The following is a 121,896-nucleotide window of genomic DNA, read 5'->3' as shown; positions in this document are numbered from 1 at the left end:
TTAATATTCACTACAAACCCCGTTAAGATTAGTTACTACACGAATAAAAATGTATATTTGGCAGACTCCAGTGCAACTCACATCAGCAGAAAGAGAAATACTTCAGAATGAAACAGTTTGATTAGTATATTCTCTCCTTCCCCAAATTTAAAGAAACGCAGTGGTGGCGTTACTTTTCCTGACAGGTGAGGCACGTTTAGTGCGCAAGCGCAGAGCCGAGGCTGGCGGCTGGTCGGTGATGATCTGGGGGAAGAGATATTGCTCATAGCACAAGCTATACACAGTAGGTATGTAATGAGAATACAGGAAAATTTAAATATATTGTTTTATAAAACAGCTGGGATATGTATTGTAAGACCCCAAGAACAGCGTGGATATGCGAAGAAGACTAATGAACAGTAGATAGTGGCCGCCAGATTTTGATTTTCTAGATATTGATCTCTATGACACTTAACCTTACTAACACATTCAAGTTCCACAAACAGGAGTTTGGACGCTCAAATCCAGTATGTTGGACTGAAGACACTTGCGTAGATTAAGACAGCACTCTTTCCCGTTATGAAACTGGTTTGTGACCCTAGGAGACTCACCTCCCCTTCCTGACGTAGCGCTAAAAAGCGCCTGCGCGTTGCTGCGCTGCGTTCTCTCTCCGCTACGCTTTGTTTTACAAATAAAATTAATGGGGAAGTTAGAATATACCACTTAACGATAAGCAAAAGCAGCTGTTGTAATTTAAAATCTAACAGTACCACCCATTTGGATTTGCTAATATACAGTATGTGACAGGAGTGTGTTTTGAAGTGTAGTCGAATGTTTATCACACGTGAAAATCTAGCCTTTTTCTTGTTTACAATCGTAGTTTTAAGATATAAAAAGAGAACTAAGACCTGTGTACATGATAACTGAAGGGGGGAAATTAATTGTGGGTATACAAATCAGTGTAACAAGTGAAGATAGACAGCCCGAATGTTAGATGATTTTGGGACTTTTGTACATATATCATCCACTCATTATCACAAATTCGCTGAACATAGGCCTGTCCAAGAAACATAGGGCACAAAGTAGGACTACACCCATCAAAACCCATCGCCTAGCAGACACACATGCACACGGGGAAAGTTTAGAGATGTCAGTAAGTTTAGTCAGTAAAGCCTTAGTGTGAGGAAACCAGTCACCTGGAGAAAACTCATCCAGACACGGTCAGGAGGTGCAAATTCCATTCAGAATCCACTTCAATCCGGAATTAAAACCCAGGACCAAGAGCTGTGAGGCAGCAGCACCAAACATCCCATTTCAGGCTTTGCAGGGAGTTCTTTGTGAGAGGGTGGACTTCCTCATGCAGGTACTCTGCTCCTGTTTGAATTGGTTTTGAAACATTTTCAGGAAACCGGATTTTCAAGAGGTGGCACGGAGGTGCAATGGATAGCACTTCTGCCTTGGAACACATGTGCCTTGGGTTTAGTTCCATAACTGGGGTGCCATCAGAGTGGGGTCTGTATGTTCTGCCCGGGTTCAGGTTGGTTTTCTTCGGATGCTCCGGTTTCCTCCCATGGTTCAAAAACTTACTGGTAGGTTAATAGTGAAAAAATAACTCTAGGTGTGCCGGTCTGTCAGTTATTGCCCATCTGTGTTTTTGTCTGTCTGCCCCGCAATAGACTGGCGTCCCATCCAGGGTGTCTTCTGCATTTTGCCCGTTTCTTGTCAGGATAGGCTACTTCTCCCCTCTTGACCCTGAATTGGAAGAAACATTTAGAAAATGGGCGGATGGGATTTTGGAATTCCCCTGTACATATATATGAATCACCAGGCAGAATTCCTTGTGTGTGGGATGGATGTGTGCAAGATGGGTGAGGCTAGGATTATACAGGAATTTTCCAGGAGGTTTTCTAACCCTTAAGAGGAGGCTGGAGGAATGGGGAAGAATCCTGGGAATGATAAGGAGGCTTGGGCTGTCTCTGACATTTGAATAAAAATCCTCAAAATACTGCCTGTTTTACATTTTCCTTTTAAAATGAGCTTCCTTTCTGTAAGAGAAAATATACTGACCACATTTTTCAAAACTGGTTTTATCTTTTTAAGTCATCAGTGCTATAGCAGACAAAATGCTGAAGGGTAATTCTGTGAATCTTGACAAGCTTATCGACAGTTTCTCTCTTCTTGAGCAGGTAGGTTAAAAAGATAAGTAAAATATACAGTATTAAAATACTTTTTTCAAGGTGTAATTATACTGTTTTTTCTGTAACTAGTTCAGAGATAAATTGAACCTTCACAGTGGGATTGAATACTGGATAGTTGTATTTTTTGCTCTGGGTTGTTCTTTGCCTGTGATCTAAACAGCAGTAATGTTGCCTTTAATTGCTTTTAATAAGCATTTGCAGTAGTAAGGCAGTAAGATGCCTATATGACAGCAAAAGAAAACCACTGAGAAGCTTTTATGTAATCTTGGAGAGGGCTTGGAGATTAAAATTCCACTTGCATTTCCAGCATATACAATATGAGTATACATTACACTACCCAATTTATGTCACTTTACATTATCTTAGTTGAGAAAATAAATATATAACTCAGCAAATAATGGCACAGTCTGTCAAGAGCAAGTTCAATTACTGTGCATGTCCTGAAGATGAGTGGTGCCTCCATAACTGTTCAAATGTGAGTTGACTTAGTGAAGTTGGTTTTATCAATTTAAATTAAATTATTATTTGAAAGGGAACTTGAATTGGAATTTGATTTCAATCAATTATGCAAAGTGAAATTAGAATTGAGGTGCAGGAATTGAGCCAAGCCTCGTTTTTGGCAGCAAGAACTTTTACCAGAATACGCTGATATGGTCCTTGTTTTTTGTTTCCCTGATTAAATTTGCTGCAGATGTAGAATAATCATGTGAGTGATCTGTATTAGTCCAATTGTCCAATGAAGTTTGGATTCTCATGAGGACATTCTGAAGAGTGTGTATTTAAGAGGCACAATATTAAATCGATTTTTGGATCAGACATAATACAGATATTTTGTTGTGTCTAAAACAAATTTGCTAGTTATACAGATGATTTTGTCCTCATTTTTAAGCAAAACAACTAGTGTATGAATTACCTGGTCAAATACCTGATCAGAATACCTGAGTACGGAGTAGAGGGATGCATTAGCCATTTAAGGTATCCCTGATATCTCTATGTAATTGTTTAACAACACAATTAATAAAAACATATTATGTATTTGTCCAGAAAATAGCTGCACTACGGGGGAAGAACAATATGTTAGAAATAAAGTTGGATGAAACCAGCAGAATTCTGAAATTAGCACAGAGTAAAGAAAATTACATGAAGGAAGGTAAGTGAGTAAAGCATTTACATGTGCAAGCATTTTTTTTTGTTGATCTGGTTTTTCTTTGGGACTTCCGGCTTCCTCCCATAGTCCAAAGACCTACTGGTAGGTTAACTGACTTCTGGAAAAACTGGCCCTGATGTGACTGTGTCTGCCCTGAGAAGGACTGACGTCCAATCCAGGGCGTATCCTGCCCTGTGCCCGTTGCTTGCTGGGATAGGCTCCGTCTTCCCTGCAACCCTTTATTGGATAAAGCAGTTACAAAATGGTTTAATTGCTTTTTCATGGTGTCTCTGTAATTTCCATACTTTGTGTTTCCCTGAATTGATATTAACGCCTGTAAAGTGTAAAGTGTGTGAGGAGTGTAAAATATATACAGATCCATCATACTGCCTTGACAGTAACATGCATGTTGCTCTTCTCCTCTTTTACTTATGTCCACAGTTTTTTCCACTTTTACTTTTATCCTTGGTTCATGGCCATTGCAGTCATAAAACTTATTCCTATCCATTTTTCTTTTTGTATATTTCCATATCTTAGAAAACAATCGGATTCTTAGGCTGTTTGTTTACTGTGTCATGTAGTTATGGAGCCATGCTAATCAAAATATTTAAAATGTAAAATTTAAAGTGAACTGTGACTAAGTGATCACAGGTCCTGATGTAATGCAATAGCAAATACTACATCAGGTCTAACCCACATAATAGATTTGTCTTTAACATGTTTATATCTCAATCAGATTGTCTAGGAAGTCTGGAGACTTCTCATCCTCTGTGTTATACAGCATGATCAGTTTTGCGGGTAGGCTAGGAAATTGTTTTAGAAAAGGAATTTACTGATGATGTCAGTAAAGAGCCTGCACCTCACACCTGAAATGGTCAATATAATCTTACTATATTTGCACAAGCAAATTATTTCAAACATTTCAGAAGCTTAATGAAGAATGAAGAATGGTAACTGGCTGTACCATGTTTTATACTGTAAAGCTAACAGTGTTATATATCTAGTATATTTACTGTATTTTTATATTATAATCCATATATAATAACTTGTGATATTAAATTATTGGAGCATTTTTACATTGATATCTAATCTAAAGTGAAAGTTCAAACAATTTGGACAGAATTACTTTTCATAATTACTCCAATTGCAGTAAAATAAAAAAAACACTTAATGCACTCAAAACAGTTTATCACTCATTGATTATATTATAGATGGTGGATCTAAAATGATGTACCCTCCTGAAGGGATGTTGTGCACTCCTTGACATAACATTTGTTCATGATTAGATTTGATAATATTTTACCAATATAATATAGTTATATAAGCTGTAGCAGCTTTGACTAAGTCACCACTTTTTATGAATACCACAATGCAGAGAATTACCATAATCACTTAAATGAGAGGTTCCCTTTACTACTATTAACACAGTGTACTTTTGCCTCCCTCTGGTGGATATAAAGTAGATTATCAAGGGGCTAACATTTTAAAAGCAGGAAATAACACTATCCTGAAACATCAAATCAGTGTTTTTTTTTTTATTTTTGATGTCTCATCATGAACAGGAATGAACATTTTCCAAGCTTTCACTGGGTAATCAACTGCAGCTTACATATTCCACCTTCACTTCAAAGGAATCAGAAACCACAAATATCCTCCAACCTGGTTCTCCTGGCAGTAAACAATTAACTAAATTCTTTTAAAATCTTTCAATTTATTTATTGCTTGTTGCCTTTCACCCTGAAATTCATCAACCAGAATTCCACTCATTTAGCCTCTGTTTACATCACTCTACCAACTCTCACATTTTCTTTCTTTCATGGGTGTCCATTAAAAATTTTCCTCAGGGGACAATAAAATCTTATCTTATCTCGCTTTGCTTTGTATTTCTTTTTAATTCCTCATCCTCCCAATCAGCTTTCACAGCCAACATGGAGCATTTTTTCTTCTTTCATGTTTTCAGTGTGACATTCACCTTCACTTGTTTCTGTGTCATGCTAATGTCAGACTATTTTAATATTAGTTTTGCTGAGAAAGATATAATATTCTGATGTGAATGCTTTCTTTTTCCAATGTTAAGCAGTGATTTTCATATTCATGCATTTTTTCCTTTCAGAGAGCGCTACGTTGCAAGCCACAATTAATGGACTTCAGGAAACAATACAGCACCTGAGTTACCTGCAAGGTAAGGATAGAGCAGAGTTTTTTTAAACCAGTTTTATGATAGAAATGTTCTTTTTGTACATCTGTACAAAAACACATCTGTAGACTGTGTAACATTTTGTTGTTTTTCTTTTTCATTTGGTTTCCTCTTATCTAATCATTTATCACTTCTAATGATCATGTACCCTTTCAGATGAAAATAAAGAATTAAAAAAGGTCATCCGCGCCTTTGAAGAAAAAAATAAAGCAAAAGATCAGGTGAAAAACATTAATATTCTTTCACTTGTATACTTTGTTCTTATTTTCTTACATATCCATGTGGTTGTAAAGTCACTTAATAGTCAGTTCTGATCAATACAGTAGACTTATTTTCATTGTAAAGTAGTGCTTAGCAAGTAGTAATGTTTAATACTTGCTGTTTTTCTTCTGTTTATGCACTGGTTGTGGACCTTTATTATAAGACAAAAACATGTCTCTTCTGTTGTGATTCAATTCATGGCAACAATTTGCAATAAACTTTTATAGCTGTAGATTAAACACCTTATGGTATTGTACTGAAAAGATCCAGTATTGTTTACATTACTGTGATGGATAGATCACATTTTATTGTCATTATTATGTCAGTAAAAAATGCCGGACCTAGGTGTGGACTTTATTTTTTGTGACTTTGTACAGTGATGCATTTTGTATCTATTAAATTTGTTTCTAAACCCATTTGAATTTGGGTTTTTAAAACAGGAACATACTACTCATGTCGAGAGGCTAACAATGCAGATGAAAGCCATAAAGGAGAATCACAAGGTTGAGATGACTGAGGCACAGCAGGATATGAAGAGGAAGTGTAAATAAAATAGTTTCTTATGTTTCACAGTTGTGTAGATAAAAGGCTGTGCTGTCAATCATGTCTAATGTTCTTTCTAGAGGCAACTGGAATTCCCTATCAATGTAAAATCTGTATGTCCTGCTACAGTATGTGTTTAACTGTTAATATTTTGGTAGGAAATGGAATTAGAAATTAACGTTACTTTCATTTTTATGGTCATTAGTGGTGCCAGCTTCATTTCATTGGGATATTGGTTGTTAGGAGTAACTTGTATTTCATGGAGGTTTGCTCTCATGCTTGTATTTTTGCTTTTAAAGTGGGAATACTTAAGCCCTCCCAATTCTCATAGTAGAACTGTCTGCCTGTAACTAGGTATTATCTATTTCAAAAGGTTCAGAAATTCTTTTTAATAAGATACTAACCTTTTAAGGCTCTCAACTACTGAACACACCTGGCCCATTCATGGTTTAGTTACCGTTACTGAAAGCTATTTAAACCACTGTGATAGATTAAGACTTGGACTATTAAATATAATCAGAAAATATGAGCATTATAACAATCTTCCTTTTGTGTTAAAGGAAAGGAAAGAGTACAATTGCACGTGTTTCATAATTTCAGAAAACAAAGAATTGCTGTGTTGTAATAGGTTTAGAATTACCTGAGCTTTAAAAGGAAAGGTATTCTATATGGCAGTCTATTCACCTTCAAAAAGACTTCTGAAAACAAGATGTCTCATGACTGATACTTTAACTACAGAATTTTATGTAAAATGAATGTAGACAATAATTGCTTAGTTAGTACAGTTCTTTTCACCCCAAAGACCTTCATTTACAGTGTCTTGACAAATTATTCAGATACTTCTTAAATAGTGTCCATTTTCTGAAATCATAAAATGATGTATATACATTTTTTATTCAAAACCTGAATGCACAAACTGAAAACTTCAAAGGTTAAGATAAGTTACAGTTACAGTACATGTCAGCAGAAACTAAAGAGAAAAAACAGAAATATGTCAGTTGCTCAAGCATTCAGACCCACGAATTCAAAACTTTGGTGGAAGGATCTCTGGCTGCAATTATAGCTGCTAGTCTTTGGGGTAAATCTCTACCAACTATACATTGCACACCTGCTTGGTACATTTGTTGTCCATTCTCCTTGGTAGGTTTGCTTAAGCTCTCTCAAATTGATCATATATCACTTGTGGACACCAGGTTTCACAGTTTTCTACAGATTCTCACTAGATGTCAAAACCGGACTTTGCCTGGGCTACTCAGGGATATTCACTTTCTTATTCATAAACCACTTTAGCATAGCTTTTGCCTTAGATCACTGAGGAGACGTATCCCCACATGCTGCCTCCACCATGCTTGACTGTAGGAATTGTGTTGACTGGGTGATGCCCTTTAGCAGTTTTCCACCAAAAGTAATGCTTTGCAGTTTCACCAAAAAATTCCAGATTGGACCACAAAGCCTTTTGCCATGTGTTTGCAGCATCTCTTAAATGCTTCGTTGCATGTTATTTGTGGGTTTTGAGTCGGATTTAAAATATAAGCCAGCTCTGTGGAGTGTCTGGGGAATTGTTAACACAAGGACATTTTCACTCACAACAGCCATTTAACTCTGTAGCTCCTACACAACTGCCAATGGCTTTGCAGTGGCATCCATCACCAGTATCCATGGCTACTCTGTTTGGAGGGAAGGCCTGACATAGGCAGTGTATGGGTTAACATCAAGAAAATGATTTAATGATTGTGTAGACTGTGCTTACAGGTTTGTTTTTGTATCCTTTTCCTAATTTCTAGTTTTCAGTGACATTATCCCCGACTTTCTTTTGAAAGCTCATTTAGTCTCCAGGGTTGAATCTTTGCTTGAAATTCACTACCTGACTGAAGCTCTTTACAAAGTCGGGTTTTTATGTGAGAACCACTGTTATTTCACACAGAGGCCACTCAACTAACTGTGTGGCTCATTAAGAGAATTTTCTGCACTTGAATTAATTTAGGTTTTCCACAGAAAAGGGTTTGAGAACTGAAGCAATCTTCAGACTTTTCAATTTTTCTTTCATAATAATTATCTACTTTTTCCTTTTTGGTTTTTGTTTTTAATGTGTGGAGTATGTTGTGTACATAACAAATATTAATTGTTGCTTCAGAATAGCATGACTGCAAGTTTTAAAGCAAGACAGTATGAATACTTTGCAAGGGATTTAATACTTTTACAAGACAGTGTAGAAGAGAAGCACTTTCAAACACCTCTGTAGTGCAGCACCCATCCTGGGGTTGTGCAGTAGCCATTTTATGCCGGTGAGAAATGGTGGGAGAAAGAAGTGAGACATTATTGCAATAGTTGAAGGGGGAAATTTAGTTGGCCAGACTGAGCATCCCTGAAGTGAAAGATCAGGACAATATCTCACCTTGAGTACATCTTTTATCTTGAGTAAAAAGAACAAAGGTTTAGATAACCTCTACTTAAAAATCTCACAGTTGTTAATATTTTGTCTACTCTGTCCATATGTTACAATATTATCATTTGCCACTCATCTCAATAAATGTGTATATGTACATTTTTTATTTAATTGCTTTAAATAAAGTGTGGATGATACAATAAAATTATTAGTTACTATTAATTTTTAGAACCCTCACATGTCAGTGGGAAAAGGTTTAGGTGTTGTTATAGTCATTTTAAATGATGGACATTTTTTTAATAGGTTTAAATAGAAGATTTCATATAAATGAAATTACTGTTGTAATTCCAAGAGACTGATATAATCTTAGTTTATGCTTCTTCAATAGCAATTAGAATGGTGTTAATGAAACTTATGTGTAAAGCTTTGTAAAACTCCTTTATTTTACCACTTAAGTTGCAGAACACATCTGTGTCATAATGTCAGTGAAGCCAGTACTTTGTTTTGTCACTGAATTGTGTACTAACCAGCAGTATATAATATTCTCTTGCTTTTTACCTTTCTATAGTGGAACTTAAAGAGTCAGAGCTGAAAGACATAATTGAGAGGAAAGAAGGAGACATTCAAGAACTGAAAAAGAAATTACGGGATCAAGAACGTGAAAAACAGAGTGAAATTATTAAACTTCAAATGGAGGTAAAATGCTTTTTACACAGTCTGTTGGTATTTGTTCGAATATTTATATGTGCGTTGTTTAGGCTTTTTATGCTCAAGACAGTCGTACATCTTAAGCCTTTTATGTTTTATCATGCTTGGGTCCCACTATGATAAGGATTACTCCATACGAAGAAGGACATAGTCACCAGTCCGGCCAATAGTCTATGTAAAACTACTTTTACTTTATAATTCAGTTCAGCGCAAAGATGGCAAGAATACAGAGCACTTCAGTGAAAACACAGCAGCAAGATCCTTCCAGTCTACTGCAAAACGTTTTTAAAAGGGTAAGTTGTGAGCTTCCTACTGTACACTATTGTAAATCTATACCTTTTGCTCTTCAGGCATTATCATAAAGTAATGCTGTCTAGCTTAATTTGTTTCTCCCTAGACAGGGTGTCTAGGTGCAGATGTGACTGGTCCTGCCTTGCACTTTATGTGCTCCAGGTTGCAACCGTTTCCAGTAAATCTGCTTTTTTATTATGGCTGCATGGGTGGATCTATGATGTAAATACAGAGCAGCAGAGAAGAGATGTCTCCCATTAAAATGATATGGATTTTGTCACAGTCTTGTCACACTTTTGTCACAGGATGATGTTTAATTAAAAATGATGCCTTAGGTATCTGACATCATTACTTATTTCAATTGCTTTGAAAAATTGTGGATTGCGTAGAACGTCACATAATAACGGCATAGAACGTCAGAAGAGGCATATTTTTATCAATTTCATAGAAGCTGCAGTTCTTAGAAGAGGAGAAAAACAGAGAGATTGAAACCTTACGTCGTGCTGTCAGAGAGATGGAACAGCAGCTTGGATGTACCCATGACTCCCACCCAAAAAGAAGGAAGTTTTAGCAGAAATATCTCTAACACTGTAATAAAAATTATGAGTTAAAGTTTTATGCTCCAATGGTATTAAATAATTCCAGAATGTAATGCTGAAGATATTCCTGGTGATACCTCAGTTATAGCATGTTGGCACAGTTTATTGAAAATATGTTATTTATTGTAGAAAGGTATTTAAAACATAGAATAAGCAGTGTGCTGTATTAAAAATAAGATTTATTTTAAACATTCATAACACGCATTACTTGTTCAGTCAATATTGGTTAACTTTTCAGCTTTCATGATTGATCGCATTTGCCATACATGTTATCAAGTATCTAGGAGGTTTGTTTTCCTAGACACTGTCATTAAGTAAGGAACATGCTGTCAAACAACACATCCATTTCTTAACTTTCAACTCATTGTCTTTCTTAACATTCTTTTGATTACTTTAATAAAACAAAATTGTGATTTCACAGACTGTTTAAGTTGTTAATACATTGAAATGAAAAAAAAAATCTTTGGCTTTTTTAAAATAGCTTTTGTATAACTAGATAAGCTATATTTTAACCAAGCCTGATCACACACCTATAAATCCCTGTTTTTGTTCCCTCCTGTTTTCTGAAATGTGTGATTTGACTAGCTTCAACTACACTAACACTGTTTGAACTACAGGGTTAAGCTGTTAATTGTTTTTTGCTCTACCACGATATATCAAAAACAATAAAATGAAATTTGCCTCAATGCAAAATTTGTGCCACATGGAAATCAGATTTTACTCTGAAGAAAAAAAAAAGCTTTTATAATCACTTTGTATATTTTAAAGAGCTCTTTTTTTACCTTAAACTAGTAGGGTGTTAGACTTAGAAGGTTTTAAAAGAACCTATTAAAAATTAACAAAATGTTAGAGGTAGTGACCATTATCGCTTTTTAAACTGTTCACATAATTGCCATCTTTTCATTATTCTATATAGGAAGGTACTGTAGTATTACATTGTCCACAAAGTGTAAAATAAGTTCTTTGATCCCTTTTAACTTTTTGATGTTCTCATCTCTTTATCTCTTCACAAAATTTAAGATGGTTACCTACACTACACAATTTATAGCACAACTCTTCTTTAATGTTGTTTTATAATGTTGTTACGCAGATTCTGTGCTTACAAAGTGGGTTTGATTAGTATGTCCTTTGCATTGTTCCTCCACTCTTCATTGCCTGGCTTCAAACAGGTACCCCTAGTGCTTAGTTTCTGCACCTGTCATCATTTAGGCAAAAAGAGCATATAGATGAAAAATGCATCAACATGCCCTAACCACAAATAAAAAGCAGTCCATTTAATACTAGTTGGTAATAATCAAATGAGAACGTAGTCCCTAAGGTAGGATGATTAAGATAAAGGTGTTCTATAATTATTGTTGATCTCACGTTCTGCCAGACAGGTTGGTAATCTTAATGAATTGAATGCTGATGGTGGTAGACTAGCAACAATGTGCACAACTGGCTTGCTTTATAGAACTCCCTTTATCAGTGTGATGTTATTCCCAGGGCAGTGCAGTAGGAAAGAGAAACTGCTTACTGCTCCTGTCATATTCACCTCTCATTGCCTTGGGGTCAAGTTCAGGACTGCTCTGGCTGACCAGCTGCTGACGGCAGATGTCAGGCTTTGGAGGACGAGCGTCACTGTCAGGTTTCCCTGACGTGATTCCCGCCCTGCAGGCCCTGTCACTGGCAGGAAGCTGGAGGCTTTTCCTCACAGTGTCAGAAAGCTGCCTGGTCTCATCCCTCACCGCCAAACAGCTGGCGACAGTGTCAGCATCAGCTGGAGGAAAGTAGGTCAGAAGACCCTTCTTTCCATTCTCAGCTGTACTGATGTTTTCACTTGGCTGCCCCTTTCTTTCATGGCCACTCCATACGGAGGGGGAAGTCCACAACCTCCTGTTGGGATAGAAGGCTTGGGTTCTTAATTAACTGCTGCTGCTGATGTGTCTGTGAGTGCCTTTGTGTTTGGCCGTTGTTGAACTCCTGCTGTGCGCCATGATGATGTCTGCCATGGCCATGGTGATGCCCATGACTTGAATGCCTTCTGTGGCTCTGACGGCCCTCTTCACTGTGATGGTGACCATGACCATGAGCATGAGGATGGCCATGACTTTCAGGAGCCTCTTCAGGTTTATCTTCTGGCTTCCCTTCAGGCTTCACAGTGCTGTTGCATGTTGCAGGTAGGGATGAGCTCTACAAGAGATTTAAATTAATAAAGACTAAGGTCTGGTGTTTCATTTGGCATAAATTCATGAATGGTGATCCTCTAGGAATTGTTTATTGAGTTAAGTATGTTCCTTTAGAAGGTACCAAAATGTGAAATTGAAAAACATCCTATTGGCGTTTAGTGTATAAATAGATACCTCTAATGAACAGTTTCCACAGATACCCTTGCAGTACGTGTCTCTGATGGCATCCTCCACATATGACATAGTCAGCATGGAATATGGCAGCCCAAGATGATGTGTCAGACTGCCACACCTGTCAGTGAAAAAGAGAAATTTCCCATTCCAGTTGAAAATGGTTGTTGAAACAACCATTACAAAAAAAACTATGCAAAGAGTAAAATAGGCCTAACCCTTAAATACAGTACAATTTGATTCATAGGTATACTTCTAAAAATGATGGACATTGAGAGAAAAAGTGTTCTCATTATGGAGGTACAACTATTGGATGTATCCTTATCTAGAAAAACCTAAGACAAACAAATGCACCTGTCATAAATGAGAAAGTCATCTTTTTCTCCAGACAGGATCTTCCAAACATCTTCCTGAAGTGGGTCCTGGTCATACACCCTGATTTTCTGTGACATCTTCTTTCTGAGGACCGGATACAGGCGGTGAGACTGTTCTCCCTGGTGGTTAACAACCACGTAGGAGATGTTCACCAGACCCTGCTGCTCAAGTCTGAGGCGCAGAGCATCCAATCTGTTCAAGCAAATTAGGCTGTAATTAATAACAATGTAACTTCTGAGCCCATTAAAAATCATGCTTAATTTGGCTGAACAGCTAAAAAGAACTTGTAGTGCATGGCTATCATGAGTAATGAAAATCTTGCATCTTAATATTGTGATGGAGACTTGCAGGGGATATAGTTCAAACCTGATTTTGCAAGCCACAAAGCTAGTTATTCATAGTTAGGTGATGTACTGCAAGGATATGTTTTAAAATGATTTTATAAACAAAATGCACACTACCACATTAGCAATCCTGAGTCTTCCAATAGAAGAAAAATAGTTATGTATGCATATCTATACAAAACCCTGTATGCTATAGTGATTTGTAAAGAAGTTGTGAATGCTATTACACTTAGGCATATTTAAACCAGAGAGGAAAAATACATTTGCACCATGACTTAATTCATAGCATTCCTTACTTTTGAACGACAAGATAATTTAGCTTAAACAATTATTTTGATCAGAACAATATGTTAAAACAGTCAAAAACGTGATTATTTGTACTGGCGTCTTGTTCATTGCACAGTGTATCAGTGTACCTGGATGCCTGCACCAAACAGAAAAGTCAGCTAGCCTGAAGAAGGGCCACCACTGTCACCCTCCCCGCCGAGTCCGTCATGGGCTGCTCGTTTCCGACGGCCCATTCTGGCGGGGTCTTACAGCGGCCGCCTCCGCCCTCGCTCTCCGCCCCGCCGACAGGCAGCAGGGCGAGCGCGAGGACCAGGCTGAGCCCCGTCCACATGGCTCTGGGCGCGATCGGCTTCGCCTGGCGGAGGAGGAGAAATTCGTTAGTTCAATTGCACGACTCTCACAGGCTCCTGCTCCCTACAGAAAGATTTCATTTCGAAATGCGATATGATTTGCCTTTAGGAGCTAAGGGATATTTAGGTTACCCCCCCCCCCCCTCCAAAATATCACAGTTAACTTCAGGATTGAATTTTGACATGCTTTTGATTCGTTGTTTTATTTTTAAGTTAAAGTGCCCTGGCACTTCTGTGATCTGTAGGAAATAAGACCATTTTATACTGTTTGGTTGCAGCATTATGAAACACGTTTTACTTTTGTACTTCTGCTAAAAAATTAGGTTCTAACTTCTTTTGCTGTAGAAATGAACTCGAAACATTTAGAAAATATTGGGGAATTATATTTTCATCAGAAAAATGCCGTGGAAATTAAAACACAGCGTTTAATAGTTTTTTTTAAACCCTACTTTAGAGAAATAGAATGCATTTTAGATTCATGAAAATCTTTTTCAAATACTATTTGATTCCCTCTGAAGAAATGAAAAAAAAATCGTTTTGTAGTGTATATTCTTTTTAATAGCTTTTCCATAAAACATTTTTAAATGAGATATTATTTAATAAGATAAGATTTTTTTAAATAATTATCTGTAAATGCCACTTGTCTTATAGTCTGTCCAAAATCTTTAAATGGTGTTTTACAAAGTAAATAAAATCTATCATTGCAAATCTTTGAAATAAACCAGAGACCTTAAAATACAAAAACCCATGTTCTCTGACAGCTGTTCACACATTCCAGAACATAAGGCTGTGCTAATTACCCTCACACTCTTATTTTGTTTGAACCTAAGGTAAAAATATAACATTAATATATTTGCGTTTTTCTTACCTTCTCTGGAAGTCTGCACTTCAGTCTCGTCCTGTCTCTTCTCAAGAAAAACAATCCCTCCTACTGCTCCCCCCATTTATACCCCACTTGTTTTTCCAAGTCTGGATATAGGGCAAAGTTCAGTCACTCCTCTGTAGGCATTGGAAGACATACAATCTGTTCTTCTTTTCTGCAGATACACTGGTGGATTTCTGCAAACATTAACAAAAACACATGTATAAAGCAGAACAAGCACAACCAACCACATTTATGTTTCACTTTTCTGATGCAGAAATTTACATTCCTGCTAGAAACTGCTGTGTCTTCATATTTTTGTCTTTCACAGAGAGGAAATGGAGGAAGGGGGCTCGTAGCACTTAGAAAAAATTAACCAATTGATAACCCACTATAACGTGCTGGGTGCTTCTAGAGTTTATTGGTCTATTTAAACCTAGTCTATTTAAACCTAGATTTTGAGAGGAAAAGTGTTTTCATTAAGGAGGCACAATTAAAGTCTGTATCCTTATCTAGGCAAACCTAAGGTAAACAAATTCACCCATCGTAATTGAGAAAGTCATCTTTTTCTCCCAACAGGATCTTCCAAACATCTTCTTGAAGTGTTCCTAAACTGTTTTGTGAAAACAGTGCAATAACATACAGTACTAATTTATTGGAGTTATTGGCAGACACTAAGACACTGTAGCACCCACTGGAGAGCACTGTCTTGGTCCATGAGAACATATTTCACATAGAAGTTCAGAAGTTCACTGTATATAGATTATCGGACTATAAAAGGTGGTATATGATGTGGTAATTGAGAACATAAGCAGATAAGGTTACAAAGGAGAGACAGTTATTGAGCCTATTTAGCTTGTTTAGATGCTGATTTATCTAAGGAACTTGTCCAGATGTTAGAGCATCATCATCAACAATAGGGTTGGGTAGAGTGATCCAGACTCCCACAATTCTTTGCGTAAAGAAGTGCCTCCTGTCTTAAAAGAACTTTCCCTTAGTTTCCACTCGTGTCATCTGGTTTGTACTGTATATCACTGTTTATCTTAAAGAAGTCCGTTGGGTTTATTTTGTTAACGACTTTAACCTGTCAGGATAGCACCTTTGTACAACGTGCAAGAACGGGGACAGATAATCTTTTGTTGTGATATTATATATTTAGATCTAATATTGGAATAGGAAATAATAATACAAATATACAAAGAATAACAAAAATAAAAAGGAAAGGGAAAATAAAGCTAACAAGAACAAAACTAAAGGGAAGGGAGATATAAAGAAAAAAATATTTTAATATTTTGTCAATTAAAGACAGTACTTTAAAGATAAGCAATGTAATTTAGGTGTACATTTTTCTTTAATATTAGCAAATTAATATACCTATGTAAGGATTCTTGCTGTTCTCCTAGACTATGTGAAAGTCCACAGCAGTATTGTGAACTTCATTAAGTAAGGAGTAGTATAGACATTTATAAAATGGAGATCCTACCATGCAGTGTAACTTGTAATGGGGAAAATACTAATGATTAAATGAATAAAACCTAAAGGGTCTAACTGAATAGGGATATTGGGGGAGGATATAACAAAATAACAAAAATAGGGGGGAGAGAATTTGTAATGGTGCACAATTTGTTTCATACCACAAGCATTTACCATAATTATCAGAATATCTAAAACAATTGGGACATAAATACTAGAAAGAATCAAGACTACTGTATGTGATCACTATAAAATGAAATAGAATGTTTCGATCTATTAGATCTGAAAGCTTGTGTTATTAGTCCAGATGAAGCACAGCAGAGGTGTCGAGCTGTATTACAGTCTAGATCTGAATACATACTGTGGGGTTTTGTTTGAAGTACAAATCATATTAATAAAGGAATGAATAAATTCAGAATATCTGAGGGAAATCCACACTAGATAGGATGTTTATTTTCCCAACAATCTTGAAGTTCACTTCTGCACAGTTACCTGTGGTGAAGTTACCACATAGGCTACCTGGGTGAATTACTCAAGGCCTAAAATTAAAGCAAAACAGAGCACAAATTTCAACATGACACTTAAAATTGTATGATATTGTCTGTATTTACCAACCTATACATCCAATGAGAATCACATATGAGTCATTGATATCATATACAGTATATAATATAAAGCTTAATAAGCCAGCTTTTATTTTTTTACCAAGTAGACCCTAACTCTAATTCCCTGACTATATATAGACTATATATAAACCTATATGGAGTGATGTTCTTTTAATCTTAGCTTCTGTTTGGTTTTGTATAATCCTGCTGGAAAAGAGACAATTTCAGACTGGCTTGCAAAACCAGAAAAAAAAAACTTGTTGATTCAAGAACTCTGTCAATGTATCACTGAGCAGTAAGGCTGTCCATAATCTACACTTAGGACATTGTTGTGTTAAATAATATTTCTCCCCAGCTGTACTTTTAGTTGTGAAAAACACAACAGACAATATAACTCACCTCAAGGTGGTCTGATACAAAACAGAATTAATCAGCATATGAAAAACACCACCACTCTCCTTCCCACTATCTCAGATGTTCTCTGACCCACATAAAGCAGTGATTTTCTCCCTCAGCTGTAAACGTGTTACCTCTGAACAGCCTCTGAGCATGCAAACAATTTCCAATCAGATGGCACATTTCAGTCATTCTGCCAACACGTGGGTTGTTGCTTCCTTGAATTTCTCATAATCTAATGACTGTAGTCTCAACAAATTACATAGATGTATCATACAGATGTCCTTGTATGGCCTGATAAAACTTTGGCCATGCAGTGCCTTCACCTGTCCTTCAACTAACTGGTTCCCTGGTTTCAGTGGAGTAGTCTGCTGATTGTTGAAGATCAGACTCAATTCTCTGAGCAAAGTCTTTCACAGCTACTGATTGCAACCAGGCCATTTCGTTCTTTAGTGGGACACGATCAAATATTTAGCTGTTCTTTTGTTATTCATTAAACACTTAGATACTAAACACTTAATCTTAATATACTGTTTGGTCATTTCCATACTACTCAGACACTCAATAAGCCTAAATTGAAATTGAAATAAACTTTGAATTGAAGTAATATAATATATGTGCTTATTACTGGAATGTATTTGATAAATTTGTGTAATTTTCAGGCAAACTGTGTACAGTACATGGCAGTTAACACTGTTTGGATTTGAACATAACTTATTTGCTAGTTGCTAGCAGTTTCTTCCCTAACTATATAAATTGTCATCTGAAAAGAGCTCCATTTTGTCATTTGAATTTTGATAATTGTATCAGACCTAGCTGGTTATAAAAGTTATTTGTTTCTCTTGTGCTGTTTATGTCCTGAATGTCCCTTTGTTTGTGTTCTCACTTATTGACTCTTCTGGCTATTCTGTTGCATTCGGCCTTCCATTGTTTTTGGGACTGATTTCCTGTGCTTTGATTTCCCATAATCCTCTCTTGATTACATAGTTTTCAAATCTGTTCTCTCATCCTGAGATGATCATTCTGGTCCTCTCTGTTATGCTTATCTCCTCTATGGCCTTTGCTCTTTCTGACTGTTATTCAGTCTCTCTACCATTTCACCCATCCTATCATTTAATAAGCTGTTCTTTTCAGATGACCCCTGAAAAATAGACTGCATTTCTGCATGCTTTCATAGAAAAAAATGTGTTTGTAGCAAGATGATGGTTTATTATCTGTGCCTTGGATCTCATTTAATAAATCATCTTTTTGTACTTACAGAGTATGAGTTTCTACCTGTTTGTAAATTACAATTATTGTGTAAGTTGTATTATTTTGTATACAGTACATACAGTGCCAAAAAATATTTACCCTTTACCCATAATGTTCTATTGTGACACATTGCAAATAATGTACACAAGCTTTTTTCAAATTATTATTTTTTTCTTCAACACTGTATCGGCAAACCCTTTACAGAAAATATACGAATTAAAACTTAATGATTGCTTAAGTTTTCTGCCACATAAATATCAGTACTTGGAGGAAGGTATTGCGGCAGCAATTACTGCCATGAGTCTTTTCAGATATAGACATTTGATGGATTTTCTGGCCTGTTGTTCCCCACAAAACTGCTACAGGTCACACGAGCTGGTTTATGGTTGAGTACTATCTGCTAGGCTTTCTGTCACTTTTCTGTTGGGTTCAGGTTAGGATTTTGATATGGACATTCAAGGACATTCACTCTCTACTTATTAATCTTGTCAGTGTGACTTTGACCTTGTGCTTTGTGTCATTGTTCTTTTTAAATGTGAATTTTCAACCCAATTTTAGATCCTTTACTTAAACCGATTTTCCTCTTGGATTCATCTGTACTTAGTAACATCCATTTTTTCCCTCAACCCTAACACCTAGCAAGTGTCTCACTCCCTGCTGATGATTAACATCCCCAAAACATAATTCTACCACTCGTACTCTTGTGTTGTATAATTGCCTTGTAGGACAAACTCTTCTGTTTCTTGTATTCTTTTACTAATCTGTGTTTCTGTACCTAACAATTTATCTCTGACTTGTTTCAACAGCTCCTTGTTGTTTATGGTTGGCATGATATATCTTATACTATGAGGTGTGGTTTGAAATTCAATATCTAACTGAAGGCACTTACAGGGCCTAATAATATTTGCACTGAAATCAAGTTAAACCACTTTGATTGCTGGGAGACAAACCATTATGCTAATTTTCAGACCTTTTACCCTAAATATTTCCATCTGAACTGATTTAGGGCTGCTGAAGTAAAGCTGAGTTTTTTGGATAAATCTTAATTTTTGCTTGATAGACAGTTACACCTTTTTGTGTTAACTTGGAGAGCAACAGAGAAATCCTCAGTCTTTGGATGCCTTAAACCCTAGTGTTTGTATAAACATATACATTGGGACAGAATATTGTAATAAAAAGCCTTTTAACTGAAAATTACATTGCCTGGCAAAGAAAAGTGTTAAGTCTTCTGCAGTATCTGCGTTTTATTTTTAGAACTGCAGAGATAAGTAAAAAGCACTTTGTCAAAGTGTTTACCACAGGAATCAGCTGATACGTGTGACATAGGTGTGTTAATCTGTAACCCGAGTCAACTACTTAGACAAAGAACAACAAAACCTTTACTAAAGCTAAAATCGGCAGAAAACCGATTTAACTTTATCATAAAAAGTCATAATAAGTAAGGGGAAAAACATCAACTGGGGTTTGAAATCCAACCGATAAGTCTGAAGCCAGTTTTTTTGTAAAGCTAGAACCTTCATTTCTAAAATAAATGTCTTACAATTAAGAATAGCAATCTAGAAGAGTCTACAGTCTACTGAAATTATTCTATGGTTCTTGGATCTAAACCTGATAACATCTTGATTCTGATTGTATCTTGTTATTATTATAGAAGTCAAAATATGTATTCTCAAGTTTAGTGCATTGTACCTTGTAGACTCTCATGGAGTATCTATTTTTGCACTTAATGATCACTAGAATGAAACCCAGCCAGTGTTCTTTGGATTCCAGGTGTCATACATATCCTCAATGAATCGTTAGAATATGGAATTGTTCCCTCTGTTCTTAAACAGCAGTGCTTATCTTTCTGTTAAGAAGCCAGTCTCCAGCCTTTGTCATAATTTTCATTCAGTATATAACTTACCATGTTTGAAACAAAATTCTACAATAGGTTTGTTCAGTTACAAGCTCAATTATCTGAATCCAACCGTAATGTGCCATTTCAATCTGGGTTCAGATCAATGCAGACTTTAGAAACAGCTTTAAGGGTTATTAATGAGCACCTTTGAATTGCTGACTATAGTTTTATCCTACTTGACCATGGTGCAGCCTTTGATACTGTTGATCATACCATGTTGCTGAATAGATTGGGTTTTCTATTATTATGGGAACTTTTTTGTTGTGTTGTTTAAATTCTGTCTTCCTGATAGAAAATATAGTGTTCAAAAAGGGCATTCTTCCTTCTCTATAAAGATGATGACAATCTCTTAGATGATTTTAAAAGATTGATTTAACAAAAAGTTTTATAACTTGAACAGTTGCACAGCCTAAATTGTGCTCACTGGCACTCCTTATCAGCTCTACAAATGTTCCAATCTTAGTTTACTGTCGGTGGTCCTGTATTCAGTCCAATTACTCAGTTTAACAATCGGATCGTGGTGTCCTCTTTGATCCAAGTCTTGCATTAATAGTGTCTAAAAATGTGTTCTTAACATGTTGAGGCATGTTCATACCTCAGCTATACAGCTCATAAATCAAACTAAAATGCATTTGCATATATCAGCTTTTTTATCTTCCTTGGAATCCACCTCTTCTGTGTATTTCAGAATGAAAGTCAAAATACTGTTGCTCACCTTTAAGACTGAGGTTCCTGACTGCATCAATGAACTGTTATCTCCCTATGCACTTGAACAGCAAGTGTGCTCTTTGGACTCTGGTCTCTTATTAGTTCTCAAAGCGAGGCTATAAACACCAAGAGACAGTGATTTCTGTTCTGTTTCTACAGGGCTGTGGAATGATGTCAGCACTTTCAAATCCTATCTTAAAGTCATGTTTTATACTCTAGCTTTAGCTTCTCTATCATTTATTATATTACTCTATATGTCTTTTTTGTTGATTTTTTACTGCAAAAGTACCTTAAGCTGATATATCATGGAAGGTAATACTATGCATTAGAAATAATGTAAAATTATTAGTTATATTATTTTATAAAGCTCTTCAATACATATTAGAACACAGAACAATCACTGTAAATTACTTTATATCACTTCAGGAGATGGTTCTGAATGGTGATTCACCTCAAACACATATCCTTCTAAATGTGTTTCTAACACATAAACCTCTTTATGAACAGCTGGGTTTGCTCCCCTTCTTTACAGTGTTAAATGCAGACTCCTGAAATCTTTATCATTTGTATACCTATTTGGAAGCATGGAATGCATTTTGTAACATTTTTATAATGGTCCTTGAGTTTACAGTCAGTAGTTTCAAGATGTCAGATAATTCATCTGCAGGGGGCACTAAATTACTTTCCTCCAGGATTTATGATTGTCTTGTTGTATCATTTGATGTCATTCCACACATTAATATTAATCAACCCAAGTTGATTAGGAATCATTTACAGTATATTGTTTGTTTTGGGAAAAAAATAATGTTGTTGTCTTGTTTTCTCTTCAATTCCACTTTTAGAATAACTAGTGCATATGGCATTAAGGTATTGCTTAAATACCTTATCCACAAGCTAAACCTTGAAAGGTGAAAAATATCGACATGGATCAGTATCTGAACAAAGATTATAGAGCTCTCTCCTTTGTCCTTCCAAATGCAATAATCCTGACTAGAAATATTTAACTATAATGGATGATTATTCAGCATTCTAAGCAAAGTAAAATACAACACTAACATACAACACTGTCACTGAGGTCCTGCTGATTTGGTGACTAAAGGTCCTATGGCACTTTCAAAAGATCAAGAGAGCTGGGTTGTTACCTCACTCTCTGTACAATCTGAAGTTCCACCTTAACTGAACTGCTTAACTAATTGTTAATGGTGGATGAAGCTGCCTCCTATAAGTAAAGTTTTCAGATTCTTTGGGATGAAAATGACTGTTTAAATCCAATAAATGAATGATTAGAGGTAGGTTCAACAAGGAATGATTAAACAGTAGCCCAGAGAATAAAAGGATTTATCTGTTATTTTTAATAACAAGTTAAGTAAAAACAATGTGAAGTACAGGAACTAGGAATAAAAAAAATGTGGGCCAGTGACCAGTTAATATATATTATGTAGCCAGAATACATCAGAATATGACAGAAATGAAGGGATTTAAAATAAAAATGTCACATGCAAACACCATTAACCTAGCAGCCAAGAGTGACAATCTAGGTATAATGAACATGAAAAGGAAAATCACTCACAAAAGCAACAAATTCACAAAGCTGTAATCAGGAAAATGACAATTTTTGTTGTATCATATGCAATTCTCTTTTTCATGAACAGACACGATGAGTAAAATTCAAAATTTGTCATCATCCACTGTGAAAGTTACAGGCTATTAACTTGTGTGGCCACTGTTGGATACATATCTGTAATGCATGCTTTGCATCAGGTCTCAGATATTTTCTTGTGCACATTTTCTTGTCCTGTTCCTCTAGTAAAGCTTGGACAAGCATGCACAGTACCTGTTCACTGGTCTCTGAGCCCTAAATGCCAGACATCATCCCCAGTTCAACTCATAAGGGAGTTCTGGGAACAAAATACTCAGCTATTATCCAGGTCGATACCGTGGCTTCATTCAAGAAAAAATGGATGAGATCCTCAATTATTTACTATCAAATGGACTAGATGAACCTCTCTTTTGCAAACTTTCTAACAAACTTCCTTTCACTGGAGCTTACGTCTAGCAAGTGTGGCACCCATGGCATAACCATCTATTTCTCAACTCCCAAAAAGCCTGTGTTCCATGAGCTAGATAAGAACATCTTCTGCAATGTTGTCACGTTAGGATGAAGCCACAGAGAGTGCAGCAACTGAGGTTTGTGGACTTTATTCACATTTTACTTTGCAGTAGGGGTGCCATCAGCCATCACATTTTGACCTCCATGTCAATTGGTTGGTTGTGCAGAATATTTAGCCATCATCTAGAATGTCTGAGATCTGTCAGGGTGATCACACAACTCCTTGATTCACTGCTAGAGGACTTGGATGCACTGGTGAGTCCTGCTGAGGTACTGCTCCAACCTACCGATAGCATGAAGCCGTTGTTCCCTTGATAAGCAGGGCAGACTGGTTCCTTTCTGTGTTCTTCTGATTTTGACTAGACTTGTCGTTCAACAAGTCAAATCACCTTTTCAGCTTCGCCCCATCAACTTTCTGTTTGTGTTTTTAGTGCTGATGCAAGTCAAAGTCACTCATGTTAAATGACACCAAAGTCGTTTAATCAATATCCAGATGTCTACTTTTATTTTTCTAAACAATACATACAGCACAGAAAAAGAGTGATAAGTTACTTTTGATGTTCAGTATATAATAGATAGATAGATACTTTATTGATCCCGTGAGGGAAATTGCAGTGCAACAGCAGCTTTACACAGACAACACAGCCACAGTGTGACGAATGATACAATAATAATAATAGTACAATACATACAATACAATCAGTACAGTGAGGGGTGCACTAAAAGAGTTACTCACAGTCCGGACACACAAAGAACAAACTAGAACAGAACAGTATGCAGAAAAATCGTATAACACATATGAATATAAATATAGATGTAATATAGATATAAATAGATATAAATATAAATGTATTGCACGGGTCCCTGGCATATATTGCACAAAAAACGGTTGTGAACATGAAAAGAAAGAGAGCAGATGTAGCAGTAGATGTGTAGATGTGTTTAGTCCAGAAACAGGTCACTGTCAATGTTGCCTCTGCCCAGACGCAAGGTGGATGCATTGTACAGTCTTATGGTAGAAGGCAAGAATGACCTCCTGTAGCGCTCCCTGTCGCACCGTGGATGAATCAGTCTATTGCTGAACGTGCTCTTCATTTCTAAAAGCCTGTTATAGAGGGGATGGGAGATGTTATATTTATATTATATGATACGATTATATAATATAATATGGCTAGCAAAATATAATATGTTATATTTTGCTAGCCTGGCAGCTGCATTTCACCTTGCAAGCTTTTACATTGCTTTCTGTAATTAAATCATGCTTTCAAGATTTTCATTATTACTGAGATTAATCTTTGAAAATGATTAAGATTTTCAATTTTTTCTCTTTATAAATTACTTAGTTGCACTGGCTATCTGTTTTGGGGTATTGTCATGCTGAACACCACCCAATACAGTAACTACTGTATGGAAGCATTTTCCTCCAGATAAGCAGACAAATGGTTCTGTAAACTTTAGAATTTATTCTGCTGCTACCATCGTTAGTTGCAACCATAAAGTAAGACAGTTACTAAAACCCAAAATATATAGCCAATATATCTTATTAAGAAATGGGATAAGAATCACACCATTAGCTATTCTTAGCAGCTAGTATAACCACAAACTAAATGTCCTATCTTTAAAATTGACAGTTTAAGAGTTTATGCTTTTTTAGTCAGAAAAGGTTTAACCCAAGTTCCTTCCATAAAATATAGTGGGAATTTTTAAAAAAGGAACATTTTTCAAAATGTACACAAATGTATTAGACTACTTATGAAGTAGTCCAATAATTTCAAGATGTCTCTGAAACGTTTCATCTAACTTTTTCGGTTAATAACCTCTGAATTCTACCGGTATCTGCCAGTGTTTTTGAAGCATGTATCAGCTGAAGCTTGAAAACTGTAGCTTTTAAAAATGCTGCAATAATGCTGTACGGTATAGTTGACAGCTGAAGCAAGGCTGTGCTGTGGTTGCCCAGCAACACCAATCAGCTCCCTCTCTCCTCTGTTTCGCTAAGGCTCCTGGGAAGCCGAGGCCCTACAGAGAAGCGACCGCCCTTTTTCTGTGGCTCGGCAGGGAAGAGGCAGAGGGAGTGCTGGGGGAGAATTAGCACCAAAAACATTTGCGAAAAGCACTGGAACCTAACGAGAGGTGAGCCTACCGATCTGTTATGTGAGTGAACTCAAGTGAGACCGGTTTATGTGACAATCTGCCCGTTAAAAAGAAGATTTTTAATGCGCGATTTGATGACGTAATGTAGGTGGTCAAACAACAAACAGTGAGCTCGTCAACAGGCCTACAATGCAAATATAGCGTAATGTTACCGCTTATTACCCTTCGATCTCCGGTAACGTGTAAAGATTCCGATATTGATACGCGCTGGTCTTATTCAGATAATAATACTTTACTCCATTTAGTGTTATCAGTGTTTTTAATTCACTGTTCTGGAGAACGGTAAAGGGCCTTCCGCTCCAAGTCCTCGCTGAAGCTCTGCAGTGTGTGAACCGCCCACTCAGGCTCCGATTGGTCGTTTTTGTACATTCACGACACCTTTGAACACTGTGATTGGACAATGTGAGGCAGACTGGCCGCGGTTCCTCCTGGTTTGACAATTGTGGTTGGATGATAGTTTGATTGACTGTGTGCTTGATCAGATGTGTTTGAACTTGTGAACGAGCCGGCGTTGAAACCGTCTTCAAAGTTACGTTTTCCATTCCTGCGAGTGCAAGATTTCTTTAAATGCGGATTTCTGCATGTGGGTGTTTTACTGATAATATGTGGTGAAAATATTATGCAACGATTTTAGGTGACGGCACATATCTTACGTTGGTACAAATAACCTTCAGAGAAGTTGCAAATATCTCGCTTTCAGTTTTATCACGGGATTCGTGTACGGTTTGTGCACAACAATATATAATGTACAAGTTACCGCTGTTTCTCTAAAAATATATCAAATACATCTGGCACTGTAAAGAGTCTAATTTTCTTGAAATATGTCTTTTCTTTCCACGAGAGCGATATGGTGAATCCTGGAGTTATACATTAAATGGGGGAATTGGATGGGAACACTCAGCTGTTACGTAGCACGTTAAAGATACTGCTTTAATAATAACACGAATAAGCTCAGTCCAGGATTTTGAGCCCACCAGCACAAAATAATTGTATTTTATAAACCTTACTGCTACAGCAATTAGAGTGCGACAAGGGCCTTATCTTACTGTGGGGCATTATACTTTAAAAATGCAACATATTTTCCCAGATAATGTAAACTTTGTATTCTATAACTTAGTGATGAAAATTATACACTTTACTCTAAATGAAACCTTACTAGTGCATTATACAGTTTTAATCAAACATTTTTATTTAAATTGTGCACTTTGTCTAGAAGATGTAAATAATGTGACGTGACGACATAAACGACTCAACCATCATTGTCTCCTCCAGCTAAGTGTTTCTTAGTTTGTATTCATGGTTTGTTTGTACTACTTGCCACAGGGAAAATCACTTGTCTGTGCCAGGTGTTTGCCCAGTCTTGAATTGCTATATCTTGAATTTTTAACATTTCGATTGCTGCTTCATAGGCTTGCATAGCAAGCTGATTTCAGGACCTAGTTTTGACTAATTTGATAAATCCTTTTTTTTTTTACATTTCAACACCCCTCCCCCCTTGTTTGTTATTATATATAAATATTGTAAACCAGTGAACTGCACAGTGCTGCTACGTTCAAGCATTAAGCTGCCGTTAAGCAGAGATTAGTATTGACCTTGCCCCCTAAGGGAATGAGTGGACCAAAATCATGCTAGGAGAATTCATCTTACAGCATTACAGAACTCACTAGAACCCTTCACTGTTGGAACCAAGCACCAAGAGCTGTACAGATCTTTAAATTGGCACCAGATGTGCACTTGTCCATTTGTTGAGAACATAATGAAGGATGATTCACCTTGTCATATCAGCTCTCTCCACGCCCTTGCTTGTGCTCTTTGCACCACTGGATTTGCAAATGCGAATGGCCAACTGTGATGAGCAGTTTGTGCTGTACAACTTGACTGTGGTTTCCCACTCTGTGGAGATTTGGGTTGACTGTGTTTGCTGAAAATGGCTGCTTGCGCCCCGGGTTGAATTTTTTTGTCACTTGATCCGCAGCTGCTACACTGCTTCCAATGAATGCGGATTTCACAATCCTGGAGTGTGTGCTTCTGGCCGCTGGTGCACTTTGCTGATGTCTTTCCCTCAGAGCTCCATGCTGACATCACCGTAGACACTGCTGGTTGTGAAACATCAGCAGGTTGAGCACCTCCACAACCTTTTTCAAAATAACTGAGGTCTCCTCTTGCTGCCCATATATGACAATAGATAGACAATAGATAAAATCCATCCATCTGTTTTCTAACTGCTTTATACAATACAGGGTCGTGTGGGATCCCAGAGACTATCTTGGCAAGCAGAGGGCACAGGGCAGGTTACCCCCTGTATGGGACACCATTGCATTGCAGGAGTCACAGAGACACACACATTCACCACAGGGCCAATTTTCCCAGAAGCCACTTTACCTACCAGTATGTCTTTGGACTGTAGGAGAAAAGATATGCAACTATGAAGAGCACATACAAACTCCACGCAGATAGCACTCTAGGAACAGAACCCAGGGTCCTAGAGCCGCGAGGCAGATATGCTAGCCACTGCCCCATTGTGCGAGGCTGTGGCGATACATATAGTGTGCAAACATTGATTTCATTGATGCACCCTTTGTTCTGACCATATCCAGACTGCGTACTGTTCTGTCTTCTTCACTCTTTCAGTAGTTTGTTGGGACAGGTTTCCAAAAAATGGACACCAGGACACTGCTAACATTAGGGAGAGAAGTGCCATTTCTAATTCATTTTGTTTTCTCTCCAGGGAGAGTACTCAATCATGTCTGAAGAAGAGGTGGTAGAGTATGGGAGTGAATTTCCAGATCACTACAAGGTTATGCTGGACAGGCTCAATGAACAGCGGCAACTGGACCAGTTCACTGACATCACCCTGATTGTGGATGGTATGCAGTGTACTTGACCTTTATGTGAACTTTCTTTTGCCTCTGATTTGTTCACACTTTTAATTTCGTAGGCCTGCTCACTGAGCAACCAATGCAACTGTTACCCTAAAACCTAAATTTGAAGTAGACTTCAGGTAGCATTTTGTGACATTCCTCAAGGGTGATCGTGAGTTTCATGAAACTTTAAAGAAAGTAGGTGCAAGGTGCTGTATGTGGAAATCCTCTCTGTCTTTTGATGGGGAACACTGAGTTATAAATTGGGCATGACTACAGAGGGTTAATTGTGAACAGGTGTATTTCCATAAGTTAACACTGCAGTAAATTAAAGGGAAGAAAAGGTGGTATCTCTGTTGTCATCAGGGAATGAAGGCCAGAATTCCTAGTCAGGAGGAAATAAGATAACAAAGTTTACATACAGGAGGACCCTGTTCGGCCCATCTAAGTTGTTTGGTTATAGTAATTGAATGATCTAAGTATAATCCGCTGCTGTTTCGTGAAAGAAGCTGGTGTATCAGCTCCAACAATGTGGCTGTGTAGCTTCTTCCAAACTCCCACAACCCTTTGTGGAAAGAGGTGGTGTCAGTCTGAAATGCATTTCCCCTCAGTTTAGAGTTTTGTCCTCTGGTTCTTTATTTCGTTTTTGGTTTTATCAGTTCCTTTTTAAAATTTTAAATGCAATCCTTTTAGGATGTAATGTAAAATATTTCTTTAAGACTAGGGGTTACCCTTATTGCTCTCCTCTGACTTGATTCCAGATCAGCCTCCATAAGAACAAGTAGGGAGCTGCGTCAGCATGCGTAGGCTGCAAAGGCACAAGTTAAAGGTTTATTTCCATGCTGAACAGAGAAGAAAGGAAACGCAACGTTTCGGCTGTGGAGCCTTCATCGGGTGTCAGCTTTAGTTTCTGCGAAAATTGTTGTAGAAGTCTCTGTTACTCTGGGTGGTGTCATAGTCAAAGGAAAAAGTGTTAAATTTCAGGTGAAAGCCTTTAAGAATGATATTGTAACAACGACATCTGTAAAGGAATAGGAGGTGGTTAGAAAGCCTGATCTTGGAACAAGTCACTGTGAAGAGATCTGTTGAAACGTTGTGTTTCCTTTCTTCTCTTTTCAGCAGGGAATCAGCCTTTAACTTGCTCCATAAGAGCATACTGGCTACAAATGAGAGGATCTAATTTGCCACATCTAGTCTATTTAATAGTTAATAGCTAATTGCTCCACGGATCTCATCCAGCTGTTTCTTGAGAAAAGTCAGAGTTTCTACAAAATGGCTGGGCAGCTTGATCCACACTCCCATAACCCATAGGGCAAAGAAATGTCTTCTGTTTTCTATTCCTAGGCAATTCAAATTCTACACTTTACTGTAAATGAGGCTTTACAAGTGCATTATACAATTTAAATAAATCATCCTTTGATGTTGATGATGTCTCAACATAAACACCTACATCATTTTCGTAGGTAGTCTCCTCCAGCTAATTCGGGTCTTGAGTTTTATCTAAATCTTTTTGAATCTAATTCGCTCTTTCATATGTTTGCATAGCAAGCTGGTCTCAGGACGTAGTTTTGACTAATTTGATCACTCCAAACACCTCTCCCCTCTCATCTGTTACACACAGAACGTGTGTACAGTGCTGCTACATTTAAGGTAATGCTTTGCTTTTCTGAATATCAGGCTGAAACTCTAGCAACATGTTTGCCCACGTGGTGTTAAAACTAAGGAGAATGTTCAACGATTAAATAAATATTGCTAAGCAAGTGGGATCACCCAGGAAAACCCAGGAATTCAAATACTTGTTTCCTTGCAGTACAGTTTGCCTAAATCAAATGTTGATATAACAGGCGTGGGTGTATGTGGTTGCTCCTTTATTTTCATTAGTTATTAAACAAAATGTCCCAATAAAGCTGTTTTACACAGAACACAGATTTAGGTAGTTTGCAATCATCATGGCAATGATACTTTAATTTCTGCAGTTAATAATGCTAAAAAAATTACGTACTTAGAGTGAAATTAGGAGGTTTTGCTGAAATGACTTCTAATGAAGATGCAAAGACTGCTAGTTGTATTTTAAAGGAAAGCATTTTGTTGTAAAAATAAACATAAACTGCAAAACATAAATAATACAAGTTCAGGTGGGTAGCTGCGTCAGCATGCGTAGGCTGCAAAGGAACAAGTAATAGGTTTATTCCATGCTGAAAAAAAGAAGAAAGAGAACACAACTTTTTGGCCGTGGACACACCTGAAGAAGGCTCCACGGCCGAAACGTTGTGTTCTCTTTCTTCTTTTTTCAGCATGGAATAAACCTATTACTTGTTCCATAAATAATACAATGTAAAGTTTGTACATAGTATTTCAGTATGTATAGCCTAATAGATGTACATTTAAATCCAATCTGGCCTACCACAGCAAATGTGTAGGTGACATACCTGGTCTAGTAATTTCTTATTAGTGTCCTGTGTTTCATTATTGATAGTTCTTGGACTGTTGTACTGCGGAAATACATTTTTGTTATTTATTCAAGCAATATTCCTTTCGTACATTTTTAGCTACCCCACTGCAGAGCTGATCGGGGGGAAAAAAAACATTTCTTCATTTGATTTAGGGGTTAATGTATGGAGGGCAGACTGTGTTAATCCAATCGTGAAATTTAGCCGGGACTATGGGGCTAACCACTTGATAACTGCAAGTGGCTAGTCCCACCACCAGAGGGCGTAAAGGTGAAAGGAACTGCAAGGGAAAGACTTGGCTTCCTTAGTGAGCTGTGGGGGAGCAAAGAGGATGAAAGGTCTTATAGCAAGAGATGAGATACTGGAGGCAGGAGCCTGGCAATAAGCTGGAATGAGAACCCTGACATTAACAGAAACGGGGAGAAGGAGCTAGCGGAGAGTGCGAAACTGTCAAATGGGAGAGAGAATATCAGTTGAAGCAGGGAGGTCAGCCAGGAGGAAGTGATGTTTGCGGTCGTCCAGGGTAGCCCCTCCGCTCGAGGTTGTGTAGAATAGTTTGTGAGACAAAGGCAGATTGCGAAGGGTGAGGACAGAGGGCAGGAGAGGGAGGGTTCCAGTGTCATCCTCGGAATTGTCACATCCCATTCCAGTACTGACGTAGGTCCTGAGGTCTCACAAGAGCAGTGGTCTTCATTGTGTGATTATGTTGAAATAATTTTTCTTCATTACAGATCTTGTAATGTAGTAAAACTTTAATTTATAAGTAAAACTTATAAATAACAGACCTGTCAAATTACGCGAATGAGATAGAAATTGAAGCAAAAATGACCTCTGGGAGGAGTATTTTCCTTTTCTCCCACTAGTAAGTACCTATATGCACATTCTCCTCTGGCATTTTCTGCTTATACTTTCCACTTATAAATAGTTTGTTTCACTGAGCATGCCAGCCTTCTTTCAATGAGCTATTTGTGTAATTTACTAATATTCTCAATATTATAAATTCTCTCAAATACTAGATTGTCACCCTATGATCTGTGTGGGTCCTAATGCCTCATTATAGTGATGGGGACACTATACTGTAAAAAAGGCACTGTTCTTCTGATGAGATGTAAAATCAAGGTACTAACTCTCCTTGGACATTAAAAATCCCAGGGCGTTTCTCAAATAGAGTAGGGGGTGTTAACCACGGTTTCCTGGTCAAATTTCCCCCCAGCCTTTACCAAACATTGGCCTCCTGATAATCCCCATCTAAGATTTGGCTTTATCGCTCTCCCCGCCACTGAAGCTGATGTGTGGTGAGCGTTCTGGCGCACTATGGCTGCCTTCACATCATCCAGGTGGAGCTGCACATTGGTGGTGGTGGAGGGGAGTCCCCATTACCTTAAAGCACTTTGAGTGGAGTGTCCAGAAAAGAGCTGCTCTATATAAGTATAAGGAATTATTATTAATAATAGGAAATTTACAGCTTACAGCATTACAGCTTACTTATTCCGATTTGATGTTTTTTTACATTGGAAATTTGTCTATCTTTTTAACATAATGAAAGGTACTGATATTCCTTGTTTCTTCTGTGTTTCTCCTCCATCTGCAGGCCATCAGTTCAGGGCCCATAAAGCTGTGCTTGCTGCCTGCAGTCAGTTCTTCTACAAATTCTTCCAAGATTTCAAGATGGAGCCTTTAGTGGAAATCGAAGGTGGGCATTTCTTAGGTCATTCATAAAAAAACCCACAAACTTGTAAAGTACTGTAACTTTCTATCGCAAATGCTACTCGACTAGTTCAATTAACATGACATTCCATTTATATTGTGCACTTCATTTGTATTAGTTTAAAAAATACCTTGATGTTTTGTGTTTCGTTCTAATTAAGTACATTTTCCTCATTCATTTGCTTACATTTGGGAAAGTCCATTTCAGGTTCATCCTTTTTATTTGAATCCTTTGCATGGATAAGGAATAATTTGGAAAGCTAAATTTATATTTTCTATATCAGATTGCCTTGTCACCCATGGAGAGCAACCAACAGATGTTGAAAAGGTGGACATACAGAAGGCTCTCCCATGGGTAGTGATTTCTGTAATGTGGCTGAAACCCCTTATTCTGCAGGGTTTTGAGTTGTATAATGTATAATAAGTATCATTAAAATGCTTTAATGTAAACTTCAGCTCTTCAGTGAAACACTGAAGATAGAAGTTCTGCTTTTAAGTGTAACACTGTAATTGCATAGGGTTACATAATAATTTGGTCTAGATTGACCATATATTTTTAAAACACTTCCTCAGTCCAAGTTTGATTTTAAAGATCAAAATATATGATATATAATGTGGCTATATAGTACAATAGCACAAGCCTGTTGATTTTCCAGCCCTTCGGACCATTATTAATGAAGGGGAAATAAATTCTCCTTTGGAGTCGCCGAGAATTAAGTGCACAGGAGCACTGGCAATTGACGTTAAATAATTTACCGTCGTGTCCTCTTACAGGAGTTAGTAACTTGGCCTTCCGCCACTTGATTGAATTCACCTACACTGCGAAACTTGCGGTGAATGGACATGAAGAGGTCAATGATGTGTGGAAAGCAGCTGAATACCTACAAATGCAAGAAGCAATCAAAGCTCTTAACAGCAGGTATGAGAAACTGTACTCTCCAAATTCCGAACTTTGGTGGCTTTAAAGCTAGGAGCTAAAGGGTTTTGTTCTTGAAAATTTTATTCCACTGAGGTCTGAAAAAATTCAGATCACAGACATAACTAAATCCTATTTACTGCAAGAGTAATACTGCTTAAATAAGTATCTGGGGCAGGACCCAGACTTGATCACATTTCAAATAAACACACTTCATGCAAAGATGTTTTTTTGTATTCTTCTTTTATTGTTTGTGGCTTTTTTCTTTCCAGCAACGCAACACCTTCTGTTGACCTATCCTTGAAACAATACTGGAAATGTAAAATTGAAACTGTCCTGAATTTTGTTATTAGAACAGTGTGAAATAGCGTAGTGGATTTCAGCCACCTTTCCCTGATCCATATGAAAATATGTCAGTAACTATCAGTATTAAATATGGTACTATATTAGTGACCTGCTAACTCATAATGTGCTGTGGCAGACAAGGTCATTAAAAAAGCTGTACTGGATACTGTTCTGAATAGAAAGTGAATGCATCTTAAAGCTATGAGGATCATTTGGTCAGATTTAACAACTCTATACACGGAGATGTTTGAACGAGGCACAGCTAGACACTTCAGACAGGTGAGAGAAAAGGTGGAAATTGTAAAAGGTGGTGTCAGAGGCACTTATCAAACAGCGGGTAGAAAAAGTCCTCTGTATTTTTTCATAGTGCCATCTGCATATTAAAGTAAGGAAGCCAGAATTATGTTTTTTGAATATAAGTTAAGTTTTGAATTCAAAAGCCAGATGGCTAAAATATCTGCCAGACAGCGTGTTAGCTAATGTAAAGTAGTTTATTTTTACTTTTCTCCATAGAGACCTCAAAATGTTATTGTATTATATCTGTGGTTACAATTTGTAATCGATCTCTGTGTATTACATATTGGTTTTGGACTAAACAGTTTTTTATAGTTTTTGGCAGCATGTTTCTAATGCACTGTTGGTATTCATACTCCACTTTGTCCTGACATATCATGGAACGAGATTTTTAAAATATTTAAGAAAATAGACTTTCCATGGTTTCACATTTTTTCTGGAGTTCAGCCTATTTAGCATTTCTGACCAGTCTCTGATTATTATTAATTTTATGGTAATTATTAGATGTTGTATCACTAGAACAACCATTTTGTATTTAAAATAACAGACAAATCATCGTAGCCAACTGTGCTTTACTGTATGTTTTCCTGAAGTAAACCATCTAATTAAAATTACTTCAAAATAATTCACACATGTGGGTTGCAGAGAATGTAATTAATCTGGAATGTGTATGAAAACATCTTTTTAATTCAAGGTTTTCAACGTAGGATCTTATTTTGGGGACTTTTCTGTGAGCATTAACGCAACCTAGTTCTGCATTCTGCAACTGTAGCATTCTTTTTTTCTACATTTTATGAGCTCTGACTACAGACAGCAACTCGTTTCAATGAGTTAAAATTCAGAGTGGGAAGAATATGTGAAGAATGACTGGGTATCTAAAAATAATATGATTTAATAACAGTTAAGATAAGTCAATGTAAACCTCAATGGTTTGCTTGATGTCAGTGAGCTCATAGATGTATCCTTGATGGGAGAACCTCTGCAAAAAGCTTAGCTGATCACTAAGACTGTGAATATTGAAGGAGCGTCCTCTCCTGAACTTCAAGATGTTTGAGAAGCTGATTTCTGTAGAGGGCATGGGTTGTAATGTGACTGTCAATCCTGCAGTGATGATGAAAGGTGTGGGACAATTTCAAAATGCCCACTGTCTAGGAAACAATACACAAGGAGAATGAACAGCTCACTTAAGCCTTAATAATAATATAATATACTTACATATACAATAAATGTTATGAACTGTAGTAGAACATATGATCTCTATGATGAATCATCATTCATCAATTCATAACTTTTCAGCAGTTGCCCAAGACATAACTTTTTTTTAAACCTTTCGAAAGCAACTACACACCAAAATGTGATTCTACATTGGGAAACTCGAGTCCTGTTGGCTGCTCAGATTGACAAGGACATAGGGAGCAAATAAGAGGAAAGTTCGGAAGAAACATGCCAGAGAAGACTCTCTGGACTTTCTAAGATTTCACATACACGTCACATTCAATACCTGCAAGCTAAAAACAATTCAGTTTAAAGCACATTCACAAAATAATTATTTAATTGGGAATTTTTGATGTTTTAGTCAGAACTGGCTGAAATGCTCCCTTGAACAGAATATAGTGTGGTAGGTGATAGATTATTCTGTTTTCCATCTTTTTTTTCCATGACTCAGATAGAGTCCTAATGACAAGACAGCCGTTGTAAATTATGGCTTCAGTAATTGGAAGAAAGTATAACAGAAGGATGCTAGATTGTGTTGACTGCAACCCATAGGGATGTAGCTCAGTAGAAGTGCTATAAGCAAAAGAAGATAAAGGAAGATCGGTCGGGTTCCTTGTGTGTAAATAAAGCACACAAATTAGTGCAAGAAAAATGTACTATGTTAAAAAGTCTCCTTTTTACTTTTAAGACTGATGAAAGTGAAAACAGTTTACGTCATGGGAACCTTCTACCACATTTTCAAAAGCTGTTTTGCTAAAGATGAAGAAAAATTTAAAACAAGTTGGAATTTTGACCATAAAAGTGCTACCTGCACACACCTCTCCATACAATATGAACTTTTTTATGTTACAGCCTAAGTCATGAGAATGCAAATTAGGAAATGCAAATTCAGCACATCAGAGTTTTTTACCCTTGCAGTGGATGTATGTGAAATAGAAACAGGTGTCCTACATTATTTGTGCAAAGATAAAGTCATTAAAAAGCAGGATAGAGTAATTTCTGGAAGAGTCCTTAAACAGAAAGTAATTTTTGCAAGAGGTAATGAGAGGACATATTTATAAATATAGATTAGTTTGTGTATAATAAGTACAATGGGTCGCTGTAGACAAGCAAGTTTATATGAGTACTGAAATGTTCATTTGATAAATGCATAGTTAGCAGGGGATTACTGTACTAAAAGCACATCTGTCTGCCACCTCTTAGTCTCAAAGCAGTTGAGGTGATGGTGAGAAGATGTTTTTGTGATACTCTTTTTCAGACCCTCAGTTAATTCTCAGGCGGAAGTACCGGTGACTGGACTTTTTTTACAAAATCCCAGACTAATTTATAACTTTGTGTATATGAATTACAATCCAAATGAGCATAATTGCATTCTGCTGAGCATGATATTGAGGGAATACATAAAGCACAGTGGACAGCAGCACTCAGATTACATTTATCAGCATGACGGGATTCCTTGTAATCCTTGAATGTTTAGGATTAACCTTAGTTAACATTCAGCAATCTGAACCAATAAGATATCTCGGGATTCATGGTGTTCTCATTGTAAACTGTCTTTATAAATAACAGCACATTTTGCGGCTGTCAATTTAAAGATTTCAAAGACATCGGTGTGCTTACCAAGATTTTTTTTTTAATGACTGTTATCTGTGCCTCCAAGGACAAACAGCAGCCCTCCATACACCGAAGTGCAGGACTCGGCGAGTAGGAATAAGGCCAAAAAGAGGAAGATAGCAGAGACTTCGAATGTCATCACAGAGACTCTGCCCTCCGTGGAGACAGAGCCAGTGGAAATCGAAGTGGAGTTTGCCGGCAGCACCATCGAACTGGAGGAAGGGGGCATAGAGGAAGTGGTGGACATGGGAAAAGGTGTCAAGGGTTCCCAGGCCTCCTCTGATGATTCTGCACTCGCCCTGCTGGCAGACATTACCAGCAAATACCAGCAAGGAGAGCAGACGCTCCATATAGTGAAAAAAGACGTCGAAGTCGTCGCACAAGAAGATGCACCTACCCCTAAATCACTGGAGAACATAGAAGTGGTGGAAGTGCAGATCTCCCACCTCAACAACCTCTTCCGCTGTGACAAGTGCGACCGCTCCTTCAAGCTCTTCTACCACCTGAAGCAGCACATGAAGGTCCACTCGGACAAGCCTTTCGTGTGCCCGCACTGCAACAAGACCTACACCCGCGAAAGCGCCCTGAAGCAGCACCTCAACTGCAACCACTTCGAGGCCGAACAGTCGCGCCGCCAGCGGCCCCAGAAGAAGATGCACGTCTGCGAGTACTGCGAGAAGCAGTTCGACCACTTCGGCCATTTCAAGGAACATCTGAGGAAACACACAGGTGAGACCGGCTTCTCTTGCTGCTGGAGATGAGAGGAATTCGCTGAAGAAAGTATAATTCAAGTCACCTGGTTTTCAGCAGTAGCAGTACATGCTTGAGCTTCAGTGCAAATGAATGTTTTTGGGGGGCTTCGGAATGTTTTTTAAATTTGGGTTTCGTTCACTGACGTGTGGTGAAGTCTGAGCTGATATTTTAATTTGAACACCAGATTAAATCATTTTAAGATTGATACTTTTGTTTGACGCAGTTAACTGAAGTCTCTGGCAGAGATAAAGCCCTGTTAATGTTCTAGGTGTTTATATCAGGAGAATATGGAGAGTTCTAATTCGTTTCCTTCAAGTTGATGCATAGACGTACTGCTGAAATTTGGAAGAGGATTTGTAGTTTGGAATTGTGTCCGGCATAGTTGTCACTTAATGTGATGAGACTGCCGCATTTCATGGGCATGCATCAAAGAATTTGTCTTCTTGATGGGCAAATGGCAAAATGTTTCATGTTGTTTTTTCTAGGTTGAACAGAGTACACCACTGACAATTATGCCATAACTGTGTTTTCTAGGTGAAAAACCATTTGAATGTCCAGACTGCCATGAACGTTTTGCCAGGAATAGTACATTAAAATGCCATATGGCAGCCTGTCAAAATGGTGTTGGTGCAAAAAAAGGACGAAAGAAGCTCTACGAATGCCAGGTACTTATTGTCAAAAATATATTTTTTGAAAACATTGAAGTCTGCAGCCACCAAACACTTGTACACTTGCCCATAGCTGGATGGATGGTACTTTAGAGTTTTGGATACATGACACTACATTCACTACATTGATTTCTTTTCAATGTTCATATAATGTATGATAAAGTAAAAAAAAAATGGAGCTGTATTGGGAAGCGATAAGGTTGCCAATATGCCAGAAAAGGCATCTGACATCTGAATAGGTTTGCTTCCTTTTAGTGTTTATTTCATTCTTCCTGATTACTTTCATTTTTGCTGCTCACGATTAAACTATTAGCTTGTCACTGCCATGGGTGTGAAACATCAGATTGTGTTGGTGCCACTTGTATGAGAGCAATACATCTTTTGTATGAGAGCAATACATCCTTGTATGAGAGCAATACATCTTTTGTGGATCGGCAGGCCACAGTAATTGGTGGCACTGTGGAGGATAAGATTATCTTTCAGTGATATAATGGAAACTCCAGTCTGGTATAGTTTCTGTTTCTTTTGTTTCACACTGGTTTTCCCTTTTGAATGAAACAAATATAAAAAGTGAGTAATTTATTATGATATATTGTGCACAAATATACTGTATATATTTTTAAAAACTAGGCAAGACTTCATATAAAGTACTTCAATGTAAAGATATGGAAACTTTAATAATATGCATTTAAAAACTGTAATTTACATGTATATATTTTAAGCACTTAATTGCTACAGGGCACATTACACAAAGACAAGGTACATAAAATAAACTGAAATAAAGATCAGAATATAGTTTTGCTTACAGAATTGTTTTAAAACTATCAATAACAGTTAAATCGGCTGATAGAGACGTTAATAAAATACACATATTTTGAAAAATGTTAAAAATGTTTTTAAAATGTATTTGAGAACACAAGGTTATTGGCATTGTTTTGAAATACTTGAATCATTTAAAATATTTAACAGCTTAATAAACAACTGATGGATGGCTCTGCTGTGAATTAAACTGTCACAGTAAAATCATTGGAAAATCACATTCTACTACTCAGTTAACAACAACAACAACATCACTTTATTAACCCTTTACGATTTCTTGCATTAGGAATTATCTTTTCGCATACCCCAGCTTGCTCTCCATGAGACACACAGATAGGGAGAGAGCCTGGGGTCAGAGCGCAGGGTCTGCCATTGTACAGCGCCCCTGGAGCAGTTGGGGTTAAGGGCCTTGCTCAGGGGCCCAACGGAGTAGGATTCCTCTGCCGGCTGCGGGATTTGAACTGGCAACCTTCCAGCCACAGACGCAGATCCATAGCCACAGTGCCACCGCTCCGCCCATAAACACATTTCTGTTACAAAAATTTGTTGGAAGTGGTATTTTAAACTGCAGAATAGTCAGTGGGAAGTATTTTTCCCCAGTGCCCTTATATTAATTGCTAACTGCCGTTTTGAGTTTCAAAAAATGGAGGTTTTGAAAAATGGCAAAGTAAATGTTTAATGCAATGTTATTCTTCCTTAGAACTGTACTGCAGCTTTTCATAGGCTTTCGTAGAGCATATTTCCTGCAAAGATTCCATTAGTTGGAGTTGGAGTAAATCTTGGTCTAACATGAAATCTAGGCAAGTAAACACAGAACAGAAGGTTCTAGTTTGTCTCTTCCCCCAAGTTCATCCCCGTAAGGGAATCACATTGAAATACATTTCTGTTAGCAGCAGACAGCCAGGAAAACGTCCAACATCATCCATCGACAGTAACGGTCTGGTCATCTCCTTCCAGCCTGCCTCTCATGTCTCCTCTCTTCCAGGTGTGCAGCAGTGTGTTCAACAGCTGGGAGCAGTTCAAGGACCACCTGGTGATCCACACCGGGGAGAAGCCCAACCACTGCACGCTGTGCGACGTCTGGTTCACCCAGCCGAACGACATGCGTGTCCACCTCCGTGACTTCCACGCCATTCACGAGAAGGTGGTGACGGAGGTGGTGATCGCCGAGCCGGGGGCCTCCGAGGCCCTGCTGGAGGAGGTGCAGGTGGAGCCGGAGCAGATGGAGGCCGGCCACGTCGTGGAGGCAGTGCAGGTGGAGACCGTCGAGGGCGAGCAGGGGAAGGTCGAAGCGGGGGTCGACCTCCGGCACGGCGAAGAGGCCGAGGAAGTGACTGTAGCCCCCGAGGAGCCGCGGGGAAGTGACCCAGACCCGGGACAGCAGCTGCAGTTCAAAGTGGAACAGATCTCTGGCAGTGCTGTACAGCACTACCTGGAACAGACTGTGCAGGACACAGAGGTCCCTGAGGAGCAGGAGCAGGTGGAAATACACGTAGAAGAGACAGAGATTAGTGAAGTGCAAGCAGTAGAAGTATAAGAAAAGATCCATGTTAGCCCTTGGTATTTCTTTTTTGGGAAGGCAATAACAATCCACTGACTCCTTTCGCCACAGTGAATATCGATAAACCATGAATTGCCTACTGAGAAAACTTGTTGGTTTAAGAATTGACAGTTTCAAATATAAATATAAATAATATTTAGGATATTTATTTTCAGACAGGATTTACTTGCTACTTAATGTACATCTTTGGAGGAGAAATTATCTTTGAATGTGTTTTTAAGTTTAATAGCTTATCGACCACACCCCTTCACTTTTCCATCGTTTCCCACTGAATGAAGAAATGGTGTCATCTGCCTTTTTTAGGTCTTGGTACAGAGCAGAGAAGTGATTGCGCTTTGCCAGTAAGATGTTTGAAGGAATTTGATGTATCCTCCCAATGGGCCTCCCCGATGAAACCATCAATTTTAATCTTACCGTGAAATTCTCTGTGAACTCTGAAAGTCTGATGTTGGTAATGTATGACAGATGAAGTTAATAAATGCTTTCTATGAAAAATATGTATATGTCAGCTACATGGTATGTTTTTTTTACTCATTTGTAAAGCTGTCTGTTGCAATTAAAAACATTTTTCTTTGTTTTTAAGCTTGTTGTTTGGTCAGATCTTTAAGACACAAGATCACAACAATCACTTAAAACAAGGCCACAAAATCCACAAAAACTGTTTATTCACTGCTTATCCACAAAAAGGCCTTTCTTTTTTAGTTTTTGTATTGTTTTGGTATGATAGGTCCCAGCTGCATGCTTTAAATATTATATATGACTTTTTCATTCTTTTCTATAAGAGCAATTAAAGTATAATCAAGAAATGTTACTGATCTATTGAAGATGGTAAAACATCTGTTTTAGGAGTAGGAGCTATAAAATATGGTATAAAAAGAGCAAAGCAAGTAGAAACACTGTGACCTAGTTTACGTTATTGTTTATTGTTTGCTAGTCTGATTCCCTTGTCCAGGGTGACTTACAGTGCAGAATTTTAACATTAATTTCACTGGGGACACCAGCATCCAAAAATTTAATTTGAGGGTGTTTGAGATCCTTGGTGGGATAAGTCTGGCTTAACCTAGTTAGTTAGTACATAGCTATCCCCCATTCAGGAGGAAACCGAGGAGATGTGGGTGGACAAGGGTTGCTTGAAATAAATGCAAAGGGGTTTGTGCTTGATACATGTGTATATATAGCTAATTTCCCTAAACAGCTAGTGTGAGATTGACTTGTCGTTGTTATCCCTCCTGAACTTCAGTTAATAACTTTAAATGTAAGTTTCTGAACAAACAGCATTTCTTAAACGCCAAAGCCATATTTATTGTCCTAAAACATATGTGTGTGCAGGAGAACCTAAATTGAAAGTATTATACTGCAATGCATGTAAGGATGATGGTGGTTACCATTGAGCATTGATTAACTGATTTTATTGCCATATTCCAACAGATCAATTTCAGTCTGTAGGGTACGTTTAACTTAATAACTTCATAATGAAAAAAAAAGTTCTGTTTTTCACAAAATGCTCTACTGACAGCTGTCTAGGCTTCATTTGCGTTCAATCATACTCAACTCAAAAAGCAGTATTACCCTGATCACAGTAGATCTGAGAAGCTAGGCAAGGCTGAAACTGGTCAGTACTGGGATGACTTTGTTGCTTCTGTAAGTAGGACCTCTAAGTGGCACTATTTAAAAATGAGTATCTCAGTGTGCTGAATGGGACTCCGTGCTGTATGAAGGTTTTGAATAATAATAATACCATCACTTTATTAACCCTTTACAATTTCTTGCATTAAGAATTTGTCTTTACGCATACCCCAGCTTCTCTCCATGAGAGACACAGACACACAGATAGGGAGAGAGCATGGGGTCAGAGCCCAGGGTCAGCCATTGTACAGCGCCCCTGGAGCAGTTGGGGTTAAGGGCTTTGCTCAGGAGCCCAACGGAGTAGGATTCCTCTGCTGGCTGTGGGATTTGAACCGGCAACTTTAAATGACACTTTAAACTGATACTGTTCCTAATACTTGCTAATTAATGACCCCTTGTCACTGTGTTTGTAAGATAGGGATGTGAACCCACCCTTAAGGTAGGTATGTAAACCTTGGTATTCTGTGGGAATTCCACTTGGGCTTGCACTTTTCAGTTTCCCTAAAATGTCACGCCTCATTTATTTGTTGGAGTAAATTCTCACTTCTCCACCTGACCTGTCGTGTAATGGGGTTGGTGGTGCTTTGGGTCACCCATGTACTGTACATACTACACATCCATGGCGGAAGAAGTGGGTCCCTGCCTATATGCATGTGTGAGTTTCCGCATTCTTTGGCATTGAAACAAGCAATAATTACAAATATAGCTCAAAAAAGAACCACTTCCTTCATCTGTGATTTGAAATTAGTATAATATCATAAGATAAAAGCTCATTTCTAGGATTATACTGTAAATGGCACTCCACTAGGGCATCACAAGTCAGGTTAACATCGCAGTCTGTTTTTAACCCAGTCAAACTGTCAACCTGGCTGTGTTTCTCACTCCTCAGCCCTTTCCAGGTGCCCTGGCTGAGGTTGTGAGCTGAGCATTTTCCCCACTACCATGTTTCCTGCATTCCCCTTTATCAACACTACCCACCTGAAGTAATGTAACAAGGATCCTTTAAGCTTTTATTGATTTATTCCTTTCATTATTATTCAGCTTCTCTCCTTGTCCTTTGCTGTATTGTGCTTTATTTAGGAAATAAGGTTTTACAAATATATCAATGTCTCTGTAAAGTAAATGTTTCTAACACAAATGCCGTACATCAAATTAAGTATCAATTTGTAATTCATAAAACAATTGTAATTGTTTTCCTATACGTTATGAGGAAAATGTATATCAATATTATATAATATTATATACAGTGGTGTGAAAAAGTGTTTGCCCCCCTCCTGATTTCTTATTTTTTTGCATGTTTGTCACACTGAAATGTTTCAGATCATCAAACAAATTGAAATATTAGACAAAGATAACACAAGTAAACACAAAATGCAGTTTTTAAATGAAGGTTTTTATTATTAAGGGGAAAAAAAATCCCAACCTACATGGCCCTGTGTGAAAAAGTGATTGCCCCCCCCTGTTAAAACATAAATCAACTGTGGTTTATCACATCTTTGGAAAGCTGAGTTCAATTTCTCTAGCCACACCCAGGCCTGATTACTCCCACACCTGTTCTCAATCAAGAAATCACTTAAATAGGACCTGCCTGACAAAGTGAATTAGACCAAAAGATCCTCAAAAGCTAGACATCATGCTGCGATCCAAAGAAATTCAGGAACAAATGAGAAACAGAATAATTGAGATTTATCAGTCTGGAAAAGGTTATAAAGCCATTTCTTTGGGACTCCAGCGAACCACAGTGAGAGCCATTATCCACAAATGGCGAAAACATGGAACAGTGGTGAACCTTCCCAGGAGTGGCCGGCCGACCAAAATTACCCCAAGAACGCAGTGACGACTCATCCAAGAGGTCACAAAAAACCCCACAACATCATCCAAAGAACTGCAGGCTTCACTTGCCTCAGTTAAGGTCAGTGTTCATGACTCCACCATAAGAAAGAGACTGGGCAAAAATGGCCTGCATGGCAGAGTTCCAAGACAAAAACCACTGCTGAGCAAAAAGAACATAAAGGCTTGTCTCAGTTTTGCCAGAAAACATCTTGATGATCCCCAAGACTTTTGGGAAAATACTCTGTGGACTGACGAGACAAAAGTTGAACTTTTTGGAAGGTGTGTGTCCCATTACATCTGGCGTAAAAGTAACACAGCATTTCAGAAAAGGAACATCATACCAACAGTAAAAAAGGTGGTGGTAGTGTGATGGTCTGGGGCTGTTTTGCTGCTTCGGGACCTGGAAGACTTGCTGTGGTAAATGGAACCATGAATTCTGCTGTCTACCAAAAAATCCTGAAGGAGAATGTCCGGCCATCTGTTCGTGACCTCAAGCTGAAGTGCACTTGGGTTCTGCAGCAGGACAATGATCCAAAACACACCAGCAAGTCCACCTCTGAATGGCTTAAGAAAAACAAAATGAAGACTTTGGAGTGGCCTAGTCAAAGTCCTGACCTGAATCCGATTGAGATGTTGTGGCATGACCTTAAAAAAGCGGTTAAGGCTCGAAAACCCTCCAATGTGGCTGAATTACAACAATTCTGCAAAGGTGAGTGGGCCAAAATTTCTCCACAGCGCTGTAAAAGACTCATTGCCAGTTATTGCAAATGCTTGATTGCAGTTGTTGCTGCTAAGGGTGGCCCAACCAGTTATTTGGTTTAGGGGGCAATCACTTTTTCACACAGGGCCATGTAGGTTTGGATTTTTTTTTCCCTTAATAATAAAAACCTTCATTTAAAAACTGCATTTTGTGTTTACTTGTGTTATCTTTGTCTAATATTTCAATTTGTTTGATGATCTGAAACATTTCAGTGTGACAAACATGCAAAAAAATAAGAAATCAGGAAGGGGGCAAACACTTTTTCACACCACTGTATTAGGGCTGTGTTTGAGTTCTAGGTCCTTGGTATTATCTCCATAGCAATGAAAAGTAGTCACTGATCAATCTTAAAGATTTGATTAACCACATATAAGGATTCTTTGCTCCTGTTTAAGAGTTTCTTTTTCTGATAACCACTGGATTTTTAATTAAATGCGTATCTGGAGTGATTTGAAATGAACACTGATGATTTGAAAAAAAATTGGTTTGTTAGCTTTTTGGAAATAGTAATTCATCCAAAATAAATTAGTCTACTTTCAAATTAGGACTAATTCATCTTTTGTAAATGCAATTTGTGAACACATTTGTATTTCTAGGAAGGGACATGTGTGAAATGAACCTAAAGTTGTATTTGAGCAATATTTGTTCAGGCATGATAATGATAATAACCATTGCAACAGCAAAGACAATATTTTCTCATTACAAAAAGACAGGCATTATAAAATGTGTAACTAATTCTTTCTATAGAAGCGCTCGAAGCATACTCAATTCTAAAGCACATTCTTGGCAAATATTGTATATTATGAATTTGTGGCACAGAAATGTTGCTTGGCAGTAATTTCAAGGTGAAGGAGCACTTTAATTACTTTGTAGAGTATTGTGATAGGTGAATACAAATTCATACACATACATATTGTTACAAATAGAGGGTTAAGCAAATATAGTGCGTCATGATAAAAAAGTATTTTTAAAAACTCAATCACAAAAACAAAGGATCCAAAATGTTATACGCATACAACTTTAAACATCATCACTATGTTTTCAAATAAAGGCATTTCAGGTGCCTATATAAAGTTACTTTTTACAAGCATTCCTTCAGAGACGGAAACGAGTTTCTCAATTATGTTATTGAATTATGTTACATGGTATTGTGATAGTTCAGTACAAATCCATAGACTATCTGCTGTTGCAGGTTTCACGGCTAAATGCACCAAAACAAAGTAATTTGAATCGGTTTGTTCAGGCTTTACTTCTCAAAAGACCATCCCACTCACTCTCGGCTCTGTCTAAAATGTTCTATAAACGTGGAAATGGACCACACTTCAATTGTTCTAATCAAGACAAAGAATAATTCAGTGGAACAAAAACCCCTTCTGTTATTTACTCTGCAATTAATACAGCGTACAACAGTGAGTCAGAGCAGGCAGGTTATATATTTAACTATTCTCACACTGGCTATTTGATGCTACTTTTTGGAGCCCGGTTAAGTAACAGCAGCGCTTTGCGCGTCTTACCAGAGCGTGTCAGAACCTTGGAAAGCTCCAACAAGCGAGACTGGGATCTATCATCTGAGAGAGATTACGTATTTAAAGTATTTTTTCCAGCATATAACCCTTTTCTTTGTTTTGATGTGTCACTCATATCTACGACCGCTGTTCACCATTTCAAAGTGCACTACATTTATTCCAGCTGTATGCACCTGAAATGACTTTTTTTATCATACTGTAACGTCTCGTAGGCATTACTGTAGTTCTGTGTTTCCGCTGGCGACAGAAAAGAAGCCCAGCCCCCTGTAATGTGTGATATGTTAGCTTGGTTGTCATTCACTTACTGATTCACAGCCATTCGGTTACTGTCTAGCAACGCAGTGTCAGATAACAAATTTGTCAAATGGTTAAGGCTGTTGAAGCAAATATGTACATAAACCTCATTCACAAAAAAGTGAATGGTGCGCAGCGTTTGACTTTAACGGTCTTCATTTTTCTTGGTACACAAATTTCAACTCAGTAAGGTAAGACATTTTATTTCCATGCCCTGCAAGATGTACTGTTATCTATCTGAAAATAACCTTAGGCGAAGGCAATCGAAAACAACCCTGACGATACAGGGAGGGATCGTAATTTTTCAATATACATGATAATGCAAATGTAATTGTTGGAAATAAACTGCGGGATCAAGCCAGACGACGGTTTGAGTTGCCAGTGAAATAGGTACCGTTACATCTCTACGTTACATGTCACCGAGCAGACATTGCAATCTCCGAATCAAAGCTTTTCTAGGTCATACTTACATACACGAAGTGAAGGTTACGCAGTCTTCCAAGCTTTGCTTTTTGTGTGCAGTGGCGATGTTTTCGGTAAATTACCGAAATTCGAATACATTCATTTACCGAATAAATTATGCAGTTGCAGGTTGTGGTTACTGTCCATCCGAACTTAGACGTGAGTTAAGATGCTGAGAGACGCTCTTGATTGCCGAAAAGAGATGGGTTACAAATCTAGATTTCCATTAGTTGCACACACCTCGAATAGCAATAATGTTGGACTTCTCAATATTTTTCAGCTAGGAGAAAAATAAGAGTGTGGCTAGTCTAGGTTTGTAAAACCCTTGCTCTCTTACCTCATGCAGCCTTATGATGACCCCAACAAACAGTAGATGGGATATAAAATATCTGCCAACTGCCTATGGTGATATAAGTTTTCTAAGGATAATACCCAAAACAAACAAAAAATGGTTCAAATTAATAAAGTGCACATGTAATTAGATATAAAAAATCTGCAAAGTGATAGTTAGCAGAGAAAGGGTAAAAATATCAGAGTAGAAATCAAAGATGTAAAAGTAAACACAAACACATACTGTACCAAGGGAATGAAGGAGATAATTGCAATTGTGAAAAGGATAGCGAGAAAAGGATTTTTCTTTTGGCAGAATAAGGTTTGTAGTCAAAAGTGTGTTTACTTTTTAATAAAAGTGGTAGGAAAAGCCTGAGCCCTAGCACAAAAGGTTCATTTTAACATTATTATCCAGGAAATTACTAACATCAAGTGATTAGATAAATCAGAGTGCAACTGATATTTAGGCTACATTGCTCAGATGCAGATAACAGTAACTAATACACTAATCAAAAGAAGAGAATAGAAACGGGCTATAGTATAATACATACCATGAATTCAACATTTTTATATCCATTACTCAGATTACAACATAAGGTTAAAAAGTCAAAGAAATGCTGGTTAATATCTGAAGGACTATCGAATACAAAACAGGGGTATAATACTGTATATTGACTAGGAAGATTAATCATTGAAAACATAGAGATCTAAAGAACAAAGAAAAACACTCAGGAGTTACAAAGGAAAAACATCTAAAATGTTCCAGTCTTAAGAGCAGAAACAGCATTGGTTTTAGCTGCACAAGAAACCACTGAAATATACGCTACAACCAGAATATGACGGCAGACCGTGTAATGAACTGCTTTCAGTTTTGGGAGGAGCATAAATCTACAAGCACTTCATGTAACTTCATTGTGTCCTAGTGACTAATATAGTGTGTAATATAGTTTTCTTTCAATTTTGATTCACCTTTCAAAGAGCAGGGGTGTTAACCTAGGTGTGTGGGTCAACTGTGCAAGCCCACTGATACTCTAATATTGGAGAAAATGAATGTACCTTCTGTAGGAGGGGGGCATTTTTGTTCTGCGTTTAAACCAATAAAAGCTGACTTATAAGGTGTTTCAGTATAAAAAATTATGCAAAAGAACATGCTTATATTAATACTAATGTAAGGAAAAGGAGTAGTTAGTCACATCACATTCAATAACCACTTATCCAATTCAGGATCACAGTGGCCCCCGAGCCTATCCTGGGTAGTTGGGTACAAGGCAGGATACACCCTGGATAGGATGCCAGTCCATCACAGGGCGAGCCTGTGCACACCAGGGCCACGTTTAAAGAAAGCCAAATAATCTATCCTCATATCATTCTTGGCCTTTTTGCCTAAGATCAAGTGTAGCATCTTTGGACTGTGGGTAAGAAACTGGAACACCCGGAAGAACAAGTAGGAGAACATGCGAACTCCATGCAAATACAGTAGCACCCCAGGGACTGAGCCCAGGGCTTCAGTACTGTGAAGCAGCAATGCTAACCAATGCACCATCATGCCACCCAGAGTTGTTAGTGTTAATGTTTATAGTTTGGTAATACAGTGTTCATTTTAAAAATGTCCTTGACCATTCAATATTATTTTAACTAGTTGTTTTAAAATACTTCATATTGTTTCTGCTAGCAATATTAAAAAATCCTACCATGCTATGATGATCTGTTCTGACAATCAGTATGATATTATAATATTCCTAATATTGGAAGAAAGCACACAAAATGGAGTACTGCCAAAGATACTTTGCCTTGATACATAATAATTAATTTTAATATGCAATGTATTTTTGAGCTTCTTTATATCACATTAATTATTCCCTTACTTCAAAGCCACTTTTATGCCAAAGAGGAAATGAGAAACTAAACTGTTTGATTATTTTGTGCAAATCTGTTGATGCTTTCTCACACACAACAAGCCTGCAAATCTGTGATCCTGTGAGCCCGGAGTTTTCTTTTTCTCATTTGCCACCAGCAATGCATGATTTATTCACCTAAACTCCAGTCACGAAGAAACCATTCAAACCCAAAACCCATTTTTTATTTGGTAAGCACGAAAAGCAGGGCTATAGTACTGGAGTAAACCTGTTAGCTCAGAGAAATGTACTTTCAGCCGCAGTGAGTAATATTTGAAAATATTGGTAAACACATGTGAAATTGCTCGAACACTATTACTTCTCTCCAAATACCCTTTATTGATTAAACATTTGACATTTCACTTTATTGACCTTTCTTAAGGCTTGTCATTGGACAGAACAGAACATTGGAAGAATAGCTTTAATTGATCTTTTTGCTATTAAATGACATCATTATACAGTTAACAGGCTTTGTATTCTGACATCATGTCCATTTTCATAGATAAATTGATACTTGTAATGTAACAGAATGGACCGTATCCATGTTATTTTACTGCTGTACCCAGATAATTCCTGTTTTTATCTAAGAAAACAACACTGATATTGTATTATTTTTATTATATAACATAAGGATCTTTTATTTTCAGTTTCAAAAAACAAATGGGACATTTAATGCAACCTAAAAGGTTTTTGTCCATTATTGTTTAAAGATCAAGTTTCAAAATGTTGACCATGAATGTACACATACTGTATGCTTCCTCTCTCTCTCGATATCATTTGGTAACAACATCAAATATGAGTAATAGCATTTTCCCCACCAGATATTAAATTAATACATGTGGGTTAGACTGACAGTAGTTCAAATTCAAAACCAACCACAAAGAAAAAATGCACAAATGCAAGATGAACTCTCCCAGGTCTGATATGTGAAGTTAAAAGAGGTCAAAAGAATTGTAGCCCTGACATCGTTTGGCTCGTGTTTTTCATCATTTCACAGGAGGCAGCTCACCTTGTCAATCCTCATTTTCTTAAAAAAGGCTGTTTCAGCTAGAGAGTAGAACTTTCTTCCCTCGAAGTTCTGCGGCATTTGTTCACACAGCCCCTTATTGACTGGTTTCTGGTAACCATGGCAGAATGTTCAGTGTGCTTGGCCTTTGTAAATCCCAAAGGGTTATAAAACCTGATTGTCCTTTTAAAAAAGGGAGACACAGCTGATAATTTCTTCTGTTGCTTGGTACCTGTGATAGTTTTGGTTGCTGGTGGAGAGTACATGTTGGCTTTGAAAATTGCAGTCTGGCTACAGTTAAAATCACTAGTGGGTGTCAAGCAAAGGTAAGGCTTTTAATTTTGCTGTTGTAATATACTTCTTAAGAAAGGACAAATAGTTCATGCTGATCCCTTTTTTCCTTTTTTTCAATTTTTCCACTTAGAAACTGCAGGAAATCCCAGGTCTTGGCTGCCACATCAAAAGTTCCGCTGCTGATGTAAGAGAATAATTAACTTTAGAATTCATTTAGAGATTAATTAACTGTAGAACCTTACAATTCAAAGCACAGGTGCTGACCTAGTGTAACCATTGCTGATGAAATATGTGCATGAAAGCTCTGTTAAAGGAGAATCTCTAATACTGTCAGAAACCTTTTTTACTATCTGCATCCATTTAGTAAATCACTATTTGCTCTATTATCTCCTGCTGGTTGTGTGTGTTTCTACTTCCTACTGGAGCCGTTAAAAGTATATTAGGAAACTATTCTTTGTGGAAAATGTGATGTGGGGGAGGTCTACAGCACTGAGCCACTGTAACTTCTCACCTTGGAAAAAGCACAGCATCCTTCCAGTTTTCTTGTCCTGTACTTTTCATTTCTGTTTGCTTTTTATGTGTTTTCAAAAGCTTGTTTTGCTGAAATAGTGAAAGAGCATTGTAAGTTAAACTTAACTACAAAGACCCAATAAAAATCACTCAAATCATATCATGAGATGTGTTTCTATTAGGGAAAGCTGAGGTAAAGATGTCATCAATATCAAACATCGTTGAATAGTGATTTTTTTTCCAGATACCATCAAAGATAGCAGTTCCCTAAAATGTAAAGTCTTTCAACAGCTACTTAAACCACTTACACAGGGCATACTTCTAGAATTGAAACTATAAACTGTATGGTGCACACTTTAACTGTAAGGATATGTAGACACTGGAGGTAAAATCTGGATCCACCATTGTAGGGTGAATTATTCAGACCCTTGGCGAAGAATTGTTGCCTGTGCTGATTTGGCCTGTGAACATGAGCTGTCACATTCTTCTACAGCAGCAGGACATTCCAGTTTTCTAGCACCAGTTACAAAGTGAGATACAAACTCTGATGGATCAGTGCTGAGGAGTTCCAGCAAATCTTTACCAGTTTCGTATACTACACTCTGTGATATTACAAATTAAGGTGCTGGGACATAAGAGTGGCAGAAACTTTCAACATCCCAGATATTTCAGTGTCCTTTTGGATGAAATGGTAAACTTAGGTTTTGAGGTTCTGGGCTGTTATAGATCCCATGGCATGGTAAGATGTAGTGTTAAAGTTATCAGCTAATCTGAATTTCCTCTGTAATTCCCTTGGTGAAGTAATATCTCAATTACCCATCTGACCTGCTGTGCAGTGGGGCTGTTGGTACATACAGTTGCTGCAGCTACAGTACATGTCACCCAAGTGCATTCTGCCAGGGCTTATCAATCTGGATAGTGACTTTTAAGATTTACTGTTAAACTGTATCAAGCCATTACAGAGTATGATTTATTTTCATAGAATCATAGGAACTACTCCTTTGCTTGCTTTGAAAAATGTTTCAGCTAATGTAAAGATATCAGAAGTATTTAGGAGTTGTAAAGGTTGACAAATTCAACTGAATTTTGAAGCACTAGCAAAGAAAACTGGACATATATAAGTTGGGTTTATAATCATTCTGACAACATGCAAAATGAGTACATTTATTTACTCCTCATTATGGTTTAAAGAACAGACTGTTCCTTAAGTTTGCATCGCAGGTAGGAGTTGAATATTTCTGTGAAGATGGCAAAATCCGATGGCAGTTTGCAGCTTGATGCCACGTCATCATATCCTGAGGAATGCAATACCTAAGCAGGAAAAAGGATAAACAGTCAAGAAAGGCCCTTAAAAAAAAAACAAAATCACGATGCGGGTTTGTAGTTTTGAAAACAGGGGTTGGTTTGAAATTGTTAGGAGCAGCATTAATGTACAGGGATATGGATGAAAAGTGAATAGAGTCGTCTTTCACAAGCGTGGACGCTCGCTGATTCCTCAGTAGGCTGCTTGCTTGTCCCTCAGCCTGAGCTATTGTGCTGATCCTCAGTGGTTTTTCTTTTCCAGTCCTATTCTTTATTTCCATCCTGCGCGGCTCAATTAACAAACACAGGGGAGCTTTGTGTCACAGGGCTCTGCTGTGAGAGAGTCCTGTAAGGAGGCTCCTCTCACTCTGCAGGAGAGCCGTGCCACTCACATCCCACAACTGCTTCAGCAGTTGCGGAGATGGTGCTTCTTTGCATATTCATTCTCTATGCATCTCACACCAGGGAGCCAAAGAGTGCTGTCCCTAATTAAACAGCCACGCAAGTCTTCCTAAGGTTTCTTTTCTGTTTTGTTCTTTTACAGTTTTTTTTTGAAGAGCAGCTTTTCTTCTGCGCGTGTTTTCCTGCTGACTTGTTGGAAAAAAGAAGGAGGACTGGAAAGGGGGACTCGAAACAAGGATTTTATCTGAGAGCTGGGTTTTCATTCCATTTCAGAGCTGTATGGGAAGCAGACAGTAATGCCAAGAGACCAGCCTGGTACTCTGTTCTCCAGAGGAGATCAAACACTGCCTGGAGCTGGTGAGTAAAGAAAGTTCATTTTTTCTCGGTCATGTCTTGTTGCTTATTAACCAAATGAAATATCCCAGTGGATATGGAAAGGTGAATTTCATTTTCTGGGGGGACTTTGCCAGATCTCTTTTTTGGTTCTTATCCATATAGCCATATTCTTCTGCTTCATCCTCTTTTATCATCATAACATGAATTGATACTTCCAAAAACAAAACAAGTGTGTTGTCATGCTATATCTCCAATTTGTATATTTCCAGTCTACTAAGGAAATGTAATACATGGTGTTTAAATAATTATCAAGGTAGCCAGGGAGGATCTGGTGCTGAAAAGGAGTCTTGGGAAAAAAGGGAACCTTTTGAAATGAGAAAAATTAGAAATGTTGGAAAAAGTCTGGTCCTGAGGTACTGTGTGGATAAAAATACTAAATTGCGCATGCACAATATGCACTATTTAAAACCAAATCAAGGTTTTATGCACAAAATTATAAAGGTACACATGTTGTATATTTTTCGATACATGCATTGTGCCCAGCTAGTATATACTTTCAGCAACAGTAAGAGAAAATGGAAGCAAGGGACCTTTGACTTCTAAATCTATATCATTATAATTGACGTGCTTTTGCTTAAGTATGTTCCATACTTATATACATACGTCATGGGCTGAAAGGGAACTCACACTGTCCACCAAGCTGTCAATTGTCTTATCCCTTCAGTAAAATACCAGTAAGAATGTTTATTAAAAGTGGAAAAAACTCAGGTGTAAGATGAGCAGAGCTGTCTACATTGATGAGAGATTAAAAGACACGTAGTTGAACCATTATGTACTGTAACAGGAAATATGTTCTTCAAAAAGATGGTGCTGCTTGTCTCAAAGGCTAACTGTTTATGCAGAATGAAGAAGAAACATTACAGTATTTGTGAGCAGGAAAAATCAGCATACCAGCCTGCTTTATAATGTAAAACTCTTCCTTTCTCTGAACCAGGTTTTTCAGCACAGAGATCAGTGGAACAGAATTCATTTCTGAAACTGCAACAAACACATGTGAAGTGTTTGAAGGTTAGAGTAAACTGGGTATTCATGAGGACATCCCTTTGATTTTTTCAGGCAGCCTTTAAATAGGGCACTCAGTGAGAGAGCAGAATTAGCACAAATAAGTGTCAATGCCCTAATTGAAGGCTGCTTTCAATGAGGCTCTAATTGGGCAGGTATTTAGGAACCCTGCTTGATTTAGAAGTTGTCAGATTTATGGAATAAAGCGTTACAGTTTTGCCAGTGGTGACGCTTCTACTTTTCTTAATTGTCATTTGCCGAGTATGATTTGAAATAGTGTCGTTGTTATTGCTCTTCCACAGCTGTGCCCTCTCCTTATTATGAAGTTGTTAATAGGAATTTGTTTTACAGTCTCAATTTGTCTTTCAGTTTCTTACAGTATCCTGGTTTATGGGTCTCCAGGATACCATCAGAATGTGAACTTCTGGATGAATGGGAAATTTTGAGTTAATACTCAAAAGGCTCCTGTAAATGCAAACATAATTGCTGCACGTAATTAATAAATATTATATCTACTATGCAAAGGTGATTGCTTGCAGAGAAATGATCTAGATCTAGATTCTAGATTTCTTCTAGAAATAGACAATAGAGTAAATATTAACTCCATTACAACAACATGGCAAGAAACTGTTCTGTCACACTAACTTATAATGAGAAAAAGAAACTCATAAGACATAAGTCAAGCTGTTCAACTTACTGATTTATAAGACAATATAGCAAAAATAATGTGCTCACACAGACAGATGTGAAAGTAAATACAACAGCTAAGACCTTGACTAAATGGAAGTGAATTTAAAAAAAACAACAAATTTGTCATGTTTGACTAAATTTTGCATCTAAAAGGCTTCATGCTCAGTTGCACATGTTGAGATCATTCCTTCCGTGACTACATCTAAACTCTGTGTGGGTGGAGAGTTTGTGTAAGAAATCGGAATACCACATTCAGTGCACGCAGCCATTGTATAGTGATGCATTTCTTTTTCACCCCAGCTACTTTGGGAATATTATTGTCACTGTATTTTTCCCTTCATGGGAATCCAAAATGCTCATGGGGTACAATCGTTCAGTTTTGAGATTAGAACGAACTTGTTTCTCAAATCAAAGTGCAGTGGCCTCTGGTCTGAGAAATGATTTAGTATTTAATAAATATGCGCAGATACATTTCCTTGCCTTCAGAAATAGTGCTCTTAGTTATAAATGTTTTTTTTAAATACTCAAAGTGCTGAATCATAGTACATGTATAATAATATAATAAAAAGTAAAAAAATTAAAGGAAAATAACCACATGAAATAAAACAAAATAATACATTTAAAGCTGTTGCAAAAATATATTATTAATCACGTTGTTTAATCAAATGTTCAGTATCACAGTGTCTCTAATGCATCTGGGCATTGAAATACTCAATCATACAGCTCTAGAAGGCTCTCATTCCCAATGTGCAGAGCCCTGCCTTCGGTAGAATAAGAAGACCTTAGTCTGCAGATATCAGATTAAATGTCTAACTGTATTCATGCAATAAAGCTTTAAGGTAACCCTAAGCTAAACCATTCTGCATGCAAGCACATAAATTTTAAAATCTACCCTAAGTTTCACAGGCAGGCAATGTGATTACACAGTACAGGAATTATATGCTAAAGACATAGTTTGCACATGGTCCAAGATTAGACATTGTGAAGGCTTTTGAGTACCTTGGTATGTACCCCAGTTGGTAAAGCAATAGAGTATCAGGGTTATCTTTATTAAATAAACACATATCTCAACTTTACAACATCAGATAAACAAAACAAGGCAATTTGCTGTTAAATAGATAAACACACCTTAACCAAAGATAAACAAATCTTTCCCTCTCTGGGAATGCTACAGAGATGGAAAAAACACATCACAAATCATCCTCATGATTTTTCTCATGGGCTTCAAGTGACAACATAGGAACAGAAATAGCTCCAATGTTTCTAACTTCTCACAAGATTTTAATTTCAGCACTTGGTCCCAGAATTTCTGCTGCAGATCAGACATATGTTTATTTTTACTTCATATTTTTGGTGGTATGATTGCTAACAATAGAGATTCAACACTGATCAGTGTTAAAGTGTTTATCTATTTAATGCTGATGGTATGGGATGTAGTTTGATTTGTACTAGAATTAAAGGTATTCTGACGTATATTTTTAATTGCACAAAGAGTGGCAATGCCCCCAAATCATATTAAGATTTATTTAAACGTTTCCAGTATTATTAATAATATTCAACTGAAATAAACAAGAGTGGCAGGGTGGTGCAGTGGTTAGAATTACTGCTTTTGCAGAACTGGGACTCTGGGTTAAATTCCTGGGATGCTATCTGCATGGAGTTTGTATGTTCTCCCTGGATTTTTGCCAAAGATATACTGGTAGTATACTGGTTTGTGTGTTTGTGTGTCCTGTGATGGACTGGCGTTCCTTCCAGGATGTATCCTGCCTTGTGCCCATTGCTTGCCAGTATAGGCTCTGGCTGTCCTGTCAGCTGGAATTGGAAGAAGCAGTTAGGAAATGGATGTATAGGAACAGCTTTGGCTTCATGGTAAAGTCAGATTGGAAACTACATCTATAGTAAATAATAACCAAATTTCAAAAACTTGTGTGAAGGAAAGGAAGATAGAAAGCAAATTAAACTGCTTATTGAATAATTTCTATCATTAGCTTTTAATGGATCTTACAACCTACTTAACAGTATAGCATAACAAGTTATCCTTATCACAAGTATGGAGTTCTTGTAATATATTTGGTAGACGTAGTGCCGAAAACAGTATTGGATAGTTTCTCTGGGAATGATATTGGAGTAGCACTTGCTAGTTAGTTATTGGATAGTAATGTACTAAGCATGAAACTGTTGAACAGATGTCCACAAAAATGTAAAGTGAAGGCACAAACTGCCAAAAATTGAAAAGCGTTTTTCTTTTTTAATAAAGTTGTATCCATGGGCAAGTGAGCCCAATTTCCCTGCTGAAAGAGGTAAACCTCTACTGATAATATGCGTTTCACTGCTTGTATGTCAGTTAGCCCTTGGGCTTTAACACTGCCACCAACACCTGTTGGATTAGTATCTCTAATCTGGATCACAGATCATTTGTCAGCTAATTAATAATGTCCCTGGGCTTCAGATGCAGCTGTTGGAAGCTGCCTCAGTCCAACTGGCTGAAAAGGGCATTGTGTTGCTGTGTCAGAGAGATAGGCCTACCACTTGAATGTTAAGATGCCAGCAAGCTGGATATTTGTTGGAGGTCCTTGCTGTTTGAATGCGTCTTCTCAGTTAATACCTTAAAGCACTTGAGAGTAATTCAGAGCAGTCAATCTCCATGTACTGTATATAGTTCACGTTTAATACAAGTGCTTTTCAGATGGAAGGGCTCATTCAGTCCCACACAGTTGCTGCCAAATGCATAATTAAAGGACAGTGAAAGTGCTGAAAGTGTGAAAAGGGGTCTGATAAACACAATGGAATAAAATAAAACATTTCTTTTATTAATCAGAATACAGTTTGTAAGACATAATATTCAATCTTTATCAAAGTCTGATGACTTATTACTTGCCTTTGTCAGGCTGAGAACAGGTATTTATAACCAGCCTTGCTTTGTTTAGCTACATTTCAGGAAGTATATAAAAAGAATGCTTTGTTTCATTCTAAATTTGGAGCCTATTTTATGTAATGCCTCTACCAAGTCTAAAACGAATGATATACACTGAAGTGGAAGATGACCATTGAAAGTTATGTCAGCATAATGTTAAGAGATAGATTGATAAAAACTTACATCTAGGACTGAATTATTTCATTTCACTAAAAATGATTGTTGGCATGAAGCAGTTAAACATAAGGACATATAGCCATAGACAAAATCATTCAAATATGGCTATTTGTCATATTTTCATATGCTGCCTTATATGGATTAACACAGTACAAAGATGTTTCAATGAATACTTTAAAGCATTCTCATGGTAAAGCATTTACATAAAAATAGTTACAGCTCTAGCTAATATAATAGTCATATATGTCACTTTTCCACACTGTATCTGCTATGCCGCAAACACATGAATCCATTAAATTAGAAATCAAAGTTGATCTCCTGGAGCTAAGACTTGCACTGAATGGCGAGTTCTCTGCTGGACAGCTGCTTCCCTGAAGCACGAAAGAAGCAGAAATGACTGGGTGTGCGGTCAGGGCTATGCGATGAGTGGTCTGAGCGTCGCAAACAAAATGCTGAACAAACCAAATGCTCGTCACAACAATGTTAAAAATCCAGGTGCAGCTGTCAGTGTGCTACAGGAACAACACCATTCCCACGTGATAACATATCAGAGGCAGCAGATAGAGCCTAGGTAGATGAATATAGTGTTGAGTTTCTTTACAATAATAGGTGGTTTCATGTATCTATCAGAGCTATTAGAGTGGCAGACACCCTCATTCGTAGACGAGGTATTTTTAAGTCTATGTCAATGCTCATCTTGTCGGCTTCCCCTGCCATTACCAAGAGTATTGCCCCATACGCACTCCTTTTGCCAGGACATGGGGAACATACACTTTCTTGAGTGGGTGATGAACCTCAGGCACTGTTGTCCCTTTTGTAGGCAGAAAACAACCACAGACAGGTGGCGAAGCAGACATTGGCTCGGTTTGACTCTAGAGATTGAAACACATTGAGGTAACTTGTTCTTTGACTGTTTGGAGTCTGGTTTCCTTATTTAATTAATCATCCTAATTTATGAAAATAAATGTAAAAAGTTTTGAAGCTGTTTTAAAAAATTGCTTTAGCAAAAATGAATTACTGCCCATATTGCAGTTGTTTCCCCAGCCTTGCTGACTTGGTTTCCTTGGATATATGTATATAATAATTGTGGGCAGAGACCAAGGACTATGACTATGGGGCAGCTGCCAATAGAGGTCACTATACAGAAGGCTCATGGACTTAGTGTAAAAAATGTAATCACATTAATCATAAAAACATGTACAAGAAATGATTTTGTACTCGAAATGATGGCTGTATAATTAAATTAGTTTTATTCACAACCTACTCATAAAGGTTTATTAACACCACGAGTAATAGAATTTCTGAAATTCCATTATAAAAGACAAGACATTATTAGGTTAGCCCTCGAGTATACTTAAATTATGTCTTCACCGAGATCCAAGAGGGAGCTATAGAGCAAGTTCTCTTACTGTGGCCTACTGTTGTCTCTAATGGATGAGGCTTCGCCCTAAAAGAGGGTTAAGAAAAGAATATCTCAGATGTTAGGACAAACACTGGCTCTCTGCTTGCACTCCTAGTGTACATTGGACACCACTGGGAGGCTAAAGTGCTCATCTTCTTTTGGACACCAGTGAAAATCTGATTAAAGCATTTTTTAGAGCTTCACTTCTGAGGGCTCTTGTTCGCATGTGTAAATGTGTGTTTAAACAGCCCAGCCAGGTGTCTGAAATGGCTTCATAATTAGAACGTCTCTGTTGGTGTGCTCCCTCCTGCAAATGTATCCCCCTTCTCACCTTTTAGGTTTTAATAAATGGTTTGACTGAAAGGATGGCTTGTCCGCGGGTTTTTGAGAACCATATACGCTGAAAGAGTTTTCTGATTCTTTGTGTCGTTCTTCTCTGTTTTTTCTATTAGAATTTACAGTTTCTCTTTTGCTTTAAAATTTTGGTTTGGAAAATAGAAAGGAAATGTTACTACTTAAAACTAGTTTTTTTTTTTAAAATCGACTAAGTCTGGCAAAACGTATAAGTAGTAACAAGACCCTACATGAATGTTTTGATTCCATGATTTACAAAATCCCATACAGAGTGCTGTGAAATTATATTCAGTCATTTTCCTTATGTTTACACATTTTGTTAAAGACGCTTTAATACACCCATCCCTCGATTTACATGTAAATCATTTTAACTTTGAATGTAAAACCTTTCAACTTATTCCCGAGTCTACATTGTGTAAAGAACATGATTATAGAAAAATGATACAATAAAACTATTTATAGATCTAGGAATTTCAGAGTTTTCAGCCTATATTTTTCCTTATGCACTTTATATATTTTAGTCTTGTATTAAATATATTCTTATATTTATGCATGCTTTCCTTTTACATTCAAACTGTAACAAGCCCTACAGCATGTAGCCACATACCGCAGGGGATCTCCTTCTCTCTTGCAAGAGGAAAATGTTAATTACTTTTGAATATAGTCTGTTTCTCTTTGTTATTTTTCACACGGGGGAATATTTTACAAAATACCTTCTCAAAAACAATGAGTGGTGCAAGCAATGTACAGTATAGATTGAGTGATTAATAAGATATCCCTGTAGCACAAAATTCAATTGCCAATTGTAGCTTTCTGTACAAGAGATGTGTGAAGCAGTAAAATAAGTAAACCTGAATAAGGACACCTGAATAAAATAAGGACACCTGAAGAAGGCTCCACGGCCGAAACGTTGTGTTCTCTTTCTTCTTTTTTTCAGCATGGAATAAACCTATTACTTGTTCCTTTGCAGCCTACGCATGCTGACGCAGCTACCCACCTGAGTAAAATAAGTAACATCACGTCAATAATTAACAATAATTAACAATGTTTCCCAAAGGAAAAACTTGCAAATAAACTATGATTTGTGGAAAATAAACGAGTAGGCTGTCTTTTTGAGTACATTTCCTTTTCAGATTCCAAAAAAAGCGAAGTTAAGAATGGGAAATAGTTAAACATGGGAAAGTCAGTTTGTCCTGAAAGAGATTTTTCTTAGCAGGATGACACAGCTTTTCTCAGCACAAAGAGCCAACATTCACTATTTTTAGGAATTTCTTTGGTATGTCTGTCATAGTCTATATCAAAATATGGTTGATAATAGGTGAGCATGCAATACGACTGTAAGTGACCTTAGTTACAACAGCAGTTTCAAAAAATTAAATTGCACGCAGAGCTAGAACATGGATGTGTATCTAGTTAGAAAACCTATTTCTGTGATATATTAATTTGTCCTTCCAAAAATGGAATTAAAATGTGTTTTTAAAACTTTAAAAATGTAAAAACTCAGTTAAAAAAATCTTTCCTATAATACTTTTATGTCTAGTACTTATAGGATTGTTTTTCACAAACCAGTTGATGGCTAACTCCGTGTTCTTAATACTGCTGTGACGGCCTTCTTAGCGAGGCTTGCCAAACTGCAGATCATTGTCTTACTCTGTTTATGACATTATGGCTCATCCAGCCGGCAGTGATTGTAGCTGTTTCTCTGTGGTGAGAGAAGCTTTTAGGTCAGTTATGTAACTACAATCAGGTTTTTGCTGCCATAGTGACAGTACACACTTCAGAAGTGCTTTGTGGCTGAAACCAATCCTAGCCGCAAAGTCCAACTAGCTAGTTGAAGATTTTTTTTCTGGAAGACCTGAGGAAAGGAGGGCTTGACTATTGTGAAGATTTCCAAATACACAAAGAAGTGCAGCAATAAATGTATTTCGTGTTTTCAGGAAAATAATTTAGGTTCTGGCTGAATTTGTTCTGTTCCTCTACTTTACAAAAATTAAACGCTAATGTTCATGAGAGAAAAATCCCAAACTGGAAAGAGTGAATCTGTTAAGAAGGCAATTACTTTCATGGCAAGAAACTGATTTCACTGATTTTGTTAAATTAAAATAATTTCTCCTTCTATTTGAAAGGTATCATGTGCTGACTTATACTTATGCAAGAAACCCCTCCCATTATTTTGCATCTCATATAAATCTGATTTTTAATTGGTTCATAATTGTGGAATGCAGAAAACAAGTGTGTTCCATGTATTATACCAAGAGAGTTTAGTGGTACAGGGTTACAGCTAAATGTCATGGAGCTTCTGCAAAACAGGGAACTAACCCCCAAGTCTAGGTCATTCAAAGTCACAGTCTTTTTATTTAAATAATTACTACCCAAGAAAAAATACAAGAATGAAAAGAAAAATAGAACAAACGTTGTATTTAAGTACAGTATATGCTTTGCTGGATAAAATGTCATATTATATCATCAAAATGTTTCATCCCACCCCTTCCTTCCTTACAAGGAAGAAGCACTTCTTTAAGGGCAGCTTTTGCATTCCTGATTTTAAAAAGAAAAGCAAAACTATGGAAAGCTTAGCTTTATTAAAACTGTTGCATAATATTACAATGAAAATCTGATTAAATAAAATAGGCTAATAATAAAATATGCTAATGTGTTTTTAGGGAACTTTAGCATGAAGATATGTAGACAGTTTTTTTTCTTACTTCATCTTATTATTAATTAATTCTATATCAGTTTGCCCTGAAGACATATATTGTAAAATAGTATTGTTTCTGTACTTGATGCTTTCTCATCGTTACCAAGGCAATCTGAACTCATGCGATAGATGTTGACAATGATAAGAGGAGGTATTTGAATTTCCTTCTTGATCTTTTGACTGGCCTGGGGAAACAAGGAATCCCTTTTCCATTTCGCAAACTTCAGGGCTTTAGTGAAGCCTAAATAAGGAACAGATTACGATGTGTAGCTGTTCCCTTTAATCCTATCTTTGTGTCTGACGACAGGAACAATGGGAATCCCAGCAGAGTGGCCACAGCAGAGGCCATGAGTCAGCAACGATGGAGATACCGAACCCCAGGTCAAACAAGAAACGGTGACAGAGGATGAAAAGGCCAAAGCCTTGACAGCCTTCATGAACTGTTAGTAGCAATTTCTAGCCGGCAACTCACCCGGAGCCTTCAGTTTGCCTTGATTTGCCTTGTGTCAAAGTTTACTTCGCTGAGCCACTTTTTTAATTTACAACTAAACCAAACCTGGAAATACCAGTAATCTAGAGGCAACGTGAAACTCTCTTCCCATGTGCTGAAGTGTGGCTTTAGAATGGCAAGAAGAGAGAGACAAGAACAACAACTTTTGTTTGGTTAAACTGACACTTTTAAGCCTTTGTTTTAAAGGCTTTTACTTAAATGCAAACTCTGTTTTCACGGCATACCATTGCAATAAATGAATTGCAATATCCTAGATTGTCCACACTGAAGAGCCTTCAGAAAATTATGACATGTGGAAAGCCAAGGAGATTAACTTTGGAGCAATTCTTTTCTACATGGCAGAGGTATATAAAGGTAAGATTTATGCACCTGCAAAGACAAAGGGGATTGAACTCACCTTGAAAAATCTTAAATGGATTTATCCTCGACAATGTTTTGCATAGGGAAGGTTTTTATGAGAATAAATGAAAATGGTAGCTCTGAAATTGAAAAGCTTACCCGTCAGTTTTAAGATGTTTTGTAAGCCATTTTTGAAAGAAATATTAATGATTGACCACAGCGTGGACATGACTTTGACATCAGATAATTGCCACAACGAATTCAAATAATCTTACCTTAGATCTATAGTTCTTTTGTCCTTCTGTGAACTGCAATGAACATCCTATCCTTTGTTCTGGCTTCTCTTACAGTAGCTCTCAGTTTTAACGTCAAACCGCACACATGAAAGAACACTGCATATGAAACACAAATCATTGAAATTTAAAGACTGAGCTGCTTGGACGATTAATTAATAATCCAGCACAGCTGGGCATCATATGAAATGATTGGTTTATTCACTCTGAAAGCTTGCCTTTATTGTTGTTGCTTTATTAATGAAACAATGTAACAGTTCATTCATTTTTAAACACGTTATTCATTTTTTAAAATAATTTATTTGGGTAAATCTTGGATTTTGAATTTCAATGTTAGTCCAAGCTAAAATTCATAATATACTGTAATTCATTTTACTGAAGCAATTTATGTAAATTATCCTTGTTGCTACAAATTTTTATTTGCATTATGATGCATGTTTTAAAGTACCAGTTGTGATTAAAGTATGAGTTACCAGATCTCTTATTTCTACCTAGGATTAAAAATATCCTAATGGAGTTCAGGACATTCAGTTGTCCTTAAAGAACTCCTCATATTACCTTATTTTATGGTATGGACAATTTACTGTTCTATGCGATTTTATATTTATATCTCAGAAATGTGTGCTTGACCATTTGTTTTCCTTTTTTGGTAGTGTGTCACAAGAGATTGTGATTGCTTCAGATTGTGTTGCTTTCAATGTCTATCAAGGATCTCTCTGAATTAATTAATTGATTTTCTTTTCTTACTGTTTAATCCATCCATCTATTGTCAGAAAGCCATATATTCCTCATAGGGCCTGAGTAACATAAAGACTATCCCAGAAAAACAGGATGGAAAGCAGGAACACAGCATGGACCTGATGTCACTACTTTGCAGGGCACACACACTAGTAGATTTAGTCTGGGAAAGGTTTAAGCATACCAGAGCACCCTGAGAAAATCCACATGAACATGCAAACTCCATACTCTGCAATATGCTCTGGTCTGACTCGAACCCAGGACCCAAAAACCTCTCAGGCTGTAGCATTAATGCAACTACCATGCTGCGCTATACTGTTTAATAAGAATAACTCATTACATTTTTATAGTGGTTTTCTATACACTCCACTCAAAGCGCTTTACAGGTAATTGGGACTCCCCTCCACCACCACCAATGTGCAGCCCCACCTGGATGATGCAACAGCAGCCATAGTACGCCAGAACACTCACCACACATCAGCTATTAGTGGGGAGGAGAGCAGAGTAAAGAAGCCAGTTTTTACATGGGGACTCTTAGGAGGCCAAGACTATAAAGGCTCGTGGGAGGGGAGTGTAGCCAGGATGCCGGGGTAACACAACTACTCTTTTCCAAAAACGCCCTGGGATTTTTAATGAGTCAGGTCCTTTTACGTTTTTACGAAGCACAGCACCTTTTTACAGTATAGTGTCCCCGTCACTATACTGGGGCATTTGGATCCACACAGACCGCGAGCCGAGCACCCCCTACTGGCCCCTCTAAGACCTCTTCCAACTTTGATTTTTCCCAGGAGGTCTCCCATCTAGGCTCACTCCTGCTGAGCTCCAGTGAGTTACAGGGTGATAGAGTTGAAAACATTTTTAATTGATTGTTGCCCTGTGTAGAAGAGGCAAGTTCAAAGCCTGTTGGCCTTTCATGGTCCTCTCTTTTGTTTTTCTTCTCCTCCTTCCTTATACTTAACTTGACCTCCCTGACAGACTTCTGCTTGAAAAACCGAAACCGAAAAGCAGGACCCCTTTGCTGAAAGGTGGCTTGTTGCTTGGGTCTCTTTGCAGTTGCAGCCGCTGCCAGCGCGGCCCTCCTAGCGCTGTCCCGCGAGAGCCCTGCCATGAGTTAAGGGTGCGGCACCATGACGGCGGTGTACATGAATGGGGGGGGCTTGGGGAGCCAGCGGTACGCGCGCTGGAGCCGTCAGGACAGCGCTGAGGACTACCTCCGCACCGAGTGCTATGCCGAGGAGGAAGGTGGGCAGCACCGGCGGCTCACTCCCTTCGAGAAGCTCACCCTCGACATGTCCCAGGACGAGAAGGTGGTCAAGGAGCTGACCCTGGGCAAGAGGATCGGCTTCTACCGGGTGCGAGGCGAGATCGGCAGCGGCAATTTCTCCCAGGTCAAACTGGGCATCCACTCCCTCACCAAAGGTAAGAGATTTGCTGCCCTCCCTCCCATTAACACAGGGCTCCTGTTCCTGTGTCTGTCTGGATTTGAGAAGAAAGTGGCTGGCATTGTAGAGCTTGCTATGCTGTGAAATAATGTTTCATCCCAAAATAACAATAATATATTATCAAATGGGGTAGTACACTAATCAAACGTGCTTTTCAAAACAGCTCTGTACACTGCACAGTGGTGTATGCACATTTTGAACATCAGAAATGTTGCAAACACAAGGTGACCGTTCAGCCTGTCTAGTCCATTTGGTTGATAAATGGCTAATTGATCCAAAAATCTCATCCATTCGTTTTTTTAAAGAAGCTACAGCTATCAGAAGCTATCAGCTACAGCATCATGACTGGGTGCCTTGTTACACACTCCCACAACCCTTTGCGTAACGTCATTCCTTTCATTTTTGGTTTGAAATGCCCTTGCATGTAGTTGCTGCTTTTTCATTTTGAATTCTTGAATCAGTTCCCTTTGTAATTTTCTCTCAAGACTAGAAAGGTTCGGTTCTTTCAGCCTGTCAGAGCAAGACAATCCTTTGTCTAGCAATGCATCAGGTTGCTGTTCTCTGAACTGATTCCAGAGACAAGCAGTATCTATTCTGTAGCATGGTGACCACAATTGTGCACACTATTTCAAATGAGGCCTTATAGTGTATTGCAATATACATTTACTGTATATAACACTGCATTGCATTATACAATTTTAACAGAACACCATTTAAATTCTATTCATTATGCAAGTATCCTAAATGTATGTCTTTACGTTGCCTACCCACATCGTCTAGAAGATGTAAATAATGTGGCAACATAAACAACTCTTCTGCCCCTGTGTTTTCCGTTGTGTATTTATAGTTTGTTTTTGCATAAATGCCTACAATATTCTACACTTTTTTACGTCAAATGTAATCTGCCAACTCCTTGACCTGTCTTGAATTTGAATTTAATCAATTTTTTTTATTTCTTTCCTGCTGCTATGGTGTTCACTAATTCTCCAATTTTGTCATAATCTACAAAAACCTGATTAGTTCAATAACTATAGCAAAATCTAGATCAGTAATATACTTTAGGGAGAGTAGTGGTCCCAGTGCAGATGGTAAATCTGCTATATATGAATGAGCTCAAACAAAACTTAAAATCTGATGTGGAATTCATACATGGTGACTCACCCATCTGACACGAATTCCCAACTCCCTAGTTGATGTCATCCTTTTGGATATATGCAAAATGTTATTGGCAAATTTAAAGCCACTAAAGATGAGTTTCTCTGAATATTCTAATTCAGGTGAGTCGATCTTTTGATTGAATGGTTGTTTTTTTGCTTGAATGAGACAAAAAAACACCATGAACACTACACTGCACAATATAACAACTTGCAGGAATTCTTGACAAGCATTTGTGCAAATGACATTACAGACACGCAGGTATTCATGAAGAGGACTTTTAAGAGAAAGTGTAAGCGCAGAAGTCCAGGTAAAGAGAAGTCAGGTGAAAATGATGGAAGACACATTTAAGAACTTTGAAAGCTCATGCAATTTGGTAAGAGAGGTCCTGATAATTTTTGTCAAATGTTATATTGCAATATGGCTTTCATTCATGTTATTTTATTGTGATTTGTAGTGGTTTAGAATACGCTATGACTGTTTTTATCCTTATTTATGTAAAGCGTGTATCAGAACTGTTAAAAGATGCTTTATAGAGCAGAAGGATTGTTACAATATGTTATGTAGCATTTTAGGTAAAAGAGCTAACCCATTCTACCATGAAAGATAGTATTAATTTCTGATTTTTCCTCTTAACTGTTAAAAAAAGTTTTAGGTTTTAGGTATCCTGTGTATTACTTGAACAGCCACATACTCCATCAAATTTGAATGTTTGGTGTAGATTCTATTTCCGTTACAAAACACAAAGCTCTGCAACGTTACTGAAGCTTGGTAGATTGAATGATGAGGTGGAGTTGGAAAAAATAACTAATGCAGCAAAAGTATAAAATTGGATACATTAGATAAAAGTGCTTAATAGGTAAGAACAGAAATTTAATCTCAGTGTTTTTTTAAATCATTTATCATTCTTTACCCTTGGTACATAACCCATAACTTAAAGTGTTTTTTTTACACAATATTACATGCATCTAGTACTGTACTCACAATATGCAGTTAATTTTTGGTACAGTAGAAAGCTGAAACAATGGTTAAAAACTGATGTGAAAAAGAAATGCTATTTTACTCACTATGCTTCTCATATATTTAGAAAGCTTTCATACCATTTTCTATGCTAATATATTCAATAAGATTATATTATCCAAAATAAACTTTAATAAAATCTTCCTTAAAATATTTTTTAAATGTATGGAATGGAACTGTAGGGTTATCATGTGTCTTTATATATCAGGCCTTTATAATATTAGCACAGTAAACCCCCAGTTTAATGGATTAATAGGGAAGAAGGTGTGTCAGCCCATCAGCCCAAAAGCAGTTATATGAGAAATACATTCAGTATATTATATATGCTTTCATGATCTTTTGACTCATTTTTAACCATCTCAATCAACACAGTCAATAAAAAATTGTTCCTGGTTCTTTTTATAATTTTTATAATAAGTAAACAAGTTTTTATTTCATTGTCATAAATGTATGACAATACAAACTTCGCTAGAGGATACGAAACACAAGCAACACCCATTGTAAGCAGTTGACCTTCCCTTATAGGGCACCTCTGACATTCCTGAATTTTTATGTTGTATTTATTTGTACCTTGTTTTATTATACTGTATATGCATTTCCCTGTTGGGAAAGTCCAAATTTTCTAATTTGTTTTGTCTGCCGATGTCCAGTAAAGCAAAGTCTTTTAAGAGTTTACTGAATTTACTGAAAGCATATATTCATGAGCACTTTCACCACACAACTTCAATTTACATTCACAGACAAATTAAGTTACAGTACATTATATAGCAATGTTATTTCTGTATGCATTGTAGATTCAAATGTGTATAATGAGCAATTTCTCTCTGAAATACCCAGAGATCTCTGCTTTTGTAAAGTAAATCTGTAGTGTATAGCTCAATATCATTAATCCCTAGTTGACTGCATGAGGCAGAAATGAATTTTCCTGCTTTCCAAAATATTCAGAAAGTGTAAAGGCAGATCATGTGACCTATGTATTTCTAGACACTCTACATATTAGTTTAAAAGACATCTGGAAATAGAAAAGTAAAAAAAGATTGTGGGTTTCATGCAGATGAAATGAAATTCATTAATCCAGGCATGCACATCTTCACTGCTTCACTGATGCTGCATTGATCTGTATTCTTTCCACAGAAGTCTTAGAACATAAAGACTAAATATAGACAACCCCCCCCCCCCTTGCAGCTTGCAGAGTGTAATGGGATAGCTGTTATTATGAAGATTATTTTAATAAGATTGACATGGGATTCACAATGCACTGATGATGGGTACATCACCAACAGAATTAGGAGCTCTTTTCAGAACACATTAGGGAAACTTAAAGGGTTATGTAATAAGGGACATCTGTTCCATTCCCCTCTGTGTTCACAGAAGGTGTGCGTGAGGAAAACCAAGGGCACATATATTATAAACCAGTAGTGTATTTGATTTACTGAAAATGTAGGAAAGTTGTTTATTATAATACTTTGTTACAGTATGTTCTCTCCAAGCTTTGTGACTTCTGTCTGTCAGTACAGTACCATTAATAGACCTTAGTATATTGACAACCCTAAACTGGTAAACCTACCAGATAGTGTTTCTTCCTGTAAATTAAAGGTCATTTCATTCTCAACCCAATTACTCAGCAATGCTGGAGGAAGGCCCTGTGACAGGCTGGAGTCCTTTCCAGAGGGGAGTGGAGTCATGTGCTATCTGATTGCTTCACACCTGGAAAACAGAATAATCTCTGGCCTAATGAAAGTCCTTGTACTGTATATTTTGGATGGTTTTGGTCTGTTCAGTTTCTTATCCTACCATATGTTATCTATACCATCCAAGACTTCCCTTCATCCTTTTAGAAGACTCATTGTACTTAATTTTGTATTCTCACAATGTCCTGTTGGTTGACTTCAGTTACAACAGGGAGTCTGTTCTTGCAACAAGCTGCTTTGGTACATCCATCACACCCAGCAAAGCCCCGACAAAGAAGTTTGTGGCTTGAATCGGTCTTGGTGTGTAATGTTCTTCTATGGGCTTGATCTGATTTACCCATGATTCGATTCAGGAGGCCCCTTTCCCGTTGTATCTCTTCCAGAGAAAGTAGCAATCAAAATCCTGGACAAGACGAAGCTGGATCAGAAGACCCAACGGCTGCTGTCCAGGGAGATCTCCAGTATGGAGAAGCTGCACCATCCCAATGTGATCCGGCTCTACGAGGTGGTGGAGACCCTTTCCAAGCTGCATCTCGTCATGGAGTACGCTGGGGGAGGGGAGCTCTTTGCCAAGATTAACATGGAGGGCAAGCTGTCCGACATCGACAGCAGGATCGTCTTCTCTCAGATCCTCTCTGCGGTCAAACACATGGTTAGTCTGCCTGCACCTCTCCACCGAATCTGTCCCGCCTTTCCTTAATGGAACTGTGTTCAAAAACTGTGTAACATAGCATAACAACTGTGCATGCACAGTCAAACCAATAAATCTAACAGGCTTATAGAAATACAGTTTCTCTATATTCTAGTCTAATGTAAGGTTCCAGGTTCCAATGTCATTTTTCATTCCCTCTAAGGATAACAGGAATTGTTTGTCAAAGCTGATGTTTTCTCATAAGTCAAAGATCATTCACGCTCTTTCAGGGAGAAGTGTACTTCAGCTATTTCTTTAGCCACATGATTCTTTTTTCTTCACACCCGAAAATGTATATATCGTTGTTTATATATAGCTCAAGGGAAACATTTACAATTATTTGCAACAAAATAGTTCATAACAAGATTTAAAAACTACACAGATTTGTGTAACATAACTTAATGATTTCTATCAAAGAACTGGTTAGTCTAGTGATGTTGTCTATTAAGCAGTCATGTGGGTAAGTAAAATGATTTGCATTGTTAGTCAGCCATGTTGAGGGAAAATCTTAATCCAGAATACAAATCATGGTCCACATCAATAGAAAGCCACTGTAATACAGATTGGAACAGACAGGCTCATTGATTATCAATGCGCTTTAGGCAGGATCTGTGTGCACAAGCCTGCTTTTGCATTGTGTTCCACTAGGTGTCATTGGTTGGCTACTGTGTGTTATTAAATTGAATTTGTAACCTTCAATTTCAGTTGCAGTCCTCCAGGGTTTCCTATAGTCACTGCAGTTAAACTAATGTAAGCAATAATTCAGAAGAACACAGAATCTGTGACTGATAAGAAAAAGGGATGATGAGATATGTATTGCAATTCAATAAATTGAGTGAATTTACAGAAGATCAGTATGTTATGTGCAAGTTGATTGACTACTGAATGCCTATGAATTGTTATATTAGTAGAGGCAGTTTATTTGCACTCTGTTTATTTGGTACCAGGTGGTGTGACTGCTCTTGAGGTGCTTTTCAATAAGGTGACAGGATTTGTCTCACACAATGCATTTGACATGTAATGTCCATATACTGCATACCCCGCCAATGATATCTGGGCAAATAATTTCCCAGAAGCAGACACAATTGTTTTAAGCATTGCTTAAGCACAAAAAAGTTTGTTTTAAATACTATCTGAGCGATGCAATTGAACTAGAAGATTATACTTCACCTATACCTGTATATCTGCCTCCTATAATGGGGAATATGGTACTCTGCTGTAGAGCACTCTTCCAGAACTGTAGCTGCAGACATCTGCTCTCCCTGATTGTGATGATTGTGACGCATGGCTGAGAACTGGTGGATCTGAGACAGGCTACATACCAAGAGTGACAGGACAGTTGAGAGAAACTTTGGAGGGAAAGAAATGGTTTACCATACAGCAAGGTGATTGCTGTTGTTGATGCAGTGTATTCTCAAGGAAGATAAAACTGAGTTGCATTATTTTGCAGACTGTGACTAACTTGGAGGGTAAAGTACTGTGGGCGACAATTGTAAGCAAGTGGCTGACTGGTACAAGACTCAAGGATCTGATTACATAAATGCATTTATGTTAAAAAAAAACAAAATAATAAAGCTGCAGAAGAAATAGGAGACACAGGCACAAGATGTGCATTGCACAGAGGTCACCAAAACATGCTTCCACATTCCAAAAAAAAAACTATCATGACATTTTTTAAACATATTATAGCAGGAGAAGTCAGTGCAAAACAAATTCTTATTTTATTCTGCCATCTTGCACTTTTCTGTAGTTTGGATTTGGGAGCTTCTTATAATATCTGATCCACACATTATCACATAACAATGCATTCCTGGTAAAGGTTAGGGCAATCTTGAGCCTTTTCCAGAAGATCTCCCACTCATGTGGCTTAAGCACATGAAAACCACAAATGACAGCACATTATTGTGCACAGAAGCCTTTATTAAATCAAATGTTCCATTCCCAAAAAACAAATATTTGCTCTAGTATAAACCAACCATTGTGAGTCCCTTTACATTCCAAATAGTTTAAATCCATCTCACATTAAAATGTGTCTCTGAAGCCCTCCTCCATTTATTTAATTGAACAGACACAAACAACAGAGGCCTTAACTCCCTCTAGTGGCAGGTCATCTGAAACTACTATCCTCACTACAGCTGGCCTGCAGAAATATCTGCAGAAGGAGGCATAGCTGTTGCACTCAGAGGGAATGAAATTCCATGTGAGGGAAAGGATCTGTTTAAATAGACTGTGTATGGAATTAAGGAACAAGTAAAAGTTGTTTATGTGACCTGATATCACCTGAGCCTTCAACAGACACACCTGAAGAAGGCTCCACAGCCACAGGTGCAGATATTGTGAGAAATGAATTCATGAACAATTTCAATATATATAAAATACCGTCTTAAAATTATTAATAAAAGCTCTTCCGTCTAAAAGATTAGATCACCCACCCACTTGCTCTCCCATTTTCTAACCCATCCATCCATTTTCTAAGCGCTTCTTCTTATTCAGTGTCACGGGGGAGTCGGAGCTATCCCAGCAAGCAGTGGGCACAGGGCAGGCTGCCAGTCCTTTACAAGGCACTGACAGACACAAACAAAACAAGCACACACTCTCACCATGGCCAGTTCCTCCAGAGGCCAATTAACCTACCAGACTTTCTCTGGCCTGTGGGAGGAAACCCACGCTAACAAGGGAAGAAAAGACCAGCTTAATGCAGATAGCAGCCAGGGTGCAGAAGAGAACCCAGGGTCCCAGCACTGCAAGGCAGTGATGCTAACCACTCTGCCACTGTGCTGCTTGATATAGCATCCCCTATTTAAACTTATGTGGTTACACTGACACTTCTGACCGCGTCCTTTCACAAGGGCATGCTAAAAAGACGTCAAAAGCCCAAATTATACTTAAACTGGGTTCCCATATCATCCCAGCACTCTACTATCGACTAATCTCTATGTACTCTCTCCATTATTCTATCATGAATGGATAGATTCTGTCTCTTTCTCTCATATTTCAAGTCTCACCTTCTTGCATCCATGCAGCTGAAGGCTCCACATCTGAAAAGCAGTCTCATACTTTCTTTTTTACTCTTTTCAAGGAATTGGTGTGTTCCTGGTGAACAAAAACATTTATTGAAGGAATTTGTTGACAGATTCTCTAAAATACTGTAGTATTAAACATATTGCAACTGTAACTCGGGGATTTAGAGTAATGTCAGTACCCACATGCCCTGTTAAGTTAATTAGCATGCTAATGTATGAACAGCACATTATAGTAAAAGCATGGCTAATTCAGATGATTTCTGTAATTAAATAGGATCCCTGTTAATGAGGGCTTATTTTTGGTTTAGTGTGGCTATATTGGCATGTTGGGGATGGAAGACCGAAATACAGGTTTAAAATCCAGTAAGGAGAAACAGTCATTGCATGTGTTCTTGATTTTATTCAGAATCTGTGAAGTATATGTAGTATTAAGCAGACATGGGATCCTTCAAGTTAATATTTGTATGTCTAATCTTTTAAAATTGCTTGCTAAGATTTGTCCATGGAGCAAAAGCTAAGCTTATAATGTTAATTTACAGTATAAATATTATATTCTAACTTTATAGTCTTCTGCTATAAAACCTCTAGTTATTATATATAATGCCTAATACCATATCTTCAATATTGGAGTGTGCAGTATTCTTGAAAATTCATTGTTCTTTACAGACTATAAACGACATGATAAATGTAATTATATTTTTTGTTTTTGTAGGACCTAAGGGCGATTCCTATGTCTTTTTTTTTTGTTCTTACTCTTGTTCTCTGTGTTTAGCATGACAGCAGCATCATCCATCGGGACCTGAAGGCAGAGAATGTGTTTTACACATGTAACACCTGCGTCAAAGTGGGTGACTTTGGCTTCAGCACAATCAGCAAGAAGGAGGAGACTCTCAACACCTTCTGTGGCTCACCACCTTACGCAGCGCCTGAGCTCTTCAGAGATGAGAACTACGTGGGAATCTATGTGGACGTTTGGGCACTGGGCATCCTGCTCTTTTTTATGGTGACTGGCACCATGCCTTTCCGTGCCGATACCGTAGCCAAGCTTAAGAAGTGCATCCTGGAAGGAAACTATACCATCCCGCCCTATGTGCCCGAGTCCTGCCAGAAACTCATCAAGGGCATCTTGCAGCCTGTGCCCAGTGACCGCCACTCCATTGACCAAATCATGGCCTGTGAGTGGTTGCAGTCTGTGGAGTTCCCCAATCCCATGGAGCCTTTCAAACTGGACCCCATGTACCTCGCCGAGCCTGCCGAGCTGGATGAGGACGAAGCGGAGGTGAAGGCGGCTCTGGAGAGTCTGGGCATCACAGAAGAGCACATCCGCAACAACCAGGGCAAGGACTGCCGCAGCTCCATCACTGGGGTGTACCGGATCCTCCTGCACCGGGTGCAGAAGAGAAGGGCCGTGGACAGCATGCCTGTGGTCACGCACGTTGTCCGGGAAACCAAGAAAGAGAGGCTCCAGCCTTACCGAGAGATCCGGCACACATCCAAACTGTGCTCCATTTTATAGACTTGCAGCCTCCGAGTGTCTTAAATAATGGATTTCGTGAGAGATGGGGAAGAAATGTTTACTGTGGTTAATTTTTCAGATGCTTTGTTTAATAGTTCATGGTTTTGTAATATAAAACTGTTAATAAACACAGTCTTTAAATCTCATTGTTTATTTTTTTCTAGCGATCTGACCTTACCCATAAAAAATGCCAAGTAATAAAACTGTCCATTTCAGTCCCATTATTTGTTTAAAATATCCCTATCTGCTCATGTGCATTTGGTATTTAATCACATTTTGGGATTATTTACAAATTTGAAAATGAGACTGTGGTTCAAACATCACAAACATCACATATCTAGTGAGGTAAAGAGTACTTCACAATGGCAGTTTGGATCTAGTAAATTGGAGGTGTCACGGAGGTTTGTAGTTTGGACCCTATGCGGAGCGGCATTACCCAGAAAAGGCAGGAGATGGATTTCGGGAAAACACAGTCAGGTTTATTAATGGTGCAAGAATTCAGTGATCCGGTGCTCAGGGGAATAAACAAGGCATCTAGTTCCAGGCGAATTCACACGGAAAGTCAGGGTACAGTCCATAACTCCAGACCGCGGAATTCATTCCTTCCAGACACATAGGAAACATAAACAATCCCGGAAGGCACGGGGCCAGGTTCTCCAGGCCCTGGGCTCAGAGGTCAGGATGTCTGTGGCAAGGCCTATGCCCTCAGGCCTTCGGACATCCACGTTCCAAAGCTGAGCTCTGAGCATGGGATCCCCTGGGCTTATATACAGAAGTCAATATACAATACACCCCAGGAGCTAATACAGACATCAGACTAACATAGATCTCAGGAAAGGTTAGAGCGCCCTCTGAAGGAAGGATGTCAACCCTGACAGGAGGAAAGTAACATAACATAATAATCTAGGTACAGGTACCTGCAAAATGCATTTGAAAAATATTTTGTTCAATGAGATACTAATTGATAAGTCTACGCATGCCGACTCAGCTACCCACCTGAATTATTGATAATATTTAGTTCAGTAAGTCAAAATGTGAGTACCATTTCCACACATAAAATGAGCTGAAGAAATAAAAAAATGCTAAATATATTTTCCATTGAATACATCTGTACCAAGACGATCTAATTTCAGCATTAGATGTTTTATGTAGCCTGCTCATCAGTTATATGTACCTTTGTGCATCTTCTATGAATGCAGGTTGAATTTGTGTGCTTAAGATTAATTTTCCTTACAACCTATTGGTTTTGCATGGTCTAGACATCAGAGTTTCCTAGAAGTATGACTCCCTTCATGACTTGTGAAGTTCAGCTTGCATATTAATATATAGTGTGATGCTGTCGTTAATGTTTTTACTCAAGTGATCAATAAGGGCGCAAGCTAAGATATTACTGTAATTTGGATAGAACTGTAGTGGGGGTGATGTACAACAGCTCCAGTTATAACAACATTTTCTTTAATGCTGTGTGAGTTTCACAAATTGTAGCTCCAAACACTGTTCCTGTGGTTTTTATTATTGTGGATTTAATATGTTTTGCAATCTCAAAAGCACTTGTGTACTGATGCATAGCAACATTTCAACAGTCCAAGGCCAATTATCTGAAACCACTTTTATGGTTGGCATCAGAGTGCAGCCAACAGACAACTTTTAAATGGTTGTGAAATCTTTATTTGAAACTCTTAGTTTCAGGCAAAACGTCCTTCAAACAACGGAACAACTTTCAGAGACAAGCCACAGACAAGCTGAAGATATTATACTTCCGTTTTTAGTTTCACCTCCTGATACAGGTTTTGACTGTCTATTTCACTGCAGTTACATCATACAGAAATGTCTTTTTTATACATGTCCACAACAATAGATAATATATATATATCATATAATATAAAATAATATTTATTCTTACAAACCACCATTTTAGGTGAAGAGAGTTATGATATTTGAACTGGGTCTACAATGAGAGGGAGAGAGAAATTCCAAATGAAAATCCAATTAAAAAAAAGTAATCCAAAAGCAAACTGAAACACAATGCCTGTGTTCTCCTGAAGTCAATGGCTTCAAGAAAGGTGAATAACAGGAAGTTTTTTTCCATTATGTTTTTAAGAGAGATCTTTCGGTAGCAAAAGGTATTTATTAATTATGCAGGTGTTATATCGTAAAATCTAATAATTTTTACAACAAATGTGGTCAAGAATTAAAAATACACAGATTTCGGGGCTCTCTATGAAGCTGGTTGGTCCCAAAAGTCACAACATTAACTGGCAGTTTTGGATTCTTGCCAAAAAGGCAAGTTGAGATGCCTAGACAAATTACAGTCAGCATAGTGGAGATGTGCCCAGAACAATGTTGTCTGGGATATTGGAACTCTAGAACTAGAACCGTATTTACTGGACAGTATATAAGGACATCTGGTGGAGAGGAAGAATCAGGTGACAGACTGAATAATAAAATAACACAATACATTCAACAACAAGTGTGTGCTGAAGAATTTGAAGCACTGCTTCAGCTTATCATTTGGCCTTCTATTGATGTTTGAATTTGTGTCCTTGCCTGGGCTCTACTTCTGTTAAAGCTGTAAAACAGACTGTGATAAACAGAAACTAAATAGTTGCATTGCATAAAAACGTAAAACAACACATGAGTTTAATACTAAATGATGACAAAATTTCAAGTGATTTAATCTTGGAATGCTATACTTAACTGGTTTCAACCGTGTTACCAGAGGAAAACTACATATCCCATAACTGCACGCAAGTGGACGCTGGTTGTTTGCTGACTGTTCGGTCTTGTGGGTTGACGTCATTTCTGTCTTGTTGGAAGGTGATTTCAAGAGCTGCGTCTGTAGGAAGTTCAGTAAGAAACTCCTCCTGTACATCGTAAAGCTGAGTAGAATTTTGTGTATGTGAAACTGAAGAGTTTAAGCACTGAAAAGGTAAGAATGATTCTATTTTATTTATACTATCTGGCTATTTTTGTTTTTGTTATCTTGGCATAGTAAGTAGGAAAATGTAGTCTATTTCCAGCTAGCACATTAATAATAAATTAATAAATTAAGTGTTTTTCGTAGTTAAAACACTGATTTGAAGTTCTAAATTATTGATCCCTGTTACGGATTAATTAGTAGTGTAAAATCGAGACAGGGGTCTAGTAATCTCACGCAAGTTTCTACTGTGGCACTGTACTGTAGAATAATTAAACAAGAAAGTGTTTATATTATAGCATTTATATTAAGCGTGCTATTATCCCAGCGTGTGCCAGAACACATCATATGTACAGTGCTTATGCAGTGCTGACAAATCTGTTTTTTTCAGAAAGCAATTTGTGTTCCCTGACATAAACAAACCTTTTTAAAACAACCTCTGCGGCAGTGTCACTTAACATTCGAAATATATCTTCAGTAAAACTGATAGCCAAACTAATAATCGAGGTTTTACTTTTTATTGGCTTCACCACGTATTAAGGTGATATCAAATCAAGGATCTTTGTGTTTTGTTAATTCCCGTTTTTACATGATGTCATTTTCGTTACCATGTGACTGGAGAAAAGTGGGTGGGGATTTCCAGGCTCAGTTCATTTTTTTCGTATCTCAATAGTTTCAATGTTTTTTGAGCACGCGTGACGTATCAAACCAGTATTTTTAAACTACAGTATCGTGTTTTTTGCTATTAAGTATTATGCCTACAGAAAGAGACACCGCTTAGCTAGCAACGAGACATGTTATTTCATTGCTAATCACACTTAACAGGTGACGGTAATGGTGGCCCGTGAATCATTGGCATGTTGAAAAACAAAGCGCTGACCTTTTCCTTAGAAATTGAAAACGTTTTCGGAATTTGAGGAGTGGCATCGAGAGAAAAGCAACACAAAAATTAAATGGGACAACATATCTGAACTGTGGGTTGAATCTCAGTTCAAAACCGTGTAGACTGTGCTTGTATTGCCCCTGCATACATCTTGAACTTGTATACTTGTGAAGCTGCCATTTGCTTCACTTTTATCTTTCTAATAATGTCTACATACATAACGTCAAACAGTTTGCGTTCGCCTGTAGCGAGTGTGGTTGTCCAGGTCACAGTTCACTTTGCAATGTGTAAGCTGTCATGGCCACTGCCTGCTTTTTATGTGTTGTAATCCTTAATCTCATTTGTAATTATTGCTTTATCATCTGCTATTGTTTGGTAATGTATAACGTAGATTATTTATTATACCCGTCTACTCTGTTTTTCTGCCTCTTTGATCTTGCATCAGCTGCTTGCCTGGATTGGCTTCAGCTCCCCTGTGAACCCAGTACTGGATGAAGTGCTTAGGAAATGGTTGGATGGGCTGAATTAAATATTTGGAATGTTTCTCACCTTGGATAAAGGTGTCAGCAAATTAATAGACATGAGTAAGTGTCTAAACAAACAAACAGAAAGTTTGTGCCCCAATCTATTAAGAACTCTACATCAAGCACCAATGTATAGATAGTTCTTAATGGATTGGGGCACAAACACACTTTTTATAGACATTCAGAATATGGTGTGGATTGAACCCACAAAAATAACCTTGCCTGATATTGTTACTCACTGCATCTGTGCATGGTATCCTTAGCTGAATGGACTTTGAGGTTCTAGACAAGCAAAACCTGATTTTGTTTTCCATCTGTAAGTGAAGGTGCTGCAAGTTATAACAGCGCAGAGCCACTGCAATTGAAGCACATAAGACAGTTCATCTCATTGCCTGCATGAGGGTGATTTCCTCTCATAGAAAACATTTGTTTTCCCTTCTTCAGACACTTCGTAGGTGGTATAGGAACACACAGAGTTTGATTCCACACTGACGCAGCATCCTGCTCCAACCTCGCATAGGTGGTACGTCTTGAGAATCGGCTAAACAGAGCTATGCTCTGCTGGGGTGTCTTAAGGTGTGTGGGGTAGGGGGAGTCTTTCAGTCAGCTTGCTGTTGACTTAACAGATACTTTCATTGGCAGATGTCCTTCAATGAGGACTTTGAAATGGACAGCATAGATCTTTTCGGAGAGTTCTTACAGCAAGGAAACGATGCTGCGGACGATCCCTTTGCTGATGGGGTGGAGTGGATGGCTGAGTGTGGGCTTTCGGAACAAGACGTAAGTCTTTTTGAAAGTTTGTTCTTTGAAAGTTAATAGGTTAATAGGTAAATAAACACTGGTGTACTTTGAAAAATTTTATGTATTGGGACATCTTGTTTTGTATCTTGTTTTCGTATTTCAGTCATTTCAGCACCTAGAGTTTGGAGAAGTGATTTTCTTTCATTCCATTTGTCTGTTAGTGCAAAAATAGTCACGGAACTGCAGGTGGATTAGATAAGAAAGCTAAAAGCTTTTGCTTGCCTGAGGCAGTGGAATCTTGAAAGAAGAAAATAATCTGATTTTATTTTGTCGTTGAGCTAATCTGTAAAAAACTTGTATTGTTGGGATTTTTTCTTTCCAGGTCTTTTTTAGGTACTTTTGAAACGTGAGTTATAATTTGCTTTACAGATGCTTAATGATCTTGAAACAGAAGAGTTTCTGAGCTCACTTTTTGGTCCCCTGGAAGATGAAAAGGTCCCCTGCCAGTCCTGGTCCCCACAGGGCAGTGACAGTGGGATATCGGAGGATAACAATAACTTCAGCAGCCCCTCTGGCTGTGACAGCAGCCCTTCGCCTAGCCCTAAACTCCCAGAGACCCACACTGAAGCTGTAAGTGAGGTGATACAGACAGACCACAACTACTCCCTGCAACACCTCCAGGACAGCAGTGACACCCTGCAGAGTGTGCGGTCTGAGATACCTGAAACCGATGTCTTCATTGATTTAGGTATGGAGAAATTTAGACAGGGCCCAAGTTGTATGTATTCGTAGTTTTTCCAATGTAACTTTCCATGTATCTTTATACAAACTGCTGACTGAGTATTCCAGTTGATGGGGAAAACCTCCATTGGGTTATTGCAGGACAAGGAGGAAATTCTTCGTAATCTAGGCTGAGAGTGAGTGAAGTAATTGGTAATGTGGCCCCAGTTTGACTACGCTCTTGGTATTTCCTGTGGTTATTGGATTAGCAGTTGTTGACCTTTTTTTTTTAATAACAGTTGAACTCAGCACTGCCTGCCCTGAATGTTTGTTTTTTTTCTTGTTAGATGACTGGGACTCTGAGTGTGTGGGAGAAGATTGCTCTACTGAAAACCCTGTTTCTCTTGCAATAGAAGATGCTTCGGATTGCAACGGTGCAAACCATGTATGTTTAAAATCCTTCCCCTTTCCTATGTTAGTCATTCTCGTTGAAGGCCTTGAACGTCAGTATGTGTATTTCAACCCCTTGCGATGGGGAAGTCTGAAATAAAATAATTGCAATGATAAACACCAGGTGAAACCAAAAAGAAAAATAATGAATTACATGTAATCACGTGGAATTTCTCTGTGGGTTTAAATTATTTACAATGTGTTGATGAAAGGTTTTATTTTGAGATCTTGAGTATTTTATTTAATGTTCCTGTGTAGTGGCTTTCAAACGCAATGTAAAAAGCATGGAAATGTACAGTATCAACATGATCCCATCAAATTTGTGTAAATGGAGCACAGGTCAACATCAATTATTACATTTTACACAATTTAGCGCCCTCGTGTGTGCAATTAACAAATGTCTAATGCAGAAAAATACAGTAATAATACTTCAGGATGGTGCATTTTTTTATTCCTTTATTATACCAAGTAAGGCAATAGAGAATAAATTCTCATTCATGGTGATGACCTGGGGATCTATGTATATAGCAAGGCATTTATAATGTGAGTGAAGTTAATTTTATTGAATGCAGGTCTTCTACAGCATGGATGAACACTCCTAGCAATAACCATTGCTGTATACCTTTAACTGTGCATTTAGCATTATTTTCACCTAATATATTCCAAATTTGATTGGAAACTCAAGCCTCTTTTTATTAACTTCATCGATTGATTTTTTTTTTCCAGACCATTTTTCTTCACTTCATTTTTGGTACAGTCAGCTATGGAAACTACGAAAGACGTCATGAAAAGATGAATGTTCCATGTATCGATGAATAATATTTTTTTTTTTGCAGCTTGAGTTCAAAGAGCTCGTCCTGACAGATGAGGAGAAAAGAATCCTTGCAAAGGAAGGCGTTACGATACCAACTCTCTTGCCTCTCACAAAGGTCATTGTGTTTTGCCATCACCCTTTGTTTCACACAGTAATGCACTACCTTAAACAGCTTTATTTTGCATCTGCATGTCAGCATTTTTTCCTTCAAACAATTGACAGGTGAAAAATTGTATCTCAGCGTAAAGTGTGAGTAGCTTAAATAAGACATAAAAGCAGTGTGTTAAATACTTAGGCATGTATTGTAGATTTCATTTAGGGTTGTATATCGGAGCTGATTGATTGTTATTTGAAGAAAAAAAACAGATTTTCAAATTGGAAGGCTTAATGTGTATATATAAAGATAACCAGCAATTGATAAACTTCAATATTGTGTTGCTAGACTTTTCATTTTTTTTATTGATCATATAATAGAAAACTAGGTTTTCTGCTCCGCCCTACAAACAGAATGTAAAATAATGCTCATCCTGATATTTATATCCTAGAAAAACATTACATATTGTTTTTATTATGCATTTAATGTGTCTAATAATAATTAACAGTAATGTTTCTTCAGGCTGAAGAAAGGACTCTAAAAAGAGTGAGAAGAAAGATCCGCAACAAGCAGTCTGCTCAGGAGAGCCGTAAAAAGAAAAAGGTGTATGTGGATGGTTTAGAGAGCAGGTAAGCAGATAGGAAGAGGCCCTCTCTGGTGACGTTGAGTTTGTTACAGGACAGTTGTTCATTAGATGCAGGAATCATTTTTGCTGTCATTTTCAATTTATTTATGTTTCTGCAGTAGTGATGTATCTGCTAATGAAATGCCATATGCATCTATATGTTAAGGAAACAAAACAAAATCCTGATAATATTTATGATTTCTTATATTCACAGAACTGTATACGCTTGAAGGACAATAGTGCTGTTCCGCCCTCTTTGATCTCATTCCTGGGTTCTTTCTTTAACGCTAGCTGAGTTTTTTTTTTAGATACCTTCATCAAATACGTTTTGCATCAGCACATCTGAAAAATGAATATTCTTTTTTTTTTAATTAATTTTCATTAAAACCAAAGCACTCCAAGGCACTCATTTGTGCCTGCCCTGCTCACCATCCCATGCTCTGCCTCTTCCCACCTTTGTCCTGCTTTGTTTGTTATTTATGGTAGCCTCCTCAGAGCTTTAGCTATTTCTGTGAATTTTAGCTGAAACTCCCTTGTCCTTCCTACTTCCTTAGTCACCTGCCTCCAAACCTCAGCCTTCAGCTTCTGCCAGCGAATGACTATTCACCTGTAGATGTCAAAGACTGAATGCTTGCTTAAATTAGTCCTTGTTTGTGTGCACTTATAACTTCCTTTGCTGTTATTATTGCGCACATGGTCTCAGGTCACATTTCTAATTATTGTCTTTAATTAATGGGAGGTTCAGTTTTGTTTAATACTCTTTTCTTGATGAACAACTTTCAAGGAATTTACCTCTTTCGTAAAATGAGGAGTTGATGTATAAATGGCCAAACTGACAAAATTAAAGCTATCGTTGAATAGCACTGAATGTTTAACAGATTTATTGATATTGATATTAACTCTGTTCTTTAATGTAGCTAAAAATTCTTTAGCATAACTCGTAGTATGAAAATCGAAAATAACAAGGCATTAAATGATGTTTTCATTGCCTTTAGATATACTCCTTTATCATTTCAATCATTGTTCATTCAGATTAAGTGCTCGTTTGGATTAGACCCATGAAGGCAAGTCTCTTCACCAAAGTTAGAAACTTTGACTGTGATGTACTGAGTATGGAAAGCGTGCATATACACAAATACATTTTATTTTATTTTTGTTTTTCTCCCAGAGTGGCAGCCTGCACTGCCCAGAACCAGGAGCTGCAGAAGAAGGTGCAACAGCTACAGAAGCAAAATATGTAAGGGAACAGTCTGTTTGCCATCACTTCAGACATCCGTCTTCAAACCATGACGTACGCCTTCGGTTATGTGTTTGGATCCCATTAGGCAAAGCCAGTGAAGTCAACACTTGACATAGAAAACCTGCTCTTGTATTTATGTGAAGTACTGCAGGGAATAATCTAATTGTCTTCTGCCGTCAGGTCTCTGATAGAGCAGTTGAGGAAGCTGCAGGCACTGATGAAACAGACCACGATGAAGACGACAACTACCAGTACCTTCATCATGGTGAGTAGATTTTCCATGTACCTCTGTTGTCCCTGTAATTAACTCATACCACTCAGATCATCATTAGACTGTGCTGTTTTTCCTAGGTTCTGAAACCACTTTCCAGGTGGTTTAAGGAAATTAGCATTTTTGTTTTCCAGAGAAGCAAATCACGATTTTTTACTTTTTACAAGCCAGGTAATATATAATGTTTGAGTTCAGGAAGGTTGAATGGGGTATGACTGGAAAATGGGTTTCCTGTCAGAATAACAATATCATTAGCTTTTAATGTTAGAACAAGGACGAAAATATGGAAACGGTGTATTGCTGTACAAATGAGGTTAGATGTATAACTGAAGTTCAAGATATACTGCTTTACTTTACACTAACAGTGTGTTGATTTCATATGGTTATCCAGTAAGAATCCAGTAAATATTTTCTAATTTGACCAAATATAGTAATTGTTATTAAGTAATTTTATTCTCAGCTAGGTGTTGTGCTTTTTTGAAAGTATACAACCTATGACTAGTTTGAAAAATAGTACCTTGCAAATATACTGATGGGGAAAAAAGAAACGCAACACCTCCCCCTCCACACTCTGGCCCTCCCGTCTGTGTGGAACAGGCTGAAGAGTGACTCATCCGTGAAGAGGACCTGATGCCACTGCTGATGAGTCCATCGCAGCCTCTGTCTGGCCCAAGCCAGTCGGGTGTGACATCTAGGAGGTGTGAGCAGAGGGCCTCGGACAGGTCGCCTTGCTCTAAGGCTAGCAACATGGAGCCTCACTGTCCTGTCACTGATGCAGGCATTGTGTCTACCGCTAGTTTCAGCAGCAGTACGGGTGACAGATCTGAAACGATCTCTCAGATGAACCAGTCTGATGTGTCGGTCTTGCTCTGGTGTGGTCACACGGGGGCGATCGGATCTTGAACAGTCATCTGTCCTGCCCGTCTGCTGAAACCTTCTCTACAGTCGGGACACAGTGGAGTGGCTTACTCCATAGTGTCTGCCAATGCTGGCACATGACATGCCTGCCTGCAGCATGCCAATGGCCCTCTCCCTTGCTTCGGGTGACATTCGAGGCATTATGGAATGCACAGAAAACTGACTAAGTGTCGACTTGTTCTTGTAGTGACTTAAGTTTTGAATTAAGGCCTTTTTAAAGGTGACCTGGTCAAGCATTGTTCCACCTGGACCTCGTTGGGTAAAGGTGCACCTAACGAGCTTTTGTGTGATTGGCAAGTTCCAATGCCTCACTGCTCAAGCTGTAACGCTAGTCAGGGGGCTTAAAACAAATTGACAACTTTTAGTGAAAATACTTAAGCTATAACTATAGTATTCTTGTTCCAGAAAATATTGCTTTTCTTTTTTCCATCTGAATACATTAGCAGCTTTAGAAATTGGCTGACATCACATTTTCTTTGTAACTGTATTAATAAGAGGTGTCTGAACTCCATCTTTTAGGTTCACACAGCATATTAGTCTTTTGCTGCTGCAGTCTACAGTGTTAATTTCTTTCCTCAGGTCTTCCTGTTGTCCTTCTGTTTGATTATCTTCCCAAGCGTAAATCCGTTTGGCAGCAGTGGAAACCAGAAGGATCTATACATCTCTTCAAATGGTAAGTCCGTTTCCTAAGTGTAATACTGTATATAGACTTATTGCCTGATGTGTTTTTAAAACTCCTGGCATTCTCATGCTGTCCAATCTCAAACTAATTTGGCTGCCTCTGATCCATGAGACAGTATCCTTGGCACTGTGTTATGTTCTCATAACTGTGTATCTCGCTTTGACTCCCTTTGTAAATTCTAGAAACTTGCTAATGCTAGAAATCTAAAATTGCATTACTCTGTGGTCTTCTTTTCCCAGTACTTTCAAGAAATATTCGATCACTTCCTTCCATGGAAATGAACAAGTTGGAATATGGAGAAGGGGCTAAAGACATAAATGGCGAAGATGTTTTCCTTCCCAGCATAGAACACATCAAGACCACGCTGAAGCCTGGTGGCCAGAATCATACCCCAGATTATCAGAAAGTAGATCAAGCCGAGTCAGAATCTGCCGTCAGCAGCAACTCGTCCTCCGACTTCCCATCTCAGGGTAAAACCAACCTCACACCCGCCGCCGGCCAGGACAATCGCCAGGCCTCGGCAAGAGAAGTAAGGGATTATCAGACTACAGGCCCTGCAGTAAATAAAGATGACTGGATGGACAGGAAAAGCACTTCTGTAATAATACAGCAGCATCGCTCTGATGAAATGTAGAGGCTCTTTCTTCTTTTCAGGAAGAAAGGGAAAGTACTGTGCGCTGTCTGTTCCATGCACTGCCCTGAAGTGTATTGTGACATCTAGAAAATGATGGTCTCTGCAAAGACATGAACGTGCGAGATGTGATCCCTTAATGTCTTTTTAAGGTAGAAGAAATGCCTGCAAAACATTTTTTTATCACGGGAAACGAAACGATGATAAAATATATGCTTTTCCCAGTTTGGGAATTTTAAAACTCTTAGTTATTTCAGCCTTTTGCTTTTGTTAGCATGGTTATTATTTACTGGGGCAGTATTGCAAAGTGGTGATTAGGGCTTTCAACTGATAACTGAAGGATTGTGACTGAGCACTGCTATTGCACTCATGAACAAGGTACTGCACTCAGATTGCTTAGGTAAAAAGCCCAGCAGGCTGACTTTCTTGGGTCCCTTAAGGATTTTCCTTGAGTCAAAATTAAAGTTGCAGGTCCCCTCATAGTGTTAAAGCTTGAAAAGATTCACTTCTTTAGCCCATCCGAGTTAGAGATCCTTTGGGAATGCGGTCAAAAAAATGTGATTAACTAAACAAACTGCCCTCAGCAATAAAGATAATGAGGAAGAAGAAACGTGTTTTTCTGGATGGACAATATTTGACTGTGAAGGACTAGTTCTTTAATTGGAAATGTGTTTGCTGACAATTAAAGGTGCCATAGAAGGCATGCCTAGAGAGTTATTGTAGCAAAAGCTTGGCATACCCATTGCTACACGTTGTAACACATTTCCAGCATATACAAAAAATAATTAAAACAACAACTTCATCATCAAATCCTAAATAAAAGTTTGGTTAAAAAGTCCATGTTTTGGCTATACAGTAATACAGGCAGAATGTTTCCTTTTTTCATGGATTTTCATGTCTTTAGACACTACAGGTTATCATGATTTTTACTCTGAGCGCTGAAAGTTGCTTTTACTTTTGTATATTTAACCTATTTTTTACATTTAGAAATAACATAGCACATTCCCATTACCGGAGTATTAAAAGTCTTGTTGGCAGATGCACCATATGAAACATTTGGTAGAGGCTGGATCATTTTTATTTGTATATAGGAGAAAAATTGTATATTATTGCTAAATGTATTTGTGCTGGTTTTCTGGTATATATAATAATATCAAGAGACGAAATGCTATGACCTGCAATATCAGCGATTGCATTTTTTTTGTGAATGTTTTTATGTGGCATTTTGTATAGAAAAAGTAACAAAGTCTTCTTTTCAGTTAAAGAACTGTTTCTCCGTTTTTTTCCCCGTCGCGCACTACCGCTGTGATTTTCTTGTACTGGTCTGTTAATTGTAATTGAGCTCTGTTTTGTTTTCAAGATCTTTTTAATAAAAGCATAATGGACGCTAACAGACTGTTCAGTCCATTCTGAAGTGTGTATTCGATTGATTATTTTGTCGGTAGGGTGTCATGGTTTTATCATGTGTAAATACTTTTTCTTAATCTCCTAAATTGTGTTTGCTTAACTTCGTGGTAAATGATACACGTTGCATCAAATATCTTCTAAATATGCGTTTCGAAGTTGACAATGTAATGACAGTTTTTGAAGTTGTGCTCGTCCTTTTGGACGTTCAAAAGAATCCTTCTGTTTGGAGAAAGTAACCCCCCCGTCCCCACTACGAAGCTGGCAGATGGAGCAGTTCTGTTGTAAAGACATTTGGTTAATAAAGGGGACAACAGCAGGCACCTGGAGATGTCTCCCGTGAAAAGTCCATTGTACTTTCCTTTGCAAATGCTAATGGCCAGTGCGGAGAGCAGGCAAGATAAAGAGTAAGGTCTCAGTGATCAGGAAATGTATGCAAACTTTGGAAACTAGCATGTACTTTGCCGAATATAAAACAGTTTTGTAAAACACCAATTCATAAACGACGTGCACAGAAAACTTCTAATCGGTAAAAGCGGGTGCAGGCCTAAAATGGGAACAGCGCTTGATTATTTTAAATGGTTTTTTTTAAGGCCTGGTGTATCTTGCTTTTAAATTAAAATAATTGAATAGATCAAGATCATTAGAATATGAGACCTTCAAAAACATAAATGTGTTGGACTTTTATTTTACATCAATCGAAATCGAATCGAAATCGATCGAAAACATTTATATCCAAACTGAAAGTAACCATGATGGACTGTAAACCAAATTACGTTTGTTGAAGTTACATGAAAAAGTAACACCAAGATTTCTTTCTTCTATTGGTTTATTTAAATACTGAAGATCTTTCATATTAAACAAAATCAAACTAGCTAATTAGCTACTAAATTGAAAAGAACATTACATACATAATGACGCGTAAGCACATTTTTCATATTTGAGTCATTCTGTGTATTTTATCTCTTGACTCCTTTCTTCTTCTCTTCCTGTTAAGTCTGCACCCAACTGGAAGACTCGTCTTTCTTGTCCAGGTACTCCAGCCCCATAGGAGTATCGTCTTATTGTAACCCGTCCTCCTTAACCGCGAGGACCTCGGTATCTTGTCCCGGTCTTCCTCAGACTCTTCCGAGAACCTGACTGGGTCTTCATTTGGATTTTTCATCCATATACTCCAGGATGATTTTTCCTACTAGTGTAAGCAATTCCAAAGACTCTTGTCAAGTCCCAATTCAGCGCTCTGGGAAAGATACAGCAGGCAACCACTCGTTGGACCTCCGGCTTTCTTCGCAAAACAAGTTCAGCTTCTCTAGAGCAGGATCTTCAAACGAACTATCAGCTGAGTTCTGTTATAAAACAAGAAAAAAACACCATTAGTATCCTATTCGGGAATAGATCGCAACGATATTTGTTTTTGTTGAACGATATTTGTTGACAATTCATGTAGTTGCGGGAGATACATACCGTGACGAGAATGCAGTGCGCATCTTGGGGTTCGCCCGACTCGTCGCTCCCCACAATCTCAGCCAGTCGCTGGATGTCATTCACCCTCACGATGTTGATGTCGTTGTCGAAGCAGAAGGCCTGGATTAAGGTGAAGTGGATCTGCAGAGCGATGTCCCACTCGTACCCCTCATCGGTTGCCAGAACACAGAAAGCCACGCTGTCTGGGTCACTGCAAAATAAAACAAAAATTAATTAGTACTTTGTTAGCCATCATGTCGCATGAAATTTCCCCCACTTCGCACAGTATCAAAATAAATGTAGTATGGATAATAATACTTACACATTCATAACTTTTGCAGATTCGTAGACTCCAACAGTGAGACAATTCTGCGCTTTTGCCGAAACTAAAATGTCCTTTAATGGCTTCCCAGGAGACTGAACCCTGGCTTCGGTGCATTCCTGAACAAGGACCTCTTCAAGAGTCATGATGCAAGTTGCAATAATTGTAAATTGCAAAAAAAAAAAGGTGAAAGGAGTAAACCTCGGAAGCAAATCCAAACGGAGAATGATCCTGAACGTCCTGGTCTCCGTTTTTAAATCCTCAAATCCCGTACTCATGAATAGCTCGCCCCCTCATTGGCTGCGCGTGTGAAGCATTGCTATGCTAATACGAAGTATTGTCCCCCCAGGCTCGTGGCCGGGTGCCGGTTCCATGGAGACACGTATTGTCAAAGGTCCTTTGTTTACCGCTATGCGGAGAGATTCGGAAGCAAAGTAATTGCCCTGAGTTTCAAAGCTTCTCCATACATACGTTTACTTGACACTTCTATCGTTCAGTTTTAGTCTAATTTAATCTAAAACGTAGTCGGTTCGAAACCTGGAACATTAAAGCAGCACTAGACATACAAAAGAAAGTTAATTCTGCAGAATACAGTTCCTTCAGAGTAGTTAGTCGGGATTGTGATACTGTGCTATCATAACCGCTGTGCAGTTTGATACTTCAAGTGTTGTGGTGATAATTGCACTACAGATAATCTGTATAATTAGAAGTGTTTAGTACACAGATATAGGGAAGAACCTTTGATTCTCCAAAAAAAGGGGGAGAAATGGGTGCAGCAGGTGGAGTTTGCGAAGGAGTAAAACGATTCCTTTGTACGAGCCCCCTGTCAGAAATGCCTCCCATTGTTAAAGCTTTCTTTACAAATGGAAATTAAAGGCGTGTGTCGGGCACAATCTGCTTCATTTTGCCAGATAATACTGCTTAATTATAAGTGCTAGCATCCTATGCGTATCTGTTGCAGTGAAATAGTAATAGTGTTTCATATCTAGGTTTTTAATTTAAAAACGATTAAAGACTAATGCATTGCATTTTGATAGAAAGTTACAAAAAGTCCAAATCAGTTCTAGCGACAGTAGAGTAACAATAGCAGTCCAGTAGTTAAGCGACACGTTTAAATTGTGACACGTTATGTTAAGGTTCAGATAACATGATAAGAAGACAACATTACAATCTGTTAAACAATTTGCAAAAATTAGATTTCCAAAGATTTCAAAATAGTGCATGAGTGCATTAAATAATAAGTACATTAGCACATTAAAAAGTTAATATTATCTAACTAAAGTATTGTGTTTCGAATGAGCGATTAGGATGATCGAAATAGATGCGTGTGTATTTCTTTTGGATTATTTTTCACTCCGTAACAGTTTATAGGTGGACATGAGCAGGCCTAATATTTAATATTTTAAGTGTTGGATTCCTGGGGCGAATAATAGATATGAGGATGGACGATAAAACTGACACCCCCCTCACCTTTAGTGGTAGGCTACCAGGGAACAGATGGGACAGTGTCGCTATGAAGACCAAGAAAAAAAAAAACAGAGGTTCAGACTTGCAGATGGCACACGTCTAAAATTGACCATTGTTTATCACATCTATTCAAATGCAGAACAACGCGTGCCTGTTCATTATAGGCCATCCGATAAAAGTAGCTTTAACCTTTTAAATAACCCCCAACCCACTTCTAACACGTAGCAGATCCCCAAATCACAATGTAACAATCAAGCGGATTATTTAAAGAGCCGCTTTTTACAAGGACCAGTGGTTTCCAGCGGTGGCGAGTTTTCGGCCTAGCCCTCTTCTTAATGACTCGACTAGTTTATCAGCAGCAGTCTCTCGTCGTCTAATTCTGTGATGGCTTTTGATCTAGGTTTGCACAGTTCATAGTAATCTCGACAAGATGAATTGCACAGGTAAAAACAGGCGTAAAACCGATAGCAGAGATTAGGACAACAAACTAGAAGGTCGGGCTTTCAAAACATTTTCATTGAGACGCGTGCAACTAGATATTAATGTATAAGGCAAAATAAACTCAAGACTACTCAACCGGCTCAAAGACCCTCCCCCAATTTGAGCGAAATAGCCATAGTGACAGGTGGTCCAGTGCTGCTATGAAAAAGAAGGATCCCATTGTAGGGATCCACATGCCGAAGTCCGCCTGTTATCAGGCAGCTCTTTACAAATGCAAATTAGCAGCGTGCTCCCGGCACAATCTGCCTCGTTTGTCAACACGTTCATTGCACACTGTAAGGAAAGTGCTCATTCACAATGTTAGAACATTTCTGGTTTAAGAGTGTTGCCCTCCTTAAGATCTTCGAGTCGTCTTCTTTCATATGATGCACTTTAATTTAAAAAAGTGTATATTCCTTGTCAGCGTTATCCGGTGTTGAAAAGTTTGTGTTTTAGTCTATGACCTAAGCCACCGAATGGAATTTAAAGCAGATAAAACACAGTGTATGTGTTCTAATTTGATTTGAGCCCCGTGCTACTGAGACATTCGACCTATTATAAACAAAAAGAAAATGCAGAAATATTGAGCGGTCTTTTAGACGGCTGCCTATGTGTGAGGTATAACAGATTAAAAACGTCAACCCACCCCCCACGCACATTGAACAAGGAGCATATTGACAGATGGACCAATGTAGATCTGGAGAAGGAAAAAAAAACAATTGTTCGAACTTCCAGATGCCACACGCCGAAGTCTGACCATTGTCTAGCCACTCTTTACAAATGCAAAGCAACGCGTGCCACTTTCAATCTGCTACAAAGAAAAAAAAAACTTCACCTTACTTAAAGTAAAGTAAAAGGCTTTCTTGAAAGAAGGTCTTAATGGAACGTTGCGCCCAAGGAACCAGACTAATATAATACGAAATGGTCGATTTCGTATTTTACATTAGAATCAGATTAACTTTTTATATTTGCACACCATAACTCTTGATTAAAGCCATAACACATCAGGTTATATCATAAAGGGGAGAGATATTCTTAATCAAAGTAAGTTTTTCTTATTGCTGTTGCAGAGGAAACTTCTCTTTGTGCGTTTGACGAAAGTCACAAGGAATCTTCTTTATGCATATTTTTAAAAGATGTACATACATTACATTTTTTTAAAATAAGGAATACAAAGACAGAATTACGACATGGGACATAACACTGCATATTGCGGAACAGAGGTCTAACAGAGGTACAAAACCGGCATCTTAATCTTCCACGTTAAATTATTTTTCCTAAAATTGTGGGGTATTGAAGAATTAGTGTTAGCTGAGGGCTCGCGCATGTAAATTGTTGTATAGAAATGATCTGTAATATATTTTGCACGGGTCATTCGATGCTCTGACACGAGCCACACTAAAACCTTTTATTCTTTTGTAGCCAATCGGGGACCTCCCTACAAAAGAGAGAGAGGCAGCTGCACACTATAAAGCCAGAGACTACACAGCGAGTAGGACAAGATACTGTTTCCCTACTTGGTTGCAGCAGTATTATCAAAAAGACGCCCATCAAACTACAAGATGCAGACTGCAGGCAAATCCCTGGAAGAAGCTCTCATCTCCGCAAAAACCGAGGAACGCCTCACAGTTGGTGTCTACGAGTCCGCACAAATTATGAATGAGTAAGTATATCTAATGCTACACTTCCTATGTAAGACATAATATAATGTACAATAATGTAACAGGAAAGAAACGCAATGTTAAATTTCGGTTTATTTTTCTCTTCCAGTGACCCAGACAGTGTGGCTTTCTGTGTTCTGGCAACCGATGAGGGGTACGAGTGCGACGTCGCTCTGCAGATCCACTTCACCTTAATCCAGGCCTTCTGCTTCGACAACGACATCAACATCGTGAGGGTGAATGACATCCAGCGACTGGCTGAGATTGTGGGGAGCGACGAGTCGGGCGAACCCCAAGATGCGCACTGCATTCTCATCACGGTATGTATCTCTTACAACTACTGTATATGAACTTTAACGCTGTGTTCATTGATAACAAGTACCACAATGTAGCACATTACTGAGCAATATAGTAATCATTACGTCTTTTGTTTTATAACAGAACACTACTGACAGTTCATGGGAAGATCCTGCTCTGGAGAAACTGAACTTGTTCTGTGAAGAAAACCAGAGGTTAAATGAGTGGGTACCTGCAGTATCTCTCTGTGAGAGCTGAAGAGATTTTACAGACCAAGAAGGAAATGCTTAATCTCAGAGGAATAATCATCCTGGAGGAATACATGTGCAATGCGTGGAATTCCTGAAATCCTTGGATGTTCCTGGAGAGGAATCGAGGAAACTCTGGTCAGGAGACCCAGAGACCTGAAGGAGGAGAAGACGGACAGTCCCTGTCTCTATGACCCAAGATTCACTGGCTTCATGAGGAGCGAAGCAGTGCTTTTCAGTGGCGTAGAATGTTTTGAGGGACATAAGGTGCTTGATGGATTCGGAAAATATTTTGGAAAGCAAAAGCAATTGCTTGTGAATTTCCAAGATCTACACTTGTGATGCAAAAGCAGTACTCACAGTATCTAGATGGGAAGAACGTCAATAAGAACACGTCAAATGTGTGGGAAGAAGTTCAAAGAACTGCTGAAAGGAAGAAAAATAGAATAAAAGACTTGTAAAGCTTTTGACACGGATACCGATGTTGTAATTTTTTTTACAGTTTTTAAAAAATGTTTACATTGATGAACATATCGATTCTGCTTTTCTGTATTTAATTTACCAGTAATAAACAATGAGTATTTAACTAACGTATGAATTTCGTTATTGCATGGTCATTTAAAATTAAAAAGGGTATACAGACAACGATACCTCTTGAGTAGGTATGGATACCACTTGGGAGTGTACTGCAATATGTGCATTTGTGTCCAAATCCTGTAAAAATGTTAGCAATATAACCCCAGTTTGTACGGCTTGGCACATATTTTCCTTAAAAAGATCAGCAGGAGTGTTATTTCCAGAATGACATTAGTTCTGATATATGAAAATATAACATCACTTTTTTTCTGGAGAATTTATTATCAGCCACAGTGAATAGACCATTTCTTTCATTTATTATTTTTCTATAGCCAACACAATACTGATCTTGCACTATAAATGTTTTCAAATAAAAGGAACAATAGTGCCCATTTAAAAATATTATTTATCAGTAGCATAATTTACCTGAGAACTATTTCCTTTGAAAGCTCTTAAAATCAGGTCATTTCAAAATCATATTTAAATGCAATTTACATATTTTAAAATGGTTTCTCTTTGAAGTATACATCATTGAACTCAGTTGGACTATTTTAATAAATCGATAATAATTGAAGTTTGGTCAGGTCCTAATAAATGCAACATAAAGATGGAACTGTGTTGAAGGTGTGTTTGACATAACGCACCTACTGTAGCTGTGAGAACAACAGGCTAACTGCTGACAGAACATCCCTCATTATAGAGAGGAATGAGCTAGGGAGCTGCTCCCAAGGTGAAAACGAGGGAGGGTATGATAGAGGTATTAAGATATAGTTGTCAGTAAGTGGATGGAGTTAGGATCATTCCTTCTACTACTTTTCTGTTTAAAGCTCTATTTGCTTTTGTTTGTGTAGCATGTACTGTATGACCACTTCCATCCCTGAAGTGCAGCTCCTCTTTGGGTGACCTGTAGCAGCCTATATGTGACTAAATGATTCCTTTTGTTTGTAACAGCTCTTATGTTCTGACACAGTCATGGTTTCTTTAACGAAAAAGTACTCAGGACTTCATCTTTACATCTCATCCGAAGTACCCAACCGCTACATCATAGTTTCCCTGGTCATCATAGTGTGGGCTTCTGAGATCTTAAAGATCTGGCTACAATGTGGAAACGTTGATGTTAAATTTTATGAATGAACCATAAAAAGGAAAGGAAACGTGTAATTATGCAGACATGTCTATTCAATTTGAGCAGTGCATTTTATTGTAATCGAGGACAAAAATAAATTCAGTAATAAAAATTCCCACTAGATGGCAGAAGCGGTCAGGGAACGCACAACTAATTCTTCCAAGAACTCATTTTCTAACAAAATGTTCTGTTAGCGTGAGATGATTGCTTTCACGTCTCAGTTGTGAGATATTAAAAATAATTTCCACTATTTATAAGGTCTCGTTATATTTATAGCACCCAAAGCACTAGGGAAACGTGTTAAATTGATCCAGTTAGATCAATTATGAAGCTAAGACTTTACGTGGGATGAAAGCCTACTTACTGATAGTGAGGTTCTCCAAGGAGTGGAGTTATGCACCCCTGCTTTAAAGCAAAGATTATCTGGTTCTTCAACATATTATCAATTACTGTCACGCTGATTCGATCCAAAATGGACAATTTTTGCAAAGTGTAATTTCCAACACAATTCCCAAGTTGCAGAAAGAGCTTTAGATAATGGAGTCAGCATGTGAAATAGACAGAAAAGGAGATTACCCTTGGTTATTAACAATGTGGTATTGGACCATGAAAGCAAACTGTGAAATAATACAAAATGATCCATAATACATGTGCATGTAGGAGTTTCTTTAGACAAATCATTGCTAGTCTTTGTTCTTTGGTGTACAACTTTGGGACTATAGCAATAAAAGAAAAAGCTTGTTGGTGAGCTATCACCTTAAATTTTATTGATTCAAGGATTGGTTATGAGAATATCGAAAGCAAAGTGTGGTTTAAGCATTAACTGCTATAAACTTGAGATGCTGATTCTAAATGATACTTCTCATTAAACTAATCAAAGGCAATGGTACATACAATTATCACTTTTGCCTTTTTAACACTGGATATTGGTAAAAATTACATGTACAAATGTCAAGGAAAAATGCAGGTAACTAAGAATTTGGAAGTAACTTAAAATACAATGAGACATTAAAGAACCTCTGAAACCTTATTTGTGTATAAAATTTGCGAGGCTAATCCGTGATACATGAAGTATACAGGGGCTTTTGATCTCTATTCACAGAACGACTTACTTACCTACCTAAACCAGTTTGCCCCTATTCTAACACCCGACAGACCCCTGGTGTGCATGCGTCTGACGCGCTATCAAATCATTTGCAGTTTTATCACGCGGGCTGCCCACTGTGCTAAAAAAGCGTATCGACAGAGTGGGGCCTCCAAGAGTCTCGGCACAGCAATGGACACCGATAACACAGGGGCTGCCCAGCTGTTCACTCGCCCAGGAAACCTGTGACAGCAGACAGCTAACGGGACTCGTGGCTGCAGAGCAGCCCAGCGAGGGGCCTGCTGTACACGAACCACTCGGGGGATGCTGAAAGAGCACGCGTCTCTTGTCGTTTCCGTAGCACGGGAATCTACTTGAATAAACAGCAGGTGGCGCCACGACTGCAGTTTTTTTTACAGCTCTGAAGTTTGCAAATAGACGACATGCGTGAAAAAAGCATTTCATAAATTGACTAAAGAGAGTGATTTAAATATCCAATGTTTTCATAAATTGGGAATAACAGTTTGTGCATAATACATTAACAATTCGTGCATTTCACAACATGTCATTAACGGACCACTATGCATGTCAAATTAATTTAGTGCAGTTATTTTTCATATTGAGGTGTGGAGTTCAGGACTCCTGAACATGGTTTTGGTTGTTTTTCTTAACATTTTGTTTTAGCTTCTTTCAAATATTTCACAGTTGCCTAAAAGGGGGAAAATACCAATTGAGCCGTTGTCTTGAAGCTGCGCTCTTTCTCAAACCAAAGTAAAAACAAAAAGAGTTGAACACGGTCAGTGTGGGAATAACATGCCGTGGTGTGTTGAATTATTCAGCTTTCGGAGCTCATCGAAATGCGCAAGTTTCAGACGCGACTGCAGACTCGTGTCTGCTGCAGAAGACGCACATCTGCTGCGGTACGTGACAGCGAGATCGAGGAGATAGCAGAAGACAGGTCAGAGATCAGCCCACCTCCCCCACCTTGCCCAAAATCCTATACAAGTGGCAGGTGGAGCCCAGCAGCAATTCTGAATGGCTTGAACTGCTGAGACCCCCGAACCGCCACACGCCGAAGCCTGGCCATTGTGTCGCTTTTACAAATGCAAAGGAGTGGCGTGTGCCGTGCTCAATCTGCCATTACCCCCCCCACACACACACACTCTGTTGATAGCCCACGCAAGACAGGGACGGACGTGTGATCACAGCTACTTTAAAAATGCTGTTTCTTTTGACTGGTGGAAAAAAAAAGAAAACTCCGCATGGATATCTTGTTTTACAGAAAACAAGATTATAACTGCCACCTGCAGATTACAAACTTGCTCTTCGTGATTAAAGTAATTTGTGGCAACGCACTTTCATTTGAAGTCTTTTAATCTTTTTTTTTATAAAAAAAGGCAGGCTCCAGTCTGCCCAGTAACCAAAATAACAAAAGGAGCAGACTTCGGGCATTGTAATCCCGCCCCCACGTGGGGCCCAGACACGAGCCGCAATAATTACTATAAGACATTAACATACGTTTTATCTTCTCAGCCAATCAGCGAGCACTGCAGTTGTACCGCCAGCCCACTACTGAAGAACACAGCCGGCTGCTTATAAAAGACGAGCGCAGCTATATCTCTTCACAGACTAAAGCTCTTCTTCTGTGGGGTGCTTCTACGGGTGACTAAAGTGGATAATAGGATAACTATGACTCTTGAGGAAATTCACGGACAGGAGAACACAGTTGAAGCCGGTGACAGGTAAATATAAACGAAATAAATTCATTTAATTAAATTGATGTTTTTAGTCCCTTGTATAAAATCAAGTATTGCTACATTGCATTAGTCGGAATATTGCTGACGATGCATTTTATCATCTTTGGTGTGCTTGCATGAGCAGAATGTGGCTTATTCTATTAAACTAGAGGTCGTTATTAAAGAGGCTTTCAGACTTGCTGTGTGCTCCATGCAGACTTCAATAAAAGGTTCTTACAAGTGATTATTTTTATTGATTTCCAGAATGATGTGTGCTGGCTCAGCCCTGGAAGAGCTCCTGGTTTCCGCTAAGAAACAAGAAAACCTGACAGTGGGAGTCTACGAGTCTGCAAAAGTAATGAATGTGTAAGTATTATCAATATAGTCTTAACTCCCGGTAATAGACCCGTTATTCTATTGTTATGTTCCGCTGAGTCAAACAAATCCTAAATTGCGTTATAATTTTTGTTTTTGCAGTGACCCAGACAGCGTGGCTTTCTGTGTTCTGGCAACCGATGAGGAGTACGAGTGCGACATCGCTCTGCAGATCCACTTCACCTTAATCCAGGCCTTCTGCTTCGACAACGACATCAACATCGTGAGGGTGAATGACATCCAGCGACTGGCTGAGATTGTGGGGAGCGACGAGTCGGGCGAACCCCAAGATGCGCACTGCATTCTCGTCACGGTACGTACAGCCTCCTCAGTGATGTCAGTCAGTGTTACACTTTGCTTTAGGATCTATGCAGATTAAACAAACAAAAAAAAACGTGTTCTAATTGCCATCTCTTCGTTTTGCTCCTATTACAGAACCCAAACTTGGATTCATGGAAGGACCCGGCTCTGGAGAAGCTGAGCTTGTTTTGCGAGGAGAGTCGTAACGTTTACGAGTGGGTGCCTGCTATTACACTCCCTGAGCGATGAACTGGGACTTTTCAGCAATTGAAGATGCTTAACCTTTGGTGCATTAATAACCTGGAATACGAGGGTGACCCGACATATTCCTGAGATCTGTGGATTATCCTGTTGAGGGCTCAGATGAAAGTCGCAAGGGCGGGCGTACAGAAAATGTCCTTTGAGGTGACAAGGAATCAAGTGCAACGGGATCTGCAGGAGGACGGTTCGTACCAAGGTGCCCGCAACTTCACTGGCAGTGCGGGGCCTGGTATACCACAGAGGAGAGCGGAGGAGAGCTCTTGAAGTTTTGAATGGTGTGGAGGCTTGACGAAGAATGCAAAGAGGAAGTGCATTGTGCAGAGTACCGGCAATGGACTGAAAGACTCGCATGAAAGACTGAACGTTTTTAATGAAACTGGAAGCTAAAAAAAGTTTTAAAAAAATGTGGAACGGACTGATTTAACTGAACAGGTATTTCAGAATCGGTATAATTGAAAAACTGTTACGCAGATATTTTTGTACGCAGTTTCGTAATGGATCAAATTATTCAATGTATGGCTGTGAATTTTACGGGATGTTTGTGAACATCGCAATAAAACGATCAAATGTACTATTGCGTCGTGTGTTGTGAAATGATCTCTGCAGCCTTCAAAACGCATCAGGTGATTTTGAACAGCAGCAGTTTAGCAAACACATTGTATACTCACTTTATCTCACAACAATGTGGGGCACGCAGCTGATGCTGGACGTTTGACACAAAGAAACACGCATGGAGTTTGGCTCAGGAGCGGTCTGAGCACAATAGTCAGCAGAGAAGCTAACGCTCTCTATTCAGAAAGAATTGACCTCTCACCGCCTATGCGCCAGCTGCTTACTTCAACAGCTTGCATAACTAATGAGATGCATGCAGAATGAGTTTCTCTTTTGTAGTAGGAGGCTTTTGTGCTAAGGGGAACCGTTGGGGGGAAATTTGGCAAAAAAACATTTCCTTAAATCTTTCTTCCTCTACGCAGGTTATAATTTACTACAATTTACTCATCACCTGCTTTTTAGAGTACACAAAAATGTGCAAGCACAAGTTTTGTATTGAGTGGCTCCCACTAATAGTGGAAAGTGGTAGTTATTCTGAAAGTATTGAAACCTTTAAGCTGATCAGCGCTGTCTGAAAAAATATTTTTGTTGAAAGTGCATTTAAAAAAATGGTTGAAAATGACTTAAAATGAGGTGTTTTTTTTAGTTCACATAATTCAGTGCTGCAAATTGCATTGGCTTGAGAAAAGTCCTGGTAGGATGAACCCTATAAGAACCATTACAATGAAAGGCAAACCAAATTATTTTACAAGCCTAAAGAAGGATCAGTAATATGACATGGAAGCTGGACATAGTTTTTTTTTCTGCTTCTGTAGTGCATGCCGTACATCGAGGATAAATCATTGATAAAAGTGGTTGTATGTGCCAGAAGACACTTGTTCTCTTACCACAGTAGTGAGGTTTTTAGCAAGCTTTTAAAAAGTGAAGGTCATGGTTTCTGTGTCAACACTTAACTCTGACTTCTTAATAATAGCGGTTGAACTGACTTTGACAATTCATGTGTTGCACATTATTTGGATGTAATTCCACAGGTCTCACTTCACCTCTCTTGGCCAAAAATGACACTTACCTGCCATTACCCTTGTACACGGTTTCCAGGAATCTCAGTCCAAAATGACATCATTCCATCCTTAAGAGTATTCTTAAACATGGATCACACCTTACACCAACTCTCAGTGACTAATTTCTTCTGAGAATCTCTCCATTCATTTACAGATTTCAGCTTTTTACACCTCTCCCTCAGATTTCCAATTGTCTGGACATCCTTTCTCACCTGCTGTGCCCATTTTCACTTGCTCTGTCCTTTTTGTTCTCTTTTGCTTTGTATCCCTGCAATTCTTCTGTCCCCTTCAACCTGAAGAGGACTCAGCAGCTAAAACATTATTTCTTTCTAATTAGTGTGGAATTATCCCATGCTTGTTCCTTTGTTTGTATGCTCTCACAGTTCTCCACTTGAACATGGCTGTATGATTCATTTCATAACTTTGCCTGTTTGTTATCTACTTGAATAACCCCAACACACATTCAATTTCACAGTCCCTGGGTCTGACATCAAATGCTAGGTTTGGGGCTCTCATATACAAAATTATATAGTAAAATGTGGGGAAAAGGTAATGCTGAGATGTCACAAATAATCATTAGTGTGTATTTTGTTATACCACTGAAGAGTGATACAAATTCAATTCAATTCAAAGCACCCCACAATAGACACAGTAGAAAGAATTTTCTGTATTTTAGTAATACAAATAGTTCATATGGAGTTAGTAATGTTAAATCTAGGAAAAAGGCAAGGAAACTGAAAATGTTTATTACTCAGAACCAGAGGTGAATACACTTCACTGGAAACTAGGCCATACCAATGGGGGTTTCCTGCAAGCAGCAAACTCTCATTATATCCACATCGAAAAAACATTCTGTGCTGGTAACATCCAGGACGAAGAGTTTCAGATGCCAATACTGAATCATCACTTAAAATATGAACATGTAATACACTGATTTTAAAAGTTTTATTGGTAAAGTAAAATGTGGTTTTTTGGAATATTTTGGAAAATAACTGTTTTTTGTAATTCCTGTTATATCTATGCAAAAATGTGCTTCCATATTGAAGCACAAACAGTGCTTTCCATCCTCAGGGCTTAGGAACAAATCACTCGTGTTTAACTCTACAAAAAATATTATAGATATAGCATGGCTTTATCCATGACATAATGAGCAGTTACAGAAACAAATATGAGGACTGACTTTTTGTCTAAGAAAAAATATTCTTAATTTTAACCTGGATCCTATAAAACTGACCCAAGATATAAATTTCTTTAAAAATAAATTTGTATGCATCATATAAATAATATCAATTTGTATTGTGGAACAGTGCTTTACATTTTCAATGCCTTTAGCAAAATAAAGGTGTATGACACAATTTGCATTAAAACTCATTAAAAGTTACACACCTAAAGGAGAGTACACACTGCACATTGAAGCAAGAGTGATTTCTGACAGAGGAAGCTAAATTTGCAGGAAACTGGTGTAAAACAGCTGTTGCTACAGACTTTTGTGGTTTTTCTGAGGTGTTTTGTATCTAAGAAAGCATCTCTCAGTGTATCACTAAATTTCACAGCAGCTGTGCTCAGAGTCAGTACTCTGCAGTCCTGTACTGAAATGGTTTCCTTTTAACTACCTGCCCAAGACACAAACATGCTCAACCTGACTCTTTCAAAAAATCCCACTTGTGTTCAACGACAGCAACCATCAGAAAACGTCTGCCTGTCCTTACTTAATTTTCGCTGCAACCTTTTAAGCTTCAGCTTCCTTCCGACATCAGAAATCGGAGATCTGTCAAACCATTAGTCTTTGCTGATAAGAATGAAGGGGCTGAAAGAAAGGAATATGCGTGGGACTTTCCTTTCCATTGTACGGGCTGTGAGATATCAGAATAAAACCATAAAAACATACACAGCCTGAGGGGTGTGAATCAATAGCAACCTTTCCAGCAACACTCATAAAAAAGTTCAAATAATATGGGCTCGGAAAAGTTGTGAGAGTAACTGAAAAGTCTATTACATGCTCACTAGTCTCTACAGACAAGTAATATGAACTTATTCTGTTTTGTGAACCGAAAGACTTTGGGAGAAGGGTATTTGTTGAATAATACTGTACATTGTATAATTAAGGAAACAATACTGAGAGGAGTGGAGCTCTGTCTATATGTTTTCCCCTTGTTTGCATGGATTTCCGCTGCATGCTCCAGTTTCCTCAAAACGTTCAAAGGCTTACTGGTAGGTAATTGGCTTCTGGGAAAATTGGCTGTGGATGTGAGAGAGCGTGCGTGTCTGTGTTTGTGTCTGTAACTGCCCTGCAATGGACTGGCATCTTGTACAGGGTGTATTCAGTTTTGCACCCATTGCTTGCCAGGACAGGCTATGGCTCTCCTGCAACCCTATACTGGATAGAGCAGTTAGAAAACCAATGAACAAAAAGAAGTACTAAAAATGTCAAAAAATGGTTGGCATAAGAAATCAGTGACAGTTACATCTACAGTAAGATCACATTTTCTTTCTAGTATAAAGGGTTGTATTTCCTTAAAAGCAAATTAACACGCTTTGATTGCCTTCCAAAAGTTTTGTAAACTGATTTACTATGGTAAATGAAAGAAAGGTTTGCAAACTATTATCTTTGACATAAAATTCATGCTGATATTGAATGCTGTTGTCTGGACTTTTAAATATCAATGCGATGGTGCACTGTATACTGCATATATCAAGTATGTCATCATAGAAATCCTATCTTTTTACCTACGTTCAGTCGCACAGACCAGTGCATTCCAGATATATTTCAGTTATATTTAACATAAAGAGATCTATTATGAAGCTTAAGGAATGGTCTCAAGTGCATATTTCATGTATTATGTCACTTATAAAAACATACTTAGCCCAAGTCAGCTCTCAATCAACCAGTAAAATCAATACCTTGACTTTATTAACCAGTAAGTCAGCTGATTAAGTACGGTTGTTAGTGTTTGCATCTTACAGGGGAGTTTTTCCTAGCGCTTGGATAAAGCTTCTTTCATTGAAGGTTTACTGCAGGAAGAGATTGCTGAAAGGGTAGGGACAGCAAATAACACCACACCCTGCTAAAATAAGTGCCAGTCTTATGTTACTGTATAAAATGATAATCCCTTTAAAAATAACATAGTGAGGATTAAGGCATATTTAAATAATCCACTTTATGCAGTTTGGCAATTCGTAGTAATGCGCTGATCACTGACATCTATACAATTTTTTCCCTTAAAATGTTTTTCTTTTGAAGAAATTAGCCAAAATGCATTTTAAACCGATAATATAGTAAAAAAAACAACAGAAACAGATTCTAAAAAAAAATTGAAGTGACACTCAAAGGATTCTTGCCTGCAGGTAGAGGGACTGTACTCAGTAATTGGTGTTGTCTGCTGCTAACTTTATTTTTTATTTTTGCTTAGTATATTACACATTATGTACTTTCAGAACTGAGTCCAGGTATGTCAGCTTTTCACTTGGTCAGTCCCTCTCAGAACGAAATTAATTACTGTGTAATTAATTGTCTAACAGGCTGATAAATAGCCAATGGAAACACTATATAGTATGCAGACGTACTGCATGGTTAAATCAATTTGCAATTATCAGTCCAGCTAAAGTAAATACAGTACATTCAAATGGGATGTAATGTATTTAATCTTGAATAAGTGGTCTAACAGGTGCATGTTCTTTTTCTGGAATATGTACCACATCTACATTATGTAACATGATTGAACAAGTATAATGGATTCATTTGCTTTGTGCTGTGATTCAGATAATGTGCATGACGAAATTTATCAGAAGGCCTGTTTACAATACCTGGAAATGACAAATTGATTCAGTTTTAGTGAGTGGATACAGACACAAACAAGGGAATGAACATAAAAACATAAGAGGAGGCCATTGGTCCCAGCTACATTATTTAGATACTAGTATAGCTAAGTGGTCTGAAGAGCTAATCCTACTCATCATTTCTTCATAGACTCTCAGGTTTGACAACCTGTCTAGGTACCTAATTTTAGAATTTCATAAGACTGTGTGTAAAAAAATCAAATGCATTTTTGAATACACTTCCCTGTTCTTTTTACTTTCGGCGAATTTGTCTCACTATTAACTCTGAAGAAGCTAATTTGCTTAACTTTGTTATAAGGTAAGAGATCACCTTATTAGCCATATACAATTTCTTGAATTAGGAATTTCTCTTTTTGCATACCCCAACTTGCTCTCCATGAGACACACAGACAGGGAGAGAAGCTTGAGGTCAGAGGGCAGGGTCAGCCATTTATATGGCATTGCTCAGGGGCCCAAAAGAGTAGGATTCCTCTGCTGGCCACGGGACACGAAACGGGACAGATTCTTAGCCACAGAACCACCACACTGCCCTTATGTCTTTTAGGATTTGGGATACTTGAGTTGGATTCCTTCTTACTCTTCTTTGGTTCTGTTTGAATGCTCATGTTAACTACCTCCTACATTTGATGTTATAATTTAGTTTATAAAGAGCTCTTAATAATTTTCCTTTTCCTGGTCCTTGGTATTAAGACCAAAATCCATTCATTCATCTTCATCTTCAAGTTGCTTCTTCCAATTCAGGGTTGCAGGGGTGCCAATACCAATCTAGGCAAGCAGTGGGCACAAGGTAGGGTGCCTGTGTTTTGTTTGGGGGGGAACCCACACAAACATGGGGAGAACATACAAACTCCACACACAGATAGCACCCCAGATCCAGAATTTAACTCGGGGCCCCAGTGCAGCCAGACAGTAATGCTAACCACTGCCCCTCTGTGCCAACCTTACAACCAAAAATAAAAATGTGACATGGACGAGGAACTCTTTGCTGTGCACTGTGAGCAATTCAGGTAGGTGAAAGAGCAATATTTTATATGTATTTCAGAGCAGTATCTGACTTTGACAATTTCTGTTGCACATTCATGTTTTTAACCCTATAACTACTGTATAACATGACATGCTGGTGCAAATCAATGCCAGAAATGTACAGTATATAATAAAGGGAAGAAAACCACCACACAAAGTCATGCAGCTTGTGTGTTCACCACAGCTACAGTTAGCATAAAAACAATGATTTATTTTCTAAGATAAAACGAATGTAGCAGGTAAATGAAAAGAAGTAAATGAGTGAAGTGAGGAAATTCCACAATCAACCAATGTAGTAATTATGAATACCACTTACCACAATTAGCGAGGGAGAATTACTTGCTTTGCACCATTAACTGTGGGCTTGAGTCAACTGTGTATCTTGACAAGCTCAAGATAAGAATGTGCAGATCAAAAAGACATCAGCTTAATACTACATAGGTACAAGTAATGGCTGAAAGTACATGTTAATTCCTGATTGAAATAAAGAAAGGAGAAACACAGCATTTCAGATATTGAGCCTTCTATAGGTGTGAGAGAGTAAGTGTAATGCTACACATGCTAGCAAGATTGATAGGATGTAAAAAATTAAATTTAGCTACATACAAGTGGAGATTTTCATACAGGAAGCTTGCACACGAAGATGTGTTACATGCACTCAATTCTGCACCACGACAAAAAAATTAAGAAATGGAATACCATATTAAAAATAAATTTCGTTACTAAAACAATTGTGGAGAATCTTTCTGCTCTACAGGACCATACCGATATATTCTTTGCTCTCATCCTTTTTGTGCATGGCAAGATATTTCAAGGCACACAAAAGAAACACCTTCGTGTGATGCCATGACACCAAAGGAGGTTCTGCAGAGCAGAATGACTTGACAGAAAATCGAGCAACAATTTCAACAATCCCTTTGTGCAGAGCAGGTGACAGGGCCTGAGGTGCTTGAGGTTGCTGAGGTGGGATGGGAGAACCCAGTACATTCAATGAAGGCAACACTCCTGTTTTATAAGATAAGATCACGTTATTAGCCATATACAATTTCTTGCATTAGGAATTTGTCTTTTCACATACCCCAGCTTGCTCTCCATGAGACACACAGACACACAGATAGGGAGAGAGAAGCTTGGGGTCAGAGTGCAGGGTCAGCCATTTATACAGCGCCCCAGGAGCAGATGGGGTTAAGAGCCTTGCTCAGGGGCTCAACGGAGTAAGATTCCTCTGCTAGCCGCGGGATTCAAACCTGCAACCTTCCAGCTACAGATGCAGATCCTTAGCCACAGAGCCACCGCACCACCCTTTTCATTGTTCTTTATAGTTAAGTGTTTTACGTATTAACTTTATGGATGTAAAAATTATTTCTTCACATTCTTAAATTGATAACACCAACACCCATCCTAACTGCTGACATGAAAACCATGTTTCCTTTACACATACATCTCTGATTTCATTATATAATATCTCATTGTAATTAATGTTTGAATTCCATGTTCTATAGCATATTCCTTTCTTTCCTTTACTTTTCCAATTGGATGATTTTTGATAGTTCAGATCCATAGTAATTTTGAGACGGTCTAGGTTATGGTTCTGTGCCTGAATTCTCTTTGTGATATACTGTACAGTGCCCGCCTTCCATTTTTTCTGTCACTTTGGAATGCCGTGAATCCACTAATGTGGTAGTTGTCACATCTTCCTGTTATCCATATTGTTTTGATTTCAGTTACATCATAATTACTTCTATCTCTTGCATTTTCTTTCTAATACTCTTAACATTATGGTATAAGCATTTAATTACCTGTTCCTTTAACCATGAATTATAGCTTTGTAAAGAGCATAATACAACTGTATTATTTGCAATGACGATTTTAGGTACAATATGAAAATAAAGATACTGCCGTTAACTCTTGCATCTTTGTGGCAATTTTTAATCAGATGTTCCCTTTAGTAGCGAACTACATTGGAGGAACGTTTGTTTTTTTTAACTGACCTATTTGAACAGTATGTCACACCTTCAATTTCTTTCAATTTCCTGGTTTATTTTGAAGCTCTCCATTAACTTAATGATACACAGCTGTACTGTGCAAATTGTATTTCACCTCACAAACGTCCCTTTGGCACAAAGAGATGTGACCAAAACCTGCTGTTACTGTATAACACACTGCAGACTAAGCAGGTAGGTAGTTTGGCTCCTGGGGCTAGACCTTATCCTGGGTTCCATGGAGTTAAGTAAACAGGGGGCTCACGATTCCCCACTTGGGTCGGACGCCAGTCCATCGCAGGATTGCCACCAGCAAATTTTAGTCCCCATTTCATACTGCTGGGTGGACTGGAGCAGGCAGGGTAAAGTACTTCATTCAAGGTACAGTACAACCGCAGTCTCTGTATCACAGACATTAAGTAAACCCACAACCCACCATTTAAAAGCTGAGCAACCTACGCACTACACTGCCCCCTAAAGAACAGTGCATCATAAAATGCCAAGCTATTAGAGTGGTGGAATCTTTTAAAAGATCTTTTAAAAACTTTAACACACAAAATTAAAAAAAATACTATTTGAATATTTTTGATAACATTTTAATATTGATATAAATAATATTGAAGTTGTATTTCCATAGATTGAGCACAAAGCTTTCAAAGGTTCTTTCCAGCTGCTAGGATAGGATAATAAAAAAGGTACCTTTTCTTGCTTGTTAAACTCAACAAATCTGTCTTTATCATGTCAGTCGTTGAAAGTGGATTAAAATTAACCGAATTTCATATGAACAATTTCATATGAATTTCATTTCTCATAATAACAAAAACAGGTGATACAGAAAATACCTTAAAGCACAAATCACATTAATAGTGGTAGGAATGTGGATTCATTCCAAATGCATGTAATTCCTTTTAAGATAGTGGCACAAAAATCACATAATGACAAAACACAGTTGATATGGTGTGGCGTTTTCAGAGAACATTTTTACATAACTGTAGTATCCCAGAATAATTTCTACAGTAGAATACTCTGTACTCTATAACGAAAGTACAGAAAAGCAGAACAAATTCACAATTGTACTGTATCTTCCAGTCCCTTTGCATGCTTTAGATGTTTGAAATGCTGGCTTGGAATCACACTTGCATTGAGCAGGGAATGTTAAGTGAATCCTGATATGGAGCACAGTAAAAAGCCTCACACATGCTTCACATACTTTCCCCCATTCCTGTAGGGAACAAATACCGTGCTGTCTGAGAGTTTCTTTTCATCTCAGGTCTCAGGACGTCAGTTCTGAGTGTGCAGTTTACAAAGCACGCTGAAAAAATAAATTGCCAGATTGGGTGGCTAGAGCTTTCTGATTGGTAGGTGATTTGGGTATCAAAGCTTTGCACCTACAGCAGTGGGTTTTCCTGAGTCATTCTACTTTCAAACAGATTTTAGAAAAAATAAGGGACGTGGAAAATATATTTGCCAGGTAATCAGGTAAAAGGATGCACTGCGATAAAATAGTGAACAAATAGTTGTTATTGGCTTAACCAATAACCTTAAACATACTGTACAAAGAGGATTTTTTTTTAAAAAAGAGGCAGCATCTACTTTCTGAGTTTTGTTGCAGCTGTTGGTTGCTGTTTTGATAGCTCAGTGAGTCATGTTTTAGATGGTGTTAATCCTCGGACAGTTATGGGCAAAGTCATCTTTTCTATTTGGGGAGAAAGCCTGTCGGAGGAAGGCATGCTGTACCCCTGTGGATCATATGCTTGGAGCTTGGCGTCGGAGGTGGAATGTCATTGTGGATGTGCAAGGCCCCCGTAATAGTTTACATTTATATCGTGTTTATTCAGGCATGTCATCGAATACACCAAAGTGCTCCAATTCTCACGGGAGATAAGTAAAGGACAGGAAAGCGTGGCTTACATTAATACATTGCAATGCAATGCTGAGTGGACGGATTTTTTTTAAACTTCGGTAACACCCTCTCTATTAATGACTGGAGATTTTAATCGTACAAAAAGGAGTTTCCCTTTCTGCTTAGTTCCTGTGTTAACCTGTGTATGTCTAAAGGGGTTAATAATGCCTATGCCTACACTTTTAGTGTGCATAGTTAACAGGGCATGAAGCCATCTAGCATGTCAATGAAATTGACTAAATTCGGTTTTTCAGAAATGCGCCAATGACCATTTGAGAAAAGGCGATATTTCTTACAGCATCAGTACGTGATCAAGTCTTTGATACAAATGACAAAATCAAAAGGAGTTGGTGGTTCTGGCTTCACATGTCTGAAGACAGCTGTTTGTTGTTAGCACCACAATTCTGGAGAGCATGTGTTGTCAAGCTTCTTAACTAGGGCTGTGTGTGAAAGATGAAACTCCACCCCTGGGTGCAGTTTCATACCAGGAACTTTTTCAGTATGATCAGCCACCCCTTAGGTTTAGAAATGGAGAACTGGTCATAATAGTTACCAAGCTGCTAAGTGTTTGTAAACACTTGGCAATCCATGTTTAAGAGTACAGATGAATAAAACATCTGTTGTTTCTCAGCTGTCTGCGGCATCTAAAAACAGAGCTGCCGTTGAATATATAAACAAGAAATAAAACTCGATAATATTCATAAACCAAAACCTTGCCTCTGTTTTGGATATAAAGTTTCAAGCAATTTTTATTAACTACATTATAATTAGTTTTGCATTAAATGTAGTAATAGGTTAGTTGATATTGAGTTTATAAGCTGCTTGCCCACCTCAGATAATTTATTCCTTGTATGCACCATAATCTTAAATTTATTAATTTAGAGTCTGGAAAGAAACAATTAACTGTAATCTTATTTGGTACAGAAAGTGTAATTCTCTGTAACTAGAACATACACACTGCAATGTGCTCCTCTGACATGTTAAATGCAGTAGGTTCTGTGCTTCTAGTATTCATTTGAACTGAATGACCTCCAAATTGGCTTGTGGTCAGTGGAGAGGCCACTGCAAAAAGCATGTGTTCTTTTCCCTTCTTCAAAGAACATTTTACCATTAGCCATCATAAGTACAAAGAGTAAACAGCACATGAACCAAAACAAGCCCCTTCCCAGAACCCCTCCTACAAAGTTAATGTGAAACCGGAATGAGGTGGAAATGAATATAGCAATGCTATCTGTTTCCTGATGACCATGCCTTGTTTGCTTACATATTTTTCTGTTTTGAAACTACAGGGTATTACAAGTCAGATAAATCCTTAAGCATTTTGTTCTACTTAATGACAGCCATACACACTCTGTCACAAACAGGGCACATGTGATTAAGAACACTGTACACAGTGGTCAAAGGGGAGAAACGTTTCATCTTGTTTTCAGTACTTGAAGGGGACAAAAGGAGAGATAAGGGGACTCGCTGTCCTACTGAGAACAGATTTTCCTCATAACATATTCAAAACACGTTCTTAATCTAAGACAACATTTTTATTAGTGGTTATGCATGTGCAAGAAATGTAGTACTGACTTGCTATTTGTATATTTGGAACAATATCCATTTAATATATTGAAAAGGAATATGTTTTTCAGTGTATGACACAAGTCAGGGCTCAAAAGGACTTTTGCAACAATTTATGCCATTTTCTCAAACTATATTTTAGCTAACTAAATGCCAATAAATTGTGTTGTGTAGTGGAATAATGTACAGTGCTTGTTAATTGTGACAGATATACAACATTTAGAGATATTTTCTTGATATTAATCACCACAATGACAGATTATATCAGAAGATAGTTTTAGGTAAAGGTATGCTTTAAGTTGTTTTTGTCTATTAGTTTTGGTCTAATGTTCAAAACACTTTTTCTTATCTATTGAAACATTGTATTTGCACACTTGATTCTCTTAAAGCAATTTTTATAAGTGAAATGTGTAAAATATGTTGTCATTACACAAGGCTTTTGTCTTAGAAAAGATGAGGATTACTCATTTCTTAATTTATGCATTTATGTAAGCTGCATCTGAGAAAATTCAAAAGCATTTTAATGATTGACGAAACTAAAAATGAAAAATAAATTATTGTGGATAAAAAGAAAACACTTATTATATGGTTGTAAAAATATAGTGAATTGATTTCCAGTGATGTAGTTATTGATTTCCAAAATGTAACTACCTTTTTGTTTAAAGCTATAAGAGTGATTATCCTGATGAATAATTTCATGAGAATAAACAATAAACTGCAGAAGTTACATATCCGGAAACAAACTTTGTGCTTAATTTGAAGGTAAGGTCTTATTATTTAGTTGTTAAAGACTGATGACGTGAATATTTAAAAACATGTGAAAATGATTAAATCTGAAATTTTTCTGTAGTGCATAATATTCTAGTGTACATTAAGAAATAGTCGTTCAGCAGTTTCTATAATACACAGAATGCAATTAATATTTAATATTTTAATACTGCATTAGGATTCCCAGAGCTCCAAAAACCTTAAACATAAAACAGCATTCTAACTAATATCTTCTGAATTAAAAGATTGATCTGTTTGTCTGTTTATTTAAATCCAAACCTTTCTGCAGAACATGAAATGTTTAAAGAAAGCAGATTCTGATTTTAATTATCTGTAAGTGAAGCCCAGTGTTTTGTTTTACTTTGCCACTGGTGTACATCTAGTAAATATCCTCAATTTATTTGCCTGCACTTTGCTCTACAGCCCCGCTAATGCCTTTGTACAACGACAGGCTGGGGGGACTCTTTCAGAATGCAGAAAGCACAACATTCCTGGTTTCCCAGTGTTTTTATCATAACATGTTTATGATCTTTTTGGGGATGTTTTCTATAATAAAAACGACGTTGTACTTCAGAGGAATAGACCATGTGCTTCTGGGACAGTGGGAAACTAGAACAAGAGGGAGCCTGCACTGGCCGGACAGAAAAAAAAACCCATCTGTAAATAAAGCTGTTTCAGTGTAGAATACAAATGGAAGACTATTGAGATCTGAAACAAACATTTACAAAGATAAAAGGTGACTGGTGTCTGTTCTTGTGCATTTGGAATATACGCGGTTTCAAAAGTTCATCTGCGTTTTAGCTGTTTGTAATTGTAACGTGATCTGAAATACTGTATTATACAGCATGCCATTTAGTATGGTATAACTGCAACATCATCTGAAATGAATATCTGCATTTCATCCAGTAAAACCTGATTTTGGAAGGAAACTAATAGATATACTTTTGCTTATGTAACATAGCACACCACTAAATGCCTCTTTAGTCTGAAATGTTTCACAATAAAGAAATCAGTTCTATTCATGTGCTTCTTTATTTTGTGCATTAGATCCTTACATATAAGAAATCAAGCATTGCAGAGATTAATCATATCAGTGAGGGTCTACACAGGGGTTACTAGACTCATATTAGGCTCCCTTTGATAACATCCCTACTGTTAAAACACATTGACCCCAAACAAAACAATGCCCTCAGCAACAAGAGAATAATCTTTTCCTTTTTTAGTGCCTCCAGATTGAGTGCATGATATCAATTTTCATATGTACAAAACAAACAGGTCTGTGTTTTTCTGTGGCTGCTTTTGATGAAAAACAAAATAAGCTCTTTTTGTTTTGGATGTGTTGCTCGGTCTCCATTGATGTGAATGGTAGCACAGCTGGCTGTTGCTGGAGGGGGAAGCCAATCAGAGGAGAGAATGGTCTGTGACTGAGATTAGGATTGGTTGCTGTTGACGGTAACAACAGTGTGATGGGCATTAAGAAGGTTGTCTGGTTCAATTTGTATCATAACATTTATATGTTGTTGTTTTCATTAGCAGTAGAAGTGGGATTTTTTGTGAACAATTTTTTTATTGATTTGTTTTTTCTTAAACAAAATACAACAGGAAAATTGGTTCATGGTATTTCAGTGGCACATTTCACTCCAGAGGATTCCAAAGCACTATATATTGATCCACTTTTTCCACCCACTTGGGTGGCATGTAGTAGCCATTATGTGCCAACAGCCCCACCACACAGCAGGTCAGATTGTGAAGTGAAACAATGCTTCACCAATTAAGGGCGAAGTTTGGATAGGGCAGATTGTGCAAGTCTAGAGTGGAATTTAACCAGAACACCTGATTTGACAGCCATTTCTTTCAAAACATGCCGCAGGATCTTGAACGAACAAGTCGTGAGGACCTCAGTTTAGTGTCTCATCTGAAAGGGAGATCTCCCTTTTCAGAACCAGCCATATTGTAACCTTGTTAAGCTTCAGGTAGTCACACTGCTGCCTAGTTAATTAAAATCCCCCCCTCCCCACCCCGACCTCTCCACATAACCCCCTCACCCTTTCCCTTTCATCTGTGGTCTCCCTTTCAATTTTTTGCCTAAGGATCCCTAAAATACAGTCGAACTGTGCAACCTCATGAAATAAGGCTTTGTCTGCTTCAGCAGCAGCTTTCATGGCCACCACCGTCCCCTCTCTGACACTATGCAGCAGCTATATCACCTGGGAGACCTCTAAGGTTTCTGCTGGAAGAGGTGTTAGTGGGGCCAGTAGGGGGTGCTCACCCTTCGGTCTGTATGAGTCCTAACACCCCAGTATAGTGACGGGGACACTATACTGTAAAATGGTGCTGTCTTTGTCAAACCGAGGTCCTAACTCTCTGTGGTCATTAAAAATCCCAGGGCATTTCTCGAAAAGAGTAGGTATGTTAATCGTTGTGTCCTGGTGAAATTTCACCCTGGCCTTTACAAATCAATCCCCACCTATGAATTGGCTTCATTACTCTCTTCTCCTCCCCACTGATAGCTGGTGTGTGGTGAGCATACTGACGGACTACGGCTGCCTTCGCATTATCCAGGTATTATTATTACTCTTACTACTGTACTACTACAACTATGTGCCCTACCAAGTGAAAAGTAATACCGTCTCTGCATTTACAGTATATTCTAAACAGAGCATAAAAACTAATTCAATAATATGATAGCATGACACAATCCTTACATCATTTGAAGTAAACTGGACTATGACCCTGAGCCCCGCCAGCAAGGCCGAAGGCAACAGTCATGCCAACTGACGAGTGACTGATTCACTTAGCAACACAAAATCATGATGACTACAACTGGCCCTCTCTAGCACACAGCGCTCGAGTACAAAGAGCAGACACCTCCTCCTGCATGCCACTGACGTTGCAGCACAGGCTGTCTTGAATGAGTCTCTCGCAAAAACACGGAAAACAAAAGCAAGGTCCCACCATCACATACTGCCTTTCAGCAACAACAACTTTGGAAGCCCTTGAACCTGAAATGATGTCATTATTGGAGGCATTTATGTGCAGTTGCGTACACAATGACATTAAGAATTAAGGAAGAATAGCATTTTTCTGGACACATGTGTCTAATACACATTTCAGCTTTAGTACATACCATAAAAATGACAAAACTAAGTATTGGCAACATGTCTTACAACTTCAGTGAACACTGCCTGATGTTTATCTTTACTCCCCCCTCTCTTGCATACAAATCATACCGCTATCCAAACAAGCTCAAATTAATCCTGTTTTTGAGACTATGTCTATCACCATGTCGAAGTTTAAAAGACATGCTAAGCAACTATAATTGCAATGTGTGATTGGCCCAGCAGGTGGCTGTTGCTGATGAATGTGGACTGACTCACCCAATCACCAAAGAGAGCTCCAATGAGGCTGTGACTCACACTTTCACATTCTCAACACTGTTCAGGCAACTAGCTTCTACCAGCTCCCCAAAGAGTTGCATATCAGCAAGGTCATTTTTCAGGACGTTCATTTACACAAATTGTAGTTTGCTGGGCGTTGTGTTCATTCCGATTGCTTAGAGTAGAATACATCCAGGGAGTGTTTCGTGTACATTTATTAACGGGCCAATGTGAATATATTTTTTGTGCTTTTCTCAAGTTCCACTAGTACCTTCTGAATACAAATTATCAATTTATATTTTTTCTTTAATGTGCTTGCTGTACATACAATAAATGTGAAATCTATACAGGGGAATTCAGAATATATCTTATTCAATCTTAAAAATACTCATCAACATAATGAAACATACAGTACTCCTAGCTAAATGACATCCTGCGATTAAATGATCTACTTCTGTTTCCTAACTCTTACTGGTGTAGAATCTAAGGAAACAAAAGATTATTTACTTTTATGTGATACATTTGTTTGTATAACAATCTATTACATGTGTTATGCAGATTATTTTATGTTGGAGAAAAAAGTTTCAAAGTTAATTATCTAGCTAGAATGAACTATGGTTAAATATTTCGAAGCAAATTCCCATTAGGACGCTATTTTGAAAGTACCAGTACTGGATTAAACCATGCTTACTAAATATTTGTTTAAGGGCTATAGATGCGATTGTGTTTAGGTCATTGGCCCAGCCACAGCAGCTCTCCCTTAACCCTTAGATTTCCACTGCTTTTCTAGCTGGTATTTTCTTCAAAGGAAACTCATATGAAAAGCTGAGCAATGCAACGGTGTCTGGGTGTCCTTTGTTATTAAAATCCAACTCCAGACAGCCAGCAACAGCCACAGAACCCCTGAGTTGGGTACAATTCTACCCAGCAACTAGGCCACACTTCTCCATCTGCTGTCTCGCACAATGAGTCAGGAGGGAGGGCGGAGGGGTGTGGGCTGCAGTCCTGGCACAAGCCAACTTTCATTCTTCCATTCACTTCGGCTCACCCTTTCAGCTTTCCATTGTTGCATGCTAATGGCCACACAAAGGGCCTGCCTGTTGCCTGAAGGATCACAATAGCGCAAATAGGGAGGGCCTTAATCCCTGCATAAAATTATGGAGGCACCCTTGAATTAGTGATGGAAGAGTAGGCTGGATGGAATGCACTGATTGATATAAGAGGATGCATAGTTCTCTCCAGCCAGCAGCTGCTTTGATTAGCTGGGGCTTTAAGTGCAGTGTCACAATATTTCATTATCTACGCACCCCTTCACCCCTCCCCACATGCAGGGCTGCCTGCCACATGGCCACCTCTTGAGCTGTCTTTTCAAGCCCCCGGCACCATTCAGGCAGCAAAGATGCCCTAGAAACTGTGGCAGATGGGTCTAGGTTAGATGGAGTGTAGGCTGTTGCCTGGGGCAGCCATTGATAACTCTATTCACCCCAGAGCAGTTTATCTGAAAAAGGACACAACCAGACACACGTATTGTTTAAAAGATACAGTTTATCTTCTAATAAGACTTTAAAAAAAAACAGAAATCCCCATCCCCTCAAGCAAAATAACACCAACAAATTCCAGTTCATAAAGATTCGGGGCACCCAGAAAATGGACCCCTGTGTCCATGGTGACGATGATGATAGTAGCAGAAGAGGAAAATAATAATAGGGGTATGTGATTTCATGGGTTCTCTGTTTCCCCCCAACTTTGGGGTACTGGGTTTGATTCTGCACTGAGGTGCGTGCTATGTGGAGACAGACTGCTGAGGTTGATCAGCGTCTCTAGTTTAACTCTGTGCGTGTCCTATTACGAACTGGCTTCCCTTCTAGGGTTTATATCCCAGGCTGCTGTGACCCTAACCAGCACTAAGCAGCTTTCTAATAATGAATGGATAATATTAACTGGATTTAAGCACAAGTAGGAGAAGGTTTAAAACACTTGTCTGTTTAAATAGCTTTTGGGCTTGGAACCTGCTCTTCGATGACACAGCTAACGCACAGTCCTATTTGATTCATATCTGAGTCACAAGGTCTGCACTGAATAGCAATAAGGTGTTTCATTTCTGTCATACTTAGGCTTTTTGTCATGACTGCCTTTCTACACTGTAAAATAGAGGCATTTTTAAAGTCACTTGCGCATGCCTTGGAGAAGCGGTCACAGGTTACTGCAGCTTCTGGCTTATTGCTCATTAAATACAGGCCTGCTGTCATCCTGGAAAGGTCAGCAGGTCTCTTTGCACTGTTCTGTCATGTAAATCCATTACTCCCCACATTTGCGCCTCCTTCCTCCGATATTTGTATGTAAATGTAGCTGCCTGGGTCTCTGCCTGGGCCTCAGTCTGGGCACGTGGCTGCACTCAGTATGGGGGGACATAGGTGAAAATACTTTTGCCTCCTGGCCTGTAACACTAGAGAAGATAAACTTTGCTGCACAGCAGGTGCGAGGCACAAGTCAGGTGTGCCATTTGCCATATGTTCCTCCTTAGTGTAGTGTTTCTTCCGAATTGTGGAAATTACTAGCCAGGTGAGCCTAACGCAATCAAAAGGACTCCAGCTATCTAGAAGATATATCAATGTCAAAGAATAGCACACTGGACTGCTCTGTCTGGCTGCGTGCAGCCCACATAATTTCTTTTCTGACAGCGTTATTTGACAGTGTGCTTGTCACAACATGTCGTCTAAGCAGGTGTTTCTTAAGGAAACAAGACATTTAGCTAAACATTCATATGAAGTTTCAAAAGTGCGAATGGTTTTGTTTTCTATTCAGCTTTTAAAAGGTTTTCATTAATTCCAAGTCTTAAAGCTTTGCCTTTGTTAATAGATACCGAAGGGCAATCGCAAAAATTCCAGTCTTTGGTACCATGAAATAAAACACAAATTTCAAATTGACCACATATTCACCATAGTTCCCTATATGTATCGTATGAGGAATCGTTTTGTCTGCAGCCTGCTAAAATAGTCAGGAAGATATAATGAGCAGTTTTCATGATGACTAAAATAGTTAACTAAGTATCATAAACCAAATCGATACTTTGATGAACACTTCCATGCAGTGCAGCACAAATAATACCCTATAATTCAGTATGAGGTGGATGTCATTATTACCACTCCCCCTGTATTAATCTACTTCCTAGGAAACGTACAATGTATGTGCGTCCTGTAGAGGAGTGTGCTAATTTCCTAAGGAGCATATCAGAGCACGCGTTACCAACTGTTGCAGAAATATAGTCTGTGTTAAAACTATTCTGTGGCTCCGCCGCTCTCACCTCCTCCCCTTTGCTCCATTATTTTAGGTGAATAAGAGGGTCTCCTGGGCAGGGGGCTGTGGTCGACAGCTGTGCTATGACTGTGTCGCTAACAGCTGCCTCATCCTGGGGTGAAATTAAAAGATTAGTGGGATGCAGGCACGTGCTAGCAGCTTGAGGCTTGAACAATGCCTGAATTAGAGTGGAACTCGCCTGCCGCGCAGACAAAAGGAGCAGCCTCACTCCTGAAGCAGCGGCACAGGGGAGTGGTGGTGGTGGTGGGGGGGTTTGCCAGGAGAGGGTAGGGGCGAGAGGGGGCTATTGCCAAGGCAGAGACAAAGAAAGCAGGAGAGCTCCATCAAAAAGGGGCCCAGTGCTCTGAAAAGGACCGGCTTGGCCCAGCAACAGCTGCTCCTGCAAAGGAAATTTGAGCCGGTCTCTTTCACAAACACAACAGTTAAAAAAAGAATAGTGGGTGTATGGGGTTAGGTAGAGGCTGGGGTGGGGGTAGTGGAGAGGAGGTGAAAAGGGTATAGAGGGCACACTTTGCCCAAGTGACTGCTTAGCAATTGAAAGGAAGGATGCTGAGTGCCTGGCTTTAGATAGATTTTGACCTAAGAGAGACAACAATTTACATGTATGCATCCATCACCACACAAAGGTTTTAAAGCAGGGACCATATGGGCCTGTCTCTTTTATGTGTCGTTTACATTTCCAGCAAGTATTTTGTGAATTAAACTACAAGCATGCAAATCCATGCCTTTCACGTAAACCCAATAAGTGTTATTGTAATTGTCTTTGAGTGCTTACCTCAGGTTCTTAATGGCATGGATGCAAAAGTTGTGTAACGACTTTAGAATTCTGTATAGTTAAGCAAATGTGCAGAAGCAACAGTTAACATTTTGCCCATACTCTCAAGTTCACAGCCTTACCACGTTGTGATCACCTGCATGAAATTTCAAGTGATCACTATACTAAGAAACCGATTCACTTCATGTAGGAATGGTAGTGTAATTCGTGAGGCCTACATTGCTGACCACCACTGGAGGGAACTGGGATTACTGACACTGCTTTGCATTGAGAGTTTGTTAGAATATTGCGCCGGTTTACTATCCAGTAGAATGTCACACTCACAGATCCAGAGATTGCTAATGTTTTTCAAATTAACACCTGAAGACTGCAAATTCCCATTCCAACTGGTTAGCAGGGAGATGCTACAAAACATCAAAACCATCTTCAGAACATTGTTTTAAATTCCCCAGTTAAAGTCATTTATTGTAAAATCTTGAACATCCATTTCAATTATTTTTTGTGTACTTCAATGAAACTGAACAATATGTGCAATACATGGAAAATACAATGATGATCACACTAAGATAATAATTGCTTACGGTAAAACAAAGTTTGTTTCTCATAATTACAAATGCTATACTTGTGACAGAGGTTTGAGACAGGTTTGACTGCTCGTTTCACTGATATGTGACACAGATGAGAAAGAAGTGGTATAATTAGTATTATTATAAAAATAAGGAAAATACAATGCTCACATGTCCCAGACAGCAGTGTAATTTGACATTTAAAAGATGCCACATCAAGTGTAACATCTGAAACAAACTGCATAAACAAATGAATTATGGGGACAATCATTATCAATATCTACCACAAAGTGATATGGTCAGTGAGAGTAACCTGAAGGCAAGGAATAGATATTTGCAATTGCACAATAACAAAAACATTAGAATACTTTGGAAATAAAGCAGAAAATATAGAAAAATAGAGGGAATCAGTTATTCAAAAAATTACTTTTTTTTCCTCGTTTGAAAAGTCTATTTTGCCTTCAAACTTGTTTGGTGATCAGTAATATCTTTGAGATTCTGAGATTCTGTGGAGCTCAGGCCTTCTCTTCCACCACAGGCTCCTCAATTTCTGGGGGCTGCTTCTAAAACAGTCAATTGCAGACAAGAGTTTCCTGCAGTTTGGTGTGTTCCTAGAGCGTGTAAGGAGGGAGTGGGAGATCAAGAGAGAGGCACACAGAGAGGCAGACTGATCTTATCAGCCTTTTTTTGGTGCTGTCTTCCTTTGTCTGTTGCAAACTTCCCTGCCTAAGCGGTTGTGAGCAGGTGAGCTCTGGCCATCTGTATCTGTTGCTGACACAATGCTGGCTGTGAGACAGCCCCTCACCAATGATTCACAAAACAAAGCGGCCCGGCAAAACCATACGCAGGAGGAGGTGGAGGTCTATTTTCCTGTCCCATAATTAGTAAGGACAACAAATTGTAGCTGCCTTTTCATATTCAAATAATGCCTTTTTCCACACTGAACCAAAAACCTTTGAGGTACTGCTCAAAACTGATGGCAGGATTTAAAATGTAAATTCAATACTAGTAACAGATTTGGTGCTTTTAAAATACATTTTGTGGATTACATGTAAATGATATAAATGCGTATTAATAAATACAAATTGTACTGTAATGTTGACACGGAGTGCACATAACTTCAATAACGTGGCTATTAGTTTTTGGCTCTCCCACTTATTAATGGGGAGCATTATCACAATGTCACCATTGTCACACTGCTTTACAGAACAGTAAAACAAAAGAATAAGAGCTATACAGAAAGCAGACCCAGGTGTTTAAAAGGTCTAACAGGAAGAGAAGTAAATTCAGAAAGATGCACTTATGAGCAAAAACACCAGAAAGCTGTAAAGAAAGGTAGAAAACTGGATATGAGAATGCCAGATAGAAAAGATCTGGATGATAAGGATTTTCCCCAATTCCATTTTTACTGAAGACAGATTTGGAGTCATCTTTTAAATAATTCTGAACATAGCAGGCAACCTTTATTCACAGACACAGAACTTGGTTATAGCTCTATCATTTATTTTAGGCATGTCAATAATACTGCCCAGCAACTGTATCACCCTGCAACTTACACCTGGTAACCCACTGAAGCTAAGCAGGTGTGAGCCTGACTGGTACCTGGATGGGAGTACTAGAATCCTGGCCAAAGTTTCCCCACTGGCCTTTGCCAGGCATGGCCTCCTATTAGTCCCCTTCTTTGAATTGGCTTCATCACTCTGCTCTCCTCCCCACTGATAGCTGGTGTGTAGTGAGCATACTGGTGCACTATGGCTGATGTCGCATCATCCAGGTGGGTGGGTGCTGCACATTGGTGGTGGTGGAGTTGAGTCCCCATTATGTGTAAAGCACTTTGAGTGGAGTGTGCAGAAAAGCGCTATGTAAGTCTTTTAAGTAATCAATTAAGTAATTATTTTCAATAT

At 38.2% G+C, this 121,896-nt stretch overlaps 8 protein-coding genes and 1 long non-coding RNA gene across 12 annotated transcripts; 7 read left to right on the top strand and 2 right to left on the bottom strand.

The window, feature by feature from the left end:
- The first annotated feature begins 2,102 nt into the window (after window positions 1–2,102).
- ccdc152 (coiled-coil domain containing 152) lies at window positions 2,103–12,344 on the top strand. The gene is made up of 8 exons (XM_088910545.1): window positions 2,103–2,165; window positions 3,222–3,327; window positions 5,438–5,506; window positions 5,678–5,742; window positions 6,223–6,325; window positions 9,280–9,407; window positions 9,623–9,712; window positions 10,159–12,344. Exons 1-8 carry the CDS (start codon window positions 2,103–2,105, stop codon window positions 10,279–10,281), a joined length of 747 nt encoding a protein of 248 aa, XP_088766671.1. The 3' UTR covers window positions 10,282–12,344.
- selenop (selenoprotein P) lies at window positions 10,472–15,050 on the bottom strand. Its single transcript, XM_088910544.1, has 5 exons — window positions 14,874–15,050; window positions 13,784–14,010; window positions 13,003–13,215; window positions 12,652–12,769; window positions 10,472–12,481 (listed from the first exon to the last, which is right to left on the bottom strand). The coding sequence occupies exons 2-5, from the start codon at window positions 13,984–13,986 to the stop codon at window positions 12,146–12,148; spliced, it is 870 nt and encodes a 289-aa protein (XP_088766670.1). The 5' UTR covers window positions 13,987–14,010; window positions 14,874–15,050; the 3' UTR covers window positions 10,472–12,145.
- Window positions 15,051–25,327: 10,277 nt separating this feature from the next.
- zbtb35 (zinc finger and BTB domain containing 35) lies at window positions 25,328–41,244 on the top strand. 2 transcript variants are annotated; one of them, XM_088910543.1, is made up of 8 exons: window positions 25,328–25,437; window positions 28,187–28,325; window positions 32,361–32,462; window positions 33,251–33,395; window positions 36,907–37,589; window positions 38,148–38,278; window positions 40,086–40,355; window positions 40,965–41,244. In XM_088910543.1, the coding sequence occupies exons 2-8, from the start codon at window positions 28,202–28,204 to the stop codon at window positions 41,004–41,006; spliced, it is 1,497 nt and encodes a 498-aa protein (XP_088766669.1). In that variant the 5' UTR covers window positions 25,328–25,437; window positions 28,187–28,201; the 3' UTR covers window positions 41,007–41,244. The 2 variants fall into 2 exon arrangements, with proteins under 2 accessions (XP_088766669.1, XP_088766668.1); XM_088910542.1 differs by having other exon boundaries at window positions 40,086–41,244.
- Window positions 41,245–46,727: 5,483 nt separating this feature from the next.
- On the top strand, window positions 46,728–63,920 carry LOC148837622 (uncharacterized). Its single transcript, XR_016090817.1, has 4 exons — window positions 46,728–46,891; window positions 50,818–50,871; window positions 53,175–53,258; window positions 62,842–63,920. It is a non-coding gene; the product is annotated as an uncharacterized LOC148837622 (long non-coding RNA).
- Window positions 63,921–65,473: 1,553 nt separating this feature from the next.
- Window positions 65,474–75,098, top strand: nim1ka (NIM1 serine/threonine protein kinase a). The gene is made up of 3 exons (XM_088910749.1): window positions 65,474–65,834; window positions 70,107–70,375; window positions 74,210–75,098. The coding sequence occupies exons 1-3, from the start codon at window positions 65,543–65,545 to the stop codon at window positions 74,951–74,953; spliced, it is 1,305 nt and encodes a 434-aa protein (XP_088766875.1). The 5' UTR covers window positions 65,474–65,542; the 3' UTR covers window positions 74,954–75,098.
- Window positions 75,099–77,744: 2,646 nt separating this feature from the next.
- On the top strand, window positions 77,745–87,869 carry creb3l3l (cAMP responsive element binding protein 3-like 3 like). Of its 3 annotated transcripts, XM_088910213.1 has the most exons (11): window positions 77,763–77,882; window positions 79,722–79,800; window positions 79,920–80,057; window positions 80,448–80,766; window positions 81,086–81,183; window positions 82,025–82,117; window positions 82,619–82,725; window positions 83,890–83,958; window positions 84,142–84,226; window positions 85,730–85,823; window positions 86,072–87,869. In XM_088910213.1, the coding sequence occupies exons 3-11, from the start codon at window positions 79,920–79,922 to the stop codon at window positions 86,464–86,466; spliced, it is 1,398 nt and encodes a 465-aa protein (XP_088766339.1). In that variant the 5' UTR covers window positions 77,763–77,882; window positions 79,722–79,800; the 3' UTR covers window positions 86,467–87,869. The 3 variants fall into 3 exon arrangements, with proteins under 3 accessions (XP_088766338.1, XP_088766339.1, XP_088766340.1); XM_088910212.1 differs by lacking the exon at window positions 79,722–79,800 and having other exon boundaries at window positions 77,745–77,882; XM_088910214.1 differs by lacking the exon at window positions 79,722–79,800 and having other exon boundaries at window positions 80,401–80,766.
- A 1,230-nt stretch (window positions 87,870–89,099) lies between these two features.
- LOC148837619 (growth arrest and DNA damage-inducible protein GADD45 gamma-like) lies at window positions 89,100–89,799 on the bottom strand. The gene is made up of 3 exons (XM_088910215.1): window positions 89,654–89,799; window positions 89,332–89,542; window positions 89,100–89,213 (listed from the first exon to the last, which is right to left on the bottom strand). Exons 1-3 carry the CDS (start codon window positions 89,797–89,799, stop codon window positions 89,100–89,102), a joined length of 471 nt encoding a protein of 156 aa, XP_088766341.1.
- Window positions 89,800–93,162: 3,363 nt separating this feature from the next.
- LOC148837618 (growth arrest and DNA damage-inducible protein GADD45 gamma-like) lies at window positions 93,163–93,848 on the top strand. The gene is made up of 3 exons (XM_088910216.1): window positions 93,163–93,263; window positions 93,371–93,581; window positions 93,703–93,848. Exons 1-3 carry the CDS (start codon window positions 93,163–93,165, stop codon window positions 93,814–93,816), a joined length of 426 nt encoding a protein of 141 aa, XP_088766342.1. The 3' UTR covers window positions 93,817–93,848.
- Window positions 93,849–98,221: 4,373 nt separating this feature from the next.
- On the top strand, window positions 98,222–99,833 carry LOC148837617 (growth arrest and DNA damage-inducible protein GADD45 gamma-like). Its single transcript, XM_088910829.1, has 4 exons — window positions 98,222–98,334; window positions 98,593–98,694; window positions 98,806–99,016; window positions 99,139–99,833. The coding sequence occupies exons 1-4, from the start codon at window positions 98,282–98,284 to the stop codon at window positions 99,250–99,252; spliced, it is 480 nt and encodes a 159-aa protein (XP_088766955.1). The 5' UTR covers window positions 98,222–98,281; the 3' UTR covers window positions 99,253–99,833.
- The last annotated feature ends 22,063 nt before the right edge of the window (window positions 99,834–121,896 follow it).

Source organism: Atractosteus spatula, chromosome 3, assembly GCF_055471065.1.
Source record: "Atractosteus spatula isolate fAtrSpa1 chromosome 3, fAtrSpa1.hap1, whole genome shotgun sequence".
Lineage (NCBI taxonomy): Eukaryota > Metazoa > Chordata > Actinopteri > Semionotiformes > Lepisosteidae > Atractosteus > Atractosteus spatula.
Note: the sequence above shows the minus strand (reverse complement) of the source record. Positions and strands in the feature narration are given on the sequence as shown.

Coding starts and splice junctions, on each gene's coding strand:
- ccdc152 (XM_088910545.1), top strand. CDS start 2,103: ATGCTGAAGGGTAATTCTGTGAATCTTGACAAGCTTATCGACAGTTTC. Junction 3,328..5,437: donor AGAAAATTACATGAAGGAAG/GTAAGTGAGTAA, acceptor TTTTCCTTTCAG/AGAGCGCTACGTTGCAAGCC. Junction 6,326..9,279: donor GCAGGATATGAAGAGGAAGT/GTAAATAAAATA, acceptor ACCTTTCTATAG/TGGAACTTAAAGAGTCAGAG.
- zbtb35 (XM_088910542.1), top strand. CDS start 28,202: ATGTCTGAAGAAGAGGTGGTAGAGTATGGGAGTGAATTTCCAGATCAC. Junction 32,463..33,250: donor GCCTTTAGTGGAAATCGAAG/GTGGGCATTTCT, acceptor GTCCTCTTACAG/GAGTTAGTAACTTGGCCTTC. Junction 37,590..38,147: donor ACATCTGAGGAAACACACAG/GTGAGACCGGCT, acceptor TGTGTTTTCTAG/GTGAAAAACCATTTGAATGT.
- nim1ka (XM_088910749.1), top strand. CDS start 65,543: ATGACGGCGGTGTACATGAATGGGGGGGGCTTGGGGAGCCAGCGGTAC. Junction 65,835..70,106: donor CATCCACTCCCTCACCAAAG/GTAAGAGATTTG, acceptor TATCTCTTCCAG/AGAAAGTAGCAATCAAAATC. Junction 70,376..74,209: donor TCTCTGCGGTCAAACACATG/GTTAGTCTGCCT, acceptor CTCTGTGTTTAG/CATGACAGCAGCATCATCCA.
- creb3l3l (XM_088910212.1), top strand. CDS start 79,920: ATGTCCTTCAATGAGGACTTTGAAATGGACAGCATAGATCTTTTCGGA. Junction 80,058..80,447: donor GTGGGCTTTCGGAACAAGAC/GTAAGTCTTTTT, acceptor TTTGCTTTACAG/ATGCTTAATGATCTTGAAAC. Junction 80,767..81,085: donor CGATGTCTTCATTGATTTAG/GTATGGAGAAAT, acceptor TTTTCTTGTTAG/ATGACTGGGACTCTGAGTGT.
- LOC148837619 (XM_088910215.1), bottom strand. CDS start 89,799: ATGACTCTTGAAGAGGTCCTTGTTCAGGAATGCACCGAAGCCAGGGTT. Junction 89,543..89,653: donor TCTGCAAAAGTTATGAATGT/GTAAGTATTATT, acceptor TTTATTTTGCAG/TGACCCAGACAGCGTGGCTT. Junction 89,214..89,331: donor CGCACTGCATTCTCGTCACG/GTATGTATCTCC, acceptor GTTTTATAACAG/AACTCAGCTGATAGTTCGTT.
- LOC148837618 (XM_088910216.1), top strand. CDS start 93,163: ATGCAGACTGCAGGCAAATCCCTGGAAGAAGCTCTCATCTCCGCAAAA. Junction 93,264..93,370: donor TCCGCACAAATTATGAATGA/GTAAGTATATCT, acceptor TTTCTCTTCCAG/TGACCCAGACAGTGTGGCTT. Junction 93,582..93,702: donor CGCACTGCATTCTCATCACG/GTATGTATCTCT, acceptor GTTTTATAACAG/AACACTACTGACAGTTCATG.
- LOC148837617 (XM_088910829.1), top strand. CDS start 98,282: ATGACTCTTGAGGAAATTCACGGACAGGAGAACACAGTTGAAGCCGGT. Junction 98,335..98,592: donor ACAGTTGAAGCCGGTGACAG/GTAAATATAAAC, acceptor ATTGATTTCCAG/AATGATGTGTGCTGGCTCAG. Junction 98,695..98,805: donor TCTGCAAAAGTAATGAATGT/GTAAGTATTATC, acceptor TTGTTTTTGCAG/TGACCCAGACAGCGTGGCTT.